Here is a 144,179-nt window from a genome sequence, read left to right on the forward strand (position 1 = left end):
TGTGTTTTACTGGAGCCAAAATCTAGTGATAATTGCAATGCCTCTTGTCAAATTTACATCATTCCCACCAGATATCATCGACTCTTCATTCAGTAAAGGGATTTCTTCATGCTCTTGGACATTAATGCGTATAGATGGAGCAGAAGCCATAACAAAAATGAAAATAAACTCTACTTACAGCAAGACTAGTTGAGAAAACTTAACAGGGTCTTCAGTGCCACAAAAATGCGTATAAGATATTAATTCAATACTCCTGGATGCTCTTAGATTCTCATTTACCCAACTAGATTAGTGGCCTGTAACTTCTAACTGTAGCCATTAACCATACACTGTTGGATATGTATTGACTTTAGCGGTGAATTAATAATCAAATCAATTACTGTTGTAGTAGAGCTGCGGACTAATGTCGACCATGGACAAACGATATTGCCATCAATGAAGCCTCATTTGTCGCTCCTTTTTACACATTTTTCTTCTGTGGCAGCGAATCCATGGATTTAGTGATAAAAAATCATAATCCTAATTCCTCAAACCACCATAGCATCCCAAAATCGGATTTGATTTTTGCATGGCCGCAACTACTGTCTCTGTGCATTAATTAAAACTGTTTTTTTTCTCACGCAGTCAGCGAAACAGGGTCCCGAAGAATCTCATATTTCTCTCAAACAATTGCAAAATTGAGGAAACCGTTTCTGGGTTATCTAATTCACCCTGTTCACGAAAAAACCCATGTCTTTTATTTTTCTAATTTTCCTAGTTTTTCTTGGAATCTATGTTTTAAAAATGACATTTTTTTCAGTTGTTATGTATTTCCTTTGTAAGTATTGCACTCGGGCTTTCTGGGTTCGATTTGCTGTGCAGTGGCTCTCGAGTCTAGTTATGTATCTATCCAGTAAGGAGATACACATCTAATGGAATTCATCAATGCACTTATTCTTCTTCTTCCATAAGTGTGGATACAGACGCCTCTGTACAAGCCTTCAGAACATTTAGCGTTCTGTTAGCTTCCAGCTAGATGACATAATTTCAAGTTGCTAAGTATTAATACTTAGATGCATATATATGAACGACATCTTGTTTGGGAAAATTGAAGCGGCCAAGTTACTTACCTTAGGATCTTTAGGGACGAAGTCGATAGGACTGGCCACATGAAAAACTTCATCAAAGCCATGAATGGAAGCCACGAAACTACTGTCTAGTAGATCCACTGTGAAGAGCTTGATCAGCTTCTCCCCAGTGTCTGGTTCGATTGTTATTCTTCAAACATATTATGGTTGCTTTGATTCTTATTTCTAAAATTGTGAATTTTTATAGAAATGATTAATGGTTCTCAATTTCAGGCAACTAAGGCTTCAAAGTGAATGTATTGGAACATAAAAAAGCAAGTGTCAAATTAGGATCTAGAGGAAAATGGCGCTGAAGAATAGGACATAACATTTTGAAGGTCACTACAAACCATAACCAGTCAATCTGGCTGGCTGAACCTACCAAAGCAGTTGGATCAGAACAGAACCACCCTACCAATCTAATTCGACTCCTCTTTGGTGTGAATGACCAGACCAGCTGGCTCGTATGATACAATTCATAACACATGCAAAGAATATTACAATTTAGAACTATTTTTAAGCTATGTTGCACAAACCGCAACCTCTTCGAGCATGATTTATTTTTTATTTTTTATTATGATGGATTTTTGAATTTTGGATTCCAAGCTAACAATTTTTTTTTTCTTTGCAGGTCGCATTAGAACCTAGATTGTCAACTTCCTTAGGAAAAAAAGAAAAAAAAATCTACATTTTCCTTATTCAAAAACATGAAGAAAATTTTTTTATGTTATTTTTTTTTATTGAAAATCCAAAATGATTTTTTTTTTATTATCAAAACATGATCTTTTTATATTGAAAATATTTTTGTGAGGTTAATGAAGAAATGCAAGAAAATAAGTAAAATTCTAGAAGATTTTAAAGTCTAAAAACTTAAAAAAATGCAATCAAGAACTCTGAAAAAAATGCAATCAAGCTTGATTTTATTTCCTAGTTTATCTTAATTGAAAGATTTTTTTTAATTTTTAAGTATATGAATGTTTCCAATGGAGCCATTTACGAATTAAACTTTCTAAAATGTTCATATCCAAATTTGCAAACTGTACCTAATTATGCATGAAGACATGAGAAATCGTTTTAACCTTTAGATTTTCTGCAAGGATCTCTTTAAGAATTGATGAAGATTGTGGCGTAATCGCTTCTTGATACCATTCTTCAATGTAGTCTTTGGGCTGCATTCTAGATTCGTTGTCCATAATGGTTAGTAAAAACAAAAACAAATAAAATACACTATAAACTGGAAGTTAGTTCCTATGCACACTTCCCCGGCAACGACGCCAAAATGTTGGGGCAAAGTGATTGCCTATCATTTAATTTGTCAATCTAGGGGTTTTGTAAACTTGTGAAGCATGCATGCACTGTATGTGCTAGAAATTGTCTTTCAGTTTAGATCAATCTAACTACAAAATAATGAAAACCAATTCATCTAATCTATGAAATCAAATAATGAAAATGAAATTTAACTAACCTGTGAAAACAAAAAACAACTAATGTATGCTTAGTTACTCCAACATTCAATTATGAAGTGTTACCTTCTTGAGATGATGTGTAAGAAACTATTTATACTTTAACTTCTAATGTCCTAGAAAAGCAAGTAAAGTGTGTAGAAAATAACTCAGTAATTGCATGTATCAAATATTCAACCATTCAATCTTGAAATATGATTAAATCAATTTCTTAGAATGATATTTAGGAATATCAGTTAATGCAATTGATGAGGATCTTAAAAGAAATTATAAAAGCATGAATAAGTAAAGCTCAATGATTGCATAGGTTGAACAGTCAATCACCCAATTTGAAGTCACCTTCTTGGCCTGATCCTTTATTCAATTATACAATGAATTGATAGTTTGATCTAAGAAAGTAAATAACAGAACATGAAAGGAAACTAAATAACTATGAGCCCTTGCCTCAAACTTAATCCAATTAGAAAATACATAAACCTTCTCTATTGAAATTTTTTTAGAAAAGCAAATATTACACAGTCATTCTAAAACTAATACTAAGAAAGCAAATGAACTTTAATCTATAAAAGCAATTAAATCTCACAATCATTAGATGGCCATTCCAATGGTGTATTAGGATGACAAGTGAAAAAGCTCCATATGCAAGCAAAACTAAATCTTCAAATCTCCAAGTATAAGCCCCAAATTCTCTATTAAAAACATCAGCATTTCTCCAACTTTACACATGTCTTTCAAAGGAAAAGGCTCTCCTATTTATAAAAAAACATAAGAAGCTACCCTATTTAATGAAGATCCACTAAAATCTCATATAGTTACAACCAAATAGCTCATAATGAGACACATATCCCCTAAGTGTCTCATAGAGTTCTAATCTAAATAAGAAATGATGAGACACCTCATAGAGTTACAATCCAAATAGGACACATATCCTTCTTTGACCTTTGTCCAAATCTCCTTTGAAAGGAATTCGAATTTGAGCATTGGAGGCCACATAAGGGTGCCTTGGAAGCTTCCAAATGACCTACACATGTCATGAAACTCAAGCCACATATATAGATACATGAAACCATGTTAATTTCCTAGTTTATAATCATAAATTCACTTCAAACACATAAAATAAATAACTTTGGTAAATAAGGATCCTAACCCATATATTTATGAAAATGGTGGCTAATGAAAGGTTATATTTTTATGGAGTTGCGACATGTGAGTGAAATGGTGGCGATAAAGGTGAAAGTGGATGTCATTTTGAAGACATTTTGGAGGCCCAACAAATGATTTTCTCTACTATTCATGGATTAAATCAGGTGGATATGATAAGTAAAATAGATAGAAGGAACAATAAATAAATCCCTTAAACCCCCTAACCTTTCCCCACTTGTGGTATCATATCCCCTATAGGTGCTTATAATGAAGCAAATAAGGTTTTCTAGGCATGTGGTATCATGCTAAGAACATGGATATAGATAGTTGCAAAATTTTAGTTTCAAGTGACAACTTTTGTTATAGGTTCATGGATATCTTTAGCAATAGAAGTTCATTGTGTCCATAAACTTTAGCATAAAGCATCATTTTCATTGATCTTGACTTGGTTAAAATATTACAAGTCCTTGCAAAATATATTCAAAGCACTTAGATTGAGGGTGAGAAAGTTCAAATTTTTAAAGACTTGAAGATTACTATGGATATATATGTTTTGCATTTTAATTTTCATACTATAGATATGGATGATGTGGGTATTGTTATTGGATATCCTTGAATGGATTCAACTGGCACAAATAATAATAAAGTGTAAAAGAAGCTAAACTTTGGTACAAGAAACACAAATCACACTATAGGATATTTCTCTTACTAAAAAAGAAGGGAATAAGGTGGTGAGTTAAGAATTCATTCCAAGGAATCTATATGTAGTATGTATAGACATCAGATGAAGAGTTTGATGTAAAACCCAAAGAAGATTCTACAAAAGAACCTAAAGGAGAGATTTAGGAAGGGCATAAAAAAGAAAAGTAATCTATAAAGCTATGATCCTCGAAAGAAACATATATCTAGGCATCAAAGAAAGAATAAATAATAGCTAATTTTGTTATATATTGCCACCCACACCGCTTTTAAAACAATTGTCATCAAGGAAAGGTCATGAGCATCAATAATCTTATTATGGACCAACATGGAACTAGAAAGGCACCTAACATAGAGGTATAATGTAGAACTAAAAGCAGTGAATGGGAATATCATAGAAGCTAAACAACAAGAAGGAATCAAATGAGCAACTAGATTCAATATTGAGGTGATAATGAAAGAGTTGGACCCCATGTTCACATTTCACTAGGATTGGATATTCATGTTTGGTAATTAGTTAACTACATTGTTTAATAGATCATATTATATGGATTTCACCTATATTTCAAGGATTAAACATGAGAAGGGGTATGGAATGTAATGTACCTAGGGATGATAATATGGGGTACCTAGAGAGTTTCCCAAGGGGATAATAAATATAATAACGCCATTATTTGGGAATAGGCCCACACACTAGTTGGTGGGTAGGCCTATTAGGTAATTAAAGAAAATAATATAATAATGAGGGTTACAAGCATAAACCCTAACGTATACTCATGAGAAAATATATATACACATGGTATATTTGTATTGGATATGTTGTATGCTGAGTATTATATTGTAGCAAGCATGGGCTGTGGAGTGATTCCTTCCATAAGGTTTTGTTTTTGTACCCTCCCTTTAGGGTTTTCTTTATTTTCTTGTGTTGTCTATTGGGTGGATGCATTTTGGTTGGTTTTGTGTTGATGGTTTATCTTTTATATTTCATCTTTCAAGTTTCACTACACCCTCGGCCCTCATATTGTAGGTATTAACCTTATATAATTAATTGATGCAAATAGATTCTTAATAATACATAAAAGATGCATTGGCACACACACACATACAATAACACAAATATTTTACCTTGGAAGCCCAAACCAGGAAAACTAGAAGGGAATATAATATGGGGTACATAGGGAGTTACCCAAGGGGATAAAAAATATAATGTGGCCATAATTTGGGAATAGGCCCACTCGCTAGTTGGTGGGTAGGCCCATTAGGTAATTAAAGAAAATAATATAACAATGAGGGTTATGGGTATAAACCCTAAGATATACTCATGAGAAATTATATACTGTAATATACCTAGGGAGGATAATATGGGGTACCTACGGAGTTACCTAAGGGGATAATAATGTAATATGGCCATAATTTGGGAATACGCCCATTGGCTAGTTGGTGGGTAGGCCCATTAGTTAATTAAAGGAAATAATATAAGAACAAGGGTTATGGGAATAAACCCTAAGGTATAATCATGAGAAAGTATATATACACATGGTATCTTTGTATTAGATATGTTGTATGTTGAGTATTATATTGTAGCAAGCATGGTTTGTGAAGTAATTCCTTCGATAAGATTTTGATTTTGGTAACCTCCCTTTAGGGTTCTCTTTATCTTCTTGGGTTGTCTATTGTGTGGATGCATTTTGGTTGGTTTTTGTGTTGATGGCTTATCTTTTATATTGCATATGTCAAGGTTCACTACACCCTTGGCCCTCATATTTTAGGTATTAACCCCATATAATTAATTGATGCAAATAGATTCTTAATAATACATAAAAGATCTAATGGGACACACACACACACACGCATTAACACAAAGTTTTTACCTTGGAAGCCCAAACTAGGAAAACCATAACACTACAAGGAAAAGACATTCTAGCAGAGGTTTTTGTGGAAGCCCCTATAAAAATAGCCCAAAATTTTGTTTGTAGCAGAGGTCACAGGCAGAGGTGGGTAGGCGAATGTTTTAACAGATTTTTTTTTACGGTGCATCTACAATATACAAATGTATAGATTATTTATTATCCATACAAGCACCAGTACCAAATAGAACATGATGCACTGTGGAAGATTTATTTTTATAAAATTAAAAAACCTAGTGTGCTAAATAACAAAACGCACTGGTGCTTGAATAATTGATACCACCAGAAAAAGGTTAACTTTTAAAAATTATCGATGCTATATACACCCGCAACACAAATGCCCTTCTTATAGTAAAATGCCCCAGTGCATACGTAGAAGGAGCACCACTATATTTTTTAAAGTTCAATCAAATGTGGTGTTGTATTCCAATGAAGAACCGATGTTGTTAATGTATTAAAATGTCCCGGGGTGTCTTATGAAGAGCACTGCTAGGTGGTTTTTAATTTTTTTTTACAAAATTTGGTGCTATAGTCCAAAAATCACTGGTGCGGTACTTGTATTAGAACGCCCTGAGGCGTCTTAACAAAAGAACCTCTATAGGATTTTTAATTTAAAAAAAATTAGTGCTCTTGGATATCTGATGCCTCGGTGAAGTTATAATAACGCACCAGAGGAGGGTTAAAAAAAAAACCTTGCGTTCATAAATTTTATTTTTACCATCTACAGTGTTGGAGAGCTATGAAGCACCAATGCCACTCTTGCCTCATGCAACTTCCCTGATGTTGGTGCTTCTCTTGCTCATCATATTTTCATACCATGCTCAGTGCGTGGCTTTCCACTTTTCTCAAACGGTGGTGAATTTTTTTTTTCTCAATTACATGTCAACAATGCCTCCCTCACAAGAAAATTGTCCAAGTAATGTCTATGCTTCTATCTAATTTAATTTTTTAGCAGATTAAAATTGAAAATTAGCTTAAAAAATCCATTGTTTTTGAAAAAAAAATCATGCGTAGTGCGCTTGATATGTTCGGCTTGCACCGATAGCGTGCACCCTATAAATTTACAAGGTGCAACGCAGTTAGGTGCGTGAACATAACACACCACTATTGTTGCGGTGCGTTTCATAAATGAAAACATGTCATAAAATCTATAAATTGTACATCAATTCGTACATTTTTAGGCTACACTCGATGCATTAATATTTACCAAATGCACTGCAAAAATAATATTAAAAAATATAGCTTAGTGCCTTCGATAACCTAAACATTCTGTATCAGTGCGAAAAGGTTATACGTGCACATCAATGCATAAAATTTAAATATGTGAACCAACAACACCGTGTCATACATATGTGTGCACAGATTCTGGTGCGGTTGTGTTTGGTAGCACACCAGAGCCGATGTATTACTATTTTTGGGCGCACCAAAGATTTATTTTTTTTTAATTGAAAGTTATGTTTCCATATTTATAAATACATTTTTTATTTAATAAAAAAAATTGTATTTTATGTATTAGGATGATTTATTTTATATGTCAATCATGTAGCAGAGACATCAACAGACGGAGAAGCAACAAGAGCAGGGGAAAATGGTATACCAATACAATATGATCCGACTATGGGAGGCCAGAGAGAGGGAGAGGGATTTATACCCTCGCCCTATTAGCGCAGACCCAAGCACTCTTAATGAATGTAGGCCTACTCAAGTACTATGAGGAGGCTACATACCTAAAGGTGCACTATGTCTTATTGGTGCATTTGATCCCTCGTTTAAGTATCCAAGAGGAGGGTTTCCATGTTGGTCCTCAGGCATGGTATAAGCCCTCCAAGGAGGACATATATTTTATCACTGGCCTATCCAGGAGAGGGGAGGATTTTCCCCAATTCCTGAATGTCCCCTATGGGGTTGCAACAGAGAGTTAGCTTGCCTACTCTCAAAGATATGTTGGCCTCATGCAATGTATCTAGCATATTTTCAGGTAAGTGGTGGTGACAACTACGGATTTATTCTTTTGTTACATAGGAGGTTAGGTGCCTCTCGTTATTAGTCACCACCATTGCACACTTTAGTAGTGGTGGGTAGTGAATTAGTTTCCCTCTTTTGTATGATGTCGATTATTTGATTTAGGCGGCACAATATATCACAGGGTTTGCCATTTTTTTGAGGAAATTTTGTATGGCTTTATATAGACCATGTCGTGCAGTGATACATGGGAGGGTGAGCTTCCCTTTCGCTTCAGATCTTTTTTGTTTATTTTTTGAGAGTTTTCTAGAGACGAGGCCTACATTTGACTATCACCATCCTAGGCTAATCACTGAGGTTTGGATGCACATGTGGGGCCAGATGATGCCTAAGAGGGACCTGCTGGAGTATCTGACCAGGATTTCCACCCAGGCACTAGCGCTACTGGTCAGTGAGTTTGACCATGTGTTTATCTTGTTGTCATTTCCATACGTGGGGATTGATTGGAGATAGTTTCCCAACATCCTCTTCACACCGGCTGAGCCTCCAAATGATAGAGGTAATATTAGTGTTTTCCTTAAATTAATCTAGTTTCATTTTATTCTTTTAATTCATTAGAATAAAATTTATTCTAGCACATTCTTTAACTTGTTTTATTAAATTGTTTAATGAATTTGTCTAATTATTGTTGTGTACTATATATTTTTTAAACATCAGCACATTCCATGGGAACATGCCTCCTCCACCACCGAATGGAGCATATGAGGAGATGGACGAGTCCCAAGAGAGTGAGGCACATCCTCATGGGGCTGTGGGCATCTGGGCCCATAGGACCGGTTTGATATTTCGAATGGGTTACTGCAATAGATTGTCTAGAGTTTTGGAAGAGGAGGGAGTCCGCCCCACGAGGGCTCGAGACATCAACGTAAATCCTAGGTTCATGGATCTCTATAGGGACTATCCGCGTGAGATGATGTCTCTTATGTTTCATATCATCAAAGCTAGTAGGATACTAGCAGCGATGAGGGATGCAGGGCATGCGATGGTAGATTATTCAAATGAACCTTCACACAATGGTGCTACCTCGTCTGATCATGATGATGAGGGTGGTGATCATGATGCTTCTGGTAGTACTACCCCATCAGATCATGGTTACAATGTTTGTGATACTTCTAGTAGTACACCTCCTCCTCAGTCACTTGATAACTAGATGCCAAAGCTAGAGGATGTGCCTTATGTTTCTCTTGAGAGAGTAGACCATCCACCTCCTCCTCCACCTCATAGTTCGATAGACATTGAGGTAGTAGTTGACCATCCACCATCTTCTACTGTAGACCAAGCTGGCACTACTATGTCTGTTGTATTAGATATTTGATTGCAATTATTTGACTTGTTTATGTATGTGTGTGTGTGTGTACATTTTTTTTATTCATGTTTATGTACTTAATTTATATGGTGGTGTTGATGTGTATATTGTTAGGTCATGTTAGATATGTTCATTTAATGTGCTTATAGATAGATGTGTAAGAGATAGCAGTTATTTGACATGAGAAGTATATTATTAAGTTGAAGATGTGTGTGGTGATGATGTTAGATTATAATGTTTTTGTTTTGTTAGATGTGGTCACGATCATGATGCCCTGTTAGATTATTAGATTCGTCTGCTAGCTAATGACGTTTATATGTGCTAAAGGTGTACATAATTAGATGATGATAGTGAATTTGAATGTATATATTAGATGATGTTTATGTTTGTTAGATGGTTATCATTATGATATTTATTTTTATGAAATAATATTTATTATAGATTATGTATTCGTGAATTTATATCAAACTTTTATATATGAAATTTCATGCAAAGCGTCTTTCTTAAAAAAATGCAAAGATATTTTTATAAATTACAAAGATTAGTATGGTTGAGACTATGATTGTAAAATTACAATAAATATTTTTCTATTTCTTAGATAGTTCATTCGTATTCATTCTAACTTAATTAGTAAAATATTTCAATACTCACAAGGAAAAAATAATTAAAGGTAAAATAACTTAGTTAGTTCTTAATAAGATGAAAATGTGTAACTCATTCAATTTTTAATATAAAATATTGATAATAATAAAATATTCAAAAATACAATTTATCCAATTCAATATTGGTTTAAAAAATTCAATCTATTGTTAAATTTTAAAAACTAAGTCATAATTTTATATAATTAATTTATATTTAATATAACTTAAAAAAATTCTATTTTTATAAAATTTAATATTTTACCAAAGTTATGAAGATTTTCAAGCAATTTAAATTTAATATTTATAGCTACTATTACCAATTTAAATTAGAAATTTCTCTCTCTAAAGATGAAGATCAAGAAATGTAAAATAAGGTTTGTGAAGTTACTTATAGTTGGGGATTTGCGCTATTAGAAGTTCTCCCTTAAAGAGGCAAGTGGATTTTTTTCTAGTAATAAAGATATAACATTTTGGTGCTATTTTGGTTCTTTATTTGCTATTGTATAGATTTAAATTTAACTATTTTTAATAATAAGTATGAATTAAATAATACAAAGATCATACTATATTAGATTTAAAATTTTGATAAATAATATATTTGATTATTTCTTAATGAACAACTTAAGAAATATTATTTTTTACACGTACTTAGCATGAGATAGTCACTAAAATTCACGTTTTCACATTTCTCCTAGCTAATATTACATCATGTTCACAATGATAAAGACATGTCTAATTTAATTAATTTACTTATAAATACAGAAAAATATATATTTATTTTTGTTACAGATCCATTTGGGCACATCAATCCCATCATCCATATCAGTGTTTTAGGGCTCATCAAACCCTAATTTCAGTTGCTACATGCCCTAAACAAGTCACCCCTTTGAATGCCTCCTTCCCAGATAGTTTCATGACTTGAAGACATCCAGAAATAGCCTCTAGAGGGACCAGCGCAGGTAGGCCCATGTAAGGGTGCGCTGCAAAGCAGTTAAGTCCATGCCAGGGTGCTCTGCAGAGCACTTAAGCTTCCTTTCACCTGCGCTGGGCAAGATTGAGTGAAATTCACATAGGGTTTGGGGAATATTATTATCTTTTGGAGTCATCTAGAAGGTTCCCTCACTTATCAACTCCTATGAGCTCGAAAATGGATGAAGAATGAGTTAAGGTGCATCATATCCTCTCATCCCTTCCTCCATGGAACTAATTCTAAGTATGGAAGGCCATTCAATGCCACCATTTATGAAGAAACCTCCTTCATCTCCCTATAAATTGACCACTCATCTAAGTGATCAGGGGCTGGATTATGTTGGACTGTAAGGAGATAATATTGCCTAGAGATTTGGCTTTGAAGCAAGTATTGTAATGTTACAAGTTTGTCATGCTTTTGATGTGATGTGGATGGGATGTAAGTTGGAGGAATGGCTTTGAATCAGACACCAATGGTTGCAATTCCTTCTTTTACTCAATAAAGTGTTTGAACCTTTCTCACATATGTTTGTATTGTTTTATAATGCTTATATGTGTGAATTGTATCTGATTCCTTTCACTTATATTCAATAGATCTTTTGCTTTGATCGATTCTTTGTTTTCTGTTGTGTTTACAAGTACTTCTCAAGTGTATTAAGTACGGGAAGGAGAGACTGGATCGATACAAAGGAGACGAGAGGAAAGAATAACTACAAGTAGGTCTTCTCATCTTCTCATCTTATCTATTGCTTATAGGAAAAGACTAAAACACTTTAAACTATTGTTCTAGATATAGCTACTTATATAGGGAATTAATATTTATTCATAGATACCAAATTCTCCAAAACAAATTGGTGACTCCGTTGGGGAAGATCCTCTTTCCTAGTAGCTTATCCACCTCCTAGGAAATCCTTGCAGACTTTATTTGTGTTCATAGATTGTAATTCAGCTCTTTGCATTGAAAAATTGGTCAAAACTGTGTCAAATTGCTCTTGAAATGGCTCACTGTCACCAACACGGGCTTGTGAGGGACACAGTGTACTGCAGAGCACCCCTGGCTTAGGGATAGTGCACTGAAGCACACTATATCCCATTCATGGCTACGCTGATCCTCCTAGGGTCAGTTTCCCACCTTTGGAAAGTGTTTTTGCCAAATTTTCTCTGTTTGCTTCTTTGTTGATTGATCAATGAATGTTATGTCTTAGAGAACAAGTTTTTGTCTCCTTGTCTAGCCCTACTTTGATTTGATTGATTAATGTTTCTTTAATGTTTTCTTTGTCATTATCGATCTATAGTCAAAGTTAGAATATATAGTTGATTAATCTTCATCCGAAAGAAAGTGTCGTAAAGTCTTCTCTACCTTCGAATCAGAACTATCGTAAAAGTCTTCGTTCTTATGAAAGATTGATTGATTGTATGTGCATATTTCCTTTTGTTCATATTCACATTAAGGAAATCGAAAATAAATACATGCATGTTGCACTGAAAAAAGTTTGTGTGTGCTCATAGGAATAGTGTAGGGAAATTGCCTTAGATTGTGCTCTTTTCTCTTTGATCGAAAGAAATCTGATTTCTCTATCCCTAAGTAGCTAGCATTTTCATCGTTAAATTGAATGGAAAGAATGATTATCATGATAGTTGAATGCCTAGGAATTTCAGAATGCATCACGTGGTGAACTTGAAAGGAAAATTCCTAAGCAAGATCAACTTAAAATTAACATCAATTTACCTAATTGAGCATTGTCATTAACGAGAACATTTAGTGGTTCTAGGCTAGAGACGTGTTCCAGTGTCGTAAAACAAAGCAACTGTCGCTAACTTGTCTGTAATACATCCCGAGTGTGATACCTCATTCTACGTACGTGAGTATATCGTAGCTCGTCCACGTACCTTCAGGTATATAGGGCAGTGTTACAGTACGTAAAGTATATGGGAATGCTCTCACTGTGCGGTTTTTCATTAGACAACACTTATACGGATTGGGCCTCCACATACTTTCGGGTATATATGGGAGGATAACGCTAGGTTTCTATCCATCCTTAGGTAACTGAGTCGGTTGCCTTGTACACTGTGATACACCGAACACATCATTTGGGGAGATTGTATGCCCGTACTTCTTGGTTCTCCGGGAGGTATTCTGCAGTTCACAGTTGCTTGGTAGACCTTTTGCCTAGATTATCCCTTTTTTGTTTTGTTATGTTACTTTGATTAAAATAAAATTAATTGACCGTGGATAACATCCTCCACGCTCACTCCTTATTTGATCTTAGGTTGAAACATATGGCGACAAATCTGGAGTCCACCGATCAAGGAATTCCTTTTGATGGGAATCCTACTCCTTTTCCTCCTTTTGGAAATATTGGTGCTCCTTATATGGCTACATTGTCCCTTTCGGGATTTACCATTGGCTTGCTAGTATGGTTGTTTTCAACCTCCTTGGTTCAAAATGTCGTGATTTCTCCATAATTGAGTACTCCTCCAACTGGACAAAATCAACCTCCAGTTGACCCTTTGCCTTCTTCCTCGGTTGTTTCTTCCTCCCCTTCTTCCTCTTTGCTTGGTGAAAGTATTGGTACTAGTACCTAGGTGGCTAAGAAGAAGAAGAAAGGGAAGAAGAAGAAGAAGAAGCAAATTCAGCAGAGGGGTAACTAAGAAACCATTGCTTTGAATGCAACATCTGATGAGAAACCGTCCGTCAAGCCTCACAAATTTCGATATCCATGCAAACTTTGTGCGGTAGACCATCTTCTTTGAAATTGTCCTGATATTCCTCATATCTTAGAAGAATGGTCTTCTCGTTCACATCATCTTGTGTCATCAACTTCTAGAGATCATGCTGGTGACACACCATCGACTAGTGGTAGTAAATTTCATGGAAAGAAGGGTAAAGTTAAGTTTCCCTGTAGGTTATGTGAAGGGAATCGCCCCACTCACATTTGTCCCTATTTGGATGAAGCCAAAAAAGTGTTGGATAATCGTCCTGCTTCACCGCAACGAATTCCATCTAGTTACAGGAGACTATCCCTTAATCCTTCATTAGTTGATGAATTGACTGACTCAAATCAACCGTCGGTCAAAACCACTCTCTCTGAAAGTGAATACTATGAGTCTATACCTAACCCAAATCAACAGGTCGAGGAAACAGTTGACCCAATTTCACCTACAGTTAATTGTACCTTTCTCGAAGAGAGTGAATATGATACCACTCAGGTTCTTTTTGTTTCTTCAGATTCCAATGAGCTTGGGGGAAATCCTCTTGTTCCATCAATATAGGAGGAAAATACTCTCATTCTCGTAACTCAAGGGGTTAATTCTCCTGTTCTTATGGTACCCCCTCCAAGTAGTCTGATCACTTCCTTTGATTGGAATCGACTAACAGGATTTCGTCTTCCTTCTTATGTGCCTTTCTAGATCATAGTACATGTTTGTAATATGATTGTATCTAGCACTAATAGATGAAGGTGCATCTGTGAGTATCCTTTCCTCTACTACTTGGAAAGCGCTCGGTTCGCGCCACTTGTGCCAGTTACCCAGAATCTGTTGGATTTTAACAGAGGAACCAATCAACCATTAGGGATCCTTCCTCATTTTCCTATTACTTTGGGAGGAAAAATCATTTATCTGAATGTGATGGTAGTCCTAGGCCCTTTAGATTACAATTTACTTCTTGGGCGCAACTATGTTTATGACATGGGAACTATTGTTTCAACACTCTTTTGAGTGATGTGTTTCCCGCATGAAGGCAGAATTGTCACCGTTGACCAGCTTTCATTTCCTAGTCCAAATATGGCTTCTAGTCAACCATATTCCCTAAATGGTCCTTTTGTACCAATGGTATCATCCCCGCCATGGGTAAATTATGTGGAAACCCGTTCCATACCTACATCAACTGATGATCATTTCAGTGATGTTGTACATTATATATTGGGGGCATTGGAACCAGATCTTCATTTCCTTGATACGGATCCCTTCCAGAGCATTTTTCTCCCATTAGATGAGAACCTCTTGGAATTGATGACCTCATATGGGTTGTGATAAAGAAATATGAGGATAGTTATTTTACTGTGTCAACCTCGTTAAAAAATGAAATAGGTCCATGTGGATAGTTCCTGGTCTTGTGTCAACCTTGTTAACAAATGAAACCAAGGATATGAGGACAGTTCCTCGTCTTGTGTCAACCTCATTAAAAAATGAAACAAAGGAATATGAGCATAGTTCCTTGTCTTGTGTCAAGCTCGTTAAAAAATGAAAGAATAGAGCATAGTTCCTTGTCTTGTGTCAATCTCGTTAAAAAATGAAACAAGGAATCTGAGCATAGTTCCTTGCCTTGTGTCAAGCTCATTAAAAAATGAAACAAGGGTCTATGACGATAGTTATTTTACTGTGTCAACCTCGCTAAAAAATGAAACAGGTCCATGAGGATAGTTCCTAGTCTTGTGTCAACCTCGTTAAAAAATGAAACAAGTCCATGAGGATAGTTCCTGGTCTTGTGTCAACCTCGTTAAAAAATGAAATAGGTCCATGAGGATAGTTCCTAGTCTTGTGTCAACCTCGTTAACAAATGAAACCAAGGATATGAGGACAGTCCCTTGTCTTGTGTCAACCTCGCTAAAAAATGAAACCAAGGATATGAGGACAGTTCTTTGTCTTGTGTCAAGCTTGTTAAAAAATGAAACAAATGAATATGAGCATAGTTCCTTGTCTTGTGTCAAGCTCGTTAAAAAATGAAACAATGAATATGAGCATAGTTCCTTGTCTTGTGTCAAGCTTGTTAAAAAATGAAACAAGGATTCTGAGCAGAGTTCCTTGTCTTGTGTCACGCTCATTAAAAAAAATGAAACAAGGTCCCCTAGAGCAAAGTTCCAAGTCGATTCTTTGAGTAGATCTCGTAAAATCCCAATCGAATCTTTCACTTGATCTCGTATATGAACCTTCATTCCATCCACCTCATAGCCACAAGTAGTCTACTTAGGTGAATGTAATGAAGCTTGGGAAGCATGCACCTAGTGGTAAAGTTAAGTTTCCCTATAGGTTATGTGAAGGGAATCACCCCATTCACCTTTGTCCCTTTTTAGACAAAGCCAAAAAGGTGTTGGATAACCGTCCTGCTTCACCGCAACGACTTCCATCTGGTTACAGGAGACTCTCCCTTTCATGATGCTGGGGCCATGTAAACCAATCTCAAGCATAGTTCTTTGTTTTAAGCTTGTGTAAAAATGAAACTGAATCCAAGCATAGTTTTTCATTTCAAGCTTATGTAAACATGAAATTGATTCCAAGCATAGTTCTCTATGGTTCAAGCTTGTCTAAAAATGAACCCATTTTCATTTTAACCCTCATGATTTCCATTCTATCAGCCTCTTTCATCAGACGAGCCTCGGTTGTTTACATCCCTTTGGCCGATCATACGCTTTCACTTGGTTGTTTTACCCTTTTTAAGGAATAGTTGCAATGAGTGGTATTATTAGCTAGCCTCTTCACATAAATCAACATGTAGAAGTTCCAACATCACCGGAACTAGTTGTTATCCTAAACACCACTTGTTGCTCAAATTGGAGTCATTTTTATGCTCTTTTTAGACTCTCTAAATATGAAAAGATTGTCGAGCGCTTGTCCTTTTTAGCTCGTTAACAGATTGGAAATGACATCTACTTAGTATAAGTTTAACCCTTTTTCGGGCTGAGATAGATTAACTACGAAAAAGGAATACGTTGACCAAACATGGTAAATAGGTTCTCTCTTGTATTGTTTTATGTTTTTTCGGGCTTGAGAGACAAATCAACAAAAAATAACTTGTGGAGGTTTCTTTTTTTCCCTTTTCAAACTCTCTAAACATGAAAAGGACTGAGTTATCTTTGTCGTTAAACTCGTTAAAACATCAAATAGCAACAAACTTGTCCATCTAGACAAGACCAATTTTCACCTTCGCTAGACTCGTTAAAACATCAAATAATGATGGATTCACCCAAAGGGTGGAATTATACAACAAGCATACATTATCCTCCTCAAGCTTAATAAAAATAAAGAGGTACTGGTCAGTAATGACTGGGGAAAATGGGAAAAAGGGGAAAACCACTTTATGGTAGCAAGTCACTCTTGAACATGACACTTTCACTCCATCACCGTGACTATTTGGGTTGGGTTATTAACTTGATGGTTATCACACCGCTGGTCTATCATACCATCCATCACTTTGTTTTGGGTCAATGCTACCAATTCATTTTAGTGTCACTGACATGTTCAAGAGAAGTCATTTAGTCAAAATTCATCCTTTGCAATACCATAAACCGTCATTTTCATGACCGCCATTCCTGAACCTTGTGTCGTCAGTCAAATTCCATCTCCATAATCACTACACTCGTTTCGTGTCATTGACGTGGGTTACATCAAGGCCCTCCTGCGACAAGTCGCTTCTTGTTGACATCGGCACGTTATCCAAGAACTTGACTTAGAAACACCTTTCTAGTACCTTGAGGCTTGCATACATCAATGGCAAGTTTCTCGCTTCCGACGATAGGTTGACATCAATGGCCTTAGATCGAAAGACTTTGTATGGTGTTCGACATCAAATAATCCATTCAAACCATGCATAATGTACTGCAGTACCTTGAGGATCATTATCATTATCAGTGATTTCTCTTGCATCTGTTAACAACTTACATCATCGGCTGGTAATTGGATGGTGTCTTCCCATGTTCAACTTCAGATAACATATTCACATGGTTAGACTCATACTTGAGCAAATGATTGAATGAGATAGAAGACCTCGGATCTAGTTTCATCCATCCGGGCTGCGATTTCAGGAGTACTAAATCATATGTACAATGGCTTTTCATTGATGATCATTTTGATCATGGGTCTATATCTGTAGAAAACTGTTTATGTACATGTAATGAAAGTTCATAAGCTGAGCATAGGTATGCCTTCCATCAGCAATTCATGTAAAATCAAATGTCATGATATATGTATTGTAATTGATGTAAGTCACCTTCCACTTCGATACCTCCTCATCACGTCGTAAAGCATTTCATTCGACATTGGCATTTTTTTGACTTCATGCTTTAGGGGGCAGCTGTTATAGATCCATTTGGGCACATCAATCCCATCATCTAGATCATTGTTTTAGGGCTCATCAAACCCTAATTTCAGTTGTTACATGCACTAAACAAGTCACCCCTTTGAATTCCTCCTTCCCGAACAGTTTCATGACTTGAAGACATCCAAAATAGCCTCTAGAGGGACCAGCTCAAGTAGGCCCATGTAAGGGTGCATTGCAAAGTAGTTAAGTCCATGCCAGGATGCTCTACAGAGCACTTAAGCTTCCTTTCACCTGTGCTGGGTGAGATTGAGCGAAATTCACATAGAGTTTGGGGAATATTCTTATCTTTTGGAGTCATCTAGAAGGTTCCCTCACTTATCAACTCCTATGAGCTCGAAAATGGATGAGGAATGAGTTAAGGTGCATCATATCCTCTCATCCCTTCCTCCATGGAACTAGTTCTAAGTATGGAAGGCCATTCAATGCCACCATTTATGAAAAAACCTCCTTCATATCCCTATAAATTGACCACTCATCTAAGTGATCAAGGGCTGGATTATGTTGAATTGTAAGGAGATAATGTTGCTTAGAGATTTGACATTGAAGAAAGTATTGTAATGCTACAAGTTTGTCATGCTTTTTATGTGATGTGGATGGGATCCAAGCTGGAGGAATGGCTTTGAATCAAACACCAATGGTTGTAATTCGTTCTTCTATTCAATAAAGTGTTTGAACCTTTCTCCGATATGTTTGTATTGTTTTATAGTGCTTATAGGTGTGAATTGTATCTGATTCCTTTCACTTATATTCAATAGATCTTTTTCTTAGATCAATTCTTTGTTTTTTGTTGTGTTTATAGGTACTTCTCAAAAGTATTAAGTACGGGAAGGAGTGACGAGATCAATACAAAGGAGATGAGAGGAAAGCGGAACTACAAGTACGTCTTCTCATCTTCTCATCTTATCTATTGCTTATAGAAAAAGACTAAAACACTTTAAACTGTTGTTCTCTATATAACTACTTATCTAGGGAATTAGTATTTATCCGTAGATACCAAATTCTCCAAAACAATTTTACATAATCTAAATAGGAAAGAAAAATGCATCACCAAGTCTATTTGAAAGTCAAACAAATGTCTCTTAATCACCATCACATTATTTATCATTTAATTCTTAGCCATAAAATATTTATTAATTCTATAATTACCATTGAAATGAAAATTCAAAATTGTTCCATTATCCATGAAGAAAAAAATAAAACCTCTCATGCATCCATGTAAGCCCATTTGTTTCTCTTATGATCCATAAAAATATGTAATCAACATTTTATACATGCATAAGACATCCTTTTAGTTTACATAATGTTGCAAGAACTATAATTTAAATATAGTAAACATGACTTTACCTCTCATGTCAAGAATTTAATCTTACATATTAATACACAATTTTTTCATTGTTAAAGTCCTCATAGAGTTATCACTACATGATTTATATTGATTTTGAACTAAAAAAGAAGAAAAAACATGTAAATTGATTAATAAACCAACAAGTATCTAAATCGAGACTAAATATTCAATGTTGTTTCTAAATTCACTATTTTCTCATTTTGGTTATATTCTTCTCATTTTCCTATTTGAGAAGGATTGTGACCTTGAATCCTTATTATCATAGATATTGTACACAATTGTAAATACTTAGTTTTAAGTGTAAAAATGTTTCCACTGCAAAAAAAAACATGTAAAAATGTTTGTGAATTTTACCAATTATATAAAATGCCAACAAAACGAATAAAAAAACAATATAATTAGCAAAATAAAGAAAACAAAAACATACACCAATAGTATAAATGATGAAATAACATAAGTACATATCACTCCTCATTGTCATCACCTTGATTATCTTCCTCACTTGGCATGATAACATTGTTGTTCTCAAAAATATGTTTTGATCTAGGGTTGTGTCTTACTACGAACCAACAATCCCTATCCAACACATCTGGGTAAAAAACACCTAGTTGCAATGTTTTGGGAAAACATAAGTCTCCCTAACTTCATGTCACATCTTTCTAGAGTTGATAGATATCATCCCATTATCACGATCTTCCTTTACATTATTTTGATCAAAGGTGTCCCACCACTTGCACCTAAAAATGACACATTGAAACGAATAGAAGTACACTTGAATGATCTCTTGTATCTTTCCAACGTAATCTAACATCCCCTGCATTACGTTTTGATTGCAATGGCTAGCACAACTAGATTAGTCAAACTTGACTTCCACTCCACAATCTTGTGTCATGCATCCATCATCGAAATCCTCTATGCAAAAATGATGTCCATATGCCCACATAGATGGGAACAAATGCACCTATAAAAAAGTGAAATAATAACAGTGTCACGCATTGTCTAATAACCTGAACATAATTAAAATATGAAATATATATAGATGTTACAATTCAAAGGTGAAATATGAAGTTAAAAATGTACAGAAAGATATTATAATTACCGAGTTGTTGCACCCAGTCCCTCTGTTTAGCGCATCCTCTTAAGCACACGGGTAACAACCAGATGCACCGTATTTCTCTTTGAATTAATCAGTAACCCAATTGTTAGGGCATGTCATTGGAATATTTTCTTTTAAATGATCAGGGTAAGGCACACTTCTACCTTTCAATCATTTGAATTATTTCCTATCACTATCCCATTTCCTCCTCTTTTGTTTGTACAATACAAACCACGATTAGGTCACTTGCATATTGTAAAGAATGAACTTGTTGATGGCTTCAATTTTAGAATTCGTTGATGAAATCAAACCAACATATATATAGTACGTATGAGATCAAAATATGCATTAATATGAAGATTAGTGTGAATAATTACTATGTAGAAATTTGACAAATTATAAGCCACTTACTCTTTATCATATGCCTCTTTCCATTCATTTCGAGAAGCTCCCCTTCTCTTTTTCCTTCATCCCTTTCGTCATCCCAAATCATCATACCTGGTGTGTTGTTGTTCTGCTTGATGTACTCATTGGCATAATAAAAAGATTCATACGATATATACCCCTCTGCCATAGACCCCTCAGGTTTTTCCCTTTGTTGAACAAAACCTTTCAATTTCTTCATGTATCTCTCTAAGAAGAACATCCAATGACAAGAAACCACCCTAACTAAATCAACTTCATCTACTAGGTGAATTAGAAGATGAACCTACAAGTCCATGAAACTTGTCAGCAGTTCCTTCTCAAACATACAAATAATCTCAATTATCTCTTTACGCCACCGTGGAATGCTAGTCATATGAATATCCTTTGATTTGATCCAACGTACAAATGTAGATAATTTAGATATGGCACATCTTAGGTCTTGGGGGAGATCATGGTTCACACACACACATGAGAAGAGGATAATGACACTACACAATAAATAGTACATTATACAAAAAAGTAATTATAAAATATCCCATTGCATAAAAATAAAAATAAATAATAAAATCATGTTTTTGACATATGTACTCTTACAAGGTTCAAATGGTCATGCAATTGCAATCCCGACAAATGGTCTTCCATAGTGAAGAAACGTCATAGTGAAGACCCATATAAAGAAGGCACCCTCACACTCATTATAACTTCCTTTGCCAAAGAAAAATCGTCTTTCTTTGAAATCCATGGGACATCACCTTCTTTTAAATACCAAGAGGGACCAACCTCTCCTCTAGTTTCTTGTCTTGGCCAATGTTTCTTTTCAGTTTTTGAAGAAATAAGATCTCTCCTAATAGCCAATGTGTCACTTTTTTCGATGATATGTACCTCCATAAAGAAGATGAAACATTTTTAAATATATGCATGGGATTTAGTAAGTTGGGAATCTTAAGATGCTCCCAATATGGGAGCTCATAAAAGACAGATTTCCTTTTCATCCTAATGGGAAATTTCTCAATGTAGGTGTCGAAGAATTATGGATCATCGAACATAGGCTCCCCATTTTAATTGAAAATTTATGAAAATTCCTTCTCCTTATCTCTCTCATATGCTCTAAACCATTCAGCTGGTGTCATTATTACATGCCTTTGGGTTCTCTCTGGTTTACCGTTGAAAGCGGATGTTTTTCTTCTATAAGTGTGTTCTTGTGGGAGGAATACCTTGCAGCAGTCATACACTAGATTTTGTAGGTGGTCGTAACACCTAGCCTTTAGAGAAGGCCTACAACATTTACATCCATGATACCCTTTTGTTACAAGACTTACAGAATTATTATATACAGGTTGGCATATTAGCGACCATGAATGTCAAAACAATTTCCACGAATTAAATTAATATGTGAAACAATATTGTTACGAATATAAATAAATCAATAAAAATGTAATTTTCCAGAGAAAACTCCTAAGCCTAGATAATCATGTATGGTGTAATCACATATTCCATACAACGTAAAACTCCTCTTTGTTGTGATGGGTATTGATACATCGTACACATGTATCCCTTCTCATAATTCCTTCAATTCGTCTACTAATGGCTGTACATATACATCCATATTCTTCACTTATATTCTACTAAGGACTATGAGAGCCAACATAAGATGTTAATTATTCATAGACAACCATGGGGGGATATTATTATTGATCACTACTACAAGCCAAACATAATATTTGGTGTTTTGGAGGGAATATGTGTTGACGCCATCCATGGCTATGCTTAGTCATAGACTTCGTACTTCATCCTTGAATTTTTTAGGCCATGTATCCTCTATATGCTTCATAGATATTGAATCTATTGGGATTCACATAACTCCTAAATCAATTCTGTGTGAGACATGTCATCCCTTCAACATAGCTAAATCTTCACAACAAAAGAGTCTTTGAATCCTTGGGATTATAGGCATGTGCCTAAATATCTTATGAGGAGGACCATGTGATTTTGACCCTTTTTTTAAATTACGGTACCTATCATGCTCACATTTCAAACATATCTCTTTGTCTACATACTCTTGTCTATATAGAATACAATCATTCGTACATGCATGATATGATATGTACTAAACACCCAACATTTTCAACAACTGCTTTTCCTTTTTGAAACTACTTGTAAATACATTATCACTTGGAAGAACCTTATCTTTCAATAACCTACAGCTGGTGGGGAATATAATTGTAGAATGTCAATAGTTAATGTTCGTAAAATCAACCATTTTTAATGTTGATTATGTGATAATATTTCTCAAAATATAAGAGACTTGATCGATCATGTAGGTGAATTGCCTCAATATTGCTGAGAAACATGCATTCAACATGCCAAACTTTGCTTTCAAGTTGTACAACAACAACGCTGTCCCCAAATGAGTAGAATTTGACTTTCCGCCAGGTCCAAAGAGAGGGGTGGTGGAAGTAGATTTTAGGCTTTTGAATAAGGTATCAATGATATGAGCATCATCCCCTAGTTCATTGTTCTGCAAGGAATATAACAAAAATTCTTCCATAGCAGTCGTATCGTGCAAGTAATCATCTGTACCAATCTTTATTTGATTTCCTCCATTGCCAAATTGTGATGAAGAACTACTATTGTGTTATTCATTCCTAATTGGTGAATCTGGACATAGTGGGAATTGAATAGGTGGTTGATTCAACCATTCTTTGTATGATTCCTCCTTGAGTCTTACTCTTAATGCATCCTTCTCTTGAGTTGACGTTGTAGTTGGGTGCACTGAAAGATGGTAGGTGGGCCACTCATCATCACTAGAATCCTAATTTCAAAAAATATTGAACATCATTACTACAATATAAATGATATTAGTAAGCACGTCAATGCAATTGGTTTGTTGCAATTACATTAAACTAAACAATTATTACCATCATTGATCTGGGATTGCAGCTCGAAGACGCCATGTTCCAAATGGCAAGATGAAGAGGCTACCCATTTTCATCTACCAACTTCTTGCAATATGCTTCTCCTGATAAGAGCTTCTAGAATTTTTGAAATGGAGGAATATTTTCTACATCTAAACTCGATTTTGAATCAAGATAGTACATGTTTGGATACATTTTATTCAAATTGACATGGATTAAAAAAAATCAATTAGATAATCAAAATATAAATAAAATATGAACTTATTTAAGATGGAAAGGGAGAATTCCGTGAAGGAATTTGATCAGCAATATGGAACGAGATGGAATTTGAATAATTGGCCATTTGATATTATTGAGATTTTGTCCCTGCATTTGAGAAAAATTATAAATAATATTTTGTGTGCATATCTAAAATTAATTTCAAGATCCATATAACAAGAATCTGAATTTAAATATAGTTTTCAAACCATTTTACAATAATAAGGTGACTTTAAGTGGAAAATGTATATTATGAACTCCTATGATTCATGTGGATGTGTCCTAAAGGATAATTTGAGATTAATATGCCATTTTATGTGAAAATAAAATTTCAGATAGCTTTTAAACCCTACCAGTGTGCTTATCAGAACAAATCGCACCGATGTGTTTAAATCATAACAACACCAGGGCATTCAAATAATACTCACCTCAATTTCTGACAATCAAAAAATATAAAATATGTTATCATATCAGTGCTCTTGTACAAAAACACACCGATGCATTTAAAAAAAAACATTGGTACACACCTATTTCCGGAATTTAGAAAATAAAAATGAATTCAACCATCTCAAAGATCTTATACAAATTACACCACTGATGCATTCAAATACAAACCACATCGTTGCGTTAAAAAAATTAATCACACCATTTCAGCATTTAAAAAAAAATAATGTATCATGTCAGTGCGTTGAAGAAAGATGGTGCCTAGGCATTATCGGTGTGATTTTCTTATAAATGCATTGGTTATCTTTACTATCGAATGAACCAATGTTCGTATAAAGTGAAAAAAAGGTGTTATATTTTTTCTTTTTTTTTGTTAAATTAAAAAACGAGTGAAAATTGATTTTTCGAAATCTAATCTCATAAAGTCTTTTAAATAGTAAAAATGAATTCACTATTTCATTATTTTTCCCAAAATTTCAAGGCAGTGATTTTCAAGAGAGACATACAAGGAGCGTTGTGTGGCAGCAGGATACTATGGAGCAGCAGAACTATTCAAAAGATCAGAAGCTTAAAGGTATGGTGATTCACTCAAAATCGTGCATAGTAAAAATTTTATGTTATTGTTTATTTTACTAATAAAAAAATTTACAATTTTTGTTAGGGTTTAATTAAAAGAGAGATCATTTGCAAGAGAAACATACTGGGAGCACTATGGAGCAACAAAATATTTTGGAATCGCAAAAAGATTAAAATTTGAAAGGTATGGTGATTCACTCAAAACCCTGGATAATATAAATTTTAGATTTTACTATTGATTTTACTATTAAAAATGTTTACAATTTCTGTTATATTTATTCATAATTCAGAAATAAAAATAAAAATAAAAACCATGTATAATAAAAAATTCGTTATTGATTTTATTACTAAATTTTTTACGATCTCTGTTCCTATTTAAAAACAAAAAAAAACAAAAAAACATTTAAAAAAAAAACAAAAACAAAAAAAACTTACCTTAAACCCTTGCTTCTTCTTACTTATGTGGCTGCAAAATTTCACCTTAGGGTTTGATTCCCAATATCACATCACAATTAGGGTTTTTCATTTTAGGCATTTTAGATTTAATGGGTTTGTGTACTTACTATATATATGGAGTTTGACATGTAAAGTAGGGGGACCACTTATTAAATTAGATCCAAACAATGTTGGCCTTTCCCATTTTTTTTTAAACAAATAAATGTTTTGCGGTGCGCCTTGTGTAATATAACGCACTGGCTCGCCTTGTGTAATTGTTGGTGAAAAAATGAGGAATAGGTTGAGACCTAGGGTTTAGAAATAGGGGCCAACAAGGGCCCTATCTTATTCGAACATAACACTGCCATTTTCACCTTACTTAGAAAGAAGTCTCATGCAAGGTAGGCCACAACCTTACTTAGTGAAGGGGCTAGAACCAAGCATCAGGAGAAATCACATAGAACTATTAATACTCATTAAATCTAGAACCAAGACATTGGAGATAAAATCATAATAACTTAAGCATTCAAAAGGAACATGTACTATGCATATGCATTCATAACAAAAATTTTAAAAGGGGCACATAAAGTCACACAAGAAGACTCTTATATATCCCTGCAACTTCCTCTTTCATTAGTTCCAGTAGCACTACATCAATACATTCCGCTCAAAATCCACATCGACAGAACATACTAACAACACAATATACTACATGACCAAGACAATATAGGATAGTTCAGGCTCAATAGGCTCTGTGACAACATTTCAGTACACTTCTCCCTTATTCTCCCATCTGGGTTTCCCTTTAGGCTTTTTAAACACTTCGCTCACTTGGATTATTTCTTCCCCCTTGGATGCACTGCCATTTCCTTTTCTGGTGCCTTTGTTTCTCAACTACATATGCTTCCTTGTCTATCAACGAACATTCAAACTCGACTGCAATTACATGTACCCTTATTTCCCTGGTCGAACTCCCACAACTACCAGACTTCCTCAGAGTCTTTCTCCTTCCTTGACTACCTTCTTCGCGACCTCCCATTAGTCAACTTTGGTCAAAATGTGGTCAACTGTCAAAAATTAGCAAGACTAAGTTTCCAAAATAAAGGACCCAACAAGCCTCGACCACAGTCCATTGACTCGTCCAAAAGTCATTTTCTAGTGTTGGTGGTGTTGTTGGTGCTACTGGTGCTTCCTCTTCTGCTACTCCCCCTTGGCTTGTTCCTTCAAATGAAGGACACAAATTTGGAATAGACTCAATGGTTGCATTCTTAAACTGTGTGTATTCAACGAGTGTAGCCTGCCATGAGCATGTGAGAGTGCTTTATTGAGAAATGAACTATGCTACTAGTTTGACCGTTGGTTGGGTAGGGTGTGTCATCAAAAGGGTATTCCATTGATTTTCCACCTCCTCATTGATCTGTTGGAGCATTTGATAGTAATATTGTGTTGGTGGCTTAAGGTCTCGGAGCATATTCTTGGTCTTGTTCAATTCATCCTCAATTTGTTGGAATTGGCTTTCGATGGCATCAAACTATGCTAGGAGATCCCACCGCTAGTTTTTGTATTTCATACCCATGGCTTGGTTGAAGAAATGATTAGCTTGATGGCACAATGGGTAAACTAGTTGATTTTTATTAGCCACGAATCCTGTCCAGTTGTGAACTTGTGCTAAGAGTCCTTAAGTTTCTTCTGTAGCCTGGATAATAAAGGCTTTCAGATAAGTCACTTCCTTAATTTTTTGTTCGATCTCATTGGTGTATTGTGTTGCTGGATCTCGTAGCATCCTTGAAACAGTGGCAATAGTTCCCTTGAGCTCGTTTTTCATGGAGATGAGATCATCACAAGCAATTTTAATATGTTCACAACACTCAGAAAGGGTCCAAATTTGAATTATCTTGCTCAACCTGTGTCTGTAGTGCTTTCTTATCTTAAATAGTTTGGTCTCTTTTTGCTACTATGGAGAGAAGCTCTTATTTCTACTACGCATGTTCTATTGCTAAATTATTTTGCAACATCTCTGGTTGGTGTGCAGCTAGTTGAATGAAAGTGAATAGTTGGGGCAATGACCAACACTAGAGGTCATTAGGGGTCATAGTGGTGGGTCCATGGTACTGACTTTGTAATGGCTGGCCACTAGAAACTGATTTCTTAGACTGCCCATATGGTGAGGTACTCGTTGTGAGGGTTCAACAGTTTAAGTATTAATATGGTCTGGGCTGGACTGCAGTGGTGGTAGAGAGACGAGATTGAAAGTTAGGGGCGAGGTGTGTATGATTTCTATGCCTAGGGTCCCAAAGTTAATAGTATGGCTGGTGCCCGTTAGCAGGCCTGACTCTAGTAGTAACGATAATAGGGACATGGTAAAAAACTGCTCATTTGAAGGGTGAACTACAAGTTCCTCATTTGTATTGCCCATAAAGGGCCAGATAATTGAGTCTACCTACATTTCTGCTTCAACAATTAGCAGAGTTCCAGATGGAGGAATGTCTGAGATGGTGGCAAAGGTGGAGGTTGTTCGTGGTGATTGATTGTGCAACTTTGGGGAAGCGAAAAAAGTGGAGGGAAGATTCTCTTTAGTGATGGGTGTGTTAGTGTGAGAATGGGGTTCCTCATTAGTAAGATCAACAACTTGAGTAGAGGTGGTTTTAATCGATTTCTTGGGGATTGATGGTGGCTTAAAAGCAAGTGAGAAAGTATTCCTGATGGTGGGTTCAATATGCAAGTGAGGGCCCACTGGGTGAATTGAAGCAGTGGTTGGGTTGCAGGTTAAAGTATAAATAGGACTAGAACTGATAAATTCAGAAAAGGTAGGAAAAGGACTTAATGATTCCCAAAGCCTCCAAAGTGCTATAGAATGAATGCATATGTGTCTCAAGCTCCTTGATGACTGGATTGAGTGTTTCTTCGGCTACTCTCTTTCAGGAGCTAGAAGGGGTTTTCCTAGGTAGTGGCATAGGAAACATTCCTTTAAGCAAATATGTCATCATCCCATCCTGAACTATTCTAGTCATTAGGCCAGGATGAGATTTCAGTGTGGAATGCTTCCTCTGAGAGAACAAATGGTTGGGTCCACATCTGAAACGTGTCGAGGTTCACATACATAGGCCAAACCCAAGTGTTTCCATGGCTTATGCCAAACCATATATCTTTTGAATATTCATCTAGGAGAACTGGTGGGATCCTAGGCTTGGCTTCGGTGACGTTCAACATTTTCTGGTACCATCCGACAAAAGAAGCCTCATTAATTTCCTTGTTGCTAGGATCCCCAAAGGTCTGCCATGGTGAATATCTGAGGGAAAGGGGTTGAACATCGACAACCGGTGCTATCTCTCTACCTTCTAGTGGGAACCACTTCTACATTACAAAGGAAACAAAAAGATATCCATAAATAAAATGTGTTTCCCTCTTGTAGATATCCTCACAAGCTTCAAAGAGCTCCTACAACATAAAATTGCACCAATTCAATCATGCTCCCTGTACACAGGCTTCTACGACTGAGATGGTGTCTAAGGTACATTTTCCTATTGAGAAATGGAACATAATATTTCCAACAATCGTATAGCAGGAAAACTTGATGGTAAGCTTGTTAATTGGTTTGTTCAAGGCTCCCTTACCACCATGCTTGGTATCATACTTGTTGTAGTAATTGTCGTCGCCCATCTTCTTCGCCCTCTTGGAAGTATTCTGAAATGTAATTGACACCATGGCTCCTACAACAAAAAAACCTGTGAGTCTATGAATCTCAATGGTATAGATTAGGTATTCCTTTTCAAGCCAGAGAGACCCTCCATGCATTTTTTTGATGAGGAATTTGGTACATTGCATCATTGCTACTGTAGTGTCGAACATTGGGAAACTTCGCAGATTTAAAAGCGTTGACCTATGTAGTCCTATGAAGTATTCTTTAACTCTTGATCTCTAGCTTCCGTCGGATTTGGCAATAACATCTATATAAAATTCATGTTTGAGTGTTGGAAAATGGAATGAGTCTAAGAGGTCATTGTCCACAAGCGCGACCTTGTCATATTTACCATAAAGAGGCCCAGTTTTGGTGATTCTCGAGTTTGGTTCCATTTTTGGAAAAGAGATTATGGTCTTAGTCATGGTTTCAAGTCGAAAACTATACAAAACAAATATAGGGGGCTTGAATTTGGGCTAAGGGTTAGGGAAATTCGACACAGAATCTAGACTGGTAATTCGACCACCTATGCTTTCTTCTGAGAAACTTATCATTTCCATTCAAACTAAATAGAAAGACCTGACACAAACTTTTTTATTATACCACTTAACTAATTAATACAATAAATTTCCATACTTGATTCAAATCATGGCAATAACAATGATTGTGACCTAGACCTAACCCGGATGATGCGAAAACTGAAAAAGTAGGGTGGGGATGATGGATAATTATGATGATATGATGGTAGGTTCCTAGAAGTTGATGAATGGATCATGTTAGGGATATTACAAGAGATATTTAGCCCAAATTCAAACTGACGCAGGAAATTATTACTAATATTATGGAGAAGACAACTGACATGTGCAACTCCCCGACCACAAGCAGTTGTGGAGGGGTGCACTTGAATGACACTACTAAAAGAACTGACGAAAATTTATTCATGAATGGGTCAACTAAAATAACTGATAAAAAGAATTAACTGATGCAACTAACATATGAAAAGGACTAACTAACTCTACCTAGACATACCTACGATCCCCTTTCAGAGATTAAATCATTTTGATGTAAAATTGGTTGTGTCATGGAAGGGCTTCAGGTGTGCACCATTTACCCAACCAGGAAATAGGACTCCATCCAGTTGTACGAGCTTGACAACTCCTGATTCATTTTCTTATACAACAATGAATGGTCCTAACAAATTGATTCTCAACTTTTCAGGATGTTTCAATAAGTCACTGTCATATAAGAGAACTTGATCCCCAACTGCGAAAGATTTCGCTTTATGTTTCGGTCGTGCCATTCTTTCTACCTCTCCTTCTCGATATCTTGGTGGAAGTCTTCTAGGAATCTAGCTTCATCTAACTCCTAGAGCTCATCCAAAAGTTTTGTAACTAATTCATCTTCTGTCATGTGAGTATCTCATTCAACGAAAAGGTTGGGGACGATGAACTCGACGGGTACTACGACTTCTCGTCCATAAATAAGTTGAAAGGGTGTATACTTGTGTAGGTGCTTGATGGTTGTATGATAATCCCATGATGTGGTTGGCACTCATTCATCCCAATCGTCCCTGTTAGTAGAGTATATATTTGTGATGCCCCTCTCTAATATTTTGTTAAAGGCTTCCATAGTACCATTTTCCTGAGGATGGTATGTGTTTCTCTTATGGTGTTGGATCATAAATTTCTGCAGTAATGAGGCGATTGTCTCATTAATGAAATGGGTCCCCTGGTCACTTCTGAGGCTTTGTGGTCACCCAAACTGGGCAATAATATTTTCAAAGATAAATTTGGAACCAGTTTCTGTGGTAAAATCTTTAAGTGGCATTGATTCAGCCCATCTGGTAAGGTAATTTATGGCAGTGATAATGTACCTATCATTGGAATGATGCACTAGAGGATTAATGGGTGCCACAAAATTGAATTTCCATTTCTCAAAATCCTATAGTGCCCATGCTAAATGCAAGGGAAGCTCATCCAAGTGTGATGAATTTCCCACACATTGGCAAGCATCACATTTCCTAGTGAATTCCTTTGCATCTTTGAAAAGTGTAGGCCACTAGAGTCCTGCTTACAACACTTTCCTTGTAGTGAATTTCTTGCCCATATGTCCACCCACAACTCCTGAATGGTATTCCCATAAGACATCCTAATCCTCATGATCTAGAACACACCTTCGTAGTATCTGGTCGAGGCCCAACTTGTACAATTTCCCTGTAATCAGCTGGTAGTTTGCAGCTTGAAACATGATGTGCCTCTGTTGTGTTTTGATGTACTCCTCTAGGAATTTACCTGTGGTTAAGAATAATGCAATATCCTCCAAGTAGTATGGTATGGCCTCAACTCGAAACATATCAACATCTGACAAATGATCGTCTACTAACTCCCCAACTTCGCCTGATTCTAACCGAGAGGGATGATCAAGTCCCATGTTCAGCCTTCCTGGCTTGACAATTACTTTGAATGTGAACTCCTAAAACATCAAAATCTGTCTGCAAATCATTCCTTCAAGTACATGCTTGTTTACTAAATACTTCAGGGTCAAATGATTAGTAAAGAACTTAAACGAGCTCCTCGGAAGATAGTGCCAAAATTTTTGTAGCAATTACACCATCACAAGTGCTTCGCGCTTAGTTGTGGTATAATTCCTTTCCTCCATGGAAAAATTTTTGCTAGCAAATTAGATTGGGTGATCAATATTTCCATCCTCAGGTTGAGATAAAACAACTCCAAAGGTGATTCCCAATGTGTCAATATGGACATGAAACTGCTTGTTCCAATAAGGATAAATCAGGATTGGTGCACTTTCTAATTTTTCCTTCAACACATTCAAAGTAGCTTCACATTCATTAGACCATGCAAACCTTTCAGATTTATTCAATATATTTTCCAATAGTGTAGTGATCGAGGAATAGTTGCGGATGAATCTACGGTAATATCTGGTATGGCCAAGGGTGGATCTCAGCTTCTTAACACTTGTCGACGGGGTCATATTCAGGATTACTACCACTTTAGTGGCGTCAACATAAACTCCCTATTTATAGACTATATGGCCCAAAAGTGTTTTGAAAGGGGTGACAAATACGCAATTCTTCAAGTTTAAAGAGATCTACATTTGTCTACAATAGTCAAACATCACTCATAGGAAACTAGAATGTATTTTTAGCAAACTGAAGACTATCCAATCATCCATGTAAACGTCCAAAAACCTGTGAATATAATCCCAGAATGCAGTGCTCACAATCCTCGAGAACACTGTCAGTGCATTATTGAGTCCAAAAGGCATGATGTGGTAATCATGGGATCCCCATTCAGTTGTGAATGTGGTTTTCTTCTTATCCTCTTCCGCAATACAAACTCGGTGGTAACCAGAGAATCTGTCTGTAAAAGAGTAAGCTTCATTTCCTGCCACATTATCAAGAACCTCATTGCTGAAAGAGGTAGGAAAAGGGTCATGAACATAGACATTGTTCAAACTCTTGTAATCCATGCCAACCCGAATTTATTTAATGTCCTTCTTATTATCCATAACAATTGAACTGAGCCACTTGGTCTCATCAACCAGGAAGATAAGCCCTACTGCTAACATTTTGTCTATTTCCTTGTTCACCTTCTTTTTGACTCTCAGGTTTAGTCTATACAACCGATGTTTCACTGGCTTTGCATTAGGTTTAAGCACAATCTTCATCTCCCCTAACTCCCCCTTAATCCCCTTAACCTCCGCAACAGATGAAGGGAACATATCTTCATATTATCTTAGGAGATCAAATATTTCCTTGGTATTCTACTCATCCCAGTAATATCCAATCTAAGCTAATTTCAGCTTCTCCTCAGTACCAATATTGTACTTCCGTAACTTTAGAGGTAGTAGCTACGAACCAGTGATTATAGGCCTATTGTAGACACTTCGCTCCCCTTCAGATTCTTTAAATGTCAAATTCCTTAGTTCATCCAAATCATCCTCCTCAGGTTCCAAGTCTATATTTCCACAGGCCATGACTTCATGGAATCCTTACTTATATATGTGATCCAAGGCATTTTGATCTAGGTAGCCCTAAGCTAGTTGTCCTACCGAGAGAAAAACCCTTTTAAAATCTTGTAGAGTAGTTGTTATCCTTTCGTCATCATCGGTGAAGGAAAAATCATTGATAAACTGAGCTACCATACAATCCCATTCGCTGGTTTTTATTCTTATTTCTTCCCTCACATACCATGCTTGCGGAAATGTCCCCAAAATATGGATAAAGCTATGCACCCACAAGTTTTCCAAAATTCTTTCTTTGATCTATCTGGCCTTATAGTTCTATAGATGTTGTTGAGGGTTGGTGCTTCCCTGATACTTAACAAATTTAGGTGATTAGTCCTCTAAATACCCAAATCTGGCCACCAATGTTGTCTTAACCTCCTACCACTCTCTGAGATGGTTGCGATGAGAGCCCCACCACCTTGCTAGAGTTGCTTGTAAGGCAACATATAGTTAGGGTACTTTGTGTAATTTGGGGATTGTTGTATCAAATTCATTAATAAAATTAGTAATAGAACCCATGTCATTAAAAATAGGAAATTATTGTACCTCAGTACCAACCCAGTTGATACGGTGGATCGTGGCACAATGCCTAGTTTTGATCTCATGTTTTCTCTACTGCCAGTCATCCCATGCAGCCTTAGATTCAACTTCAGATCTCTAAACACTTCCCCAACTGATTAATACTCTTGTTTTGGGGTTAATATATTCTTCCCTTCTTCCTACCGCCAGCCTATATAACTAGTCTAGCAACTCAGGTTCTTCCCTATTATCTGCTAGCTATGTGAACTTCGGCCCTTGATATGGATCCAAGGATGGATCACCCTAACTCCCTCCACCTCAAAGGTCATCATCTACTTCTTCATATCAATTACTGCATGATTTTCAAAGTACCAGTCTACTCCTAAAAATGTTGGATAGGGGTACTTGTCTCCCATAATATCTATTACTTCAAAGTCAATGTAAGTTTTTACCCCTGCTATTTCGACCTCTACATCCTTTAGACGTTCCATTGGGGATACAATATTGGTTTGCCATGCATAATTGGATTGGAGAGAATGCCATCTTAGGCCTTCCCAAGGCTTCCCAAGTTTTCCTTAGCAGGATATTCACATCTGAGCCCAAGTCTAGCATTATATCCTTAATATGGAAGCCTGCAATCTGTGCATTGATCTAGAACTCCCTCCCTATTCTCTTCTTGTTCCTGCGCACCTGTCTAGAGTGTCTTTCGGGTATATTAGACCTTCTTTGGCCGCCCCCTCTTTGACAGCCACTTTAATATTTTCCCACAATTGTCCAAGCATTTTCTCATCATTCACAATCTATAGAAACAACCTGAACCATTCAGCTATGGGTTGAGAATTATGTTGCAGGAGGTTCAGACTCTTGGATTTTGAAGGTTCTAGTTGTTCTCCTTGGAGCTCAATAGTTTGAGTCAATTTGTCAAAAATATCTACAAACTCCTTGTAATATTGCTTCTACTAACTGGAATCATACAAGCTCTTTGGTGAGGCCGGATTTATAATTCTTGGTTGTTCCATGGCTCCTAAGTCAGCTTCAGTATTCTTTCCTCCCCGGGTGACTATATTAATGTTTGAAAGGAGAGTTGTCTCGGGTTCCCTTGGTTCGAAATTAATTATATTTTCTCCCCTTTTGGTGGTTGCGCTCTTCCCATCTAGAAATTAGCTATGGATAGTCTTCGGTGGCATGTGTTTTGACCCTGCATTGGGAGCACCATGGTCTTCTAAGCAGTGGATAGTCTCTTGCAACATGTCCTTCTTGATCAAAATTATAATAGCGGATCATACCTATGCCTCCTTTTCTTTCCCCCCCTTGTTCCTCCACCTCCTTGCCCTTGAGGAGCTTCATTGATCCTGTAAGCAGAACAGTCCAACCAGTCATCTAAGGCATCCAATGCCCTAAATTGATCAATGATCCAAAGAATTCAAAGAAAACATTGTTTGGTACATTTTAATACTTTTGTAAAAGTGGACATAAGTTAGGGAGATGGCCATAGGTCCTGCCAATTTCACAATATTCGGTTGGGGATGCACCCTACTGATTAGGAAACACATGGAACTGTGTTCAACCTGCATATAACCCTTGTGTACCAACCCGCGCAACTTTGGCGGCGGGTAAAGATGTGGAGGGACCTTCTAGTACAAAGGGAGTTTTTGGGACTCTCAGTCATTAGCACTTCATGGCATGATGCCCCTCAACATGGAAGTTGGTACACCATATGTGTGGCCATGATAGTTGCACCAATTGCATGTCCCTTAACTTCTCTATCAGACCAACGATCTGAGGCTACAATTCCATGAGAGTAGGATCATGGGAGACCATTCCTCCTCGATGTTCATGTGGGCATCCTACCATTGCCTTGATTTGTATCACCTATTCTAAAGTGTCCTGTAGAGTATCAATCTTTTGTTGAGTCATCGATGTGCGAGTAAGTGGAAATAATGCTTTGATAAACAAATCTAGCTAATGATTGGGGTCAGTAGGGTATCTTAGCTTACCAATGGCATCCTTAAATCTTTGCATCATCTCCCAGGTGCTTTCACCCTCCTTTTGCTTAATTTCCCGTAGTTCTAATAGCCCTTGCTAGTTAGTCTAAGGGAGTTTAAACTCTTGGACAAACTCTCGTTGGACCCCATCTATCATTGGATTCTGTTGTAATGTGGACAACTTGATGAACCATCTCAAGGCTTTGTCTTGTAGAGTGGTTTGGAATTCAATAAGCTTCGCGGCATCTAGATTCTGGTGAGCTCTTCATATGGCCTCATACATATACCAATGTTGTTCAACATCTTCATTCATTTTCTGAGAGAATTCAGGATATCTAGTAAAGGATCCCGCAATGTTACTAGCCATACATGGTTGAAATGATGGGATGAGTATAAATATTTGGGAACCCGATTGTGATGATCGTTGGGGACCTAAACTGAAATTGAATCAGCCTTGTAGGAAACATGTACATTATGGACCTTAATAAATTTAACTAGCTTAGACAAAAATTGACCAGGGTTGTTATAAAGTACCAGGGGAAGGTCAGGGGAGGTACTACCTTATCTACTGGGAAATGAATCACTACTCGTGAGAGACACATCATTCTGAGAAAATAATCTTCTCATAGTAAAATGCATATAATCGTCTGGGATTACCTCAGAGCCTATAGGGCCCAATCCATTTTGCGTTCCCATCCCTATTGACGGGATGAAATCTCTACTGCCTTTCTCAACCTCTGTCACTGTGGAAATCTCAGCCTCTCCTCTTGGACCAGGTTTTACTCTATCATAAACCCTATCTTCCTATGACCTCAGCTGACTTCCTTCATTTTATCGTACCTCTAGACTGCTCAACGTCGCTCCTTCTTAACACAACTCCCTTTGTCATATATAGATCTCTTGCAAAGCCTTCTCTTAGCCTTTTGGAAGTCATCCCCATCCATTTCTCCAGCATTTTCATAGCTCCCTGATCAAGTGCTTAGTATTTAGCTCAAAATTCAAATTTCTCAGATTGGATCGAAACCGATACAACTGCGTCCATCTCGTCAAGATGATTGCAACACAATTTGTTTCACTGAAAACTGAGTCTGGATGAAGGAGAAAAGGCCTGTTGTTTGTTTTCCTAAACAGCTAAAAAAATTGTAGAATAGGACAAAATGATGACATGGCAGTACAGTCAGCATGATGGGAATCTTCTTCAGTTTTTGTCCAATGAGTCTGTGACAAGTGTCACCTCAGGATTCACTAGTTTGGTTGTGTGAAGGTGAAATTGCCCAATGTCCTCTAAGGTGGAATTATTAGTTCATGATGAATATTATGTGGAAATTGTATATATATATATATATATATATATATATATATATATATATATAAAAATTACAATCTCAAGCTATACCAAATCCACATATATATTACAAATGGTGCATTTTAAATGATGGTCAAAGTCCAAATTCTACATATATTTGTATGGTAATGTTTTAATGGGCGGCAAAATATGTGTCAAGGGATGGGTGGAGGGAAGTTTGAACACGTGACCTTCCCCTCCCAACTCCAATGCGTTGCCAATGAACCACCAGTAGACACGTTTAAACAGAGGCCCCAGCACATATATTTATGTCGACATCGGGAGAGGAGGGAGCTAGCCCTACGGGCCAACCCCCTCTCCATACGACCACATTTTAGAACTAAGGGCCAGTGCTACACGGATAAGCACGCTTAGCACTACTAATCCCGTTTTAGCCTTAATTAATATGAAATTAAGATGGCAGTAGTTTTGGAGGCGCTCCAAATTTGGAAGGACTGCCAGTTTTGGCGTTGCTAACTGGAGTCTTCTCCAATTTTAGTAGGGTTTCCTAGGGAAAAATTGAATGAAGCATATATTGAGCAATTTTCGACCAAATGGAGCTCAGAAATAGGTGTTCTTGGCTAATTCAGACATTATGAACTCATTGGTATATGTTTTAGAGTCAATAGAAGACTTCTACAGGTGATATTTCCATAGGGAAGTTCAGGGAAGCCTAGGGCCACCAAGGAAGGAGGTCATGCCCAAATCAACCAAAGTCAGTTTTCAGAGATAAAATAGTCATTTTTGGCTAATTTGGACATTATGAAAACATTGGTGTAGGTATCAGGAGCCATAGAGCTTTTTAAACATCATTTTTTCCACATTGAGCTAATACAAAGGCCCAAGCCATGGAAGCTGGACCAAGGAGATGTAGCCCAGGAGGGGTGAACTCCTTCATCAAAACATTGTGTTAATGTGTCTCTTTGATGGTTTGCTGCACTGTACATGTTTGTTGTTCAATATTTTTTTCTGAAGCTATTTTTCTCATGAATTTCTTTTAAAACTTAAGGAAATTTACCTGATTGTATGCACAAACAACTAATGAAACCTCAGCACAAGGAGCAATAAGCATGCACATATTTATAAATCTGTAATTGTTATTAGCATAACAAAACTAATCATACAAAAATAGATCAAGTTGGTATCAGAGAAAAGGTTGAATTTCTTGATTGCTTGAGTTTGTGCAATTAGGGTTTTAATGGTTGCAAAATTGTGATGCTTACAAGGTTAAAGTTGCAGAAAGGAGAAGGGAAGCTATTGGTTGCAACTCCTAAGGTAATGCCCAGAAGAAGGAGAGCCACAAGGCCACAATCTCCACCACCCAAAGTTCCAATTCCAACTGCACTTGAAACTCCTCAAGTTTTTTCTTCAACTGAGATTGAAGAGGTACAAGTAGTAAAAATTTCTGAGCTTGAATCCATTATGTCTGGAGAAAGAGAGCCTGAAGGTCCCTCTTCAGAAGAGGAAGAATTCAAGAAATCTTTCTGTACTTTGACTGAGATGGGTAGTCCTGTATGAAGAGAGGAACACTGGAATGGTGGGAGAGAGTTCTAAATCTCCACATGGAGAAGGAAGCTAAGAGGACCAAAAAGATGAGAAAAAGGATTCCAAAGGGAATGGTGGAAAGCCACCTCCATCTCCACCATCCTCATCATCTTTCTCATCATCTCCATCATCTCACATAGCATAATCTTCCACTACCACCACTTAAAATTCCCATACTCATTCCAAAACCCCAAAAGGAAGACTCCATTACTAAAATTGGACATAAAATTCAAACTTCTCGTGTACAATGGAGAGGTGAATGCAGAAAAGTTGGACAATTGGATTCGACAGTTGGAGCTATACTACAAAATTTAGAACCTTCAAGAAGATGACATAAAGATGCAGTTGGCTTCACTAAGGCTAGAAGGAGCCACACTAGTTTGGTGGGAATCAAAGACTCAAGAGTAAATGAGAATCCATGGTAAGATATCCATCACTTGGGTTGAATTTGTTTCTGCTGTTAAAAGACAGTTTTATCCTTTAGCTTATATGCAAAAATCCAATGTGAGTTGGCAGAATTTTAGATAGCTTAAAGGCCAAATAGTCTAAGATTATACATAGGAGTTTAGGAAAAGGGATTTGTTGTTAGGAGTGAATTTGAACTCCCAAGATACAGTGCTGAAATATATTGGGGGTTTACATTCCTATCTTAAACACACTATTCTTATGTTCAATCCAACTAATTTTGATGAAGTATGTGTGCAAGCCACACATCTTGAATCTAGAGGAAATAACACTTATGAAGAGAATAATAATAAAAATCCACCTAAGGGTAAGGAGAAAGAGAAAGGAGGAAAATTGGAAGGGAAGAAAAATGCAAGTGTTAAGAAAGAAGGGGAGAAAGTTATCTGTAAACATTTTTCAAAAGAGGGACATAATGAGGATCATTGTTGGAAACTCCATCTAGAAATGAGACCAAATAAGTTCAACAATAAAGGGAAATAGAAAACCACTGCTATCACTCAAGAAGATTTAGGTTTTGAATCAGGTGATGAAAACAAAATCATTGTCATGGGAATCAAAGGAAAACAAGATATTGCAAGCACTAGTTCACAAAATTGTAACACTACTACTACTCTAGATGAAAAGAGATGAATTGAGTTATTTCATGTTAGGTTCATATCTAAACACACCAAGATTGACACACTCTTCAATAGTGGGTCACAAGCGAATCTAATCTCTGAAGACTTAGTCAACAGATTGAATCTTGAAACTATACCTCACCATAAACCATACCCTTTGGGATGGATAACAAGAGAAACCAGTTTATAGGTTACAAGAAAATGTTTGTTTAAGTTTGAAATCACTTTAAATTTTGTTGATGAAGTAGAGTTAGATGTGGTACCGCTTGATATTTCGGGTGTGGTGTTGGGTAGTCCATATTTGTATGAATGGAAAGCAATATTTTACTACCATGGAAACAAGTATCACTTGTTCAAGGATGGTGTGGAGTATATAGTGAGAGCCCATCGCAAAAAGTTAAACATATCAGTTGTTAATATAGGGCAGGAAAAAAGACTAGTGAATTCAAGTAAAAGTTTAATACTTCTCATGTTCAAGCCAAATGATGATATTGTTTATGAAAATTTTGTTGCATGTAATGCAAGTTTCAATTCTGATTTGGTTGGTTCAGTTCATTAGAGTGATGAAGTATTTCAGGTTGTGAAAGAATCATCCTTCAAGGAGAAAGAAACTTCACATGAAATATCTTTGCAGCAAGAGGTTTCTCTTTGTGATGTTAGCATGCAAGAGTTGACAAAATTGCAAAGTGTAGAGACCCCAATGCAATGCAAAAGTTTGTTGAACAATGGGCTCATTCAGTCATGTTATGCACCAATGGTTATGGTGTCAAAGAGGAATGGTAAGTTTCTCAAGAAAGAGGACAAAAAGAGTAGTTTTCGCCAAAGAAAAGTTGTAAAAAGAGGTCAGTGCAAGAATATACATAACACCAAACACGAATGTTTTGTATGGATTTTAATGTTGTATGTTATTTGTAGCACTTCTATTACATACATGTATTTGAATTATGGAAAAAAGTAATCCTTTCTTGAAGAAATTGTCCACTTGGGTGACATAAACATGTTTAAAAAGCTTTCTTTTGCACATGTCATCTATGAAGGAAAACTGTTTGATGTTTTGAAGATATCAAATTAAAAGTTGGGTTTCACTTATTTGATACATTTGGGCCATGATATTGGAGGAGGTAAGTTGAAGGTAAGCCTCTCCAAGTTAGATGCCATTGTTGGTTGGTCAACACCCAAGATCATCATTTTGATAAGAGGTTTGTTGGGAGTAGCCCAATGTTGGAGGAGAGTTGTTGTTGACATTTCTTCTTTTGAAGCTCCTTGGCATGCATTGTCATGTGTGCGCAAATTCTTCCAGTAGGGAGGAAAACAACAAGAGACATGTGTTGCTTCAAACCAAAAGATCAATTTAACTCTTTTTTATGCTCTTTCAAACTTGAAAGGTTCATTTGAGTTTCAAGTTTATGCAAGCAACTTCACCATCTTATTTCATTCAGAAGATTTCCATGGTGTAAAGATTAAATTACAACAATCCATGCAATTTCATTGGATGGATGCTTGTAAAAAATTTCACTTGGTTCGAAGGTACAAAAGAGGTATAAGAAACAAGTTTATTGTTATGCCTTTTAGGCCTATTGGTTATGTAACTGTTGTATTCAAGCGTCATTATGTTTTACATGAAAGTTATGTTCGGAAAATTTCATACTTTGAAAATGTACAATCCGGCTTGATTCATGTAAACCAAGTAGTGAAATTTGTCATCGATTTGCATTATATTTTGTTATGTCATCTTGGTAAGAAGGATTTTTCTTTTGATGGCGGCATGGAAAAAACCACGAATTTCTATGAACGACTGAAAATGGTGCAACAAACAATGCAAGATCAACTTGAAAAGGGCAAATACAAGTACAAGTATTATGTCAATCACAGGTTTCAAGTCGACGGTGCAAACTGGTTTCAGTTTTGAAAAAGGAGGCTTTAAGTTGTTGAACAAGGAGAGAATGTTCAGATTTCAAATTTTGAATGCATTCCTACAAAATTTCTAAATTAGTTTCAACAAGATGCCATCCGTGACAGAAGAATGGGCTCCTCAAGGCAAGTGAATGTTGTTTCCTTTATAGAGGAGCTCAAGGAAACAAATTCGTCAAAAACCAATTGGATCGAGCTTGGAAAAGTGAGGGGGTTGTACCCTTAGATAATAGTGAACTTTTGGGGTCCAAAAGAATTCTAGTGGGGAGGAATGATCAGGTGCTCTGTATTTAGCTTAAAATTCAAAGTTCTCAGATTGGATCGAAACCTATACGACTGCATCTGTCTCGTCAAGATGATCGTAACACAATTCATTTCACTAAAAACTGAGTTCGGATGAAGGAGAAAAGGCCTGTTGTTCATTTTCCTAAACAGCTAAAAAAATTACAGAACATGACATAATGATGACATGGCAGTACAGTCAGCATGATAGGAATTTTTTTTAGTTTTTTCTCAATGAGGTTGTGTCAAGTGTCACTTCAAGATTCGCCAGTTTGGTTGTGTGAAGGTGAAATTGCCCAGTGTCCCCCAAGGTGGAACTATTAGTTCATGATGAATATCATATATATATATATATTAAACATTACAATATCGAACTATACGAAATCCACATATATATTACAAATGGTGCATTTTAAATGATGGTCAAAGTCCAAAGTCTGCATATGGTTATATGGTAATGTTTTAATGAGCAACAAAATATGTGTGAAAGGATGAGCGGAGGGCGGGTCGAACCCATGACCTCCCCTCCAACTCCAATGTGTTACCATTGAACCATCGATGAACGCGTTTAAATAGAGGCCCCAGCACATATATTTATGCCGATAGCAAAGCCGACAGTGGGAGAGGAGGGAGCCAGCCCTACGGGCCAACCCCCTCTCCATATAACCACGTTTTAAAACCAAGGGCCAACACTAAACAGATAAGCACGCTTAGCATCGCTAATCCCATCTTAGCTTTAATTAATCTAAAATTAAGATGGTGGTAGTTTTGGAGGCGTGCCAAATTCAACGGGACTTCCAGTTTTGGCGGTGCTAATTGGAGTCTTCTCCAGTTTTAGCGAGGTTTCCTAGGGAAAAATTGAATGAAGCATATCTTGAGCAATTTTCGACCAAATAGAGCTAAAAAATAGATGTTCTTGCTAATTTGAATATTATGAACTCATTGGTACAGGTTGCAGAGGCAATAGAAGACTCCTACATGTGGTTTTGCCACAGGGAAATTCAGGGAAGCTTAAGGCCACCAAGGAAGGAGGTCATGCTCAGATCAGCCAGAGTCATTTTTCAGAGATCTAATAGTCATTTTTGGTTAATTTGGACATTTTAAACACATTGTGCATGTATCAGGTTCCATAGAGCTTTGTAAACAGATTTTTTTCCACATTGAGCTAATATAGAGGCCCAAGCCATGGAAGCTGGACCAAGGAGATGTAGCCTAGGAGGGGTGAACTCCTTCATCAAAACATTGTGTTAATGTGTCTCTTTGATGGTTTGCTATACTATACATGTTTGCTATTCAATGTTTGTTTCTGAAGCTATTTTTATCATGAATGTCTTTTAAAAACTTAAGTAAATTTACCTGATTGTATGCACAAACAACTAATGAAACCTCAGCACAAGGAGTAACAAGAATGCACATATTTATAAATCTGTAATTGTTATTAGCACAACAAAACTAATCATACAAAAACATATCACTCCCACCCAGGAAGCATTACTCCCCTTAGGCCCTTCCCCCAGTATTGGGATTTTAAGCTGCCATAGGTGGCTTCTGGAACACCAACAAGTTCTCTTCTACCATTAGAACTTGTCCACAACAAGATTTTCTTCATCAATCTCTCTTGCAACCATAGCTTGAACACAACCTCAGTCTTAGAAAAGGATTTATTACCCTCCACAATAAATTGAATAATATACCCCTCTAGCGCTGACTGCGCACAAAAGTCGACAACCTGCGTCAGTTTTGTTTCTAGCTGATGTAATTCAACAGGATCAACTTGAGTCTAGGTACGAGGAGATAGGCTCTAGCCACTAATATTTTCTTTTATCTGCAACCTTTGTAACCAATTGTAGATCTCCTTTTGGAACTTGCACCAGAATATCTCGTATTGATCATTTGTAGGTTCCGCATACAAAATCTCTTTCTTCAACCTCTTCACAATCTAGTGATGGAGCTAAGCCTATTGAGAAGCAAACTGCTATACTTTTTCATGCCACCAATCTTGTAGATCCTTATTAAATATCATAGACACCATATTCTAGGCCCCTTTGGAAATTTTCAAGTCCCGACAACGGAACCATTTATTGGTAGAAAAATGAGGAACATGTTGAGACCCTGCGTTCACGCATAGGGGCCAACAAAGGCTCCATCGTAGTCTAGTGTAATGCCAACATTTTCACCTTAGAAAAAATAAGGCGTCTCACCCGAGGTGCACCATGACCTTACTTAGTGAAGGGGTTGGAACTAAGTGTCATGAGAAATCACATGGAACTATTAATACTCGTTAAACCTAGAACCAAGACATCAGAGATACAATCATAATAGTTTAAGCATTCAAAAGGAATATGTAGTGCATATGCATTCATAACAGATTTTTTAAAAGGGGCACATAAAGTCACACAAGAAGACTCTCATATATCCATGCAACCTCCTCTTTCATTAGTTCAGGCAACACTACATCAATACATTAAGATCAAAAGCCCCATCAACAGAATAGAGACCAACAACACAAGATAATATATGACCAAGACAATATAGGATAGGCTGGGCTCAATAGGCTCCATGACAACATTTGGTACACTTCTCCTTTCTTCTTCCTTCTAGATTTTCCTTTAGCCTTTTTAAACGCTTCTCTCACTTGGACTATTGCTTCTCTGTTAGATGCTCTGCTCTTTCCTTTTCAGCTGCCTTTGTTGCTCTGTTGCGTCTACATCCTCAACTGTCAATGAAAATTCCAGCTCGATTGTGATTGCATGTACCCTAATTTCCTTGGTCGATCTCCCACAATTGCCAGACTTCCCCGCAGTCTTTCTCCTTCCTTAGCTGCCTTCTCCACGACTTCTCACTGGTCTGCTTTGGTCAAAATGTGGTCAATTGTCAAAACTTAGCAAGACCTAGTTTCCAAAACGAAGGACCCAACAGTAATAAAATGCATCAATCTATTATAGCACTGTCAGTTATGTCTAGTATTTTAATCATTGCTCCCTGTGTAATATAATGCACCAGTGTGGATCTACCAAATAGCACCATTGAGTCATTGTGGTGTGTTTATCATTACAAATTGCACCATCATAATTTAAAATTATTTAAAAATAATATTTTATTTTTTTTACAGTGTCGAACAATTAAACACCCTGTGTGTTTAATGGAATAAACACATTGGTGCGTTTATTTGAAACATATCTCTTTGTGGCTCAAAATTATTTGTTTTATGTATAAAAAAAATTTAATGGCTTATATATTTAATGGTACAGGTTGTATATTGATAAAAAATGTATGAGAAGGTGTCAAGTAACAAAAATATTGTTTGACCCAATGATAGCACATCGAAAAAAATAGAGAAGGCAATTTCTTTATAAATTTTTTACAAAATTAATATGTTTGAACTATATGTAAGTTTAACTAATATGCATTGGTTAGTGTGTGTCATGTAGAGCCATGAAATGAAAAAGGTCAATAAGATTATTTCTAATCTAAGTGCAGAAGAGCATAAAATCCTGATAGAAAAATTGTAGAAGGATGAATCTTGTGAATGAAAATTATTATTTAATATGAGGGGTTTTTTTTAAATTTTCATTAATAATATACTTAAGAATATTAGATAACATGTTTCAAACAACCTATTAATTCATACATGTTTAATTTTCTCAGGGAGAAACAACAAATGAAAACATCAATGTTGTTTTAAGAAAATAAAAATAATAGAATATGTAAATGACGATGAAATGGACCTTATCTCATCTAGAGTGGTGCTAGAGGTTAATGAAAGGGGGGAATTTTTTTTCAAAACTATGAGGGATAGTGGAACGAACATATGGACATACTTTCCACTTACAATACAAAATCCAATCCAATGATTCTAAGAACCAAATTGTATCTAATCTACAGGAAGTGTTTCCATAGCAATGGTCAATGGGACATGTCAGACTTGCAATAGAAAAAACATAAAACAACAAAAAAGAATCATTCAAAAGCTAATATTCCTAATTAAAATGATTTTCTAGAATTATATGTATATATTACTACGAACCATTCATTTATTAATATCAATTTTGTTATATTTAGTTTTCATATATCAACATAAAAATAGTTTATCACCTTTTTAAGGAAGATTATGAAATCCCAAATGATCAATGAGTTGATATGCGAAACATGCCAGTAAGAATGTCCAAAAAAGTGTCCAAGAAAATGGTCAAAGAAATGGACATAATTGCATCACATGAGGAGCCATCTCAACAACAACGTGGTTCAAATATATGTAATCTGTTAAGCTCCATTAATTTAACACAAAAGCTACCTTGATTTATGGAGTTGCAGCTTTTCTTAACTTATGGAAACCAACTGCAGTAGTTTCCTTAAGTTAAGAAAATCAACTGCAATTACTAAATTAATAATTGGGAGCTTCCATTACTTTGATCTCATCTCTACCTTGATTTGTGGTTTTTCTAACACATAGCATTTAGAAGCTTGATGGAAGCTTAGCTATATGTTTATCTGTTGGTCCCCAAGCTCAGATATCTCAACCCCCTTCAGTTCTACACCATCTAGCTGAGATAGCAGAGCTCGGAAATGCCTTCAGAATTTTGTGTTCTTTTGTTTGGACAGAAGCTGGAGTGCTGAAGGAGAAGCTTGTGGACTGTGGCCTGCATCAATACATCACCAATGGCTGGAGGTAACTCGTATCCCTGGGCAATAAGGTTTAATGATTCTTTGAGTTTATTCCGCATGCAGAATCATTGTTAAAATTGTAGAATGTCTATCAGTTGGTATCAGAGCAGAAATTTTACCTCTGCCTTGCTGTGTGTTGGCCAAGAAACAAATTCTTATTTTTGAACATGGCCTATTAAGCATAACAGTCCATTTCCGTATATGCGCAGAGGGTTCCGGCTTTGTGCTATTTAGAAACCCTATGCGTGCATGTACATATTCAATTGTGCTGATTTTTCCAATAAAATATTAATTGAATATTAAAAGTTTTTCTCCATGATAACCTAGCGTCTCTCCACGACTAAAGCTCATGCTTAGTACCTTGGAGCTATGTTGCCATTACTTGTGTTGTACATCACTATCGCACGGGAAATTCTGTCACAAAAATCCCGAAATAATCAAGAGCATAAGACAACCAGGTGGCAAGAATATGCACGCTGGGACGTGCAATCTTTTATGTCCACTGTGGCGGTGGATTCCATAAAATAAGATGCCCACTAACACACCATTTTTATGGGCTGAAGGTATGATTTGGGCGTGAGTATTGTTAAGCTCCATTTATTTATCAAAATGATGGTTTAAATATATTGCAAATGAGTGATATAATACATGGTGGAGAAGCGTACTTTGAGTTTAATTTATGTGCTAAATTTGATAAATGTATTAAATTCTTAATATATATTAAAGTTATTTGTGGTGGCATTAATATATGGTGTCACAATATTATTACAAAAGGGCCCAACATTGATGCCGAGCAATGCCCCAAGGAAGCTTTGATGCCCAGCAATGGCAATACAACCCTCCAATTCCATGCAATTGCATATCTTGCGTTGGATAAATAGCATATGGATCAAAATCAGTATAGCATTGGATAAATAGTTTTGCCATTATAAAAACGTTAATATATTAGCAGCAAGGAAACAAACGTATTGTTTTTGGAGCATATACATTGTAGCGTTGATATTGCATTGGTATTGCAGTGTTTTCGACCATTAGTGTTTTGACAGTGCATATGAATATGCGCGATTGACTGTAGGGTATGGCAGCGTAAATAGATACAGAAACCGCGTCCATCGGTTGTGTGAAATGCCTGTATAAAATGTCTTATATTGTTTGTATCTTTGATGCGACCTGGCAACTAGGTTATAATAAGGACAATAGTTGGACGTAGATCCATGTGGCCTAGCAGCCTTCACTATTGTTTTATTTACTGCGTTCATCAAAATTTATTAGAATATTTCTGCTGCATAATATTTTTATATTATATCCGAGAATGGGAACCTGGTAAATTGTCATGTGGTAGTTGGATTACGACCTTTTATGTTGGATTATTGTTAAAAAGTCGTTTTATAACACATGGCATTACTTTTGATGATATACCATATTGTATGGTTTGTCTCGTTTGGTTATATATATTTTGGTTATATATTTTGGTTATATAACTTTAGATGATTTTATAAACGTATATTTAAAGTAAATGGAAAGGTCAACATATGACTTGATTCATTCAAGAATATTCATGACATAAAGGCTCTTACCAAAGTTTCGGGTATGAACGTGAAATGGTTGAAGTCTATTCTTTTTTATATGAGTCATGTTAAAGGAAATAGTTCATGCATTCTTAAATATTTCAATATTTCAATATTTGAAATAATTTAGTCTTTGAATATTTCAAATTTGCAGTTTTGTTTGCAAATTGTTTAGAGCCCATTTTGTAATTGATTTAAGAATTAGTCTTAAATAAATTATGGGACAGTGAGACTAAGGAATGTAAATTTGATTTTAATTCCATTTATCTTGTGAGCAAAATAGCTTGTTTGCTGGTCTATTTTGTTGTTTTATAAACTCCGGGTTTAGTTTATAAATTGAACAATCAATTTGTAGTCATTTTTCGGTAATGCTGACTGCTTTTGATTTTGCTGGAGAATTATTACAGTTTTATGGAGTTGATTAAAATGTCATTTTGACTTACTCCCTTTCAGTAAACATTATTTTTCTCTCTGGTTAAGTTTTGTTTATGCAACAAAATTAATGTCTAGTGATCCATGTAATTTTAATTAATTAGAGAGTAGCCACAGCATCTTTAATTAAATAAAATTATATATTGATTGGCAAGATCACATAAAGATTATTTAGACATTAAATTGTAATTAATTACACTGAATATAATAAATTTTATCCCACAGGAATTTTTATTATATTTATGTGATTAATTAGGATAAAATTTCATAACCTACCCACAGGAGTTATGAATTAATAAGTTTTATCATAAAGTTGTATTGAATCTGTTTGAATTGAAAATTTAGCCCACAGGCAATTTTCATGTCATTTGATTCAATCTTTTTAGCATCATCATAAAGTTTTATTGAATCTATTTGAATTGAAAATTTAGTCCACAGGCAATTTTCATGTCATTTGATTCAATTCTTTTTTAGCATGTTTTACATTGGTAAAACATAAAAGTTCATAAAAGTTTTATTGAGTCTGTTTGAATTGAAAATTTAGCCCACAGGCAATTTTCATGTCATTTGATTCAATTCTTTTTAGCATGTTTTACATTGGTAAAACATGAAAGTTCATAAAGTTTTATTGAATCTGCTTGAATTGAAAATTTAGCCCACAGGCAATTTTCATGTCATTTGATTCAATTCTTTTTAGCATGTTTTACATTGGTAAAACATGAAAGTTCATAAAGTTTTATTGAATCTGCTTGAATTGAAAATTTAGCCCACAGGCAATTTTCATGTCATTTGATTCAATTCTTTTTAGCATGTTTTACATTGGTAAAACATGAAAATTCATAAAGTTTTATTGAATCTGTTTGAGTTGAAAATTTAGCCCACAGGAAATTTTCATGTCATTTGATTCAATTCTTTTTACCATGTTTTACATTGGTAGAACATGAAAGTTTATTAAGCCTCAACATAAGCATGTGATTCTTTATTTTGATGCAGTAGTACAACCTGCAAATTTTCTCTGAAATTCGTTCTGACATTCCCGAACTTGAGGAAGTAAACTCGTTTGTTTGTTATGAATCTAATATGGTTAACGTTAATAGCCAGTGAGAAGTGAGCAAAGCATCTTATCAGGAAACAAGATGGGCTCGCATGTGGAAGCTATAAGAACATGTTATTTAACTTTAAGTAGTGGCTTTGTTTTGGAGTTAGAAAAGACCTTTTATGTTCCAAGTTTTTCTAGAAACTTGATTTCAGTTTCAAGGCTTGTACCTTTTGGATATTCCTTAAACTTTTCAGAAAAGAATCTTTCAGTCTATTCTATAAATCTGATTATGTTGGGAATGCTATTTTGTCTAATGGTCTTTACTGCAAAACAAAGTCACATATGATTCAATGCATGTTCACACTGGCACTAAAAGATGATGATTAATAACACTTCTTCATGAATAACACATCTTCATTGATTCCCCTCTAGTCATGGTGAGCAATTGGTTTGCAAGCTCAAGAAGTCATTATATGGTTTAAAAAAAGCATCCTCCCAATGGTATTTGAAATTCCATAATGTAATTTCTTCTTTTGGTTTTGTAGGAAACATTATGGATCAATGTATATACCTAAAGGTTAGTGGGAGTAAAATTTGTTTTCTTGTTTTACATATGGATGACCTTTTTGCTAGCAACCAATGATAAGGGTTTGCTACATGAGGTGAGACAATTCCTCTCTAAAAGTTTAGATATGGATGATATGGGTGAGGCATCTTATGTCATTGGCATTAAGATCCATAGAGACAAATTTCGAGGCAACTTGGGTCTGTCACAGGGAACCTATATTAATAAAATTTTAGAGAGATTCAGGATGAATGATTGTTCACCAAATGTAGCTCCCATTGGGAATGTTGGGACGATGTCAGAGTGATCCAGGTTTAGACCACTGGAGAGCTGCAAAGAAAGTAATGAGGTACCTTCAAGGGACCAAAGACTACATGCTTATGTATATCCTGTTTGAGGCTGTTTTACATGGTGTATGGCTTAAGAATTTCATTTCTGGGCTTAGAATTATGGATTCTATATCTAAGCCATTGAGAATATATTGTGATAATTCAGCTGCTGGTTTTATGGCTAAAAAAGTGGGAGTCGAAATAAACACATCGACATTAAGTTTTTAGCTATAAGGGAACGTGTTAAAGAAAATAAAGTGGTCATTGAGCATGTCAGCACTGAGTTAATGATCAATGATCCTTTGATTAAGGGCATGCCACAGTGAATTTCAAGGATCATGTATTGAATATGGGACTTGGTTCCATTATGCAGTTTTTTCATTGTATGGACAATGTTAATGAAATTCTTAATTATTGTGATGTTTTTTCTCATATTATGTGCACCTTAAGTTGATTTGAGAAAATTCATTTAAGAAGGACCAAGAATAAACATAGGGTTTATTCATTAAGAAATTGTTGCCACATAAATTATAATAAGAATAAATGCATAGTAATACATGGAAGGTAATACTCGTCATTAGAGGACTTATCGCCATGATTCATGTATCTATTACTTAATACAGATTATCAATGGTTTTTAAGTTGAGACATTAAGTTTGGAAGTATGGACCAAGTGGGAGAATGTTAAGCTCCATTAATTTAACACAAAAGCTACCTTGATTTATGGAGTTGCAGCTTTTCTTAACTTATGGAAACCAACTGCAGTAGTTTCCTTAAGTTAAGAAAATCAACTGCAATTACTAAATTAATAATTGGGAGCTACTAAAGTGGTCCATTACTTTGATCTCATCTCTACCTTGATTTGTGGTTTTTCTAACACATAGCATTTAGAAGCTTGATGGAAGCTTAGCTATATGTTTATCTGTTGGTCCCCAAGCTCAGATATCTCAACCCCCTTCAGTTCTACACCATCTAGCTGAGATAGCAGAGCTCGGAAGTGCCTTCAGAATTTTGTGTTCTTTTGTTTGGACAGAAGCTGGAGTGCTGAAGGAGAAGCTTGTGGACTGTGGCCTGCATCAATACATCACCAATGGCTGGAGGTAACTCGTATCCCTGGGCAATAAGGTTTAATGATTCTTTGAGTTTATTCCGCATGCAGAATCATTGTTAAAATTGTAGAATGTCTAACATAATCATGATTGAATTTGTACAAAAAAAAATAAAAATAATAATAATAATTATCTAGTTTACAAAAGATTTTTCGGCGAAGATCACATGAGACATCATTTGTCGACGCGTTTCGAACCAACCAGTGTGGTTCATTGTCAGGACAAGTTGAAGAAACAAATCCAGTGTGGTTCATCGGTGTTGGGTCCCAGCACTCTCGACCTAGTCTTTTTTTTTTTTTTTTAACTTACGTATTTATTTATTTATTATTATTCCGAATTATTATTATTATTATTATTATTATTTATTATTTATTTATTTATTTATTTATTTTATTTAATTATTTATTTATTTATTTAATTATTTTATTTAATTATTTATTTATTTATTTATTTATTATTATTATTTATTATTATTATATATATATATATATATATATATATTTGTTGATAAGTGGGTGAATCCTGAAAATCACTCTTACCCTGTGGCTGAGAGGCCACGACTCAGGGGCATCTAAGCCATCAAAGTCACCCGGGGATCGCACCCAGCCTGAGCCGCACCAGCGGAAACCATGCTGGATTTTTTGGTATCGGCGAGACTAGAACCGGTGACCTTTGCATACGGAGCGCCTTAACAATGCGCTCCTTCACCGACTGTTCTATATCTCTTTGATTTATTTATTATATATATATATATATATATATATTAGGATGACTCATTTTAATTTTCTCATCTCTATCTTTTATATTCATTTATTCATATAAGAATGGTCCTGTTTTTAATTCCTTCTTATTTTTAATGATTTATTTGTAACTAACTATTATCACGAAGTATTTTTAATTACTAATTTAACTTTTAAAAAAAATAATTTTTAATTAAATATTATCAATAAATCATTTTATTTTAAGAGGTTGGTCCCCCTAGGGTAATATAATTTTAATTATTAAAATATAATTTTAATATAATTTAATAATATAATTTTAATATAATTTAATTTTAAATATAATTTTAATTATATTTAATAATTAAATATAATTTTAATTATTTATGTTTAACTAAGGATTTATTTGTAACTAACTATTATCACGAAGTATTTTTAATTACTAATTTAACTTAATTTTTTTTAATTTTTTATTAAATATTATCATTAAATCATTTTATTTTAAGGGGTTGGTCCCCCTAGGGTAATATAATTTTAATTATTAAAATATAATTTTAATATAATTTAATAATATAATTTTAATATAATTTAATTTTAATATAATTTTAATTATATTTTAATTTTAATATAATTTAATTTTAAATATAATTTTAATTATATTTTAATTTTAATATAATTTTAATTATATTTAATGATTAAATATAATTTTAATTATTTATGTTTAACTAACTATTATCATGTATTATTACTAACTATTATTATATAGTTTTTATTAATAAAAAAGTTGTTTTTTTTTATCACATAATTATTTTATTTATTTTATTCTAAGGGATTGGTCCCTCTATGAAATTTATTTTTTTTTTTTTTTTTTTTTTTTTTTCCCTTGATATAATTTTTAATTATTTATCTCTAACTAACTATTTTCATGAATTATTTTTACTAATTGAGCATAATTGTTTAATTATTTTTAATATTTTAAATAAAAATTTTAATTATATCTAACTATTATCATAATATTATTTTTATTTAAAGGACTGGTCCCCCTCTAGGGTAATTTTTCCCCTTAGATATAATTTTTAATTATTTGTCTTTAACTAACTATTAACATGAATTATTTTTAGGTAATAATTGAACATAACTGTTTAATTATTTTTAATATTTTAATTATTTATTAATATTTTTTATCATAATATTATTTTTATTTAAAGGACTGGTCCCCCTAGGGTAACATTTTTATAAAATAAGGTTTTTGATCCCGGTACCTAGTCAAAAGTAGCTGTTAGTCTTTTTAGCCGTTGGAGGCTTTGCTCTGTCTATTTAACCTGCTAAGCTGGATCTGTTTCTTCAACTTGTCCTGACGATGAACCACACTGGTTGGTTCGAAACGCGTCGACAAATGATGTCTCATGTGATCTTCGCCGAAAAATCTTTTGTAAACTTGATATGGATCACAGAAGCCTAAACTCTACTAATAATAATTATCATTAAATATTAATTTTCAAGTATTTTCTTGCAGAAAAGAAAACAAAATGAACTCATTCATCTCATAAAATAGGACGACAAGGAAAAAAAGGGTTGATATCAAAGTTTGTGAGTAATTGTTCATATTTCCTTATAAGAACTCAAGGTTTCATTTTTTTATATTTAATTTTTTTCACAACAACCATCCTTGAATGTATTCGAATAGGTGCTAACATACAAAGAAGAGCCATAGAAACGATTGATTGGCATTGGGTTAAATATGGGTTGAGTATATGTTGGCATATCAAAATTTAATTGTGGAATTTGTAAGTATCTATGTTGTTTTACTTATATGATTTTATAATCAATAGAACAAATAAATTCTTTATATTAAAATTATGATTTATAATGGGGTTTAAAACATGCAAGAAACAAAGTATGGAACTACGGTAACAGAAGACCTATTGAAACAAGGCGTAAGACTTGGTTTTGAAACTATGTGCACAGTTTATGAGTCACTTCTTGCTATAGTACATTGTTATTCGATTTACATTGATGTATATTATTTATTTCAATTTTCATTATTCTCACAAATGTAGATACATTCATTACACTTTGTTTTTATGTTTGCAGATGGAACAAGATGAAGAAGGTGAAAACAATCAATGCAATCAACAAAACATTCCTCCAAATAACCTGTCATGGAAGTAGCTCGAGCACTGACAACAGTTCCAACAAAGAATGATGATCTATTTGGACATCAATGCAACCTACTATATTTTCTGAAATAATTGTCTGTGAAAATTAGAGGTTGTCTTTAATGTAATGGACATAACGTCCCAATTGAAAAAAAATGGGTTACCAATAACAAACCCATTTTGTATTAAAAAGAGCCTCTTATTGATATACAATAAACTACATTTTAATTTATTCAATTTTTTTATCTAATGTCGTTGTAAAATGTTACACCATTGATTAAATATGACAATAAAGAGATGTGAAATCTGATAATATATCAAATTAATCCAAACATTACATATAAATGCACGATTCAAATTTTAATTTATATGAATATTGTTATCAGATATATGTCAATTTTTCAATGAATAATGGATTTAAAAATTACAATAATTACACTGTCACAGATTGATGTTTCCAAAAACTAGAAAAAATCATACAAAAAATTGGTGTGTCCATAACATAAAAACGCACTAGTGCAATATGATATATAAGAGCACCATGACGACATATTTTTTCATGACTGGTGCCCTTTCAGAAAACGACAACACCAAATCATTTAGTTCTTCAAGAACCATTCTTGTTTGCAATTAATGCCCTGGTGCATTGTAATTCTTAATGCACTAGTTCTTTCATAGAACTAATACCCTGGTCCTACAAAATAGTATTTCTATCCCCGGTGCATTATTACAATTAACAACATCAGTCCTTTTATATCACTAACGCACCGATGTGTTTATATAAACAATACACATCGACATTGTGAGTTTAAATAAAATCATTGAGACTGCAATTATTTTTTGCGTGCCCCAATGTCACTCCTTAAAAGAACATCCCGAGAAATGTTTTGATATATAAGCATCAGGTTGGTATACATTTCATGCACCAATGTTCTTTGATTCAATGCCTTGGTGCTTTTAGCTATGTATGCAGCCTGGTGCTTTTATATATGTACTGCTCCATTGTTACTCGTTCCATGAAGCGGACCGCAAAAAAAATTCACTAAATCCTCTAGTCGCCCATACTTTTTCAATTGTGATGAAGTTTCATTATAATCTCTGCTAAAACATCCGCTATCACAAATGGATGTTTTATGAGATGTTTTTTTGATAATTTTTGCCAAATATATAACACTAAAACCTCCCTTATAATCTCTGCTATAAGGTATTTTCCTTGTAGTGGAAGGGAGGATAAAATGGGGTACCTAGGGAGCTACCCAAAGGGGTAATAAATGTAATGTGGCTATAATTTTTGAATAGGCCCACTAGCTAGTTGGTGGGTAGGCCCATTAGGTAATTAAAGAAAATAATTTAACAATGAGGGTTATGGGCATAAACCCTAAGGTATACTCATGAGAAAGTATATAATGTAGTGTACCTAAGGAGGATAAGATAGAGTGCCTAGGGAGTTACCCAAGGGGATAATAAATGTAATATGGCCATAATTTGGGAATATGGCTACTCACAAGTTGGTGGGTAGGCCCATTAGGTATTTAAAGGAAATAATATAACAATGACGGTTATGGGCATAGACCCTAAGCTATATTCATGAGAAAGTATATATACACATGGCATATTTGTATTGGATATGTGGTATGTTGAGTATTATATTGTAGAAAGCATGGGTTTTGGAGTGATTCATTCCATGAGGTTTTGATTTTGGTACCCTCCCTTTAGGGTTCTCTTTATATTATTGTGTTGTCTATTGTGTGGATGCATTTTGGTTGGTTTGATGTTGATGGATTATCTTTTATATTGCATTTATCAAGGTTCACTACACTCTTGGCCCCCATACTATAGGTATTAATCCTATACAATTAATTGATATAAATATATTTTTAATAATGCATAAAATATGCAATGGCGCACACACACACACATTAACACAAAGATTTTACCTTGGAAACACAAACCAGGAAAACCAGAAATAGTTTTCAGTATATATTTCTCTATTGTATTACAATACATATATATATATATATATATATATATATATATATCCAATGGTATCAATAAATTTCCAATCCATTTACCTTGGATTAAAATACAACTATAGTTCCTTAACTAGAATTATCCACGGGTTAAACCACCGTATGCCAAAAAACCATTAAAATAAAAAATCGTGTGCCAAAAAATACTAAAAATGGATGCTAAAAGCTTCCCAAATTATTTTGGGGGATACTTCCCCAGAAATCTCCACCTCCAACCCCACTACAACACTCGAAGCACTGTATATCACATGGGGTTAGTCGTGTAAAGATCCCTCCACCCTCCTTCAAGAGCCCCCCTCAACACTCCCTACCATAACATCCTCCTCTACTATAAACCCCTTCAATTCTCCCCACCCCTCTCCACCATATCCTTCATCCTCCCCCCATTAAATTCCCCCTAGATACAACCCCCGCACCAAAATACCCAACCACCCCCTCCCCCCGCCCCCCCCCCCCACATCAAAGTAGATTCTCAACCCCCCTACCACCCTTTATAAGAGCCTCTTCATGCCACACTACCACCCCATCCTTCCTCTTTCTAAATACCCTATTCCACCACATCCTCCCCTCTTCTAACCCCACCGCTAAAAATTCTGTTCGAGTCTCCAATGATTTCCTTAACCCCCATTACACCTCTTCTACTATTGATCCCCTCCTCAACCATGCCTTCTTATAAACTAACATATTCTTTCCTAATCTACTATAACCTACCCTATCCCAACTTAACACATTCTATCCTAGGCTTAGGATACTCTACCTCTTTTACCTGACCAACCCCTATCATATATTTATTTCACCCAATTTATTATGTTTTACTTTGTGTCACTTTACATGAGAAACCTTGCTTATCCTAAACCTACACTACACTATTTTAGCCTATCCTATAAAATTTATCGCTATGCATCCCTACTCATAAAAAAACAACATAAAATTTTTGATACACTAAAAGTCCAAGGTGGATAGTAGATATAATGAAAAGGGGAACAATCCATTTGATAACATTTCTAAGTTGTTGTTAATTCCTTGAAGCTCTATCACTTAATTGCATGCTCATAGTAAATATTAGTTACATAATGAAGACATTATGCAGTGAAATTAATGTTTCCTTATACACACACCACAATAAAAAAATACATTGATGAGCATAAAAAAATGTCACCATAAGCTCATTGGTGACGGTCAAAAGAGCCTCTGTCACCAAAGGTAGCATCGCCAAAAGTATAGATGTTATGGTGACATTCAAGGTCCGTCACCAATAATGATTTATAATGACAAATAGTGACCATCATCATTTCATATGAGCAATGGTGACGAAACTTAGCCTCTGTCACCAAAAAAATGAACTTCACCAAAAGTATAGGTGTTGTGGTGACATTCAAGGTCTGTCACGAATAATGATTATAATGACAGATAGTGACCATCACCATTTCATACGAACAACAATGATTTATTGTGATGGAACTTTCATACTTGTCACTATTTATGCATATATATGGTGATGTTCGTTGACCGTCACCATTTCATATGAACAACAATGATTTATGGTGATGGACCTTTTATGGTCGTCACTACTAATGCATATGTATGGTGGTGTTCATTGACCATCACCATTTCATATTTTGGTGAGGGTTGAAAAATGTCACCATAAGCTATTTGGTGATGGCCAAAAGAGTCTTCGTCACCAAAAACTAGTTGTCATTCCATATGAATATTAGGACACGATGGAATTGAACCACCAACCTCCTCCTTGTGACGCAAGTACTCTTCCATTGAGCTAGCACCCTTTAAACAATTAGACTTTAAAAAATTAAACCTTGAAAATTTTATAAATTGTAAATTCTACAACAATCAATAAATTATTGATTGTTTTTAAAGTCTTGGAAAATATTTTAGTAAGTAAGAAAAATAGCATCAAAGTCCTTACCTAATGGTTATGGAAGTTATGAAAAGTGGGTGGAGGGAAAAATAGTTACATATAAGATACTCAATATGTTCAGTTGAATACTCTATTAGAAGTGAAACTTTAAAGAAATTTATAGCCTATAAATGACCTATAATAATCAAACCTAAAATATGAAATTACACCGAAGATTGATTTTTCACCTTGTGAATCATGTAAATTTGTTGTGACAACTTACAAATCTGCCTCTAAAAGATTGATTTTCATGCCAAAAAGTGAAAAATAGTGAGTATATATGATGCAATTATGAACAAGAGTCACATAGTGGGATGTCACTACTTATTTGTATATATGAACTGTGTGCATATAATTTTTAGTTTATTTGGTTGAAATGATATTTGTGAAGATGAAATTATTTGAAATAAAAGGGCATAGTAGCCCTCTACCAAGGATTCCTCAAAACCATGAACTCTATGCTCTCACAAGCACATTTGTTGGATATATATACTCAAAGCAAAGACCATCGTTCTTTGGATTCAAGGTGTTTGCTACCTATTGAATGCATCTATATCCAAAATACTATGTATTTCTATTTATTTTAAGGCATAATAGCCCTCCAAACAGGATTCCTCACAACCTTGGAACTCTTTTCTCTCATAAGCACATTTGTTGGATATATATACTCCAGACAAAGACCATCATTCTTTGGACTCAAAGAGTTTGCCTCCAATTAAATGTCCATAGTTGAACGCTTTTGGATCCCTAATAGTGATGTATTATGTTGTTTTAGCTTCATGTCACTGTGGGGATTTGTGGAGGAATTGCATGGACGTTGCCTCTCAATTCTTACGACCAACAGAAAACTATAGCATGGCTCATACATTTTCTTATATATAAAAATTTTTGCCACATATTGGGCAACTCTCATAATTTTTTCACACAATATCCAAGGTGCTACAGTTTAAAAGAGCCTCCCTAATGGTTATCCAATTAAATGTCCATAGTTGAACGCTTTTGGATCCCTAATAGTGATGTATTAGGTTGTTATAGCTCCATGTCACTGCAGGGATTTGTGGAGGAATTGCATGGATGTTGCCTCTCAATTCTTACGACTAACATAAAACTATAACGTGGCTCATACATTTTCATATATATCAAACGTTTTGCCACATATTGGGAAACTCCCAGAAATTTGTTCACACAAGATCCAAGGTGCTATAGTTCAAAAGAGGCTCCCTAATGGTTATGAAAGTTATAAAAAGTGGGTCAAGATAAAAACAGTTACATATAAGATATTGAATATGTTTATTTGAATACTCAATTAAAAGTGAAACTTTGAAGACATTTATAGCCTACAAATGACGCATAATTATCAAACCTAAAATTTGTAATTACACCAAATATTGTTTTCTCACCTTGTGAATCTTGTAAATTTATTATGACAGCATAAAAAATTGTCTCTAAAAGATTTATTTGCATGCCAAAAAGTTAAAAAAAAAAAAGTGAGAATATATGACGCAATTATGAATAATGAGCTACATGCTTGAATCCTATTAGTTATGGGACTTCGAAAACTAATTAATTAATTCAAGATGTCAAAATACAATGATTAATAAAAATGATCCTGAAATGTAACCACTAAACAGATGTTAAAATTATCAGCACAAACTTTGGCTAATATCCGTTACACCAACAGAATATCCAAGGGGCATTCAAACACTTCTAAATCCATTCCAAGCACGAGTATCCAAAGATGCAATTGCATTGATACAAGGAAAGAACTCTCTACCTCTCAATGATAACTATGTCCTCCCTTGTAACACACTCCCTTACTTGACTAGAAGTAGTTTTTAAGCTAACCCAAGACTCAAGGTGCAATTGTGAGAGTGGGGTTTAGAAGGATTTTTTTTGTTGGATGTAATTTAAATTCTCATTGACCTAACTTGGTCATTCATGGACATTAATATATTCTTTCTTTCTTTCTACTTTTAATGAAATTACTATATTGCAAACTATTGATGCCATGAAGAAAAATACCATTTCTCAACTTCAAGAGCAACTTGTTGAGAAGGAAAAGTTTATCCTAAATCTACATGTCCTCAATAGAAACAATGTTCAAGAAGTAAGAAATTTAATAAGTATTAACAATGAGTTTGGGAATCGCCTTAACAAATTACAAAACCCTGCCTCTTTTTGTTATGAAAAATACAATAATGTTTGTTGAGATGACAAACAAGAGGGGGTCGAACAAAACTACTAATGAGAAATAAAGGAGCTTGAAAGTAATATTGATTTATAGAGATCAGGCATTTCTGGCCTCTATACATTCAACATAATTGGGAAACTAGAAATTTGTGACTTGGTGTATGTCATGTGGTGATAGATACAGAATTAGAGATCCCCAGCATAGCAGAGAGAAGAATGAAATTATTGAAAAGAGGGAAGAGAGAAACAAACATCACAGGGAGGAGCCACTTATCCCAAGTTCCAACTGTGAGGAGAAAGAGAGGCCAACACACTGTAAGGAGGAATGATGTTGCCACTACTCCATCTTGAACAAGAAAAGATGTGACAAGTCAAAGGTCTAATGGAAGGAATTAGCAAAAAAATTGAGGCAACCTGCCCAAGCACAAATGAATCCTGAAGTGCCAACCCACCTGTTGTAGTTCCATAAGCTAAAAAGAACTCAGAATAAGTGATGCAGTGAAACTGACAACCCCTAGATAAGGAAGACTGGAGGTACCTTAATTAAAACAAGATAAATATAGTGGAGTTACTGGCAAGATCAAACACCATCGAATCACCACTACTAAAAAGACCTGACTTCAGCCTCCCAACTCTATTTTCTCTTTTGGTTTTAGGCTCTTGCATGCTGGGAAACAAAAAACAAACAAACTTTCAAATTTTGTTTAGATGCAAATATTGCAATGCTTAGTGATAAGCATAAAAGGTTTTACACTTCAAAAGTAGCTTGAAAGGTGGACACACTATTAGAAATTAGTTTAGTTATTTGATATCCCATATTTCCTAGTAAACATAGCTAGCCAAAGGTTTTAATGGGAAAAAGAAACATGAATCAATTTATGTGAAGGATGGCTTTGGCTAAGTTTGGCCTTGAGCTCAAACATAAAATTTTATGGTCAATTTTCAAAAATCTTTAGAGGGGATAAATTATTTCTCCCCTCAGTTTGTGCCATGTTTTTCAGGTTTTTGATGCAATTTTGGAAATGCAAAAAGATAGCTACGATTTAGCGTAACCAGGAAATTGGTTGAAACCTTAATTTGTAAGTATCATGTGACTAGTTGACCCTAATGCTAAATATTTTGCTTTGATTGTGATTTGGTACAACTATATCTCATAACAATTGCTCAAAGAATCATTCCTACTTGCATACAGAGAGACAAATCAGTATTTTCATCAACCCTCAAAGCATTGTAGATGGGTCATGCCAAATAAATCAAATAACAATGCATGGAGAGGTATAAGTAGATGAATGGCCATAGAAGCAGAGAAACTAACACACTAAGAACTTCTATAAGACGAAAATTGGCACACAACTACAATGGGAGGAGAATATGGTACTCTAAAGGAACATCATGGGGTAGGGGAGGAATATGATGGCTTTTCCCTCAAAATATACAAGCACAGTCACTCCAAGGATTTTAAGGAAATACTTCTTCACAAAGAAAAATAGAGAGAATTTTGTGTCACATGCAAGCTAAAATTTTAATGATGGTCAATGCTCCAATTGTCCATTTTAAGTGGATTATAGGTAGTACCCAGTGTAACCCATATGACTTGACAAGGAGAACTCATATAGAATCAATGTACCATGGATAAACTTGGTAGTTGTCTCTTTTGGAATCCCAGAACCCAAAAAGGCCACTGTAAGTTCAGAGCTTAGATTTTGATGGATTTCCCCATTGCATTTGGCATCAAATACCATTTCAACAGATTGTCACTTTGTCTTCCCCTTTACAACCCACAACCAATAGCTTTATTCCCACATCTATTTCTCAATGTGTTCTCATTTTTCTATTATTTCTTCAAAAATTCTTCACTTAGAATAATTTCAAACCACTTGCCACAAACAGCTTGAGAGATGGCTTTCAGACTACAAAAATCAATGGAAAAAGAACTGAAATAAGGGGTAATAAAAGCTACTCCTATGAGATCCACCAATGAAGCAAGAAGTATGGAACTGCCAAAAGCAACAATGAATGGTATGACTTGACAAGAACTCCTATAGAATCAATGTACTATTGAAAATAGCAGCAAGAAATGATAAAAATAGAATCCATAAATTCCAATTTAATTTGTCCTTGAATTAAACTGATAATTAAAATAAAATTTTATTCTCATAGCAACTTGTAATAATTAACTAGAGTGAGTTGACTTAGTTAACTTAATAATTTTGAGTTGGAAGTCTTTCTGAAGTCATGTATATGTTCTCCCTATATTACAGGGGTCCAGGATGAGTTAAGTATGAGTGGTAATTAGTTAACTCAGTTTACTGAGTTAAGTCCAGTTAAATTAGTTCAAAACTATTTGAGGAACTACTAGTGAGTTAACAGTCAGTTGATGCATTAGTGCACTTAACTAGTGCTACTCAAGTTAACTGAGGATTCACTCATCAGAAAATCATACATTTCGATTCTCAGAAAGACCTAATTGAGACTAGAGTGCAGGGACAATGTACTATTTGTTGTATAATTTTATGAGTTGTACAGATGGTACATGCAATCACGAATTGAACCTAGAAGGGATTGCATGATTATGGATGAGGAATTTCCCTTTAAATATGGCGTAATTCTCTCAGGAATTGTACTAAGAATTAGAATCTTGGAGGCTTGGAAATTTGGCTAAGCATTAGCAAAGGAAGTCATCAGGCGAAGGATAGGAAATAATTGTGTAGGTTAAGCTCAAGGTTGAGCAGAGCATATTGTATTTATCCAAATTCTTTGACCAAGGGTGCAAGGAAATACGGACTTGGAGAGTAGGAGAATTGGCTAATTGTTGACCAAGAGTTTGCTTGTGAGTTGGAGATTGATTTTACTAAGTGTTGGGATTGTTCTAGAGTGAACAAGCATTGTAATTTCAGCTTGATTTTCCAGATTAATGCAATACAAATAGTGGGGTTTTGAGGTGTGGCTTTCCCCAGATACTTATTGTGTTATGTGCCTTTGATGTTCTTCCTCTTGTCAATTATTTCTTTGCTCGATCTTTATGTGCTTCCACTGTAAAGAGTAGAAGTAGATTATTGTGTCTTGTTTTAGTAGATTGCATGAGCTTGTGAATCTATAGGATTTTCCAAATGGTATCGAAGCTAAGAAAAATATACTAGAGGATATTTGGAAGTTTTGAGTTTTGGGCCACGAGTTTGCAGAGCCGATCTGAAATTTTTTGTGGAAAATTTTCAAAAACAAATAGTAGATTTGGATTCTTTGCGAAAAGATACCCAAATTCAAAAAAAAAATCAGCCGAATCAGAATTCGGATGAGGGAGATATCACTGATTTAAAATCAACTCTTTTTCTAGAAAATTTCGTGACAGTGGGACAAATGAAACAGATTGGTGTGTTGGCCAAGAACCTGTATGCATTTTAGGTACAAGATGCATGAAAAGCCTTGAGAAGCAAGGAAAAGGTTAGAGACTTAGTGGTTGAGACGGAGAGTAAATTACATTTCAACCTGTAGCCCCAAAAGAAGCCTTTGAAGTAGATTTAGGAAGTTGTGGAGCAGCCACAACTAGAGAAGTTGATAGGATACCAAGTGGAGAGATACACTCAAGCAGAGAAGAAGGAGTCTCATAAGTAGTCTCAGACAATTGTGGAGCAGCCACAATTGGAGAAGTTGAGAGGAGACTGAGCAGAGGCATCCAGTCATGCAGAGACCTCCAATAGGGGAAACTTTCGAGCCAAGTGGGTAGAGGGATCACATGCAGCCATACCTCTAGGTGTGAGGTGGGGCGATTTGAAGTGATAGTCCCAAGAGGGCTGAAATTGGGAAGGGTCAATTGAGTGGTTTTATCTCATGGATCATACCTTGCTACGGGAGCCCAAAGTACATAGTAGCAAGATGAATCAGTGGGATTGATGCAGTCAGAGATCAAAGTGACAGAGGCTAGAGTAGTCAAATACCAAAGAAGCGTAGAGAAGGGTTGAAAACAGTGCAGAAAGGTAGAGTCAACAAAAGCGCAGAGTTTTCAGTCGACAGAGGCAATAGTAGTTAGAGACTTTGATGATAGAGGCATCATTCTGATTCAGGTTGGATGTTTCTTATTTCTAGAGTTGTTGGAGCAACAACACTAGAGGGAAGTGTTGCATGAGGAACATTCCAAAGGTTCAGGATCAAGACTGAGTTGAATTCATTTCTTGTTGAGAGGGAATGTTGAAAATAGAAACAAGAAATGATAAAAATAGAATCCAGAAATTCTAGTTTAATTTGTCCTTGAATTAAGCTGAGAATTAAAATCGAATTTTATTCTCATAGCAACCTGTAATAGTTAACTAGAGTGAGTTGACATAGTTAACTTAGGAATTTTGATTTGGAAGTCTTTCTGAAGTCATGTATATGTTCTCCCTATATTACAGGGGTCCAGGATGAGTTAAGTATGAGTGGTAATTAGTTAACTCAGTGTACTGAGTTAAGTCCAGTTAAATTATTTCCAAACTGTTTGAGGAACTACTGGTGAGTTAACAGTTAGTTGATGCATTAGTGCACTCAACTAGTGCTACTCCAGTTAATTGAAGATTCCCTCATCAGAAACTCATGCATGTCGATTCCAAGAAAGACCCAGTTGAGACTAGAGTGCAGGGACAGTGTACTATTTGTTGTATAATTTTATGAGTTGTATAGATGGTGCATGCAATTAGGAACTAAACCTAGAAGGGATTGCGCAGTTATGGATGATGAATTTCCCTTTAAATATGGGCTAATTCTCTCAGGAATTGTGTAAATAATTAGAATCTTGGAGGCTTGGAAATTTGGCTAAGTATTGACCAAAGGAAGTCATCGGGCAGAGGATAGGAAATACTTGTGCAAGTTAAGTTCAAGGTTTAGCAGAGCATATTGTATTTATCCAAATTCTTTGACCAAGGGCGTAAGGAAATAGGGACTTAGAGAGTAGGAGAATTGGCTAAGTGTTGGCCAAGAGTTTGAGATTGATTTCACTGAGTGCTAGGATTGTTCTAAAGAGAATAAGCATTGTAATTTCATTTCTATTTTCCGGACTAATGCAATACAGATTGTGGGGGTTTGAGCTGTGGCTTTCCCCGGATACTTATTGTGTTATGTGCCATTGATGTTCTTCCTCTTGTCGATTATTGTTTTGCTCGATCTTTATGTGCTTCTATTGTAAAGAGTAGAATTAGATTCTTGTCTCTTGTTTTAGTAGATTGCATGAGCTTGTGAATCTATAGGATTTTCTACATGTTCCATGGATAAAATTGGTAGTTGTGTCTTTTGGAATCTCAAAACCCAGAAAGGCCATTGTAAGTTAAGAGCTTAGAGTTTCATCGATTTCCCCATCGCATCTGGCATCAAATTCCATTTCAACAGATGAAGAGTGGAACACAAAATGGTATGAAGAACAATGCATCATATTGAGTTCCTTTCAGGAATTGCTTTCATCTGACATAACATATGAATAAGGAATTTTTTGTTGACTAAATAGGGAATCAAAAGAAATGGCCCATGGCTATACATATTTATCGTTGATAAGAACCAATGAAACAACTAAGACCCCTTTAGAACTGTGATCGCAATTCATAACTAATATAAGTTCCTTTCATGCTAAGGGTAAAGTGAATTCAACTATAGGTCAAGGGGATCTAGCAAACAAACACATAAGAAGGTACACTTATATGTAACATAAGTTTCATTTAGATTAAGGTGCATGAAACACTTTCAAGCTAAAAAAATTCAGCAGACAATCTCAGGTGACATACTACAATTTGAAAATTAGTAGCTGACATTGTTTCCTCAAGTCCATAACTAAATGATTAATCATTCAAAATTGGTTAAGGTGTAAAACTTACAAATTCACTTTAAGGACACTTGTTCCATTTAAAGAGTCATAAATGCTGAATTTAAATTTAAGATGTCACCAGCCAAATGTATTCTTACAGTGGTCAATGGCTGGCAGGTAAAACCATTGCATAACAAAAAAAATCAATGTTTGATAAAGAGATTAAAAATACCAACTACAAAACAGAAGATGACAGTCCCCAAAAATTTTCTACCAAATCTGCATTTTCTGGGAGACCTCAGGATATACAGTAGTTGCAACTATTGTATGTCATAGTTAGGATAGAAATAAACAAGGATACATTACAAGTTTCCATTACTTATTGCAGTAGAGTGCTGATATAATTATCAACACATAGTGATAATGGTTGTAAGGTGACAAGAAATAGTGTATATCTAACTCACAAACTGTACCTACATATGCTTCAAGACTTAACTCATAGGCATGTAACTGAATTCTTACAACCATTAAATTAATCCATGCACTATCAAACAGTATCATCATTGATATACATTGTCTTATAAAAGATTATGCCTCATACCTTGAATCTGACCTGGAGTTTAATGCACATTTCAATCATAAGTGCTTACCTCAAATAAAATGGGTAATTGAGTTAGGGACTAGGCTTACCCACCCAACCATAGATTGGGCAACATGGTGGTCTTTCTTGCTACCCAATCACCCCTAAGCTAGATTCCAGGGCATAAGGAGGTTTCTCAAGAATGAAAACAATCAGGAATCCAAGGAAATATCTCCACCCCGGACTATCAAAGGGAAATGTTGAAGATGCAATTGAACTCATTGACAAAATGCTTGAATGGGATTTCGTGTCTTGGAACACAAACATTTTAGCTTGTACCCAACAAAGCCACAATAAGGAGGCTCTGAAGCTTTATTTTCAGATGAAGCCTGTAGATTTCAGGCCAATCATTTTAGCTTGTGCCCAGCAAGGCCACAATAAGGAGGCTCTGAAGCTTTACTTTCAGATGAAGCTTGCAGATTTCAGGCCAGACCAATTTACATTGGAAAGTGGTCTAAATCTGTGCGCCAACTTATTGTCTCTGCAGTATGGAGCACAAGTTCACGCTGAGGTAATCAAAGTGGGACTTGAATCAAATGCCTTTTTAGAGCTTTCTCTTATTGAAATTTGTGTGATAAAATGGAGGATGCAATCCAAGTGTTTGATTACATCTGTGTGCCTAATGTTTTAACATGGAATTATTTGGTTGTTGGATATGCCCAATGTGGTAAGTTAGAGCATGCAAGGTGATTGTTTGATATGATTCCTGAGAGGGATGTGGTCTCTTAGAGTACATTGATTGGGATCTACACCCAACATGGGTATAGTGAGGAATCCCTCCAATAGTTCCATGAAATGCATAGTATTGGCATGCGGCTGAATTATATTACCTTCACTAGTGCCCTCAATGCTTGTTACCTTACACTCCATTGAGCAAGGAAGACATCTACATGGCTTGATAATCATAAGTGAACTTGAATTGGATGTCTTTTTCGGGAGTTCCCTTGCGGACATGTATACTAAATGTGTTGGAGTATAGATGATGCACACCTTTTGTTTGATTAAATGGTTACGAGAGATGACATTTCATGGACATCAATCATTATGAGCTTGACACCTTAGATAGTGCACACCAATTATTTGATACAATGCCTACAAGGAATGTAGTTTCTTGGAATGCAATGATGGAAACATATGCCCAGGTTGGGTATGGTGAGAAAGCCCTACATATTTTTAGAGAAATGTTGTTGGAGAGAATGAAGACAGATTGGGTCACCTTCGTTAGTGTTTTCAGTTCATGTGTCTGTTTATAAACTTTGAAGTAGGACAAATAAGTCCATGTACACACTATCATAAGTGAACTCAAGCCAAGATGGGAAGCCACCTGACTTGAAGACTACCATGCACATCGAACTGGTGGGCCATGCAATCTGGTGAAAGCTAGCTGGTGTGGGGTTTGAAGTTTGAACCTACAACCTACAAACGACAACGCACATATATGAGTTTGCAAGGGAAGTGGTATTCGTAGTGAGAGATTAGAATTTGCAACGGAAGTGTTTGTTAAAATTGCACTGAGAATATGTGTTGAGGCAGTAAAAATGGTCTCCCTCTAAAGTTTTCTCCCCAAATTTAACAAAGGGTGGATCAGGTGCACAAGTAGCACCAAATGCCTCCATATTCGAACATTCAATTTTATTTCAAACTTATCAAAGCTCAAATGTATCTTTGTTCTTATTAAATATCCACTTAAGAGGTCATACGATTGTCACAACTTATAAATTTACAATTTGGCACATATCAATCACCATGAATGTTTACGAAGATCCAAAATCATTGTAGTCTCTTCGAGCTTTTTCAAAGAAAACTTTCACCAAGTTGGTAATATTTCTATTTCGACAAAAATGAAGACCCCCTCCTTGGGTCTATATTGTATTTTGTTATTGGAATGGTTCATGGCTATTGTCAAAGCGTTGCAAGATTTTGCAGATTGGTAAAAATCTATGCAAAATAAATGTTTTATTGCACTAATTGCAGAGATATGGACTTGAAATTAATCTGCCTCAATGCAACTACTTCCTAGTTCTGGTGAAAACAAACATATTATCAGAGTGGCACTTGTATCAGAGTGGTGGTTTCTTGGTATTTTATATTGTGAATGGGTGACTGAAAAGTAGGACTCTTGGCTTGCATGCAAAAATATTTCATTTCAAGGATTTGGTGATATACCTAATGTGTATATTGTAGACTAAAATGTATACACAATAGCTTTTAGGATTTGACAATGAAGCACTAGTCATGTCTTCATGACCCAAATCCAAGAGGTTTGAACCCACATGTCCAAAATGTCATTTTTGGTATTTGGATAGATATGTATATGTAATATGAGTAAATATACATGACATATACTCAGTGGTTGTGGACATACAATGAAGCACTAATCAAGCACACAATGAAAGACAGGTTACTACAGTGTCTAAGCAATTATTCAACCTCTTGTCTTGTAGAGAACCAACATAAAAAAAAAAAAGTATGAACAAATAAATTGAATGCATATATCATATTTTGAGCCATGATTGTCTTACTTTTGGGTTGATTCGATAGAGACCACTGTAGACTTTGCGATCGATTAAAGTAGTGAAGCTGAAAGGAGATGTTTAGAGTAGGTAATGAGCATAGGATGAACACTACCATCGTATCAGGTGCAAAATCTTGCCATAGCAGGCTTCAAAACTAGGTGGATACACAAAACATACATGGGTATTTGTTTTGTTATTCTGGGAAGTATATATTGTCTTAGCATGCCTTAAAATGATGTGGTAACTTTCAAGACAAATGAGTATTAACCTTTCCTATCTTGTTATTCTAGCCTTTTTGGGTTCATGGCTGCCTCAGGTCTTCTTGATTAGAGTGTTTTCTAACATAGCCCAAGGCACAAGCAAAATCAATGAAAGTTGTGGGAATGCCTCAATTCTATATCCTTTCTATATCAATTCAAGGCATTTTCAGCTGGATGGATTAAAATTGCAATGCTATAACAACACTGCAAATATTTAAGTGAACAAGCTTTACTATAATATCCCCAGTTTCTCATCAGATGGGATCATCATCTATCCTCTCTAATATTCCTATCCCAAAAACCTCAAGCGATTTAGTGTCAAAGGCATGAAGAATTATGCAAATTCTGTCAACAAATTTATCCAGTTGTCTGATTGCAAGAACACTACAGGTTGTATGGTGAAGTGCAATATTCCTTGCATGCAGCACTTCAATGAGCAGTGCATGTTTGATAGGACATTTTTCTATCCCGTTTTGAATGCAACAATATGGCACCATGGAGATGATGACTTTGTTCACTTATCCTAGTTGCAGTGCTAGAGTTTCATTAATTGGATACTCACTCCCACATGAAACAGTTTGGATGCAAAGTGTGGGCTAAAGTGGGAGTTGGGTGTTATGGGCACTTTTTTATGATGTTCACTATGACCCCAATGTGGTCTATCAACATGCGGTAGATGTAACTGACAATGTGAGGTGTGCTTCTAAAGATGGATATCAAGGAGATGGGTTTTGTCAAGGCACTGGATACATAAGAGTATGTAAAAGGCATGGTGAGAAGGCATATGATAAGGACTATAAAAGAGATCACAATGCAACAAAGAGAATAGTCCTTGCAACTGGGTTTGTGACTTCGACAACACTTGTGGCAGCAAGTCTTATTGCACTTGCTTTACAAAGGAAACATAAATAATCTATAGATTTTGAATTAGACAGTCCAAGGATGGAAGACAACTTGCAAGCCTTCTAAGTTCTATCTATGCACTCTGAAGAATTCAAATTTGATATTATTAGGGTCCTATAATTTATAGGATCTCAAGGTGATTAAGCATTTCACAGTTGCAGGTTTCAAATTGTTCATAGATTTCAATTTTCAATTAATTTCATAAAAAAAAGAGGAAAAAGAAATGAAGAGGGTATTAAAAAAAGAGAAAAAGAAAAAGAAAACCCCAAAGATTGTTCAAATCATAAAATTTAAGTATGATTGAAAAAATTTCAATTTATGTTGATAGGTTAGAAAATAAAGAGTTGCCAAACAGTTAAATCTTGGCAAAATAGTAGCTAGGTAGAAATGGAATTTTGTCCAACTGTTTAATCTGGACCAAAGAGGAGAAATAATTAATAGAGTGGGTTCGATCTTAAAAGAAAAGAGATGAAAAGAAAAAAAACAATGAAAGAGTCTGCAAGTCTAAATGCACCCTATAAATGGAAAAGCATAAAAAATGCTAGGATAGAGAATAAGGGTAGGTAGAATCAGGGAATAAAGAAGGGGTATCAAAGGACCTTCTTAAAAAATTGGAAGACATTTTCTAAGGTTCGAATAAAATTCAGTCTTTCTAAGGTCGGATAGCAAAATTTATAAGGAAAAGGGGCTTATGACACATTAATAATCATCCCCCCCCCCCCTTAAACCTTATTTATTTGCCATTTCATATTCCTATAATCCACCCCCATTCATAATCTGACCCCACCACACACTCACCTGACATGTCATCATTAACCAACCCACCATATTTCCCCTCATCTCCACTCACTCCGCCCAATCAAATGGCCCATGTCTTTTTTTGGCCCCCCCTCACCATCTGAAATTTAATCCCGCGGGGGGGGGGGGGTCCCAGCGGCGTGGGGGGGGGGGGGGGTCCGAAATCCACTTTTCCTTCTTCAAAACCACCTTCCAAATTGTTTTTCTGCAGTATGTTTCCGAGAGAGATTCCGGGAAAACGAGAAGGAGTTTTGGAAACCTGAGAGAGGTTTTTGTTCAAAACGGGCTAAAGAACAATAACCTCTCCCATAATTTACACAGGTGTCTTCAGTTGGGAGAATCGAATCTCTGAGTTTACCCCTATTTTCAACAGTTTAGTTCCATTTTTTATGGCATGGAAGCTGTGATTTTGCGGCAAATATTTTGGCAAGCTGGAGATGAATTAAGAAAAAATGAAAGAGGTTCTTGTTCAGAACTGGTTGAGGAACAAAAAAATCTCCCAAAATTTACACAGGTATTTTCAATTAGGATAGTCAAATCTCTGAGTTTACCCCTGTTTATAGCAGTTCGGCCCATTTTTTGTGGCAACCAGTCCAAGATTTTCAGGGCTTTGTGTCTATCTTTGGCTGAGGTAGTTGAATTTGACCTCCTAATCCTAAGAGAGGATCTCTTCTATATATTGTAAGAATTCTAATTATAACAAGGAGGGGAAAATTCATAAGGGAAGAGCCCCATTCTGTAATGGTTCTCACTGTGTTTCAAGTGACAGTTTGCAAAGGAATAAAAGATTAGTTGTTCAGGATTCAAGAGGTGTACCAAATGGTGAAGTTTTCTCCCGTTGTTGTCTGTTTATCCACTGTACTTATTTCTCTGTATTTCTAAATCCTCAATTGTAAAATAGAAAGTGAAGATTAAGATTTGCTATTTGAGCACCTTATTTATGGCTGTGTTACAATTTACATGTTTTCTACTGATGCCAAATCGAGGAATTCTTAATTTCTCCTAGGTTTTTGCTGACTTTCTCTCTCCTTCTATCTCCTTAATCCATTTTATTCTCACAGATCCATGCAGTGCACCTAGCTTGCCCTGTTTCACTCCCATTTGTTGTTTCCACATGCTGATCACCCCAAGCCTTTGACTCCATTGCCCAATGGCCCTCTCCCTTGCTTTCCCCACCAAACCCATTTAAAAAACCAAACATATGCTCATTAACTAGCCTAATATCCATTCAGCCAACAAAGCTAAATCTCAAAGAGAGAGCCCTCTCTGAAGCTGGTAGGGTTAGATCCCAGCTCCAAAACCAGTTTTGATGTTACCTCAGTGATTTTGTTTTCAGTCTCGAAATTACAAAGTGTTAACATAGTGGCACCCATACTGGGGAAGTAATTATTCAGAAACAATTTTCAAGATTCAGATCTGGTTGGTAATGGTGGACAAACATCTAGACGCAAGAAGGTTGAAAGCCTCCACCTGACGACTCCACACAAGTTATGTGATCTAAAGACTCTAGTGGTAAAAGAATCCAGAGTTGTTGAGAACCTATGGTGACTCCATTCTAGCGTTGAGTGTTTTCAAGATGGATTCAAGAATACAACGCAGGTATACTCCTATGGACAATCAAAGATTCCAGGTTTTCCAAATCCCATGCCCAACATTGATTGGTTAAAATATCTTCCAGTGTTTAAAGATGAAAAAGGAGATGATGTTGCTTTACATTTATTGAGGTTTCATATGCACATCCGAAAGTTTAAAGTCAAATTCCATGAAGATTGTCTTATGAAAATATTTATGGCAACTTTGGAGGAAAAGGCCAGATCTTGGTATGAAAATTTACCAGCTGCTAGCATATGTTCTTTAAAACAGTTTCATACTGTATTTTATGATAACTACATAGAAGATTATCCATCTTTGCTACTATTCCAAAACTGCTGTGACAATTCTGAAAGTTTTATTCAATATCTGGAAGATTACTATGATGATGATCAGTTCACAGATGATGAAAAACTATAGGCTTTAGAAGAAAGATCTTTTCAAAAAGTAGAAGCCTTGCTTGAATTGTCTTTTCCTCAGGAAGAAAAAGATGATGTATGTTGTTTAGAGGTCCATGAAGTTTCCCCACAGGAAACAATTCTTGCAGCACAACAAACTGATCAACCAAAGGGTAAAGAAGAAATTCAGCTTCCTGAACTTGCTCAAGTAGAGGATAGCAATGAAAATCAACAGCAGTCTAGTGATTTGGAGATAGAGGCAGTAGAGCTTAAAAGTATTGATCCACAAGAGCATCTTCAACAAGTAGTGGTTTCTTCAGAAATTAAAGACCAGTCAAATTTATTTGATGAAAACCATCTCTCAAATTTTCTCTCCTTGGATGTAAATAAAATAAGACAACATACTTTTATAGATCATGTTCCTTCATCTGAAATTAATGAGAGTTTGCAGCTCCCTTGCAAGATTCTATGTGACAAAGAGAATGATAAGGACTTCCCTGTTGTATATGATATGGTTGTTATATTTGATGAAGATCAAGAGCATTCAGAGCACTTGGTTACAATGGATAACAAGGAGGAGAAACAATTTGCTTCCTTTCTATTTCAAGAGAATCACTTAAATCAAGCAGCAGTTTGGAATGAGGTTTGTTTTCCTATTACAAATCATCCAGAAGATCTCATGTGGCAGGATTACCATGATCCTTTGGTCAATATATTGTAGTCATCAATAGAAGAAGAATTTGCCAAATTCATCAATAGAGCTATTGAATCTAGTGGAAAAGTTAAGATGCCATTTTTTGAAATTACTTTTCTACCTAGAGAAGTAGAATGTAAATGTTTTTTAAGTATCCATTTACTTGACTGGTTGCATTGGAAGTTTGTTATTACTTGATATGGCAGTGTTTTTATCAGACTAGAGTAGGTAGATGAGTGCAAATAATCTCAATACTCTAAGCATCTTTCCAGTTTTAGTTTTAGATTGCTTTTCAGTTTTCAGTTCAAGTATGTTTCAGGCTTCAGTTTGCAGAGAATTCTGATTTCAGCTTCAAGATTTTCAGCCACATATAAGGTTGTAGATTTGGGACCAGCCCAATGGATCAGGCTACTAGTCTATGGTGTTCTTGACACCTCCTAAAGGAGAGTGCCATCCCCAACTGGAGCCACTGTTAGGGTCCTATAATTTATAGGATCTCAAGGTGATTAAGCATTTCACAGTTTGCAGGTTTCAAATTGTTCATAGATTTCAATTTTCAATTGATTTCATAAAAAAATGAGGAAAAAGAAATGAAAAGAGGGTATTAAAAAAAGAGAAAAAGAAAACCCCAAAGATTGTTCAAATCATACAGTTTAAGCATGATTGAACAAATTTCAATTTATGTTGATAGGTTAGAAAATAAAGAGTTTCCAAACAGTTAAATCTTGGCAAATCAGTAGCTAGGTAGAAATGGAATTTGGTCCAACTGTTTAATCTAGACCAAAGAGGAGAAATAAGTGATAGAGTAGGTTAGATCTTAAAAGAAAAGAGATGAAAAGAAAAAAAATAATGAAAGGGTCTGCAAGTCTAAATGCACCCTATAAATGGAAAAGCACAAAAAATGCTAGGATAGAGAATAAGGGTAGGTAGAATCAGGGAATAAAGAAGGGGTATCAAAGGACCTTCTTAAAAAATTGGAAGACATTTTCTAAGGTTCGAAGAAAATTCAATCTTTCTAAGGTCGGATAGCAAAATTTGTAAGGAAAAGGGGCTTATGACACATTAATAATCATCTTCCCCCCTTTAAATCTTATTTATTTTCCCTTTCATATTCCTATAGTTTGCCCCCATTCATAACCCGACCCCAACATGCACTCACCCGACACGTCATCATTAACAAACACACCATATTTCCCCTCATCTCCACTCACTCCGCCCAATTGATTGGCCCACGTCTTTTTTTGACCCCCCCTCACCATCTGAAAGTTAATCCCAGTATGGGGGGTGGGTGGGTCTGAATTCAACGGTTTCCGCTCCCCTATGTGTCATGATCTCGTGAGTTCGCACCCCCCCTCCAATACCACTTACCACTCCAGGGGGGTCCGAATTTAGCAGTTTTCGCTCCCCTACGTGTCGTGATCTCGTGAGTTTGCACACCCCCCCCTCCAATACCACTTACCACCCTAGGGGAGGGGTCTGAAATCCACTTTTCATTCTTCAAAACTGCCTTCCAAACCTTTTTTCTACAATATGTTTCCGAGAGAGATTCCGAGCAAATGGGAAGGAATTTTGGAAAACTGAGAGAGGTTGTTGTTCAGCAAGGGCTGAAGAAAAATAAATCTCCCAGAATTTACATAGGTGTCTTTAGTTGGGAGAATCGAATATCAGAGTTTACCCCTGTTTTCAGCAGTTCAATTCCGTTTTTTATGGCATGGCAGCTGTGATTTTACGACAGAGATTTTGGCAAGCTGGAGATGAATTAAGAAAAACTAAAAGAGGCTTTTGTTCAAAACGATCTGAGGAACAAAAACCTCTCCCAAAATGTACACAGGTGTTTTCAGTTGGGAGAATCAAATCTCTGAGTTTACACCTATTTTCAGTAGTTCGACCTGCTTTTTGTGGCAATCAATCCAAGACTTTTAGGGATTTGTGTCTATCTTTGGCTGAGGTAGTTGAATTCGACCTCCTGATCCTAGGAGAGGATCTATTCTATATATTTTAATAATTCTAATTATAACAAGGAGGGGAAAATTCATAAGAAGGGAAGAGTCCCATTCTGTAATGGTTTTCACTGTGTTTCAAGTGACAATTTGCAAAGGAATAAAAGATTAGTTGTTCAGGATTCAGGAGGTGTACCAAATGGGGAAGTTTTCTCCTATTGTTATGTGTTTATCCAATGTATTTATTTCTTTGTATTTTTGAATCCTCAATTGTAAAACAGAAAGTGAAGATTAAGATTTTCTATTTGAGCACCTTATTTCTGGCTGTGTTACAATTTACATGTTTTCTATTGAGGAATCGAGGAATTCTTAATTGCTCCTGGGTTTCTACTGACTTTCTCTCTCCTTCTATCTCCTCAATCCATTTTATTCTCAGAGATCCATGTAGTGCACCTAGCTTGCCCTGTTTCACTCCCATTTGTTGTTTCCGCAAGCTGATCACCCCAAGCCTTTGACTCCATTTCCCAATGGCCCTCTCCCTTTCTTTCCCGACCAAACCCATTTAAAAAACCAAACCTATGCTCATTAACTAGCCTAATATCCATTCAACCAACAAAGCTAAATCTCAAAGAGAGAGCCCTCTCTAAAGCCTGCTGGGCTAGATCCCAGCTCCAAAACCAATGATGATGTTACCTCAGTGATTTTGTTTTCAGTATCAAAACTACAGAGTGCTAACATAGTGGTGACCATACTGGAGAAGAAATTCTTCAAAAACAATTTTCAAGATTCATATCTGGTTGGTGATGGTGGAAAAACAACCAGACGCAAGAAGGTTGAAAGCCTCCACCTGGCGACTCCACGCAAGTTATGTAATCTAAAGACTCCATTGGTAAAAGAATCCAGAGTTGTTGAGAACCTATGGTGACTCCATTCTAGCGTTGAGTGTTTTCAAGATGGATTCAAGAATACAACGTAAGTATGCTCCTATGGACAGATCAAATATTCCAGGTTTTACAAATCCCATGCCCAACATGGATTGGTTAAAATATCATCCAGTGTTTAAAGATGAAAAAGGAGATGATGTTGCTTTAGTTTTATTGAGGTTTCATATGCAGATCTGAAAGTTTAAATTCAAATTCCATGAAGATTGTATTATGAAAATATTTATGGCAACTTTGGAGGAAAAGGCCAGATATTGGTATGAAAATTTACCAACTGCTAGCATATGTTCATTAAAGCAGTTTTGTACTGTATTTTATGATAACTACATAAAATATTATCCATATTTGCTGCTATTCCAAAGTTATTGTGACAATTCTGAAAGTTTTATTCAATATCTGGAAGATTTCTATGATGATGAAATACCTTTCCAAAAAGTAGAAGCCTTGCTTGAATTGTCTTTTGCTCAGGAAGAAAATGATGATGTATGTTGTGTAGAGGTCCATGAAGTTTCCCCATAGGAAACAATTTTTGCAGCACATCAAACTGATCAACCAAAGGGTAAAGAAGAAATTCAGTTTCCTGAACTTGCTCAAGTAGAGGACAACAATGAAAATCAACAATAGTCCAGTGATCTAGAGATAGAGGCGACAGAGCTTAAAAGTATTGATCCACAAGAGCATCTTCAACAAGTAGTGGTTTCTTTAGAAATTAAAGACCAGTCAAATTTATTTCATGAAAATCATCTCTCAAATATTCTCTCCTTGGATGTAAATAAAATAAGACAACATAATTTTATAGATCATGTTCCTTCATCTGAAATTAATGAGAGTTTGCAGCTCCCTTGCAAGCTTCTATGTGACAAAGAGAATGATAAGGACTTCCCTGTTGTATATGATATGGTTGTTGTATTTGATGAAGATAAAGAGCATTCAGAGCACTTGGTTACAATGGATAACAAGGAGGAGAAACAATTTTCTTCCTTTCTATTTCAAGAGAATCACTTAAATCAAGCAGCAGTTTGGAATGAGGTTTGTTTCCATGTTACAAATCATCCAGAAGATCTCATGTGGTAGGATTACCATGATCCTTTGGTCAATATATTGCAATAATCAGTAGAAAAAGAATTTTCCAAGTTCATCAATAGAGGTATTGAATCTAGTGGAAAAGTTAAGATGTCGTTTTCTGAATTTACTTTTCTACCTAGAGAAGTAGAATGTAAAATTCTCTTAAGTATCCATTTACTTGACTGGTTTCATTGGAAGTTTTTTATTAATTGATATGGCAGTGTGTTTATTAGACTAGAGTAGGTAGATGAGTGCAAATAAGCTCAATAATCTTGGCATCTTTCCAGTTTCAGTTTTAGATTGCTTTTCAGTTTTCAGTTCAAGTATGTTTCAGGCTTTAGTTTGTAGAAAATTCTGATTTCAGCTTCAAGATTTTCAGCCAAAGATCAGGTTGCAGATTCGGGAACAGACCAATGGATCAGGCTACTAGTCTATAGTGTTCTTGACACCTCCCAAAGGAGAGTGCCATCCCCAGCTAGAGCCACTGTTAGGGTCCTATAATTTATAGGATCTCAAAGTGATTAAGCTCTTCACAGTTTGTAGGTTTCAAATTGTTCATAGATTTCAATTTTCAATTGATTTCATAAAAGAAAGAGGAAAAAGAAATGAAAAGAGGGTATAAAAAAAAAGATAAAAAGAAAAAGAAAAATAAAACCCCAAAGATTGTTCAAATCATACAGTTTAAGCATGATTGACCAAATTTCAATTTATGTTGATAGGTTAGAAAAAGAGTTTCCAAGCAGTTAAATCTTGGAGAATTAGTAGCTAGGTAGAAATGGAATTTGGTCCAACTGTTTAATCTAGACCAAAGAGGATAAATAAGTGATAGAATAGGTTAGATATTAAAAGAAAAGAGATGAAAAGAAAAAAACAATGAAAGGGTCTGTAAGTCTAAATGCACCCTATAAATGGAAAAGCACAAAAAATGCTAGGATAGAGAAAAAGGGTAGGTAGAATCAGGGAATAAAGAAGAGGTATCAAAGGACCTTCTTAAAAAATTAGAAGACATTTTCTAAGGTTTGAAGAAAATTCGATCTTTCTAAGGTCAGATAACAAAATTTGTAAGGAAAAGGGGCTTATGACACATTAATAATCACCCCCCCTTTTAAACCTTATTTATTTGCCCTTTCATATTCCTATAGTCTGCCCACATTTATAACCCGACCCCACCACACACTCACATGTCACGTCATCGTTAACCAAACCACCATATTTCCCCTCATCTCTGCTCACTTTGCCCGATCGAATGACCCACGTCTTTTTTCGTCCCCCCCTCACCATCCGAAAGTTAAACCCAAGGGGGTCCGAAGTCAGCGGTTTCCACTCCCCTACATATCTTTCTCTCATGAGTTTGCACCCCCCCCCCTCCAATACCACTTACCACTCCGGGGGGGGGGTCCGAAATCCACTTTTCCTTCTTCAAAACCGCCTTCCAAACCTTTTTTCTACAGTATGTTTCCGAGAGAGATTCCGGGAAAACGGGAAGGAATTTTGGAAAACCAAGAGAGGTTCTTGTTCAGCAAGGGCTGAAGAACAATAACTCTCCCAGAATTTACACGGGCATCTTCAGTTGGGAGAACTCAATCTCTGAGTTTACCCCTGTTTTCAACAGTTCAGTTCTGTTTTTTATAGCATGGCAGCTATGATTTTGTGGCAGATATTTTGGCAAGCTGGAGATGAATTAAGAAAAATTGAAAGAGGCATTTTTTCAGTACGGGTTGTGGAACAAAAACCTCTCCAAAAATTTACACAGATGCTTTCAGTTGGGAGAATCAAATCTCTAACTTTACCCCTATTTTCAGCAGTTTGACCCATTTTTGTGGCAATCAGTCTAAGATTTTCAAGGATTTGTGTCTATCTTTGGCTGAGGTAGTTGAATTCAACCTCTTGATCCTAGGAGAGGATCTCTTCTATATATTGTAAGAATTCTAATTATAATAAGGAGGGGAAAATTCATAAGAAGGGAAGAGTCCCATTCTGTAATGGTTCTCACTGTGTTTCAAGTGACGGTTTGCAAAGGAATAAAAGATTAGTTGTTCAGGATTCAAGAGGTGTACCAAATGGTGAAGTTTTCTCCTGTTGTTATGTGTTTATCCACTGTATTTATTTCTCTATATTTCTGAATCCTCAATTGTAAAACAGAAAGTGAAGATTAAGATTTGCTATTTGAGCACCTTATTTCTGGCTGTGTTACAATTTACATGTTTTCTACTGATGCCAAATCGAGGAATTCTTAATTGCTCCTGGGTTTCTGTTGACTTTCTCTCTCCTTCTATCTCCTCAATCCATTTTATTCTCAGAGATCCATGCAGTGCACCTAGCTTGCCCTGTTTCACTCCCATTTGTTGTTTCTGCAAGCTGATCACCCCAAGCCTTTGACTCCATTGCCTAATGTCCCTCTCCCTTGCTTTCCCCACCAAACCCATTTAAAAAACCAAACCTATGCTCATTAACCAACCTAATATCCATTCAGGCAACAAATCTAAATCTCAAAGAGAGAGCCCTCTCTAAAGCTGGCAGGGCTAGATCCTAGCTCCAAAATCAGTTTTGATGTTACCTCAGTGATTTTGTTTTTAGCCTCGAACTTACAGAGTGCTAACAGATATATTCTCTTATAAGATATTGGAGAAGGACACTTAAAGCTTTGCTGCTAAAAACAAAAGTGTGGACATAGTGCTTGTGGGACTATATATGATGGGAAGCTTACTGATGGTCACCTTGTTATTATAAAAGGGATCCATTTTGGGAGTTCTCATGGAGTAGATCAACTACTAAATGAAATTAATATCTTCTTAATAGTGAAACAAAATAAAACTTCATACAAATTCTTGGTTTTGTTTATTAACTGAATTTGTCTCTATTTGAACTGAGGGTTTATATTTACTAATGTTGATGAAGCGATGATATAATTGGCTACACTGTTTACCGTGTTATTAAAGTATGTCAAAATTCTAGAACTAGGTTAGTAAGAAACATAGTTCATCTTTGTTCTACTTGTGATTATCATATCAGGTTCAGTACTCCCTACTTACTGTTGTTATTCTGCTAGTATCAGATTCTGCAAATCAGTGTTCTAGAGGTTAGATTACTGCATATAGGATATAGGAGCTCATCGCCATCACTCTTCTCCCATTCCAAACCTGACCACATCCTCCACTATTCCATGCCACAGATTGACATAGTGGTCAGGATTACTGGTAAATGCAAATAAATTGACACATTATTTGGCTAGCCCTGGTGGGATCGATCCTCCATGGTGGTCAATATTTCAGAGACTACTCTTCAGCTTAGATCAATAATCTCTGCAACATAGGTCAAGAGACATGTGATTTTGGTTTACAAGCAAGATGACTACAATCGGGTTCTAATCATTTGTGGTCTTGGAAACAATGGTGGTGATAGACTTGTGGCTACATGCCACCTTTATCGTTTTGGATACACGCCATTTGTCTATTATCCAAAACAAACAAATAAACCTCTTTATCATGGGCTTGTTACTCAACTAGAAGGACTTGTTGTTCCATCCTTGTCACCGGAGGATTTACCAATACAACTAGCCAACAATTTCGAAATTGCAGCGGATGCAATGTTTGGGTTTTTATTCCATGGTAAGTTAGTTTTTTTTAGTGTGTTTTTTGTGTAGGAAAATCTTGCAGTCTTACACGTTGCAATATTATACATTATGTGTTGAAGCCAATGTACAAGTGCATTGGGGCAGAATTTCCTAACATCAAGTACTTAGCCTAAACAAGCATTGTGGATAGTAGACCCCATACAAGCAGGTCTAACAATGTTTGTGGGAACTATTGGGGTTAAGATTAAGATTCTAAAGCTTCCTCGGGGAGTTTTTTTAGCAAAATGCACAAAATCCCCATACATATGCTCTTGGCAACATGTCATTTCACATGTCACAAGGACCCATATTTTGTTGCAATAAAGAGCCCATTGAGGCTTGCGAGTAATAGTTTGAGGCCTGAATTTAATAGTCTGGTTATGGGTGTGTTTTCCACTACATTTCCTTGTGAAATCACATCCACTAAATTGTGTTCTGTGTGTGCACTATGCACTTCCAATTACTTTGTTGTGCTCTCTGAATTGAATTGAATCTCTAACGAGTTGATGGGCAGAACCACTGAGGGAAAAAGCACAGTGCCAGCCAAAAAAAGAATTGTTGGCTAGAACCATGAAAAGGGAAATTACCAAGTTGTTCAAATCCCAGGAAATTATGAATTGTGTGGCATACAAAGGAATACCAAGTCTAGGGTCAAGTACACTGAATTATGGCATGGTTTCCAACATCTGTAACTATTGAGGGCTACAAGAATGACAAGCCTTGCTATATAAAAGGGACCAATTTAACCATGTTTATATTTTCAAAAAGACCATCAAAATAAAGGCAGTATCAAGAGGATCACACTGGCAATGAAGAATAAGGTCAATGTTTCAAGTTTTCCAAGCAGAGTTCAATACAGTGGTGCCAATTTTGTGTTTCCACAAATATACAAAGCAACAATATACTACACCAACTAAATGGGAAATATATGTCATTTCTTATATAGTGCATGAGTTTCTATCATAGCCAAAGCAACGCACCCGAAGAAATACAACAATATAGATAAGTATTTGTTTAATGAATGTAAAACTATTTTTTTGAGTAATTGTTACGTCTTAAATATTACAAGCTTATGAGGACAACATAAATATTTCACGATGACGATTATGGCATCTCTTTCTTGATGGCTAATTAGGAATGACTGAAGAACAACAACATGCAGTGAATACCTGGCAGGAAGCAACAATGAAGACTGAAGGATTTTGACCTTGTATGTATCTAAATGCACTGAGGATAGTGCATAAATAAGGGAGAGGGGAATGTAACACCCCTGATCAGGACCCCCTCGAATGATACATGGACAAATGTATGTGTGAATATTAGGTTGGTGAGCCAGGAGTTGCTTTTGGGGCAGTATGCCCGTGTGTATGTGTGTTTATGTGTTGGGGGATAGTGTGTCCATGTGTGTGTGTTTTTTATGCTATGGGGCTAGAAAACCTGATGTGGTAAACAATGATTAACTTATGTATATTAATAAACACCTAATGGTTGTAGGCATACCTAGACAAAAGAGTATGGGGGGCCCACCACTCCACAGCAGGAAAAAGGCATTTGGAAAAGGAAAGTAATATTACAATATTAAATAAAGGAGAAATGTATTTATAAAAGGGGGATTCATTCAGTTGATCCTTAAGGGGACTACTAATCAGCTAGTGGGTCTTGGGGTGGACTCTATGACTGACTGATGGCTAGTGAGTCCTAAGGTTGGACTCTGGACTAGCCAAGGTGCAGTTATTAAGTTAATTGTGTCATATGGATGCATCCTGTTATGGTGTGAGCCCCTATGCTGGCTCTGGGGAGCTTGGTGCTCCGAGGGTTTGTTGGCCCTATTATGGCCTAGTGCCATGGAGTTTTGGGGGGAACTCAATGTCAGTTTGTGGGCCAAGGAGGGTGCCTGGAGCCCTAGAACAATATGTTTGTTGGGTTGGTACCTTAGCAATTAGCCTGGAGGGTGCCTGGAGCCCTGGAGCAACATGGTTGTTGGGTTGGAACCTTGGACCTCAGTTAGGGTTTTGTATTGGTTTTATGACTTTCTCGTGGAGTTGGAGCTCCAGCTTGGGGGTGACCCGTTCCTTAAGTAAACATTTGTAAGGATTGCTTCTGCCCAATCTATAGGACTTAACTTTTTAAAAGTTAACATAGATCCTGCCATTCCTAACAAGGTGTGATTCATTCTTTCTACTACTCCATTTTGCTGTGGAGTGTCGACATCTGTAAGATGTCGTTTGATCCCATTGTCTCTAAAATAACTTTGGAATTCATTTGAAGTGAATTCTCCTCCTTATCTGTTCTAAGAGTGCTAATCTTTTCTTTGACTTCGTTTTCAACAAGTTGACGCAAAGTTTTAAACTTTTCAAATGCCTCTGACTTATGCTTCAAGAAGCAAACCCATGTCATTCTACTGAAATCATCAATGAAGGGTAAGAAATATTTGCAACCTACTAGAGAAGCTTGCAAGGGTCCACAAATGTCACTGTGTACTAATTGCAAATACTTGTTTTCTCGCTAGGAACTTGTCAGAAAAGTCTTGGACTTTGTTTTCCATAAATGAAATATTCACATCTTGCATTTTATTTCTTAAAGGTAGGAATTCCCTTAACCATTCCCTGTTTTTGTAGTTGAGAGATACTTTCAAAGTTTAGATGTCCATATCGCACATGCCATAATCTGATAGGTGAAATTTTTGTACTTGCTGCCCTTGCAAAGTTAGAATTCCTTGGAATAACTGTTCCTTGCATCCTTAACAATTTTCCATTTTCATACCCTTTCATCATTGTTTTCATGCTCTATTTGATTGAATTAAGTTTAACTAGGCCATCCTCCAAAACCACCTGGTGTCCAGCTTGTCGGATCGAGACTAAAGACAACAAATTCTTTTTAAAAGTGGGTACATACCATACATTTGAAATCAATCTTTCTCCAATGTCAGGAAGATAAACTTTAACGATACCTTTTCCATAAGGAGTGTGTTTTGTGTCATCAACAAGAAAGATTGAATTAAGGTGGCATGGTTGGAAGTTCCAAAAGAAGTCTCATTGAAAATTCATGTGTTGGGTTGCTCCTATATCTAAAATCCATGCATCTTCATAATCACTTTTAAGAAAAGTGGAAACTAATGCTGTTGATTTTGAGCTTTGACTTGTGAAGACATATTCTGAAACATCATCATCTTGATCATTGGAAAATTGAGTTGTGTTTTGATGGAACTTTGGAATTTTATCAATGGAAGTTCTACAATCTTCTACAAAATGGACCACTCTGTTAGATCTTCTGCAGACAATTTGATTCAAGTCTCTACCTCTTCCTTGATATTGTCCTCTGCCTCTACTTTGACCTCTGCTTTGAGTTTTCCCTCTGCCTTGACTTTGACCTCTTCCTTGATTGTTTCCTCTGTTTGAAAGTTGCCTCTGTTTTGAAAGTTGCCTCTGCCTTGACTATTTCCTCTTCCTTGAAATTTTCCTCTGCTTTGGCTTTTTCCATGACCTTGTCCACTATGTGCTGCTGGATGTTGATTGAAATGTCCTCTTCCTCTACCTCTAGAACGGTCAGTTGATGATTTACTTGTGATGGCCTTTATGAAGAAGACATATTCCCCTTGTTTCTTCTTCCCAAAATTTTTGTCATGTTGAGCCAACATCTCACTTAGCTCATCAAACTTTAATCTATCTAACTTTCTGGTCACTTGTAGAGTTTCCAAAAAATGTGTGTAAGAAGAAGGTAATCCAACAATTAGAATTGTGGTCATGAAATTGTCATCTACTGTTTGAAATCCAACTTTTACTATTTCTTGCTTAATATTTTTAAGACTTGAGATATACTCAAGGACATATCCTCCTTTAGTTAGTTTTTGTTGAAACAACTTAAGTTGTAGATCAACCTTTTTTTATTCAAGTTGTGTATCAAATATATCTTTGAAAGTATGCAAAGCAAACCATGCATCTGAGGCATTTTCAACATGAATATACATTTCATCATTTACTAAAGACTTTATGATGATGATGATGATGATGATGGTTAACGTCCACTGAGACCAAACATTGGTCTATCGAACCTAAAGAAACAAATTATTTATTTTGATTTAAGATTTTATTCCTATGCTCAAAAATCTTGGAGAGAAACCTCCTGAGCTCATTATAATTTTGACATTGTAAAAGGCTAGGAAGGTCAGTGTTGTAACAAAGAGCGAGTGCCTTGGCATTTTTAATTTCCCATTTTGCAAGTGAAGTTACATTTGTGGGTTTATTAAGCTTCATATCTCCATCACATATGCCTTGCCACAATTCATTGTATATTAGAGTGCTTTCAATGAGACGTTTCCATGTCTTGTATGATTTTACCCCTTCAAGCTTATCAGAATCAGAGAATAGATTAACTAACTTTGACATGGTAGTGTTGAAGCTTTGTACCAAAAATAATGAAGCACAAGAAAATCAAGATGAGTAACACGTCACACAAAACACGACACGCAAAAGCAATCTATCGGGGCTTGGCCTTGACCCTCGTATAGTCGTTGGAGGAGAAAAATGAATAAGCTTTGTACTTGGCTCTAGTCAATTTCTCTTAAAAGTTTTACAATGAAATCTTTCAAAATTTGACTTATTTACAATCCCCTTGCAAAGTACTCTAACCCCCTCAAAGTAAAAAATTACTTTGAGTTACAATATGACCATCCCAGACTTTCAAATTGCAAAATTATACTTTATCTCTCCAAATATTACAAAAACTACAAAAATAAAAACCCCTTATTACTCCAAATATTACAAAAAAACCCCTTTTACTTGAAAGTGGCAAAACTTACACCTTATTAATCCACAAATATTACAAAATTCTTTATCACTCCCCATTTACAAATTTTACAAAAAAAAAATAACCACTCCTAGAAAAATACCCCACCCACCTTATTACTCCATTACAAAAAAATCAATTTCAATAATACTTATCTCTCCATTTCCAAAAAATTAAAAAAATTACCATTATTCCTTATCTCTCCAAAACACTCCTCACTCTATTAATAAATTCTAATTCTTTTAAAACTCACTTTAAAAAGAATTTATGAAATCCCTTTAAAAAGGTGAAACCACTTTACATTCTAAACATAAATATTCAAATCGAAATATATTTGACATATATCCACTTACTTTTCAAAGTAATCCGAATGTTGACCAAACTCTTTGTTTAGCGCATGGATTGATCCACAGAGTGGCTACTGCAACACAAATGGTGTATTCTACAACAAGCGAAAGCCCGCACAAATCCCTCACCAAGATGATCCACGGGACGTTCCCACTTTTGTCTTGTCGAGACACCAGCCTAGAAACCATACGGCCCTTGTGGGCGCCATTACTGGAGCTCATATCATCTAAGGAATTTTCAAAGTAGGCACCTGCGTGGATGTCGAAGATTGTACGAAGCGCTGAGGAGGACGAGCAAGGTATATTGTTGGGGATTGAAAGACGCCGCACAGAATTTAACCACAGATCCTTCTGAGCCCGATATAAATCCTCATCCCATGAGACCGCAGGCAAAGCAGGGCTGTTTGAGTGAGCACTTTCTCGCTCAAGATGATCAGTGTTAGACCAAACAATGCGCAGCGGAAATAAAATACATACATACACAACACACATAAAAACCCAAAACCATAACACAAGTATTTAACGTGGTTCACCCAACCAATCTGGGCTACATCCACCAGAACAGAGGCATCGGAAATCTTATTATTCAACAGGAGATTACAACAATTTCTAATTCTTCACACATACTCTTAGCTCACCCTATTTTCTCTACACTCTCTACACACACTCTCAATCCTCTACGGGATTACATTTCTTATAGCTGGAGTAGAAAACCGAATCATATATTCCCTCACAACAAATATAGGATGCATTAACTCCTCCTCAAAAAATGTTGGAGCTAATATAGCAACTAATCCTATTGTTGTCACATACATGAGATTTTTTCCTAAATTAATTAAACAGAAAATCTCAACAATCTCCACCTTGACAACAATTAGCCTGATACCCTATTCATTTATTATTTTTGTCTTTTCTGCAAGCCAAGAGAAGCCAGACACCAACGTAGCTTCTCTAACAAAACTGGTTTCGTGAACATGTCTGCACAGTTTTCCTTCGTATGCACCTTTTCAAGAGAAACACCCCTTTCAGTGATAACCTGTCTTACAAAATGGTACTTGATAGGTATATGCTTTGATTTACTATGATAGGCCGGATTCTTAGCCAAATGAATTTCACTTTGACTATCACAAAATAACTTGATGTTGTCCTCTAACCTACCAAACTCACCAATCAAACCTTTCAACCAAACCGCTTCTTTGCAAGCATGTGAAGCAGCTATGTATTCTGCTTCAGTAGTGGATAAAGCAACAATATTCTGTAGCTTTGACATCCAGCTAATAGCTCCACCTGCAAGAGTAAAGACATACCTTGAAGTTGACCTTCTCTTATCCAAATCACCTGTAAAATCGGAATCAACATAACCGCAAACAAATTCACTACTTCTGTTATAAGTGATACAATAATCACTTGTGCCTCTCAAATACCGAAGCACCCATTTCACCGCTGACCAGTGTTATTTTCCTGGATTTGCCATATACCTGCTGACAACCCCAACTGCATGTGAAATATCTGGTCGAGTACAAACCATCGCATACATTAAACAACCTACTACATTGGCATATGGAATTCGAGACATATATTCCTTTTCTTCATTTGTATTAGGACATAAACTTGAAGAAAGCTTAAAATGGGAAGCTAAAGGGACTGAAACAGGCTTCACATTGTTCATACCAAACCTCAAGAGTATTTTCTCAATATACTTTTGTTGTGATAGCCACAGCTTACCATTGCTCCTATCTCTGAAAATCTCCATGCCCAAAATTTGTCTTGCTGCTCCTAGATCTTTCATATCAAATGTCCTAGCCATCTGAGCCTTTAACCTGTTGATCTCTGTTATGCTTTTGCTTGCTAAAAGCATATCGTCAACATACAACACTAAGATAATAAACATGCCATTACTTAATTTCTTAAAGTAAACACAATGATCATATTCACTTCTTATATAATTTTGACTCAACATGAAAGAATCAAACTTCTTGTACCATTGTCGAGGTAACTGCTTCAGACCATACAATGATTTCTTGAGCCTGCAGACAAATTTCTTGTTGCGATCTTGAACAAACCCTTCCAATTGTTCCATGTAAATCTCCTCATCTAAATCTCCATGTAAAAATGCAGTTTTAACATCTAGTTGTTGTAATTCTAAATCAAGTAAAGCAACTAATGCTAATACAATTCGAATTGAAACAATTTTTACAACTGGTGAAAGTATCTCATGAAAATCAATGCCTGCTTTCTAAGAAAAACCTTTCGCGACCAACCTTGCTTTGTACCTGTCCTTTGATCCATCAACACCCCTTTTCAATTTGTACACCCATTTACATCCCACAGTTTTTTTGTCTTTACGAAGTTCTACCAGATCCCATGTGTCCTTCTTGTCTAATTCCATCATCTCGTCCTTTATAGCTTCTTTCCACTTTTCGCTTTTAGAACCTTCTACAACTTCCTGATAGCACAAAGTTTCATCACTGTTAGCGGTTAAAGCAACTGAAGTAACATAATCATCATACCTTCTAGGAGGACGTTTAATTCTTGTGGACCTCCTTAAAGATGTTTTTGGTACTTCCATAATTTGCTGATTATTTTCTGTAGGAACTTCTTCATGATCATCATCGGAATCATGTTCATGATCTACATCTGAAACTTGTTCATGACCTGCATCTGAAACTTGTTCATGACTTACATCTGAACCATGTTCATCTTGATCATCATCAGCATTTGAATTGGTTTCAAACTGAATGTGTTGAAGCTTAGATACATTATCCTGTTTCAATTTATCATCTACATCTGAATTTTCAAGTGAGGATTCATTAAATTTAACATCTCTGTTAATGATGATCTTGTGAGTAGTAGGATCCCACAATCTGTATCCCTTAGTCCCATCACCATATCCAACAAAGATATATCTTTTTGATTTAGGATCTAATTTAGAACGCTGATGTTTTGGAACTAGAGCATATGCATCACAACCAAAAACTTTCAGTTTAGAATAATCACAAGGATGACCTTTCCATACCTCTTGAGGAATTTTGCATCCTATTGCAGTTGATGGTGATATATTTATCAAATAGCAAGTTGTAGCAACCGCATCTGTCCACAATTCCTTCTGCAAATTGGCGTTACTCAGCATACTTCTTGCTCTCTCTAAAAGAGTCCTGTTCATGCGTTCAACAACTCCATTTTGCTGAGTAGACACAGTGGTTTTATGTCTTTCGATCCCAGCTTCCTTGCAATAATTATCAAATTCCTTTGAAGTAAACTCACCACCATTGTCAGTTCTTAGACATTTAATAGTTCTTCCAGTGATGTTTTCAACTAATGCTCTAAACTGTTTGGAAACTGTAAACACATCAGACTTCTTCTTTAACATGTAGACCCACACTTTTCTAGAGAAATCATCAATAAAAGATACAAAATAAGACGATCCGCCATATGAGGTTATAGGAGATGGACCCCAAATATCAGAATGGATATAATCAAGGATTCCCTTACTAGTATGTTTTCTAGTTTTAAACTTCTGCTTGCTTTGTTTTCCAAACAGACAATGTTTGCAGAAATCTAACTTAACAGACTTTAGACTAGGAAGTAACTTACGATCAGATAAAATATTTAATCCTCTTTCGCTCATATGGCCCAACCTTTGATGCCATAAACGAATAGAATTACTGTCATTTTCAGAAACTATAGAAACATGATCTGACTCTGTTCTTCCTTCTAACTAAAAAAGATTTCCAACCTTCTTTGCTTTCATTACTAGTAAAATTCCTTTATAAACTTTCATTACTCCACCTTGAATAAAGGTTTTATATCCATTTGAGTCCAGTACTCCTAATGAAATGAGGTTTTTCCTTAGTTCAGGTACATGTCTTACATCAGTTAAAATTTTATTTGTCCCATCAAACATTTTAAGCTGAATGGTTCCAATTCCCACAATGTTACATGTGACATCATTTCCCATGTAAACTACTCCATCATTGATTGGTTTATAAGTTTTAAACCATTCCCTATGAATACACATGTGATTTGATGCACCAGAATCTAACAGCCAATGTTGATCATGACTAGACAAATCAACTGATAACACTTCATCACTCATACCTGTCTTGGATGCCAAACCTGTATTTGTCGTGTTTGCTTCTTGCTTTGCTGTTGAAGAGACTTCTTTGGATGCTTGCTGTCTCTTCCAACAGTCCTTCTTCAAATGTCCCGATTTGCCACAAAACCAGCACTTTACCTTACTCTTCTTCCCTTTCGATTTTGAACGCGAGTCGCTGTGCTTACTGGAGCGTCTTTCTCTAGAACGACCTCTAGCCATCATTACTTCTGATGTAGAGGTTTCTGAATTTGACCTCTTCCTTGTCTCTTCGGACAACAAAGCTCCAACAACATCATCAAATTCAAGGGTTTCTGATATACTTAGACTTATAGAAGTAACAAAATGATCCCATGACTCGGGCAATGAGCATAATAAAGTTATAGCTTTATTTTTTGATTCAAATTTTACTTCTATACTTTCTAATTGCACCATGAGAGTATTAAAGACATTCAAATGATCAGTGATAGTTGTACCTTCCTTCATGCACAGATTGTACAATTGTCGCTTTAGAAGAATCCTATTGGTCAAGGATTTTTTCATGTACAGCTTCTCAAGCTTTGTCCACAAACCAGCGGCAGTTTTTTCTGACACGATGTCAAACAAAACATCATCTGCCAAACACAGTCGAATACCGCTCAAAGCTCTTCCATCCAATTCATTCCATTCATCATCCGTCATGGTGTAAGGCTGTTTGGTTTTTCCCAACAGTGCCTTCGCCACCCCTTGTTGCACAAGCAGATCATGCATCTTCACTTTCCAGATTTCGAAGTTATTTTTGCCATTGAACTTCTCAATCTCAAAACAAGCACTTTGAGTTTTCTCCATGTTGTATCAAACAAAATCTCCAATTCCAAATTAAAAATGCCTCTGTCGTACCGTGTAATCAAAATTTGAAAAGAAAAACAAAAAATTGCAGATTTACCAGAGGGAAAAACTACTTGGCGCTCCTTGATAGTGGAAAACCCGTGCCTAAAACATAATCCACTGCCTAGCGCTCCTTGACAACGGACGATCCGCGCCAGAAAAAAATCGGTGTAAGTGACAAAAAATTGGCGCGCTTAAAACCGTCGATTCCGTGCCAATCGGGATAATGGAGATCTGGTGCGAGTATTAAACTCGGAACCACTCCAATTGGCGTGTCTGTTCCAAAATAAAACGCGCCAACCCGATCACAGTCAGAAATTGGTGCGACTGTCTCTGCCGAAACTGCGCCAATCGCCAAAACTCCACCTTCGGCAGCTCTGTCACACGCACCAGCTCCATAACCAGAGACCTATTGGTTATGGGCCCTCCACGCTTCCGCTGCGCCGCTCTGATACCACTTGTTAGACCAAACAATGCGCAGTGGAAATAAAATACATACATACACAGCACACATAAAAACCCAAAACCATAACACAAGGATTTAACGTGGTTCACCCAACCAATCTGGGCTACATCCACCAGAACAGAGGCATCAGCAATCTTATTATTCAAGAGGAGATTAAAACAATTTCTAATTCTTCACACATACTCTCAGCTCACCCTATTTTCTCTACACTCTCTACACACACTCTCAATCCTCTACGGGATTACATTTCTTATAGCTGGAGTAGAAAACTGAATCATAAATTCCCTCACAACAAATATAGGATGCATTAACTCCTCCTCAAAAAATACTGGAGCTAATATAACAACTAATCCTATTGTTGTCACATACATGAGATTTTTTCCTAAATTAATTAAACAGAAAATCTCAACAACCAGGGAGCTGGAATTTCCGAAATAATGAATGGTGAAAGCTTAAGGCATTCAACAAAGATGTGAAAAGATATATAAAAGTTAACTGTTTTTTTAGAGAATGAAGATAGAGCAGAGAATACCGCGACTAGATAAACAACAACGTGCAACTTTGGAACACACAGGGGAAGACTTGGAGATGCAAGCTGGAGAATTTTCACAGCAACCTGCTCAATTGAAAGAAGACCTTAAATATGTTCGATTTTTTTTAAAAACTGGTATCTTTCTGGCTATGTTGAGAGGAATTGCGCCTACACGAAAAATTCTCCTCTCATTTTTTTAATCAAATATCACTGATTAAAAAAATATTTTTTCTTTTCCTTCCTAAATTTTTTTTACATACCAAATAATAGTTTGCATACTTATCAAAAGCTGGCCAATTTAATGGAGTTTTACAAAAACCTTGAATAGTTGGAACCTCCTCTTCACATCAGTAGCATTATTTTGCTCTGATACCACAATAATGGCAGAAGTGTCCTTAGACAGACAATTTTATTAATCAGGAAAATAAATTACATAATAATTTTGCAAGAGTTTACACACACACTCCAACACTCTTGCAATGAGGAGAATGAGCCATATATAAGCTCAATGTCCTAATCTATTCTTGGTTATGGATCAATAAATGCAATTTTAACAAATCTACTAACTATATTCCTAAATTGGAGCCTAAGATACGACACTATTCGAGATGTCATATCATTTACAACAATATTCTATTTCTAAGCCCCTCCAATATTAATTAAATATTCTAAATTAATAAATATTTTATCCTAACTTTGTGAATTATGAATTATGTATTTTGGATCATCTAACAGAACAATATGTTGGTTGGGTTGGTATTTTGGCAATTAGCCTGGAGGGTGCCTGGAGCCCTGGAGCAACATGGTTGTTGGGTTGGAACCTTGGACCTCGACTAGGATTTTGTATTAGTTTTATGACTTCCCTGTGGAGTTGGAACCCCAGCTCGGGAATTACCCACGATAGAGAATTTATGAACTACAAGGTAAATTCTCTACCAGGTCTATAGTTGGGAGGAAATGTAATTTTGTGGTTAATTATGCTCAATTTGTGTATTGCGGCTAAATTATGCTAATATTTCTAGTTATGTGTGGGAACAATGAAATTTGTTACATGTATTTGGTCAATATATATTTAGTCTTGGTTTAATTTTTGCCTAGGGTTTTGAGTGAGAAGGTAAAACTCAGGGGTTGTTTGAGTGGCATAGCCAAGGGGTGGCTCGGGAGATTACATATGGCCTCGATAGAGATAGAAAGAACATTGAACATAACATACACAGGATTTTACAGGGCTCGTTCATGGGGCTGGTTATTTTCATCAGACTACAATGATGATGATAACTCTGATAGTAAGAGAACAAGAAGTACTACAAATGAATATCAACATCCATATGGTAGTGAGTTTGATATTGAGGCCCTTGACAATATCAAGGGCGAGTTGGTAGACAGTGCAAGGAATAGATTGGCGGAGAAAGATAAAGTGTTACTGTCCAATTCATGTTGGCAGAAGGCTTACAGTCAATTGTTTTCCTGTAAACATATCATGCATGATGAGGAGAATAAATCAAGACTCGCATGGTATATGTCTAACTGCTTTTAGAGAAAATCTAACAGGCACCCACTTTCACAATGTCCCACTTCAACTCTTATGCTCAACTGTCTCAAGGGATTAGATGATTATGCCCACAAAGTGTACTTGGCCTTCTTCATCAACACAAATGCTATGTGCCATCATTTGCAGAGCAATGCATTCAAGCAAGATACATAAAGGATTGTGAATGAGTTGAAGTCGTCCACTCACCGGGTAGTGAACAAATTGGATAAAATAGAGTAGCAGTTAGATTCTATGTTCGAGTACTCTAATGAAAACCATAATTCCCTAGACTCTATTGATTCTCAAGCAGAACTACTGGCTCAAATTTAAAGGTTGTAGAAAATAAAATCATAAATGTTATAGATCAGTGCAATTCCATTTTTTTGAGCAATCTCATCATATAATTGGCACTCAATTTAAGTTGCAATAGAAATAGTTTGATATGCAGAATATTGTGGATACTAGTATGGTTGAGCTTCAAAAGTTATATGTAAGATTAGAAGAAGACATAGGGTTCCTTCAAAAATTAACTTCACAAGCACAAAAGCAAATCACTGGAGTGGGTAGCACTATATCATCTCAATTAGACAATATTCAAAATAAAACGGATGATATTGGCAACGTAGTGACTTTTTCATTGGGTCAACAGAAATTGTTACTAGATGTCATTGGAAAATGTCTAGATTACAGATATGGTGCTTTCTATGACCACTTGATAACTGTCAATCTTCCTTTTCTTGTGAATCTGCTTCTTGATGGGCTTTTCTTTTCCTATTGTAATTCCATTGTTTCTAGGACAACATAAGGGTCTTCATCATCATAGTTATTAAGTAAATTCTTGAGTAAATTCCTCAAGCAATGATATGGTTGTTGTGGTGTTAGTTCCCTCATGGGCTAGTCTTAGGTCAGCTTTTGTTTTCTAGTTCTAGGTTGTTCCAAACTGTGGGCTAGCTCTACATCTGTGTCAGTCATTGTAAAATGAGGTTCAACAACTTCATGGCAACCTTGCTTCCCTGACATGCCACATAATCCAAGCCATTTGTCCAAGTTACCTGCAATTTTTCCAATGTTGCATTAATCGTTATCAAATTAAATCGGCACGGGGAAAAAATCGGAAAAAATCAGAATTATCGGAAAAAATCGGGAAAAAATCGTTTGGTACAAAAATTTTCATTTTTTTTATTTTTTTTCAATTTTTTTAATATCTAAACCATCTACAACATAAAATAAATATATTGACACATAAATATGATAAAAAAAACTAATATATAAGATGTTTAATATCATTTCTAGCGCCAAAATCACACATAACATTGAATCATGTCCTGAATAGTAAGTCCTGACTCCTAAGTCCCAACTCAGCCTCAAAATATCAACAAAAAATATGATAATGTATCTCATCATGTCATAATTTCATATACAATAAAATGAAAGTCTAATCCTATTGATTTCCTCTGCCCCTCTTGCGAGAAAATGCCACAGCTTTCCCTTTCCCTCTAGATGTAGATGCTGGTGCCCATGCTGGTGGAGATGGCAGTGGAGTCTGATGTGCTCTAGAAGCTGAAAAACTAGAAGTAGGAGCTATAGGAGGTAGACCACGTCCTCTATTGGTGGCAGTGGTAGCCCGGGCAGGCGGTGTCACCTCCTCCTCCTGTTCCTCCTCCTACTCCTCCTGCTCCTCCTCCTCCTCCCCCTCCACTACATCCTGCACTAACCAATCATCAGCAGAATCCATGAGAGGCCTCTCGGCCTCAACCCTCCATGCAGCAGTGGTGTCAATCCCATCCAATGAGATGGCATCCACATCAGGTGTCCTCTTAAGTTGTCTCACCCACAATCAAAGATTGTTGTAGGCGTAGACCATGTCATTAAGTCGTTGGGACTCTAACCTGTACAAAGATCATGAAATAATAATTAATAATTATAAAAAAAAATATTGTTTAATGAATTCAAAAATTTATTTGGAAATTTTCAATATTTTAAATGTTTAAGTGTTAACCTGTTGCGCTTCTTGTTGTGTATTTTTTCAAATACACTCTAGTTGCGCTCACATCCTGAGGAGCTGCATGTTTGGCTGAGGATGCGAATGGCAAGCTTTTGCAGAAGGGGTACCCTACCACCATACATTTTCCACCATGCATCTACAACAAAATTACAAATAAACACAAGAAAAAAATGGAATTTGAAGAGACAATGAAATTTGAAACAAAGTTACAAACTAAAAAATACCTGGAATTTTAATCATCCTATCAGTGATAGCCATCTCAAAGCCAAATGTGCCGCCTGCCATCCTATATGTCTCAATTTTTTTAGAGATCTCTATACGTTGTTCTGGAGATCGCACCATCTTTTGGACACAGGATAAGAATCCATCGATGATCTCAGCATCAAAATCAAACCCACATGCATAAGAAAATGCAGGGTTCAGGAAAAGCCCAGCAACATGAATGGGATGATGGAGTGTGTTGTTCCATCGCTCATCAATCACTCCCCAAGAAGGAGTTGTTTCTGAAACCCATCATCTCCCTTATCATCATAGTAGGCCCCGAATGGCTTCTTTTGCCCTGTCCATGGCTTCATACAAATATCCCATTGCGGGTTTCTCACCATCAACCAACCGAAGAACCTTTACCAAAGGTTCAGTAACGACGCACACCTCCTGCACTCCCACCCAGAAGTCTTCCTGGTATGAAACTAGTCTGCATACGGCATCTCCTTCTGGTTTGCGGCTCATTGGCAAAGCACGCCACTCCTCTGAAAGAAACATTCTCTTCACATCACACATAGAAATCAAGAGGGATTGAAGAGATATGAAACTGGTGGCAAACCGTGTAATGGTGGGGTGCACCAACTCTTTGTTGTTGGTGAATCTTCTCATCAAGTTAAGCACAGATGTATGATTATATATAAATTTTGTAATGCTTTTTGATGAATAAACAATATCTTTGACAAAGGGAATTTTCCCTATGTCCTCTAATATCAAATCAATACAATGGGAAGCACAAGGTGTCCAAAATAAAGTAGGATGCATGTCCATATGCATCCTACCAGCAGCAACATAATTTGTAGCGTTGTCCGTTATGACTTGGACAACATGTTGTTCACCCACCTCCAAAATAAACACATCCAGCAAATCACATAAAGTTTTGCATCTTTGATTTGTGCAGATGCATCAACAGATTTGATAAACATAGTCCCCTTGGGACAACTAACCAAGAAGTTTATAAGGTTTCTTCCCTTTTGGTCAGTCCAACCATATGACATAATATTGCATCCTGTTTGTGCCCATGATGCCCTAAAATCCTCCAATCTTTGGGTTCAGTCACGCTTTTCATTTTGAAGAATCTGGCCTCTGAAATCATGATAAGAAGGGATTTTGTACCCTGGGCCAACATTGGCAATAGCATAAACAGTAGGTTGGAAAAATGGATTATTCCTTATAATGCTGAAAGGAATATCACTCCAAAGGAGAAATTTTGCCAACAACTTGTCAGCTTGTTCTTTCTCAGTTCTTTTTAGCATTGAATTGATAGATGGCTATGAACCAGGTGTGGTTCGAGGAACAAAAAATGATGATGCAACTACCGGATTGGCTGATGCTGCAGTAGAACCAGTGCCACTTGGCCCACTTCCTTCAGCTGACCTTTTTAGTTGCCTTTTGAGTTCTTCTTTGGCCACTCTATTCTTCTCTAAAGTTTCCAATGCTCTCATGGCTCTTTGGATAAGTTCAAGAGTTGTATTTATACAAGGCTCCACATCATGTCCAAGGATTTTTGCAAGGTCAAACTTCAACCTGTACATTGCCCCGGACATAGGGTGGCCACACAACTTGCAACTCAAGTTTACTCTATCATTCGGAGAATCAGGTACACCATATTCCCAGAAAGGATCCAATTTCCTTGGCATGTTTGTTTTTGAACTTTGAAGTTGCAAACTTGAAGTCTTGAATGGTGTGTTGGTGCATTTGTGAACCTATGGGAAAATAAGGATTAGGATTACAATTTAGCATTTACAAAATTACAAGTTACAAATTTACAAATTACAATTTAGTATTTTAATTTTTAATTTTTACATTGATGATTGTACAATGAAAATCCAAGTTACCCGTAACCCAACCTAAAACAACCATTCCAAAGTTCAAAGTTTCAAACACAAATTACCCAACCATTCCAAACCCAAGTTACCCAACCAAATGGCAAAAACAATGAAAAAAACATAAACAATGTTTTAAAAAAATGAAAACAAAAAAAAAAAATGGTTCCCATAGTCATACGAAGTTACCCAACCCAAAACAATGAAGAAATACAAAAAAATCTTTAAAAACAATGAAAACAAAAGAAAAATGGTGCCCATACCAAGTTTCCCAACCAAAAACAATGAAAAACATACAAAAACAATGTTTTTAAACAATGAAAACAAAAAAAAATTAATCCACATACCGTTTCTATGGAGAAATCGGTGGTCTCCTCTTGATTTCCTCCTCTAAGCACTTAGATTTGGCAAAAAACCCTCTTCAGCTTGGTCTCCAAGAGCTCCTCCTCCCTCCGCACACGACTCTCCAAATGAGCTCATGAAAAAACCCAAAAAAAATGTTATAAAACTATGTTGTCGTGACCCCCTGTGATTTTTTAAGTTTTTATCGCGATTTTTTCGTTTTTATCCGGATTTTTTCAATAAAAATCGGCAAAAAAAAAATCCGGCAATTTTTTCGTTTAATTATTGCGATTTTATCGGCAAAGGGAAAAAATCGCGATTTTTTCATTTTATCGCGATTTTCACAACACTGATTTTTTCCACCCCTGTAGATGATTGTCCCATAATCCATTTCAAGCTCATTTGTCACTTGGATTTTCACAGGCTCTGGAACCTACTTAAGAAAATTTTGCTTGATCCTCTCTATGTCTACAGTGGGTTGCTTTCTGACGTAAATCAAATTGTATTCCCTAGCCTGTCTGCAATCATTCTCCTTCAGGAATTTATGGTGGAAATAGTGCCAAGTTAACCTTTGCTGTTTAAAATGATTGAAAATATTTTTGTGAGGGTTGTGTACTTTAATAGGCCAAGTTGTGGCTTGAGGAAATCCATTTCATCTTCCTACACTAATGCTATCAAAAATACCAACAATGTGAAGGCACCTATGAGGAGAGGGTACATTGGGAATAAGCCTTCCTTGTTCTCCTTTAGTTTGGCGTTGCTCTCAAACTTCACTGTTAATATGCTATTTCCAGATTTTAGTCAGAATCAATTCTTATAAAATTATTTTCCACTTCAATTATAGTTATTACGCTATCATATGGTGATTGTAAATCAAAAGTATTAGTAAATATTGCATTATCATTTGTGGACTTTATGAAGTCAAATTTGTTTCTAATGTGGTCATGGATGGGGCCTAGTCTTTGATCATAATATGTTAAGAATACCCTCACTGTGTCAGGCTCCTATACAATGTTACAAACTTGGCCAACTCAGAATGAGTGATATTATTTAGCTGTGAAGTCTTGCTTCTTCTTCTCATTATACTGTCTTAGTAGATCCATAACATCTCTTGATGGCAAAGACCTGTTCTCATTCTGAAACATCGATATCTTGTGAGGCTCTGCCATCTCCAAGGCTTTCTTAAAGTATTTGTAATTGTCCGAAGACAAAGCATCCAAGGATTCTAATGTATATAACGAGAAAACTAAACCTGTCTCATGTTGGAGGATATGAAACTAGTTTCATTTCAACTAAGCAGAATTACACTGGTAGGAACGAGCTTGTATATTTTTGGCCAGTCGGAAATCTTATCTAGTAGCTGCTTCATCTTTTCCATATTAGTCACCAAACATTCACACAACTCTTTCACCACTGTCATGCTAGAAAATAGATATTTTCACACATTAATGCGTTGATAGAAATCATGGATTAGAGGCACAACTTAGTCTTCACACAAGAGAGAAAATGTGACAAATTCAGGTAGTCTATCCTTTGAAGTTTGTAGTATTCTACATGATTTTCCAACTTGGATATCATTCTTAAGTTGTCTAATTTCCTTTGTGGACTTAAATATAAACTTTCTAAAATCTTGAGTAGTAGTCATCCTTGCTATAGCTAAAGCTACTGGTGTTTCATGGCATATGTCTACATTATAGATTTGGTGCTTTCTATGACCACTTGATAACTGCCAGTGTTCCTTTTTTTGTGAGTCTGCTTCTCGATGGATTTTCTTTTCCTGTTGTACTTGCACTGTTTCTAGGAAAACAAAAAGGTATTCATCATCATAGTTATTAAGTAAATTCTTGAGTAATTCCTCAAGAAATGGTATGGTTGTTGTGGTGTTAGTTCCCTCATGGGCTAGTCTTAGGTCAGCTTTTGTTTTCTGGTTCTAGGTTCTTCCAAACTATGGGCTAGCTCTGCATCTATGTCAGTTATTGTAAAATGAGGTTCAACAACTTCATGGAAACCTTTCTTCCCTGACATGCCACATAATCCAAGCCATTTGTCCAAGTTACCTGCATTTTTTCCACACCTGTAGATGATTGTTCCATAATCCATTTCAAGCTCATTTGTCACTTGGATTTTCACAGGCTCTGGAACCTATTTAAGAAAATTTTGCTTGATCCTATATGTGTATATTGCTTGTTTCTTTATCACATAAATCGAATTGTATTCCCTAACCCGTCTGCAATCATTCTCCTTCGTGAATTTATGGTGGAAATAGGGCCAAGTTAACCTTTGCTGTTTAAAATGATTGCAAATATTTATGTTATGGTTGTGCACTTTAAAAGGCCAAGTTGCGGCTTGAGGAAATCCATTTCATCTTCCTACACTAATGTTGCCAAAAATACCAACAATGTGAAGGCACCTATGAGGAGAGAGTACATTGGGAATAAGCCTTCCTTGTTCTTCGTTAGTTTGACATTGCTCTCAAACTTCACGATTTGATATGCTATTTCCATATTTTAGTAAGAGTCAATTCTTATAGAATTATTGTCCACTTCAATTATAGTTATTACGCTTTCATATGGTTATTGGAAATCAAAAGTATTAGTAAATATTGCATTATCATTTGTGGACTTTATGAAGTCAAATTTGTTTCTAATGTGGTCATGGATGGGGCCTAGTCTTTGATCATAATATGTTAAGAATACCCTTGTTGTCTTAGGCTCCTATATAATGCTACAAACTTGGCCGACTCAGAATGAGTGATGTTCTTTAGCTATGAAGTCTTTCTTCTTCTTCTCATTATACTGTCTTAGCTGATCCATAACATCTCTTGACGGCAAAGACCTATTCTCATTCTGAAACATTGATATCCTATGAGGCTCTGCCATCTCTAAGGCTTCCTTCAAGTATTATTAATTGTCCCAAGATAAAGCATCAAAGGCTTCTAATGTATATAACTAGAAAACTCAACCTACCTCATGTTGGAGGATATGAAATTGGTTTCATTACAACGAAGAAGAATTACACTGGTAGGAACGAGCTTGTATATTTTTGGCCAGTCGGAAATCTTATCCAATAACTGCTTCATCTTTTCCATATTATCCACTAACCATTCATACAACTCTTTCACCAATGTCATGCTGGAAAACATATATTTGCACACATTAATGCGTTGATAGAAATCATGGATCAGAGGCACAACTTAGTCTTCACACATGTGAGAAAATGTGACAAATTCAGTTAGTCTATTCTTTGAAGTTTTGTAGTATTCTACATGATTTTACAACTTGGCTATCATTCTTAAGTTGTCTAATTTACTTTGTGGTATTAAATATAAAATTTCTCAAAGCTTGAGTTGCAGTCATCCCTGCTATAGCTAAAGCTACTGGTGTTTCATGGTAGATGTCTACATTATAAATTTGGTGCTTTCTATGACCACTTGATAATTGCCAGTCTTCCTTTTCTTGTGAGTCTACTTCTCGATGGATTTTCTTTTCCTGTTGTACTTGCATTGTTTCTAGGACAACAAAAAAGTCTTCATTATCATGGTTATTAAGTAAATTATTGAGTAATTCCTCAAGCAATGATATGGTTGTTGTGGTGTTAGTTCCCTCATGGGCTAGTCATAGGTCATCTTTTGTTTTCTAGTTCTAGATTCTTCCAAACTGTGGGATAGCTCTGCATCTATGTCAGTCATTGTAAAATGAGGTTCAATAACTTCATGGCAACCTTGCTTCCCTAGGATGCCACATAATACAAGCCATTTTTCCAAGTTACCTGCATTTTTGCCACCCCTGTAGATGATTATTCCATAATCCATTTCAAGCTCATTTGTCACTTGGATTTTGACAGGCTTTGGAACCTACATAAGAATTTTTTTCTTGATCCTCTCTGTGTCTACTGCCTGTTTCTTTCTAATGTAAATTGAATTGTATTCCCTAGCCCATCTATAATAATTCTCCTTCGGGAATTTATGGTGGAAATAGGGCCAAGTTAACCTTTGTTGTTTAAAATGATTGAAAATATTTCTGTGAGGGTTGTGTACTTTAAAAGGCCAAGTTGCGTCTTGAGGAAATCCATTTCATCTTCCTACACTAATGTTGTCGAAAGTACTAGTAATGTGAAGGCACCTATGAGGAGAGGGTACATTGGGAATCATCCTTCCTTGTTCTCCTTTAGTTTCACGTTGCTCTCAAACTTCATTGTTTGATATGCTATTTCCAGATTTCAGTCAGAATCAATTCTTATAAAATTATTTTCCACTTCAATTATAGTTATTATGCTTTCATATGGTGATTGTAAATCAAAAGTATTAGTAAATATTGCATTATAATTTGTGGACTTTATGAAGTCAAATTTGTTTCTAATGTGGTCATGGATGGGGCCTAGTATTCATACTCTATGTACTCTATGTATATCCTGTGAGGCTCTGCCATCTCCAAGGCTTCCTTCAAGTATTTGTAATTGTCCCACGACAAAGAATCCAAGGCTTCTAATGTATATAATGAGAAAAATCAACCTGTCTCATGTTGGAGGATATGAAATTGGTTTCATTTCAGCTAAGCAGAATTACACTGGTAGGAACGAGCTTGTATATTTTTGGCGAGTCAAAAATCATATCCAGTAGCTGCTTCATCTTTTCCATATTAGACACCAACCATTCATAAAACCCTTTCACCACTTTCATGCTAGAAAATATATATTTTCACACGTTAATGCCTTGATAGAAATCATGGATCAGAGGCACAACTTAGTCTTCACACATGAGAGAAAATGTGACAAATTCAGTTAGTCTATCCTTTGAAGTTTTGTAGTATTCTACATGATTTTCCAACTTGGCTATCATTCTTAAGTTATCTAATTTCCTTTGTGGGCTTAAATATAAACTTTCTCAAAGCTTGAGTTGTAGTCATCCCTGCTATAGCTAAAACTATTGGTGTTTCATGGCAGATGTCTACATTATAGATTTGGTGCTTTCTATGACCACTTGATAACTGCCAGTCTTTCTTTTCTTGTGAGTCTACTTCTTGATGGATTTTATTTTCTTGTTGTACTTGCATTGTTTCTAGGATAGTAGAAAGGTCTTCATCATCATAGTTATTAGGTAAATTCTTGACTAATTCCTCAATCAATGATATATTGGTTGTTGTGGTGTTAGTTCCCTCATGGGCTAGTCTTAGGCCAGCTTTTGTTTTTTGGTTCTAGGTTCTTCCAAACTGTTGGCTAGCTCTTCATCTATGTCGGTCATTGTAAAATGAGGTTAAAAAACTTCATGGAAACCTTGCTTCCTTGGCATGCCACAGAATCCAAGCCATTTGTCCAAGTTACCTGAATTTTTTCCACCTCTGCAGATGATTGTCCCATAATCCATTTCAAGCTCATTTGTCACTTGGATTTACACAAGCTGTGGAACCTACTTAAGAAAATTTTGCTTGATCCTCTCTGTGTCTACTTCCTGTTTCTTTCTGATGTAAATCGAATTGTATTCCCTAGCCCGTCTGTAATAATTCTCCTTTGGGCATTTATGGTGGAAATAGGGCGAATTTAACCTTTGATATTTAAAATGATTGCAAATATTTCTGTGAGGGTTGTGTACTTTAAAAGGCCAAGTTGTGGCTTGAGGAAATCCAATTCATTTTCCTACACTAATGTTGTCAAAAATACTAGCAATGTGAAGGCACCTATGAGGAGAGGGTACATTGGGAGTAAGCCTTCCTTTTTCTCCTTTAGTTTCACATTGCTCTCAAACTTCACTGTTTGATATGCTATTTCCATATTTTAGTAAGAATCAATTCTTATAAAATTATTGTCCACTTCAATTATAGTTATTACACTTTCATATGGTGATTGTAAATCAAAATTATTAGTAAATATTACATTATAATTTGTTGACTTTATGAAGTCAAATTTGTTTCTAATGTGGTCATGGATTGGGCCTAGTCTTTGATCATAATATGTTAAGAATACCCTCGTTGTGTTAGGCTCCTGTACAATGTTACAAACTTGGCAAACTCGGAATGAGTGATATTATTTAGCTATGAAGTCTTGCTGCTCTTCTCATTATACTGTCTTAGCAGATCCATAACATCTCTTGATGGAAAAGACCTGTTCGCATTCTGAAACATCGATGTCCTATGAGGCTCTGCCATCTCCAAGGCTTCCTTCAAGTATTTGTAATTATCCCATGATAAAGCATCCAAGGCTTCTAATGTATATAATGGGAAAACGCAACCTGCCTCATGTTGGAAGATATGAGACTAGTTTCATTTCAGCTAAGTAGAATTACATTGGTAGGAACAAGCTTGTTTATTTTTGGCCAGTCAGAAATCTTACCCAGTAGCTGCTTCATCTTTTCCATATTAGACACCAACCATTCATACAACTCTTTCACCACTTTCATGCTAGAAAATATATATTTTCACACATTAATTCATTGATAGAAATCATGGATCAGAGGCACAACTTAGTCTTCACACATGAGAGAAAATGTGACAAATTTAGTTAGTCTATCCTTTGAAGTTTTGCAGTATTCTACATGATTTTCCAACTTGGCTATCATTCTTAAGTTGTCTAATTTCCTTTGTGGGCTTAAATATAAACTTTCTCAAAGCTTGATTTGTATTCATCCGTGCTATAGCTAAAGCCACTGGTGTTTCATGGCAGATGTTTACATAATAGATTTGGTGCTTTCTATGATCACTTGATAACTGCCAGTCTTTCTTTTCTTGTGAGTTTGCTTCTCGATGGATTTTATTTTCCTATTGTACTTGCATTGTTTCTAGGACAACAGAAAGGTATTCATCATCATAGTTATTAGGTAAATTCTTGAGTAATTCCTCAAGCAATGATATGGTTGTTGTGTTGTTAGTTCCCTCATGGGCTAGTCTTAGGTCAACTTTTGTTTTCTAGTTGTAGGTTCTTCCAAACTGTGGGCTAGCTCTGCATCTGTGTCGGTCATTGTAAAATGAGGTTCAAAAACTTCATGGAAACCTTACTTCTATAGCATGCCACAGAATCCAAGCCATTTGTCCAAGTTACCTGAATTTTTTCCACCCCTGCAGATGATTGTCCCATAATCCATTTCAAGCTCATTTATCACTTGGATTGCATAGGCCCTGGAACTTACTTAAGAAAATTTTGCTTGATCCTCTCTGTGTCTACTACCTATTTCTTTCTGGCATAAATCAAATTGTATTCCTAGCCCATCTGCAATCATTATCCTTCGGGAATTTATGGTGGAAATAGGGCCAGGTTAACCTTTGCTATTTAAAATGATTGCAAATATTTTTGTGAGAGTTGTGTACTTTAAAGGGACAACTTACGGCTTGAGGAAATCCATTTCATATTCCTACACTAATGTTGTTGAAAATACCAGCAATGTGAAGGCACCTATGAGGAGAGGGTACATTGGTAATAAGCCTTCCTTGTTCTCCTTTAGTTTGATGTTGCTCTCAAACTTCACTGTTTGATATGCTATTTCCAGATTTTAGTCAGAATCAATTCTTATAAAATTATTGTCCACTTCAATTATAGTTATTACTTATTTCTTGTTTTGTTTTGGCATCATTTTCCATGATAGTTTCTAGAAGGTACAGGAAGATTTAGGCTCAACATTGAATCCAATTTATCACTTATAAACCTTTTTGTTCAGCAGATCAAGATCTGGAATGGTAAAAATGTGATTAATATTATATATACATGTGATAGTATTTAGTGCAAGGAAAACCTAACACACAAATGTGTTGACATTTTGGTGGAACTGACCTATAATTGTTCTTGAAGATGATGAACAAGCAAAGTAGGATTGGCTATTCAATAAAAATATAATTTGATAGGAACAGGGCCGACTTGTGAAAGTGTAAAAATTGGGATGGTTTGAAGGGGTTGATCCCTTTGAAAAGTACTTCTATGCAAACTAGATTCCTGGAAAGTGTTCATGTCTAAATGTTAGTGACATCTCAACACATTTACCAATTTTGAGAGCTTTTGTAGGAAGGAAACAAGGTGTGTAGAGAATTTAGGTCGGTGGGTCTTGTAGTTTGTGAGAAAGAGTGAGTAGATCACAAAGTATTTTCTTATTTCACTACTTGTAGAATATCTACAATCTTTTAAAAGTAATTTCTACTTATCATTCATACCTCTTTTAAAGTAAATTCCACTAATTTTCATAATTTTAAGGAGTTTCATGGATCCATAAATAGAGAATGAACAAATGGAATAGGAGCTTACTAATGGCGACATCACCATCAAGGCTCTAAAGAATCTTGTAAATTCCCTTGGAGCTGACTAAGGAGTGAAGGATTCTTGCAACAGTCCTAGCGGCCATAATGTTGGACTTCTGAACATTTAAGCCTCTTACTCGGGTCTTCTACTCCTCCTTTACTATGATAAATGGCCTCCTGAACTCATCAAATGCCAATGTCATCCATGCAAACAGTAACATAATGCATCACAAAGATTAAATACTAAAAATGCAAGCGCGGCTGTAAAAAAATAATCAATTTTGAATTAGAAACCTGGCGTGCATGTACTCTTTGTGTGGAAGACAAAATGCAGGGTGAAAATGTATTGAAGTTACAAATGGAACATACCTTGGTGCCATCAATATACTGAAGCTCCGATGGTGGGGATCGATACTGGGTCTACTACTGGTAAAATCCTCATTGGTAACTCTCTACAATCTCATTTCGGCTCCTGCATTTTGAAAATTGAACAATTCTGAAGGTAAATGAATTAATGCTTAGCTTTTTCAAAATTGTTGAAATTTTCCCTCGCCAATAAAAAAAAACATTAGATACAATTTTATTTGTATTTGAGAAACTAACTATTCTTACTCTACATTTTTTGGTTTATGTTCCAAAACATTTATCGCATAGTGGTATTTATCATAATAACAATAATTATATAATTTTATGGTTAGGGTTTATATGCAATGATTTTGTTGTTAAAGTTTACTAGGCAAAATTTGAAATCTCTCAAAGGGAACAAGTGTTTTTAATTTTTTTGTACTGAAAACATTTATGTATTCTTGCATATTAGGTGGGTGCAAGCAAAAAAGAGAATATAGTAAGTGGGTTTAATAGTTAAAAACAAGTGTTGGTTTCTTAAAAGTCATAGGACAAATTTGGAAGGGGTACGATATGTATCCTTCTTTATGTTGAATAAATTCAAATTGTTGTGTGAATAGGGTTGTAAGACCCTTTGTTTTCATCTTGAGAAAATGGAGTCCTCTCCTAGTCACTCGCATATTTTAGGTTGTCATAAGAAAAATAGGTTTTTTGCCTTAAAATGTGAACATTTCATTTTAAGCAGTGTGATAATACAGTTTCAGCGAGGCATTAACAAATGGAATGAGCATGCACATTTGGGATGCTAGTGTTATGTTATACTTGAGGCAAGAGTGCATGTCTAGGAAGACTCTAACAAGGGTTGAAGAGGTGGAATAGTTGTGAAGCAAACTTAAGACATTTGAAGAGTTGCATGAAGGAAACTTGGCACTAGTACTAAGTGAACATTCCTTGATCAATGTTGATACCCTCTCCTTGGCACAACCACTTTTCAAGATGAAGAAGAAATATGAAATACATGTGTGACCCACTAAAGAAGTTGGCAAGGTTGTTGCAACATATATAGATGGTTATGTCGTGTTTCAAAAGGAGGTGTTGGAACTTGGAAGGTGACCATTGGAGTAGATTTGTCATGGAGTGCCAAGGAGGTGCAAGGATCTCATAAGGAGAAAATTATACAAATCCAACAAATAGGCCATATTGGGTTAGGATATTACTATTTTGGGATATCCAAAGTTGAAGGTGCATTTTATGGAGGTGTAGTCTAAGCACTTGGGTGCATGCCACGTATTAATGGTATCTTTGGCTTTTGGTGTGTGTTAGTGGAGTTAGTGCATTGTGTTTGATGAGCAATAGCTAGAATGTGTTCCATGAAGGCAAAAATCCCACAAGTTAGAGATGAATTAACCATTTGGCATCGTAAGGTGTGTTATGCCCTAGTTTGGAGGAGACAACTGGAACCATATTAGAGTGTGATGGGTTGTGCCATTGACTTAGGTCCACTTACATGGGTTGAGGTGTAAAGGTACCCCGTGAGTTGAGGAAAATGATTACAATGCTTACCTATATAAAGTGTTTATGATATAAGATTAATGATTTTTTGTTGGAGAATGGAAGAGGAAAATAATAAAGAAGAGGCATTGAGGTTTATTGTAAATTAATCAAAAGGAAGTGAAAATGTCTCTTTCTAGGAGGATTGTTCAATTTGTCTCTTCAAATAGGACTAAATTTTAGTTGTGGCTAGGGAGTTGGCCTCAAAAGCACTGATTGGGTACTCTAGAAATCCAAGACCTAACATATCTAAGCTAGTCCATTAGATAGATTCATCTTGGGCAAAGGTTGCAAAGGCTAAGGTGCAAATCTCCCCTCTTTAATGTGGGTTTTAAACCTCCCATTTGAGAATGCTAAAAAAAAGGTCACAATCTTGAAAGGAGGTCCTTGATTTTACCAAAACTCAATGCCAATGCTTAATCCATGGTGTGATTCTTTCTATTTTGGTTTGGCCTTGAATGATGAGATCTAGCTTTGGGTCAATTTATCAGTTTGTGATTTCATTTATGTGTTGAGAAGATCTTAAGGGATATAGGGGATAAAATGGTTATTTTCAATACCCCTCCCTTGAAACCCTGTAAGAAGATGGTGTGCCCCATTTTGTTGTCGTAATATTCAACCACGAGCTCTCTTGTGAGGATGTCGTTGAAGGAAGGGTATGCAAAGGAAGTGGAAAAAATCAAAACTTCATGTTGAGTCAAAGGAGGAGTATGTATTATAGGTGTCTCTAGAGGTCTTAACAAAGGTGAAGTGGAATGGAGTTTACCTCCTATTGCAACGCCTTCTATTCCACCATTAGAGGTGCTAGAGGGCATTGAATTTAAGGGTCATATGTGAAAGTTCACAAATATCTTAAAAATTAGAAGGTAGGTGTGATTTAGTGTAGCATTGATTCTTAAATAGTTGACTTTTTAGGTGATATTTCCTAACCTTTGTTTCCATGGAACCCCAGTGGACATTTCGTATAATTTTGGTCATGCTTGTGACATCTACGACATTTGAATGGGATGCCCTCGTAGTCTAAAGTCTTAATAGAAGTGATGCATTGATGTTGGAGTTTCATTTCACCCCATAATGCGTCTCTGATATCTGAATTTATCAATACCCTCACCACCTTCATCTCCACATAGAATTTGAAATTGAGGTCGACCTCCAAGCATTCCCCTAGCTTGTTTCCAATTTCCCTGAGAGTCTGCTTCGACCATAATTGTACTTTTAGTCCCAGAAGTTGAACCTAGATAGGGGCCTTGTCTAGTCTCTCCTGAGTGGGATAAAAAAGAAGGGTCCAATGCTTAATCATGAAAGGGGTGGATTCGATACTCCAAACCTTATTCAGACCCAATGAACCTCTTCAGACTTGTTGAAAAATAAAATGAGCCAACCTCTTACCAATATCATGTCAGGGAGTGTTAGGGAGTGCCACGAAAACACAAGGGATAACTAGTTCAAAATGCATGGAAATGAATGAATAAGAGTGTGCGATAGGGAGTGACAGTGAGTCCCAGGTGTGTTAAGGAGGGAGTGACAAGGTTATATGCTAGGCAATGCCAAGGCATGTTAGAGTGCTAGGGTGTGCTAGGGAGAGCCAAAGCATGCCAAGGAATGTAGGGGATGCTAACATGTGCCACATAGTGCCAAGGGATTTTTAGATGTGCCAGGTGCTATGGCATGTCAATATGTAAATTATGTTTCTTAGTTGTTTTATGGCCGCGGTTGGACATGAGCCTTGACCTGGTAACGTGTTAAGTGGGATGAGTTGAGATTGGACATGAGTAGCCTAAGATGAGTTATAGCCAGTTCTTAGGTGAACAAGGCATAGTCTAGTTGTAGTAATCATAACTTGGTCAAGTTGTTGTAGTCAAGGCAAGACTTGGTTGGGTTCCCAAGTCCAAAAAAAAGTAAGGGTAGTTGTGAGGGAATGATAGATAATGAGTGTCAGGGCATACCAAGGAATGAAAAGGTGTGCTAACACATGCTAGACAATGTCAATGCATGTTGAGGAGTGATAGGAAGTGTTCACGAATCAAAAGGGAGAACTAGGTTTAAAATGCATGGAAATGAACGAATAGGAGTGTGTGCTAATGAGTGTCAGTGAATTCTAGGTGTCCCAAGGATGAAGTATGTGATCCAAGTTGACTCAACTCCCAGATTTAACCAAGATCTTTTGCTTCTGTGGTGTAGTTAGAATTACATTTTATAAGAGCATAAATGAACATATATGCATGCTTAATCAAATGGAAACATAATATCAATCAATAAATCATAAACAAGAGACATTGATAACAGAGTTCGTCTAGTGTGGACTACGTCTCTAGGGCCGGTGTCAAGATGGTGTTGGTCACTTCATTCAATGTTAGAAATGGTGAAGATGTACATGGACTATGTTTTATGTCATACAAATATATGTGCCCTCTACATGAGTGGAAAAGTCTTTCCATGAGACATTCCTCTACAGGAACTATCACTCACAATAGACCTCCTATTAGCATGACATAAACTTACACATGGTGATAATGAGTATCTCATCATCATGTCATCAAAGGGATCTCAACCAAAACACCCATGGTGACAATGAGTATCTCGCCATCATGGAGACAAAGGGATCTCAATCAAAACATACATAACAATCCATGATGAATACATCTAACATGAAATAGACATAAATATTCTGCATCATACATAAAGCAGGAATCGAAACAACATAATACATCTCATAGAAAATGACCAACGAAGTACATGACAACAATACTTCATATACCTCAACTCTGATGTTGGTTGAAGAATGGAATACTCAGCTGCTAGATCTGAATGCACTGTCGAAATTGTGGCGTCGAATAGCATAGAATCGACTGTCCACACTCTGAAATCTAACATCGTCACTCCAATCTAGAAAATGGTCGAAAAATAGAAGGCTCCGCTGCAAAAAATTACTGCACACTGAATTTTTGTCATTGAGAGGTGTAAAATCGACTATCCATTTGTCAATTTTTGACACCGGAAAAATCTAGGCCCGTAGGAATCTTTTAGATTCCCGTGTGATTCTCCAAAGATTCCCTCCTTTGGGTTGACTGGAGATCTGCAACTCAAATCAAAAAACTGATCTCACCATTGAGATCCTTGCGAAATTCTGAGAAGAATGAGTATAAAGTTGGTTGCATTCTGGATCTGGGAAATTTCAACCTCCAAGGAATCTGGAAGATTCCCTCAAGATTCTCCTCTGTTTAGAATCTGCAAATCTGCTGCTCAAAAGTTGAATCTGACCTCGCCATTATGTTCCCTGCGAAAATATGAGAAAAATCACTGTGAACTTTATTACATTTTGACAAAATGAATTTTTACCTCCCAAGGAATCTTTTTAGCATCTTAAGATTCTCTGCAAAAATTATGTCTCGAAAAGTGTGCCAATCATGGTTCCACCCTCTCGCACTATGTCATGGTTTCGACTCTAGCCTAGTTCGTGATTCCACCATTCTGCATAGTTCCGTTCGGCCTCCGTTCCGTTCACCCCCTTAAATGGAAAAATTACGTTCTTATATGATTGTTTGGGAGGCTTGTACAATAGCACCCCTTTTGGAGCGTTGGTTAGGGCAGAGCGTTCAAGGAGGGGAGGTCGGGGGATCAAATCCTGACCCCTCCAAAAATATACATGGTTTTGGTAATCCGTTGTGTTTTAAAATGGCGCGGTTATGATTTTTGGTAACCGTGATATGTTTTGGGCACAGTTCATTGCATTGATGTGATTTTGTTGGAGTGGTATATATGGGCGATGTTGGTGTGTAATCATTATATGGTTGGCGTAATGCTACATGGGGTTGCTCGGTGGGGGCTAGCCCACCTGGTTCAATCCCTGCCAGCTCCATTATTAATGCGATACGTGCATGAGTTGGGGGCGTATGGTGGTTGGGTATGGGATGGGTCCACTAAAGGTGGCTTGACCAACTCATAATATATGTTAGTTTTTAACGTATGTTGGTTGGGGCCGATGGGGGTCATGGCCCATCAGCTTATACTTAATAATTTTTTTTAATACATGGTTTGGGGATGGCGGGGGTCATGGCCCACCACCTCATTTATATTTTTTTTTTTCTTTTTTATTTATTAAATACAAGCCTTTTTTCGATTTTGTCTAATATAAGGGATACCAAACAAATTAAAGAGGCAACAATTTCACCCGATCTCGGGAGCTAAGTTTCCACGCCGGTTGGCGGTGAATTTGTAGGACACATAAACCTGGTCCACTACCCAACTTTGACCAAACTTTGACTAGTTGTATCTCCCTCACACGAGCTCGGATTTGAGTGTCGTTCACACCATTGGAATCAAGGCAATGAGAACTTCGATTTGGTGTTGGTTTGAGAGAAATCTGAGCACTTTGAATTTTGACCCTTTCTTAGACCTCTTGAACTTCTGCATGTGTTTGGAGCCACTTGGATCAATCCTCCGCACTGAGGATATTTTGGTCCTCCAAAAGCATGAAAATAATATGCCACTTATTGGTACCTTGTCTACACTTACAAATTTCTGATAAGTCACCCTTCCTTCTCCTTCACCTTTGTCCTTCGGAGCCATAAGCGATGAGCCGACACCTGCATCCCCTGCAAACCTGTAGTACATTGTTGCAAATTACATTCTTAATTTAGATGACCAATTAATGATCCAAGAATCCCATACCTTCCATGAGTTTATAACACATACTCGGTGGTCAAGTTTACATCAAAATGGAAACAATACCCCAACTATGAAAACAAGGCCAAACATCATTGTTGCTTCAACAAGTGATGGAAAAAACATCATCACTTTTACAATTTAAAATACAACACATGATTGGAAAAAATAAGGCCATGAAATTCTACCACACCTAGAAGAACCATTTCTCACTTATCAAAGTGAATGGGTCGTTTCCTTGTTGTACATTTGATGGTCGAACAACCGTTTCATCTGGTTCATGCTCGGATGCTTTGTCCTTGCTATGCTGCTCTGGATGGAACCTCCAACATGTGGCCTTTTGATGAACACTTTTGTTGCAATGACTACAATAAGTCTTCTTCCTCTAGATCTGCTTAACATGCTTCTTCCCCTATTGTGGAGAAGGCCTTTCATGCCTCATTCTTTTTCGTACTGCCATTCTCTTCCAACACTCAACAAATATATGGTTATGTAAACCACAAAAAGTGCATGTTTTTCAATGCCATGATTTATGTCCCTCATTAACAACATGATTGTAATTGAAATGAACATTGGAATATTGAGACTGTTTATACCTTTCCTTGTTGTCTCTGGTGTGATTATGGTGATGAGAGCTTGCCTCAGCTCTTTCCCTACAATGGGCACTGCCATGGGATGATGGTGATGTGTTACCATCATTCTCTTTCCTCGACGATTTCAACAATGTCGTGGAAGATTTTGACACCTTCGAGCATTTTCCTTCGGTGTATCCCAAGTCTATAAATTGAGGTCTCTGCTCAACCTCCAATGGTTGAGTTATGCCTTGGCTATTAACACCAAGTCCTTCTTCTTCCTTGTACCTCATCCTGGTAAGGAGCCTCATGTTTGTCCCTGTAATTGGTATCTCCACATTTCCAACAGAAATTATACTATGTGAAGATGAAACTGAAGGGAAATCAACATCTTTTACCTCCACTGTCGATTTGGAAAGAACTGATGAGGGATTCTCATCATCTGTTGTTAGCGGTTCGCTGGTTGTCTTAGCGCATTCCCCAACTTCCTTCCCGACATACCCAAGTTATGCCTGACGAGGTAATTCCTCTATTTTGATGGGGTTGACAATGCCTTGGCCATTAATGCCCAAGCCTTTTCCTTCATATCCCATTCTCTTCAGCAATTTGGAGCCAATTCCTATGATATGATTTTCAAAAACAACAAAATCATCATCAGGACACATACATGAAGTCGGAGAATTACTTTTTAACTCACATGGGTTAACGCTGCAGCTTTTCCAAGGCCTCGTCCTTAGCTTGTAGTTGTTGTAGAAACCTTTGTTTCTCATCTTTCTCTTCTCGTAGAAGCATCTTCAATTCAGGCTTATCTTCTTGAAGACTCTGGTTGTTGTGCTTCAGTTCTTCCAAGGCCTCCTCCGTGGCTCACAACTGAAGCTGCAATCGTTGCTTTTCCTCTGTCTCTTCTTGTAGCATGGTCTCATACATCTCTTTTTCATCCTCCATTATTGCACGTTCTATTGTTCACGCTCGCACTTCACATCCACGCGAAGACTTCTCTAATACCAAACTTGATCCGAGATGATTCAACTCCCGAATTTAACCAAGATCTTTTGCTTCCGTGATGTGGTTAGAATTGAATTTTATAAGAGCATAAATGAACATATATGCATGGTTAAGCAAATGGAAACATAATGACAATCAACAAATCATAAACAAGAGATATTGATAATGGAGTTCGTCCAGTGTGGACTATGCCTCCAGGCCCGGTGTCAAGATGGTGTTGGTCGCTTCATTCAGTGCTAGAAATGGTGAAGATGTACATGGACTATGTTTTCTATCATAAAAAGATATGTTCCCTCTACATGAGTGGCAAAGTCTCTCCACGATACATTCCTCTACAGGAACTATCACTCACAATAGACCTCCTATCAACATGACATAAACTTACACATGGTGACAATGAGTATCCCGCCATCATGGCATCAAAGGGATCTCAACCAAAACACCCACGTTGACAATGAGTATCCCCCGATCATGGAAACAAAGGGATCTCAATCAAAACATACATAACAATCCATGACGAATACATCTCACATGAAATAGACATAAAGATTTCGCATCATACATCAAGCAGGAATCGAAACAACATAATACATCTTACAGCAAATGATCAAAGAAATACATGATAACAATACTTCATATACCTCAACTCTTATGCTGGCTGAAGAATGGAATACTCAACTGCTGGATCTAAATTCACCATCGAAATTGTGGCGTCAAATAGCATAGAATCAACTATCCACACTCTGAAATCTGACACCGTCACTCCAATCTGGAAAATGGCCGAAAAATAGAAGGCTCAGTTGCAAAAAATAACTGCACTACTAAATTTGTGTCATCGAGAGGTGTAAAATCAACTATCCATTTGTCGAATTCTGACACCAGCAAAATCTGGGCATGTAGGAATCTTTTAGATTCCCTCATGATTCTCCAAAGATTCCCTCCTCTGGGTTGACTGGAGATATGCAACTCAAATTAGAAAACTGATCTCACCATTGAGATCCTTGTGAAATTATGAGAAGAATGAGTATAAAGTTGGCTGCATTCTAGATCTGGGAAATTTCAGCCTCCAAGGAATCTGGAAGATTCCCTCAAGATTCTCGAAGATTCTCCTCTGTTGGGAATTTGCAAATCCACTGCTCAAAAGGTGAATCTAACCTCGCCATTGCGTTCCCTGTGAAAATCTGAGAAAAATGACTGTAAACTTGATTACATTATGACAAAATGAATTTTTACCTCCCAAGGAATCTTTTTAGCATCTTAAGATTCTTTGAAAATTTTTGTCTCGAAAAGCATGCCAATCATGGTTCCACCCTCTAGCACTACGTCATGGTTCCGCCTTTGGCTTGGCTCATGGTTCCACCATTCTGCACAGTTCCATTTCGTTCACCCCCTTGAATGGAAAACTTGCATTATTATATGAATGTCTAGGTGATTTTACAGCAACACCCCTTCTGGCACGTTGGTTAGGGCAGAGCGTTCAAGGTGAGGAGGTCGAGGGATCAAATCCAAACCCCTCAAAAAATGTATGCGGTTTTGGTAACATGTTGTGTTTTAAAATGACGCGGTTATTATTTTTGGTAACCGTGATATGTTTTGGGCGCAGTTTGTTGCATTGATGTGATTTCGTTGGAGAGGTAAATATGGGCATTGTTGGTGTGTAATCGTTGTATGGTTGGCGTAATGCCACATGGAGCCGGCTGGTTCAATCCCCGCTGGCTCCACTATTAATGCAATACGTGCATGAGTTGGGGGTGTATGGTGGTGGGGTGTGGGCCGGGTCCACCGGAGGTGGCTCGCCCAACTCATAATATATGTTTGTTTTTAAAGTATGTTGGTTGGGGCCACCAGGGGTCATGGCCCATCGGCCTATATTTAATAAAAAAAATTAATACATCGTTTGGGGGTGGCGGGGGTCATGGCCTACCACCTCATTTATATTTTTTTTATTCTTTTTTATTAAATACAAGTCTTTTTTTTGTCTAATATAAGGGATATTAGAAAAATTAAAGAGGAAAAAATTTTGCCCACTCTCAGGAGCTAAGTTTCCACGCTGATTGATGGTGAATTTGTAGGACACTTAAATTTGGCCCACTACCCAACTTTGACCAAACTTTGACTAGCCCTATCTCCCTCATACGAGCTTGGATTTGAGTGTCGTTCGCACCGTTGGAATCAGGGAGATGAGAACTTCGATTTGGTGTTGGTTTGAGAGAAGTCTGACCAATTTGAATTTTGACCTTTTCTGAGTCCTTTGAACTTCTGCATGTGTTTGTAGCCACCTAGATCAATCCTCCCCACTGAGGAGCTTTTGGTCTTCCAAAAGCATGAAAATAATCTGCCACTTCTTTGTACCTTATCTGTATTTACAAATGTCTGATAAGTCACTCTTCCTTCTCCTTCACCTTTGTCCGTCGAAGCAATAAGCGATGAGCTGACACCTACATCCCTTGAAAAACTGTAGTACATTGTTGCAAATTACATGCTTAATTTACATGACCAACTAATGACCCAAGCATTCCATACTTGCCACAAGTTTATAACACATACTTGGTGGTCAAGTTTACATCAAAATGGAAACAATGCCCCGGCGATGAAAACAAGGCCAAACATCATTATTGCTTCAACAAGTGATGGAAAACACATAATCACTTTTACAGTTTAAAATGAAACACATGATTGGCAAAAATAAGACCATGACATTCTACCACACCTAGAAGAACTGTTTCTCACTTATCAAAGTGAATGGGTTGTTTCCTTGTGGCGCATTCACTAGTCGAACAACCGTTTCATATGGTTCATGCTCGAATGCTTTGTTCTTGCGACGCTGCTCTGGATGGAGCCTCCAACATGTGGCCTTTTGATGACCACTTTTGTTGCAATGATTACAATAAGTCTTCTTCCTCCAGATATGCTTAACATGCTTCTTCCCCTGTTGTGGAGAAGGCCTTTCACATCCCATCCTTTTTCATGCTGCCATTCTCTTCCAACACTCAACAAATATATGGTTATGTAAACCACAAAAAGTGCATGTTTTTCGATGCCATGATTTATGTCCATCATTAACAACATGATTGTAATCGAAATGAACATTCGAATATTGAGACTTGCTATACCTTTCCTTGTTGTGTAGGGTGTGATTATGGCGATGAGAGCTTGCCTCAGCTCTTTCCCTGCAATTGAAACTGCCATGGGATGATGGTGATGTTTTCCCATCATTCTCTTTCCTCGATGATTTCAACAATGTTGTGGAAGCTTTTGACACCTTCGAGCATTGTCCTTCGGTGTATCCCAAGTCTACAAATCGAGGTCTCTTCTCAATCTCCAATGGATAAGTTATGCCTTGGCTATTAACACCAAGTCCTTCTTCTTCCTTGTACCTCATCCTGGTAAGGAGCCTCATGTTTGTCCCTGTAATTGGTATCTCCACATTTCCAACATAAATTATACTATGTGAATATGAAACTGAAGGGAAATCAACATCTTTTGCCTCCACTTTCGAGTTGGAAAGAACTAATGAGGGCTTCTCATCATCTGTTGTTGGCGGTTCGCTGGCTTTATTGGCACATTCCCCAACTTCTTTCCCAACATACCCAAGTCCTGCCTGACGAGGTAATTCCTCTAATTTTATGGGGTTGGAAATTCCTTGGCCATTAATGCCCAAGCCTTTTCCTTCATAGCCCATTCTCTTCAGCACTTTGGAGCCAATTCCTGTGGTATGATTTTTAAAAACAACGAAATCTGCTTGAAGACTCTAGTTGTTGTGCTTCAGTTCTTCGAGGGCCTCTTCTGTGGCTTGCAACTGAAGCTGCAATCGCTACTTTTCCTTTGTCTCTTATTGTAGAGCTTCATACATTATGCCCATATTTTGGGACACTCTAAGCATGGTCTTGTACATCTCTTTGTCATCCTCCATTGTTGCACGTTCCATTGTTCACGCTTGCAATTCACATCCATGTGAAGATCGCTCTGATACCAAACTTGATCCGAGTTGACTCAACTCCCAGATTTAACCAAGATCTTTTGCTTCCATGATGTAGTTAGAATTGCATTTTAGAAGAGAATAAATGAACATATATGCATGCTTAATAAAATGGAAACATATTGACAATTAACAAATCATAAACAAGAGACATTGATAACAGAGTTAGTCCAGTGTGGACTACGTCTCCGGGCCTGGTGTCAAGATGGTGTTGGTCGCTTCATTCAGTGCTGGAAATGGTGAAGATGTACATGGACTATGTTTTCTATCATACAAAGATATGTGCCCTCTACATGAGTGGTAAGTCTCTCCATGAGACATTCCTCTACAGGAACTATCACTCACAATAGACCTCCTATCAGCATGACATAAACTTACACATGGTGACAATGAGTATCCTGCCATCATGGCATCAAAGGGATCTCAACCAAAACACCCATGGTGACAATGAGTATCCCACCATCATGGAAACAAAGGGATCTCAATCAAAACATACATAACAATCCATGTTGAATACATCTCACGTGAAATAGACACAAATATTTTGCATCATACATCAAGTAGGAATCGAAACAACATAATACATCTCACAACAAATGATCAAAGAAGTACATGACAACAATACTTCATATACCTCGACTCTCATGTTGGCTGAAGAATGTAATATTCAGCTGCTGGATCTAAATGCACCATCGAAATCGTGGCGTCGAATAACATAGAATCGATTGCCCACAATCTGAAATCTAACACCGTCACTCCAATCTGTAAAATGGCCGAAATATCGAAGGCTCGGCTACAAAAATGACTGCACCACTGAATTTGTGTCGTCAAGAGGTGTAAAATTGGCTATCCATTTGTCAAATTCTGACACCGGAAAAATTTGGGCATGTAGGAATCTTTTAGATTCCCTCGTGATTCTCCAAAGATTCTCTCCTCTGGGTTGACTGGAGATCTACAACTCAAATTAGAAAACTGATCTCACCATTGAGATCCTTGCGGATTTCTGAGAAGAATGAGTATAAAGCTAGCTACATTTTGGATCTGGCAAATTTCAGCCTCCAAGGAATCTGGAAGATTCCCTCAAGATTCTCCTCTGCTGGGAATCTGCAAATCTGCTGTTCAAAAGGTGAATCCAACCTCGCCATTGCATTCTCTGCGAAAATCCAAGAAAAATGACTGTGAACTTGATTACATTCTGACAAAATGAATTTTTACCTCCCAAGGAATCTTTTTAGCATCTTAAGATTCTCTGCAAAAATTATGTCTCAAAAAGCATGCCAATCATGGTTCCACCCTCTAGGACTGTGTCATGGTTCCACCTCTAGCCTAGCTCATGGTTCCACTATTCTTTGTAGTTCCGTTCAGCCTTCGTTCAGTTCACCCCATTGAATGGAGAAATTGCGTTCTCATATGAATGTTTGGGCAGATTTTACAACAGCGTCCCTTCTGGCGCATTGGTTAGGGCAGAGCGTTCAAGGTGGGGAGGTCGGGGGATCAATTCTTGACCCCTCCAAAAATATTTTCGGTTTGGTAATCTGTTGTGTTTTAAAATGGTGCGTTATGATTTTTGGTAACCGTGATATGTTTTGGGCGTAGTTCATTGTATTGATGTGATTTTGTTGGAGTGGTATATATGGGCTTTGTTGGTGTGTAATCATTATATGGTTGGCATAGTGCCACATGGGGCCACCCGTTGGGGGACGGTCCACACGTGGGCCGGGTGGGTTCAATCCCCGTCGACTCCACTATTAATGTGATACATGCATGAGTTGGGGGCGTATGGTGGTTGGGTGTGGGATGGGTCCACCAGAGGTGGCCCGCCCAACCCGTAATATATGTTTGTTTTTAACGTATGTTGGTTGGGTCTGCCAGGGGTCATGCCCCGTCGGCCTATATTTAATAAAGTTTTTTAATACATGGTTTGGGGGTGGCGGGGGTCATGGCTCGCCACCTCATTTATATTTTTTTATTCTTTTTTATTAAAACAATGTAAACTTTGAAACATGAACTATAAACTCAAAACGGGAACTCTAGCAAAAAAAACCCCGAAAAAACATTAAAAACAGTGCTAAAAATGAAAAGTGTTGATGCTGGAATAACACCTTTTTTTTTTTTTTTTTTTCTTGGGTAAATTTTCAACGTATTTTAAAAATGGCGGTGAAAACCAATTTTTTGCGCAAAAATTATCAAAAAAACACCCTCAAAACGAAAAGTGTTGATGCTAGGAGAACACTTTTTTTTTCAAAGTAAAATTTCAACATTTTGAAATAATGGCGTAAAATATTTTATTATGACCCCGAAAAACATTAAATTTAAAAAAAATAATGAAAACATAAAAAAAAAAAAAAAAAAAATTAAAACAATGAAAAAACACAAAAAAAAGGTTAAAAAAAAACCAAAACATAGATTAAAATATATACTAAAAGCAAAACATTAAAAAAATAAAAAAATCAATCAATCATAAAAATGTAAAACAAAAAAACAAAATTAATGATTAAGAATTAAAAAACTAAAAAATAAAATAAAATTATAAACAATTAAATAGAAAAAAATTTATTTTAAAAAAATGGAGAAAAAAGGAAAAAGAGTTATCTTGTAAACCATAAAAAAAATTGCCAAAAAAAAAAATGGAAAAGAAAAAAAAAACATTTAAAAAAAAACAAAAAATTAAATAGGTGAAAAAAAAAAAAAAAAATATATTAAGAAAAAACCAAAAGTAAAAAGTAAAAATTAAAATTAAAAACAAACTAGATCTAAAAAAATAGAAAATTAACAAAAAAATTAAAAACTACTAAAATTAAGATTAAAATGTTGATTACTTAAAAAACAAATATAAAAATATATATAAAAGACAAAAATTAAAAAAAAAATTATCTCACAACCCACAAAAGAATTTGGAAAAAAAATAAAAATATATATATATATATATATATATAAGTAAAAATAGACAAATTAAAAAGAAACATTACCAAAAATAAAAAATAAAAAAAATAGTTAAAAAATATATATATATATGTAAAATTAACGAAAAAAATTTAAAAAACTAGTAAAATTAATATTAAAAAAAAAAAAAAAAAAAACTCAAAAAAATGAACATTTTTTATTTAAAAAAAAAAAATTATTATTTTTTATTAAACATACTTATTTTATTTAAAAAAAAATAATAATTTTTTTAAACAATCTTTTTTATTATTAAAAAAAAAATTATAATTCTTTTTAAACAATTGTAATTTTTATTTTTTTATTTAAAAATACAAATGATTAAACCTACCTTTTATATTAAAAAAATTACATTTCTTTTTAAATTTTTTTTTTTTAAAGAAAAAGAAATTTATCTTTTTTTTTAAACAATTTTTTTTTTTATTAAAAAAAGATTATAATTTTTTTTTAAAACAATTTTTTTTGTTTTTATTTAAAAATATAAATAATAAAAAATATTTTAATTTTTTTTAAACAATTTTTTTTTTTTTTTTTTTTTTTTTTTTTTTTTTTTTTTTAATTTAAAATTTACAAAAGTATTAAAAAAAATAAAAAATTTAAAAATTAACAATTTTTTTTTTTTTTTTAATTGCGGTGGTCCTCTGCCCGCACGCAGACCCTCTGCCCACGACCGCGCCACCACGGCCGGCTAGGGGGCGGGCGGGCAATTGAGGGGCTTGCACGCAGGCCCTCCGCCCATGGCTGCACCACCACGGGTGGCCGGTGGGCGAGCTGGCGATTCCGGGAATCGCCCGCCCACCCCCTAACCGCCCATGGTGGCGAGGCCGTGGGCAGAGGGCCTGCGTGCAGGCCCCTCCGCCCACGGCAGCGCCACCACGGGCGGCCCGGGGGCGGGCTGGCGATTCGTACAGGCCCCTCCGCCCACGGTAGCACAACCACGGGTGGCAGGGGGGCGCGCTGGCGATTTGTACAGGCCACTCCGCCCACGGCAGTGCCACCATGGGCGGCCGGGGGGTGGGCTGGTGATTCCGGTCGGCTGCTCGTGGTGGCGCTGCAGTGGGCGGAGGGGCCTGCATGCAGGCCCTCCGCCCACGGCCGCGCCACCATGGGTGGTCGGGGGGCAGAGGACCACCGCAATTTTTTTTTTAATAAAAAAAAACAATGTTAATTTTTAAATTTTTATTTTTATTTTTAATAATTTTTTAAATTTTAAATTAAAAAAAATTAAATTAGTTTTAAAAAGTTAAAATATTTTTTATTATTTATATTTTTAAATAAAAACAAAAAAATTGTTTTAATTAAAAATAATAATAATAATAATATATAAATAAATAAATAAATTGTTTAAAAAAAGGTAATTTTTTTTTTTTTTTAAATTGTTTAAAAAAAAGAAATGTAAATTTTTGTTTTTACTTTTATTTTTTTAAATATAAAATGTAGGTTTAATTTTTTTTTTTTTAAATATAAAAGGTAGGTTTAATAATTTGTATTTTTAAAGAAAAAAAATAAAAATTGTTTAAAAAAAATATTATAATTTTTTTTTTTAATAATAAAAAGATTGTTTAAAAAAAAAATTAATTTTTTTTTTAAAATAAAATATGTATGTTTAATAAAAAATAATTACATTTTTTTTTAATAAAAAATACGCATTTTTTTGGTTTTTTTTTTATAATTTGAATTTATTTTTGTTTTTTTTAATATTAATTTTTTATTTTTTTCAATTTTTTCGTTAATTTTCTGTATTTTTTTTTTTAAACTAGTTGTTTTTTTTCCTAGTTTTTGCTAATGTTTTTTTTTTTTTTTTAATTTCTCTATTTTTACTTACTTACTATATATATATATATATATATATATTTTCCAAATTCTTTTATGGTTTGTGAGATAATTTTTTTTTACATTTTTTTTTAATATTAATTTTACTAGTTTTTTTAAATTTTTTTCGTTAATTTTCTATTTTATTTTTTTTAAACTAGTTTGTTTTTAATTTTTTTTCCTAGTTTTTGCTAATGTTTTTTTTTTTTTTTTTTATTTCTCAATTTTTACTGACTTAATTATATATATATATATATATTTTTTTTTCCAAATTGTTTTATGGTTTATAAGATAATTTTTTTTAACATTTTTTTTTTTATCTTTTTTTTTATATATAATTTTATATTTGTTTTTTAGAGACAATTATTTCATTTGGATTGAAAATTTAATTAACGATGTATAAATATGTAAAATATTGAAAATGCAACCAAAAACGCGCGCGCGATAGGGAATGCGTTCTGCTAGGTTTTCGACCAGCTGCCGCCGCCATGGCTGCTCCAGGGGGTGCGGAGCCCTCTCCCACCCCTCCGATTTCGCCTGCAGAAGCCTTCAAGAAGATCCTTACGCAGAGAGGGAAAAAACGAATGCAGCCTGAAGCTCCGAAGTTTATCAAAAAATTAGAAGAAATCCCAGAAATTGCTCTGCCAGAAGACCAGACAATCAAAATCGCCCTTGCCCTGGCTGACAGAGGTTTAGTAGGGCAATTTATGGGACGATGGCCAACAACCAAATCGACTGATGAATGGGTGCAAAGAAACTGGAGACCCCTGCTCCCAAACAATGTAATCAGCTACCCGATTGGAAGGGGCTACTTCATCTTTGAATTCACTACCAAGGAAGACCGAGATTTGGTGTTCAGAAATGGCCCATATTTCATGGGAAACCAAGGTCTCTTTCTGAATAAATGGACACCCGACTTTGACCCCTCAGTCGATGTCCCAAAGGAGGTCCCTGTTTGGGTTCGGCTCCCCAATCTTCCAATACACTGCTGGAGCTACCAAGCACTGCAAAAGATAGGAAATGGACTGGGAAGATTCATCGACAAAGCTGATAACAAGGGCCAATACACCTGCGCCAGAATATGCGTGGAAGTGGATCTCGAAGCTGGGCTACCGGAAGCTATCAAGTTGACAGTGGGAGATTGGCATCACTACCAGAAGCTAGACTACGAGCAACTCCCATTTAAATGCAGGATCTGCCATGAACATGGCCATTTTCAACGAAACTGCCCTAAAGCACCATCAGGGGATAAAGAGGAAGAAGAAGGATGGAAGGAAATAAAAAAAGGAAAGGTAGTCTCAAAGCCAAACGAGAAGAAGCAGACAAAATCAAAGGGAAATCCCCAGCCCAACGACAAAACCAAACCAGTCTCAAATGAAGGCCCATCCACAGCTGAAAAGGGGGAGGCCTCAGAGAAACATGAAGAAACTGAAGGTCAGCCGAAGGAAAGGAAAGAATCCGAAGAAGAATCAAATCCCCAACTAACCAAGGCAGATCAAGGGGGAAAAGCAGGCGATGACGAACACATTAGTCTTGCCTCCGAATCAGGAGAAGAATCAGAAGAAAGAGAATCTGAATCAGACAGTTCTCAAATCTCTCCTATCAAAACATCCAGGGGCTGAAAATCCAAGAAGAAACAAAGAGAGGAGAAAACCTACATGGATGTTCTCCAAGGTTCCCAGAAAACCCTCAAGGGAATGATGAATACCAGATCCGGGCGCAAGAATAACAAGGCTCCAAAAGGAGCCACTCCCCCCCTCTCCAGTAAATAATGAAATACGTCTCCTGGAATTGCAGAGGATTAGGTAGCAGGCTGAAAGAAGAGGCCCTGAAAGACATTGTAAGGTTGCATATGCCTGAAATCCTTCTCATCCAGGAGACAAAGATGGAGGACTCTCTTCTCCTCCAATCCAGCAAAACATTCTGGCGCAAAGGCCCTGGAAAAGCTGTCAGTGCTAGAGGTGCCTCTGGTGGGATCGCCTCCTTCTGGGACAGCTCCAAATACGACTTGATTCAAGAAGAAAGTGGCCAGCACTGGATTTTCACTCAACTCCTTCACAAAGATTCTGGTCAACAAGTAAGTTTATTTAACCTTTATGCTCCAGTCTTGCCATCGGAGAAAAAAATTTGCTGGGACTCGCTCCAGTCCTTTCTTGTTTTGCACAATCCAGGAAATATCATTATTGCAGGGGATCTGAACGTTACTCTAGCTGCTGAAGAGAAAAAAGGTGGTTCACCTGTAAGGGACCCTGCCAGAGAATGGGTAGAAGACATCATGAACGATTGGGATTTGGAGGACATCAAACCTTCAGCCAGGAAATATACTTGGTCTAATAAAAGACTAGGTCCCAGCCATATAGCAGCTCGCTTGGACAGATTCCTTGTCCAAACCTCCTTCCTCACTAGTGGCCTAATGACCTCATCCAAAATTCTGCCCAACTGCACCTCTGACCACAAACCCATAAGTCTGGAACTCTCCGTGGATAGATTTCTTGGACCCATTCCATTTAGATTTAGCCCGTTATGGATTCAGCAAGAGGGGTTCAATGAGGTGGTTGCTGAAGTCTGGAACCGGAAAATTCAGGGTTCCCCTTTCTTCGTGTGGGAAGAAAAATTGCGGGCTCTTAAGAGAAAGCTCAAGGAATGGGCAAAAGCTTTGAAAACTCCTGCTGCCAATCGAAAAGAGTCTATAGAAAATCTTGCTGCCCTCCAATCCTCAATGGAGAATTCAGATATTACTCAAAGTCTGCTCCAAAAAGAAGTTGAGTTACAAAAAGCCTTTCATAAAGCCAGTAGGGACGAAGAGGAGTATTGGAGACAGAAATCTAGAAACTTATGGTTACAAGCCGGCGACAAAAATACTAGTTTCTTCCACAAACATGCCGAAGCCCGAAAGCAATACAAAAATGTTTCAGAAATCCGATTCCAAGACACAGTGGTTAATGATTTTGAGGGCATAAAGAGAGCAGCATTCTCCTTTTTTAAAGATCTCTATTCAGCTCCTGATTACCAGCCTATAGATCCCCAAGCATATCCGTACAATCTGATCCCCTTCTGTGTGCAAGACCCCGTCAATAATATGCTGACTGCCCCGATCAGCATGGATGAGCTCAAGAAAGCTTTGGATTGCATGGACCCGGATAAAGCGCCAGGGCCTGATGGGTTCACTGCCAGGTTCTTTCAGTCTTGCTGGTCAATTATCAACAAAGACCTTCTGAGAATGGTAAGGAAATCCCAATTTTGTACTAAGATAGGAGGCAGCACCAATTCAGCCTTCCTGGCTTTGCTTCCGAAAGAAAAAGGAGCTTCTGAGTTCAGTAGATTCCGCCCCATTTCGTTGTGTAATACTAGCTATAAACTTATTACCAAAATAATATCCATGCGCCTCAAGAATATATTGCCGAACATCATACCGGAGAACCAAGGAGGCTTCATCAAAGGGAGAAAGATACTGGATAATATTGTACTGGTTCAAGAGGCAGTACATTCAAGTGTCCAGAGAAAAGAGAAAGGAATGGTAATAAAACTAGATCTGGCTAATGCCTTTGACAGGGTGAGGCATGACTTCCTGTTTGCAGTTATGACAAAAATGGGCTTTTCAACAAAATTCACAAATTGGGTGAAAGCCTGCATCGCCTCTCCTTGGATTGCTCCGCTGGTAAATGGAAGATCAACTGAATTTTTTACAGCTTCAAGGGGATTAAGGCAAGGCTGTCCGCTGTCCCCGCTTCTCTATGCCATTCAAGCCTCAGTGTTGAGTTTCCAGCTCGACTACTGTCAGCAAATCCAAATTCTGCCAGGTCTCAGAATGGTGCAAAATGTCAAAGAAATAAACCATGCTCAATTTGCCGACGATACTCTGCTACTAGGTGGAGCGAGTATTATTTCGGCCAATTCTTTCAAAAAGGAACTGGACATCTATAAGGAAGCATCCGGCAGCAAGATTAACTACTCAAAAAGTACAATCTATGGCTGGAATTGCTCAGCTAAAAACCTTGCTGATATAGCTAGGCTTCTTGAAATGAAAATCTGTCAAGACTGGGATTCTTTCAAATATCTTGGGATCCCAATTTTCAGATCCATCCCCAAAGTTTCCCATTGGATGCCCCTTTTGGACAAGCTCAAACTCAGAATTAATGCCTGGGGAGCCTCCTGGCTGAACACTGCTGGGAAAATTATCCTTATAAAATCTGTCTTAACAAGCATGCCTCTGCTTCAGCATTCCATTCTCCTCGCCCCCAAAACCTTTCTCAGTAAAATGGATGGTATGCTGAGAAGATTTCTGTGGGAAGGGGGAAAAAACAACGAAAGAAGGCTTCATTTAGTAAATTGGGATACCATTAAGAAACCTTTCATAGAAGGAGGTCTGCAAATTAGAGACTCGGCTGCCCAAAATCTCGCTCTTGGCTCAAAAATATTGTGGAATATTGTGGCAGGAAAAATAAGCTGGAGCAAGAAAGTGCTGTGGAAGAAATACTTTCAAGGTCAACGATTGAGATGTCTTGATCTTCCTCCAAAAAATTCCAAAGGCTCCCCAATATCCAAACTTTGTATCGCTGCTCTGGACAACTTCAGCCTCAACCTCTATTGGATCCCAGGTAATGGGAAAAAAATAAGAATTTGGAATGATCAGATTCTTGGAGACCAGCCTCTTCATCGTATAAAAGGCCTGGCAAATATTAAGCTATGGTTGCATTCCAACAACAAGGAAACTCTATGGGACATAACCAACTGGACGGAGGATGCTGAAAGAAGATGGGACAGCTGGAATCTCGGGGAGGTACCACACCATTTGCAATCTGAAGCTTCTTTACTGTTAGACAATCTGCAAGGGAAATCACCATTATCAGCAACAGCCAAGGATAAAAGAGGGTGGGGCTCCCATACTGGCTCCTACTCGGTAGCTGAAGGATACAAAAGTTTAATTGCTGTCCCGAATGTCCCTCCAGACCCAACGCAATGGAAATTCATATGGAACTTTCCTTCTCTCCCTAAAATAGACTTTTTCTGCTGGACACTTGCTCATAAAAGTATTCTCACAGGAGACAATCTGAGAAAACGGGGAATGGAAGGGCCCTCCAGATGTCCATTATGTATATCAGAGGAAGAAACAGCTGATCACCTGTTGCTGCTGTGCCCCTTTGCCAAGGCAGTCTGGAAAGGGGTCCTGAGTTCAAGGGCGGACAAGATTGAGCTACCAAGAAGTGTGCCATCCCTGTTCTACGAGTGGGCCAAGCTTCCTCCAATCTGCACCAACAATAAAAACCTCCTTAGGACTGCTTGGATGTGGACCCCTAAATACATATGTTGGAAATTATGGCTGGAAAGGAACAACAGAATCTTCAGAGGAGAAATCTGCACTGTAAACAATGTTATATCCAAAATTAAAGCTTTATTGGGAGAGACTTTGGAAGCTAAGCCAACCCTAAGGAATGAAGTAAAGCTGGACAATGAGGAGGAGCAGTGGCTAAAAGAAATCGTTCCAAATAATCAACCCATCCCTACTATTCCAACCACTTGCCATGCTAAGTGGGAAATCCGTATGGAAGAACAGGAATTTCTAAAGTGGAGATCGGCACTAGATGACCATTGTCTTTTCTTCGACGGGGCCTCTAAAGGCAATCCAGGAGCTGCGGGTGGAGGTGGAGTGCTGCTGAAACCCGATGGGTCTACTTTACTCAAGTACCATTGGGGTCTGGGAATCGAATCAAATAATAGAGCTGAGGCTCTAGCTTTGTGGCAGGGGCTGACTCTGGCTCTAAAACGGAACATTCAAACATTGACGGTCTTCGGAGACTCTCGGCTCATCATTCAAGCAATGAATTCTCCTTCGAATCAGTGGCAGATTCATTTAGGCCGAATTCTAAAGAAAATAAGACCCATGCTGGCTAAGTTTCAGAAAATCTCCTTCTACCACATTATGAGGCAGCTTAATTCTCAAGCTGATTTTGAAGCCAACCTTGGAGCTGCCAGAAGCCAAAGAACCCTATCAGTCAATTTGGAAGATTCTCTCTGCATCATCCCATAATCGGATTAACCAGTAATTCTGTTTTAACACAGAAAACCCAGAAATTTGCTTGCTGGAAATGGTGTTTCAGCAACACAGTTATTTTATCAGTTGCTGAAACTGGTGTTTCAGCAACGCCGCTCGTGGTGTTTCAGCAACGCAAAATTTTGACGTCAGGCTCTGTACATTCAATCGGACAGCTGCCCATTTCGCACGGCTCTTTCTGCTCCAGGGGAAATTGCTTTGAAAAAATACTCAAGCTGATTTTGAAGCCAACCTTGGAGCTGCCAGAAGCCAAAGAACCCTATCATTCAATTTGGAAGATTCTCTCTGCATCATCCCATAATCGGATTAACCAGTAATTCTGTTTTAACACAGAAAACCCAGAAATTTGCTTGCTGGAAATGGTGTTTCAGCAACACAGTTATTTTATCAGTTGCTGAAACTGGTGTTTCAGCAACGCCGATCGTGGTGTCTCAGCAATGCAAAATTTTGACGTCAGGCTCTGTACATTCAATCGGACAGCTGCCCATTTCGCACGGCTCTTTCTGCTCCAGGGGAAATTGCTTTGACAAAAATCAAGGCGTTGGAAGGTTAGAATGAAGACTAGAGATGGAAAACGATTTTCATACTCCCAAGTGGAAATAGCTCATATCCGATTAGCTCCTCTGGCAACAGAGTTAGAGGAAGGCTCCAGAAAGGCATACTCAGGTTGTCAGAATCAGCTGGTAACATCAAGGTAAAGAACCATCCGGCAGAGATACAGCGTTGCTTCTCCAAAAGACGACCCTGAATCAAAGATTGATCATGGATTCGTGGACTTCATGAACTCAGAGAGAAATGAAATTGAGAAACTCAATCCAATGTAAATGCAAGCGGCAGCTGTTTTGCCGCCTTTTAAATAAAAATCTAACCGTTAAAGTCAAAAAAAAAATATTGAAAATGCAAAATATCGACCTTCTTCTTTAAATATGAAAATCAATAAAAACCTCACTACAAAAAAAAAAAAAAAAAAAAAAAAAAAAATATATATATATATATATATATATATATATATATATATATATATGAAGAAGAAGACCACTTCCAAAATTATTAAATTTACAAAATAATTATTTACATTTCATACATTAGAAAAGTTAAAGTCAAAAAATAGGTCTTTTAAAAAAAGGGTCTGATGCAGAATAACCACTTTTTAAAATCAGCATGAAAATCACTACCATTCTAAAATGCAATGTACATAAAAAAAAATTAAAAAAAATTGAAGTGCCAAAAATTATGCTCTAAAAAAAACGTGTGTTCTGCATCACCCATTTTCAAAATCGGGTAACTTTTTTTCTATCTCTACAAAACGGGTAACAATATCAATTCCCATTTCAAAGTTTACATTGTTTTAAATACATGTATTTTTTATTTTTTATTTTTGTCTAATATAAGGGATATTAGAAAAATTAAAGAGGCAAAAATTTTGCCCGCTCTCGGCAGCTAAGTTTCCACGCCGATTGATGGTGAATTTGTAGGACACTTAAATCTAGCCCACTGCCCAACTTTGACCAAATTTCACTGGCTCTATTTCCCTCATACGAGCTCGGATCTGAGTGTCGTTCACACTGTTGGAATCAGGGAGATGAGAACTTCGATCTGGTGCTAGTTTGAGAGTAGTCTGACCAATTTGAATTTTGACCCTTTCTGAGTCCTCTGAACTTCTACATGTGTTTGTAGCCACCTAGATCAATCCTCCCCACTGAGGGGCTTTTGGTCTTCCAAAAGCATGAAAATAATCTGCCACTTCTTTGTACCTTATTTGTACTTACAAATGTTTGATAAGTCACTCTTCCTTCTCCTTCACTTTTGTCCTTTAGAGCCATAAATGATGAGCCGACACCTACATCCCCTGCAAAACCATATTACATTGTTGCAAATTACATGCTTATTTTACATGACCAACTAATGACCCAAGCATTCCATACTTGCCACAAGTTTATAACACATATTCAGTGGACAAGTTTACATCAAAATGGAAACAATACCCTAGCTATGAAAACAAGGCCAAACATCATTATTGCTTCAACAAGTGATGGAAAACACATCATCACTTTTATAGTTTAAAATGCAACACATGATTGGAAAAAATAAGACCATGACATTCTACCACACCTAGAAGAACCATTTCTCACTTATCAAAGTGAATGGGTTGTTTCATTGTGGCGCATTCACTGGTCGAACAACCGTTTCATATGGTTCATGCTCGGATGTTTTGTTCTTGCAACACTGCTCTAGATGGAGCCTCCAACATGTGGCCTTTTGATGACCACTTTTGTTGCAATGACTACAATAATTCTTCTTCCTCCATATCTGCTTGACATGCTTCTTCCCCTATTGTGGAGAAGGCCTTTCATGCCTCATCCTTTTTTGTGTTGTCATTCTCTTCCAGCACTCAACAAATATATGGTTATGTAAACCACAAAAAGTGCATTTTTTTTTATGCCATGATTTATGTCCATCATTAACAACATGATTGTAATCGAAATGTACATTCGAATATTGAGACTTGTTATACCTTTCCTTGCTGTCTCTGGTGTGATTATGGCGATGAGAGCTTGCCTCAACTCTTTCCGTGTAATGGGCACTGCCATGGGATGATGGTGATGTGTTCCCATCATTCTCTTTCCTCGACGATTTCAACAATGTCATGGAAGCTTTTGACACCTTCGAGAATTCTCCTTCGGTGAATCCCAAGTCTACAAATTGAGGTCTCTTCTCAACCTCCAATGGTTGAGTTATGCCTTGGCTATTAACACCAAGTCCTTCTTCTTCCTTGTACCTCATCCTAGTAAGAAGCCTCATGTTTGTCCCTATAATTGGTATCTACACATTTCCAACATAAATTATACAATGTGAAGATGAAACTGAAGGGAAATCAACATCTTTTACCTCCACTGTCGAGTTGGAAAGAACTGATGAGGGCTTCTCATCATCTGTTGTTGGCTGTTTGTTGGCTTTATTGGCGCATTCCCCAACTTCCTTCCCAACATACACAAGTCCTGCCTGACGGGGTAATTCCTCTACTTTGATGGGGTTGGCAATTCCTTGGCCATTAATGCCCAGCCTTTTCCTTCATACTCCATTCTCTTCAGCAGTTTGGAGCCAATTCCTATGGTATGATTTTCAAAAACAACGAAATCATCTTCAAGACACATACATGAAGTCAAAGAATTACTTTTTACCTCACAAGGGTCATGCTGCAGCTTTTCCAAGGCCTCGTCCTTAGCTTGCAGTTGTCGTAGCAACCTTTGTTTCTCCTATTTCTCTTGTTGTAAAAGGATCTTCAATTCAACGTTATTTGCTTGAAGACTCTAGTTGTTGTGCTTCAGTTCTTCGAGGGCCTCTTCTGTGACTCGTAACTGAAGTTGCAATCGCTGCTTTTCCTCTGTCTCTTATTGTAGAGCTTCATACATTATGCCCATATTTTGGGACACTCTGAGCATGGTCTCGTACATATATTTGTCATCCTCCATTGCTACACGTTCCATCGTTCACGCTTGCAATTCACATCCACGCGAAGACTGCTCTGATACCAAACTTGATCTGAGTTGACTCAACTCCCAGATTTAACCAAGATCTTTTGCTTCCGTGATGTAGTTAGAATTTCATTTTATAAGAGCATAAATGAACATATATGCATGCTTAAGAAAATGGAAACATATTTACAATCAACAAATCATAAGTAAGAGACATTGATAACGGAGTTCGTCTAGTGTGGACAACATCTCCGGGCCCGGTGTCAAGATGGTGTTGGCTGCTTCATTCAGTGCTGGAAATGGTGAATATGTACATGGACTATGTTTTATGTCATACAAATATATGTTCCCTCTACATCAGTGGCAAAGTCTCTCCACGAGACATTCCTCTATAGGAAATATCACTCACAATAGACCTCCTATTAGCATGACATAAACTTACACATGGTGACAATGAGTATCCTGCCATCATGGCATCAAAGGGATCTCAACCAAAACACCCATGGTGACAATGAGTATCCCGCCATCATGGAAACAATGGGATCTCAGTCAAAACATACATAACAATCCATGATGAATACATCTCACATGAAATAGACACAAATATTCCACATCATACATCAAGCAAGAATGGAAACAATATAATACATCTCACAGCAAATGATCAAAGAAGTACATGACAATGATACTTCATATACCTCAACTCTGATGCTGGATGAAGAATGGAATACTCAGCTGTTGGATCTGAATGCATCATCGAAATAGTGGTGTCAAGTAGCATAGAATCGACTGTCCACACTCTAAAATCTGACACTATCACTCCAATCTGGAAAATGGTCGAAAAATAGAAGGCTTAGCTGCAAAAACTGACTGCACCACTGAATTTGTGTCATCGAGAGGTGTAAAATCGACTATCCATTTGTCGAATTCTGACGTCAACAAAATATGGGCCTATAGGAATCTTTTAGATTCCCTCGTGATTCTCCAAATATTCCCTCCTTTGGGTTCATTGGAGATCTGCTACTCAAATCAGAAAACTGATTTCGCCATTGAGATCCTTGCGAATTTATGAGAAGAATGAGTATAAAGTTGGCTGCATTCTGGATCTGGGAAATTTCAAACTCAAGGGAATCTAGAAGATTCCCTCAAGATTCTCAAAGATTCTCCTTTGCTAGGACTCTACAAATCTGTTGCTCGAAAGGCGAATCCGACCTCGCCATTGCATTCCTTGCGAAAATTTGAGAAAAATGACTTTGAACTTGATTACCTTCTGATAAAATGAATTTTTATCTCCCAAGGAATATTTTTAGCATCTTAGGATTCTCTGCAAAAATTTTGTCTCGAAAAGCATGCCAATCATGGTTCCACCTCTGGCCTAGCCCCATTCAGCCTTCGTTCCGTTCACCCCCTTGAATGGAAAAATTGCGTTCTCATATGAATGTCTGCGCTGATTTTACAACAACACCCCTTCTAGCGCGTTGGTTAGGGCGGAGCGTTCAAGGCGAGGAGGTCAGGGGATCAAATCCCGACCCCTCCAAAAATATACATGGTTTTGGTAATTCGTTGTGTTTTAAAATGGTGCAGTTATGATTTTTGGTAACCGTGATATGTTTTGGGCGCGGTTCGTTGCATTGATGTGATTTCGTTGGAGTGGTATATATCGGCGATGTTGGTGTGTAATCGTTATATGGTTGGCGTAATGCCACATGGGGCTGCCCAGTGGAGTCCAGCCCACATGGGTTAGGCGGGTTCAATTCCCACTAGCTCCACTATTAATGTGATACGTGCATGAGTTGGGGACGTATGGTGGTCGGGTGTGGACCGGGTTCACCGTAGGTGGCCCACCCAACCTGTAATATATCTTTGTTTTTAATGTATGTTGGTTGGGGCCAGTGGGGGTCATGGCCCATCATCCTATATTTAATAAATTTTTTTAATACATGGTTTGGGGGTGGTGGGGGTCATGGCCCGCCACCTCATTTATATTTTTTTGATTCTTTTTTTATTAAATACATGTATTTTTTCGATTTTGTCTAATATAAGGGATATTAGACAAATTAAAGAGGCAACAATTTCATTGGCTCTCAGGAGCTAAGTTTCCACGCTGGTTTACGGTGAATTTGTAGGACACTTAAACCTGGCCCACTACCCAACTTTGACCAAACTTTGACTAGCTCTATCTCCCTCATACGAGCTCAGATTTGAGTGTCATTTGCACCGTTAGAATCAAGGCGACGGTAACTTCTATCTGGTGTTGGTTTGAGAGTAATCTGACCACTTTGAATTTTGACCCTTTCTGAGTCCTCTTGAACTTCTGCATTTGTCTGGAGCCACCTGGATCAGTATGTTAGGAGAAGTTCATAATAAAACTTGCAAGAGGCAAGACTGTGGTTGAAATAAATGGTTGGAAAAATAAGTTTCAAACAAAGGGAGACTTTGGGTTGGGCACAACATTATTTTGCCAATGACTTGGTTGGGTTCCCAAGCTGCAAAAAAAGTAAGGCTACCTATGAGGGAATGATATATACAGAGTGCTAAGGTGTTCCAGGGAATGCTATGAAATACTAGCCATTTCAAGACAAGCCAAGTCCTAAGGCATGCTAAGATGTGTCAAGTGCCAGGGTGTAGCGCCAATGCATGCTAGGGAGTGTTAAGGCCAAGTGTCAGGGAAACACAAGGGAGAGCTAGTTTCAAATGCATGGAAATGAATGAATATGATTGCATAATAGGGAGTATCAATGATGTCCAGGTGTGCTAAGGAGGAAGTGACAAGGTATGCTAGGCAGTGCCAAGGCATGCTAGAGTGTTAGGGAAGCATTCCAAGATGTGCCAAGTGCCAAGGTGTGCCAATGCTTGATAAGGAGTGTTAGTGAGTGCTAGGGAAACACAAGGGAACACTAGGAAAAAATGCATGGAAATGAATGAATAAGAATGTGTGAGAGGGAGTCTCAATGATTTCCAAGTGTGTTAAGGAGGGAGTGCCATGGTATGCTAGTCAGTGCTAAGGCATGCCAAGATGTGCCAAGTTCCAGGGTGTGGGGTGAACACATTCTAGGGAATAATAGTGCCAGGTGTTAAGGAAAAACAAGGGAGAATAGTTTCAAATTGATGGAAATGAAGTGTTAATGAGTTCCAGGTGTGCTAAGGAGGGAGTGACAAGATATTCTAGATAGTTCCAAGGCATGCTAGAGTGTTAGGGAAGCATACCAAGATGTGCCAAGTGCTAAGGTGTGCCAATGTGTGCTGAGTGTTAGGGAGTGCCAAGGAAACACAAGGGAGCACTAGGTCAAAATGCATGGAAATGAATGAATAAGAGTGTGTGATAGGGAGTTTTATCGAGTTCTAGGTGTGCTAAGGAGGTAGTGACATGGTATTCTAGGTAATGCCAAGTCATGCTAATGTGCCAGAGCGACATGCGACCAAGATGTTCCAGGTTCCAAGGTGTGGAAACATGTGCTATGAAGTGTTAAGGATTGCTAAGGAAACACAAGAGAGCAATAGGTGAAAATAATGCATGAAAATGAACGATTAAGAGTTTGTGAGAGGAAGTGTCAGAGAGTTCCAGGTGTGCTACAGAGGGAGTGATAAGGTATGTTAGGCAGTGTTAAGGCATGTTAGAGGCCAGGGAAACATGCCAAGATGTGTCAGGTGCTAGGGTGTGCCAATGCATGCCAGGGAGTGTTATGGAGTGTTAGAGAAACACAAGGGAGAACTAGTTTCAAATGCATGGAAATGAATGAATAAGAGTGTGTGACAAAGATTGTCAACGAATTCTAGGTGTGATAAGGAGGGAGTGACAAGGTATGCTAGGTAGTGCCAAGGAATGCTAGAGTGCTAGGGCGACATGCCAAGATGTACCAAGTGCTAGAGTGTGTCAATGTGTGCTAGGGAGTGTTAGGGAGTGCGATAGAAACACAAAGGAGAACTAGTTCAAAATGCATGGAAATGAATGAATAAGAGTGTGTGATAGGGAATGACAATGAGTCCTAGGTGTGTTAAGGAGGGGGTAATAAGGTTATATGTTAGGCAGTGCCAAGGCATGTTAGAGTGCTAGGGCATGTTAGGGAGTGCTAGGGTGTATTGTTAGTAGTGCCAAATGCTATGGCATGTCAAGATGTAAACTATGTTGCTTAGTTGTTTTATGGCCATGGTTGGAAGTGAGCCTTAACTTGGTAAATTTTTAAGTGGGATGAGTTAAGATTGGACATGAGTAGCCTAAGATGAGTTATAGGCCATTCTTAGGTGAACAAGGCATAGTATAGTTGTAGTAACTATAACTTGGTCAAGATGTTGTAGTCGAGGTAGGACTTGGTTGGTTCCCAAGTCTTAAAAAAAAACAAGGGTTGTTATGAGGGCATGATAGCTAAGGAGTGCTAGCTAGGGCATGTCAGGAATGAAAAGGTGTTCTAAAACATGTCATACAATTTCAATGCATGTCGAGGAGTGTTGGGGAGTTTCAGGGCATCACAAGGGAGAACTAGGTCAAAGTGCATGGAAACGAACAAATAAGAGTGTCTTCCAGGGAGTGTCAGTGAATTCCAGGTGTCCCAAGGACGAAGTGTGTTAGGAGAATTTCAGAATAGGACTTGTAAGAGGTAAGCCTACGATTGTGATAAGGGGATGGAAAAAGCAGTTTTAGACAAAGGGAGACTTTGGGCTAGGGACAACACTATTTTTTCAATGACTTGGTTGGGTTCCCAAGTCGCAAAAAAAGTAAGGCTATCTATGAGGGCATGACAACTAGGGAGTGCCAAGGTGTGCAAGGAATTCCAGGAAGTGATAACACATGCTAGAAATTTCCAAGGCATGTTAGGCATGCCAAGACATTCCAAGTGCTAAGGCATGCCAAGATGTGTTAGGTGCTAGGGTGTGGCACCAACACATGCTAGGGAGTGCCAGGGAAACACAAGGGAGGACTAGTTTCAATTGCATGGAAATGAATGAATAAGAGTGTGTGATAGGGAGTGTTAGCAAGTTCTGGGTGTGCTAAGGAGGGAGTGAAAATGTATGTTAGGTAGTTTTAAGGCATGATAGAGTGTTAGGAAATCATGTCGAGATGTGCCAAGTGTCAGGGTGTGCCAATGTGTGCCAAGAAGTGTTAAGGAGTGCTAGGGAAACATAAGGGAGCACTAGGTCATAATGCATGGAAATGAATGAATAAGAGTGTGTGACAAGGAGTGTCAATGAGTTCCAAGTGTGCTAAGGAGGAGTGACAAGGCATGTTTGGAAATGCTAAGGAATGTTAGAGTGCTAGGGTGGCATGCGACCAACATGTGCCAACGTGTGCAAGGAAGTGTTAGATGGGAATACCAAGGAAACACAAGGGAGCACTACGTTAAAATGCATGGAAACGAAAAAATAAGAGTTTGTGATTGAAAGTGTCAGTGAGTTCTAGGTGTGTTAAGGAGGGAGTGACAAGGTATGCTAGGTCGTGTTAAGGCATGCTAGAGGCCAGGGCGACATGCCAAGATGTCCTAGGTGCTAGGGTGTACCAACATGTGCCAAGGAGTGGTAAGGAATGCTAAGGAAACACAAGGGATCACTAGGTCAAAATGCATGGAAATGAATGAATAAGAGTTTGTGACCAAGAGTGTCAACAAGCTCTATGTGTGCTAAGGAGAGAGTGTCAAGGTATGCTAGGTAGTTCCAAGGAATGCTAGAGTGCTAGGGAGACATGCCAAGATGTGCCAAGTGCTAGGGTGTGCCAATGTGTGCTAGGGAGTGTTAAGGAGTGTCAGGGAAACACAAGGAAGCACTAGGTCAAAATTCATGGAAATGAATGAATACGAGTGTGTGACAAGGAGTTTCAATGAGTTCTAGGTGTGTTAAGGAGGGAGTGACAAGGTTATATGCTAGGTAGTGACAAGGTATGCTAAACTACCAAGGTGTGTCAAGAAGTGTTAGGGTGTGCTAGGGAGTGTCAAAGCATGCCAAGGAATGTAGGGAATGCTAACACATGCCACATGGTGCTAAGGCATTCTAAGACATGTTAGGTGCTATGGCATGTCAAGATGTAAACTGTGTTGCTTAGTTGTTTTATGGCCATGGTTGGATGTGATGAGCCTTGTCTTGGTAACTTGTTAAGTGGGATGAGTTGAGATTGGACATGAGTAGCCTAAGATGAGTTACAGGTAGTTCTTAGGTGAACAAGGCGTATGTTGAATTTCCATGGCACGTGAGAATTTGGGTTTGGTCTTAGAATCTTTGATGCAAACACACTCAAGTGCCACAACACATCTACTTTGCACAATGAAATCTACACACATTAGGGAATCAACTAGTGCACATGACAATTTTTAACTTTTTCAAACCCTTCTTCATTATATTACAAACTATAATAAAACAAGCTAAATCTCCCATACTAGGGATCGTGACCCTTTACAATCACATTGATACAAGGAATACAACTAGGGCTTGGTGTTAGTCCTTTGACAACCAATCTACCTTGAACAAGACAACACTTGACCTACTTACTAATGGTGGCCACACACAACCCTTTCAGTCCACATGTCCTGAACACATCTGGTAGGTCCTCTTGCCTCCCATTCTGCAACTCCTCAATTTTCCTCTATCAATGAACTCAACTCCTTTAGGTTACTAAACTCGACTCAACAAAATTTTCCCTCTAGCTACCTCCTTTTTCCTTCAAGGTCTGCAACACATAGGGTCTTTGATCAGCTATTCACAAATATTTTTGTGAACAACTCTTTGGTCTGCCCATTTTTTCCATCGTGTTGCTCCAAGATGATAGGTCTATGGATATGGAGGCCACCCTTATTCTCACTGGCTTAATCCTCTACAATACAATGAACTAGGGCTAATTGGCTAGCCCACTTGACTGCTACTTTAGTCCTTAAAATTTTTCACATCCTTAGGCCCAATACACCTACCCTTCTACCAGTCTTGTTGTCCTTCACAAGTATAGGACTTAGGGATCTTCTTTGACAGTCACCTAACAACCCTCCAACTATACTAGGAATGCCATCTATTTTCCCAACCACAGTAAATTATTTTACCGATCTAGGGCACACAACATTGCCCTCATTTAGGGGTCTTCAAATCTGCCACCTAATAGTGATTCGAGTCCTCTAAAAATCATTATTCTTGTGTACCAATTTCTTTATTGTCCAATCTATGAAAAAATCTAAACTAATCCTCTTATCATACTTCTAAAAATCTGTAGATGAATGAACTAGGGTCACAAATCATACACTAAAAATCCATTGACTAATTGTTTATAGGCTACTTTAGATCTCTGTCCAAAACTCTATGGACAGTCCACCAAAATGAACTCCTCTGCATGTTAGTCCATTCCTCATATGGAACATTTCTTCTATTCAATCTTCTACTCATGTTCAACCCCGTGTAGGATCTACTATCTCCAGACATACTTCTGCAAACCATCTTCCAAATATGTGGTATATATTGCAGAGATAAACCTTTCTCTAAGGGTCACAACCCCTCTTCTTCTACACAGATTTGTCACATCATTAAGGGCATACCTTATGGACTGAACATGGTAGGAAAATTCTCTAACTAGGGAATTATACTTATATACTAATTTCTTTAGAACACATCCTATCCACCCATATAAAAAACAAAAACTCTTTCCTCCATAATACACTCGACCTAGCCCATATGGATCCATTCATTTTGGGCATTTCTTTGACTGAATCTTGACCTGAACTTTAGATATCTATGACCCTCAAATTACGGTTACCTCAATCAATATTATGCCTGTGGCTACTTCTGTTCTAGACCTAAATTCCGGGTGTAGGCTCTCCTCCATTTGTGTTAATCTTTATCATAGACCTTGCAACCTACTAACCACCACAAGACAGGGTCTCAACCCTCTCTTCTATTTCAGAATTTGATGCGGCCTTCACACAAAAACACCACTGAAATCACATGCCTAAATTCTCATGAGTCACCTCCCTTGAGCTCGATCTACTAGAAGAGAACCAACAATATGCCATCCTACTTCCTAGCTTGAACCCATTAAGGTATGTGACATTCTTGTGAACCCTCTCATGATGATATTTCTCTTGGTGGATGATCATGGCTTCCCTTTAGAAACCCTTACTCAACCCTCTAACTCAGACTACTTTAGGACTACATCTCTCCTGGCCTCTTTGATCAAATCAACTCCTTCTCACTTGATGTTCTTGCCTTCATATTAATGCCTCCTTAAATATATTTTCCTAGCTAGGCTTCTTAGGAACCCTCTAGAACTTACGATTTTTATCCACTTAGACCTTAGAAAATATTTATTTTCCTTTTTATTTTTCTTTTATATTTTAAACCCCATCTTAGGTCCAAAACCCCTTCACTTGGGTTCTTTTCCCACAAATCCTTTTGTGGCCAAACTCACACAAACCCATCTCACTAGGCTTGTGGAGTACCTCCTAAGCTACACAATTCAACAACATAGTCTATTTGTAGTAATCATAACTTGTTCAAGCTCTTGTAGTCAAGCGAGGACTTGGTTGGTTTCCCAAGTTGCAAATTATGTAAAGGTAGTTGTGAGGGCCTGATAGCTAGGGAGGGTTAGGGCATGACAAGGAATAAAAAGGCCCACTAACACATGCCGAATAATATAAATGCATGCTGAGGATTGTTAGGGAGCGTCGAGGCATCACAAGGGAGAACTAGGTCAAAATGCATGGAAATGAACAAATAAGAGTGTGACAGGGAGTGTCAGTGAATTCAAGTGTGCCAAGGACGAAGTGTGTTAGGATAAGTTCATAATAGGATTTGCAAGAGGCAAGCCTACAATTGCGATAAGGGGCTCGACACAACAGTTTTAGACAAAGGGAGACTTTGTGCTAAGCACAACACTATTTTTCCTTTAGCTATTATTTTTATATGACATGTGGCACATTTTGGCCAAATTCTCATGTTTTAAACTATTTTAGATAATTGCATATTGTACATTGTTGTGTATAATTTTTTGGGCACTCGGCTTGTGTCGGCTTGTATCATGTGTGTCTTGTGCATCTTGTGGTTCTTGCAAACTCTTAGTTAATGCTCTATTGTTTATATGAACTGGGCATACACGTGAAATATTGTCTGTATAAGCTATTGTTTGTCAATTTAATTGTCTTAAATTGATTACATAAATTATCGACCGGAGTTGGTAAACTTGTGAAGTGCAAGAAAACTATATAAGCTAGAAGCGTTTTGAGTTTATTAAGATAATGATTATGGATGGTTTATTTTTAAGGATTTTCTTTGTTCCTATGTTCCTAATGAAAACTAAAGATTTATAATACAATCAATTCTTAAAAAGGAAAGTAAGGTAAGCTATCATGATCTTCTTTAACTGATTAATGTTAGTTACTATGTAAATGATAAAAATAGAGCTATATAAACTAATGTTATAGAAAGATAATTACTTCTACTCTAAAAATAATTACTTATATTCAAAGATAAAATTTATAAAGAAATCTAGATTAAGATCTACACACTTCAATTCTTAATTGAAATAAAACAAAAGCAGAAAGAATGTGATCTAAACAAATATAACTATTTATGAAAGGAAGGAGATTTATATATACAACCCTATTTTAAAAAGCATGTAAATGAATTGAAATTGACAGAAAACAAATGGAAAACTGTAAACAAATGATTTCAAAGAAATGAAACTATGATAATGCAATTCTGGAAAAATAATGAAACGAACTGAACTAAATACTAAGCAAATAAATGAACCTTGACTATCTGTAGGGGCCCTCCACAAAACAACAGGCTTATAACTCTATCTCAATAGCTAACTGCACATGATATTCATGAAAATGCTTATTCAATTAAAGAGGAACAAAGTCATGGAACTTCAAACTGTCAATTAAAAATTACATATATGCCTGCGTATATCTATATATATAGCATTCACGTCTAATATTTTTGAGATTTTCATGCCTTAAAAACTTAAAGACAATCCTAACCTAAATGCTAATATGATAACGGAAACTATAACGGTTCTAGACGATTTTCTATTTGGAAAGAAAATCAGAGAGTTGTGATTGAATTGAACTCTTGTTGCTCGGTTCATCCACGCGTTGACCCGCTTCCTTGACTGCACCATTAGACACTTCCTGTGATGATTTGGGTCAGATGAATAGGAGGAGATCAATTCCTATCTTCCCATGTGCTTCTTTGCTTGGCTGGCGCACAAGAACCCGATAAACCATGGTGGAATCTGTGGAATCATAAAACAGCTGCAGATTCATGTTAATTTTGTAGCTATTACAATCTTTAACTAAATAATAAGGCACATTAACAAGTATGAACAATAAGACATCTGAGTACCTTAACATGTCAAAATCCCTTATTTCACTATTTATTGGAGTTGATAGTAGTGATGAAAAGAGGAAAAATGGATGGAAAATGATGTCAAAAATAGAACAATCATGAGACTCTACATTCCCCCATGCTGAGGTCTTTGCATG

The 144,179-nt window shown here is 36.7% G+C and overlaps 1 protein-coding gene and 1 long non-coding RNA gene across 2 annotated transcripts; one reads left to right on the forward strand and one right to left on the reverse strand.

The window, feature by feature from the left end:
* Window positions 1-3,251: 3,251 nt before the first annotated feature.
* Window positions 3,252-107,850, reverse strand: LOC149221684 (uncharacterized). The gene is made up of 4 exons (XR_016248871.1): window positions 107,704-107,850; window positions 107,342-107,511; window positions 77,813-77,932; window positions 3,252-3,590 (listed from the first exon to the last, which is right to left on the reverse strand). It is a non-coding gene; the product is annotated as an uncharacterized LOC149221684 (long non-coding RNA).
* Window positions 107,851-126,616: 18,766 nt separating this feature from the next.
* Window positions 126,617-130,231, forward strand: LOC149221685 (uncharacterized). Its single transcript, XM_089387448.1, has 3 exons — window positions 126,617-127,377; window positions 127,756-128,456; window positions 128,640-130,231. Exons 1-3 carry the CDS (start codon window positions 126,617-126,619, stop codon window positions 130,229-130,231), a joined length of 3,054 nt encoding a protein of 1,017 aa, XP_089243574.1.
* The last annotated feature ends 13,948 nt before the right edge of the window (window positions 130,232-144,179 follow it).

The sequence above is a fragment of the Pinus tabuliformis genome, chromosome Q, assembly GCF_031772625.1.
Source record: "Pinus tabuliformis cultivar Carrire ecotype Pingquan chromosome Q, CPIR1, whole genome shotgun sequence".
Classification (NCBI taxonomy): domain Eukaryota; kingdom Viridiplantae; phylum Streptophyta; class Pinopsida; order Pinales; family Pinaceae; genus Pinus; species Pinus tabuliformis.

Excerpts from the sequence above, each read along its gene's own strand:
- LOC149221685 (XM_089387448.1), top strand. The coding sequence starts at position 126,617 with ATGACCTCATCCAAAATTCTGCCCAACTGCACCTCTGACCACAAACCC. Across the intron at positions 127,378-127,755 it reads CCTGATGGGTTCACTGCCAG|GGTGAGGCATGACTTCCTGT; the intron begins GTTCTTTCAGTC and ends TGCCTTTGACAG. Across the intron at positions 128,457-128,639 it reads CGCCCCCAAAACCTTTCTCA|GAAAAATAAGCTGGAGCAAG; the intron begins GTAAAATGGATG and ends ATATTGTGGCAG.